Source organism: Ictalurus furcatus, chromosome 18 (assembly GCF_023375685.1).
Source record: "Ictalurus furcatus strain D&B chromosome 18, Billie_1.0, whole genome shotgun sequence".
NCBI lineage: Eukaryota > Metazoa > Chordata > Actinopteri > Siluriformes > Ictaluridae > Ictalurus > Ictalurus furcatus.
In genome coordinates, this window is record NC_071272.1 from 21,318,544 (window position 1) to 21,432,358 (window position 113,815).

The window sequence follows — 113,815 nt, forward strand, 5'->3', positions numbered from 1 at the left end:
TTAAAGAAAAAAGTATAATAATTGATGTGGTGAAGTTTTCTTTATTTAACATTTATCGAAGGATAAAACAACCATCAAAGACACACAACACATGTCCTGGTTAGAGTTCATTTTTATTTAAAAAAAAATTAAAGTTGGTGGATTTTTTGGGAGTCGTATGGATTTGTCGTGCTGGAATGAGGAACGTCAGAAGTATATATAAAAAAAATATATTGACCCTTGTTCATAATTCAAAGCAGAATCCTTCACCTAGGACACATACTCAGGGTCTCATCTTAGGCAGCTTGGGACTTGGGTTGGGTTCAGAGGTGTTGGAGATGTAAAATCAAGCTTAGTTAGCTTAGCTAGCAAGGTTTTTCACCGAAATGTCATAGATTTGCTTTTGAAATGCCCTTAAACCTATTTTACAAGGATAGAAACACTACAAGTCTATCTAATAGCTCATTAATAACACTTGGGTGATAAAATATTGATAGCATCATGAAACCAAAGAGGATAGAAAAGGTTGATTTTTGTCCAAATAATAATAATAATAATAATAATAATAATAATACAACCAATAAAACATCAAATCAGGCTCTGAATAAAGTTAGGAATAAAACACTCGAAGACGTGACGTTATAGGAGAATGGTGCTATGGTATAACACAATTTAAACTAATTTAATATAATTCTGTTTAATCTGGTGTATAGTATAAAGTCTGAGATCTGCGACTTAGAGAATGTAAAATTCCATGTTTTAAATTCTGTCTATTAATTATACACACCGCACTTCCTGAGAACCAGAAACAAAACTAGACATCAAAGAATTATCAGAGCATTCGCTTTTTCTCTGGTTCTGTTCCCCCTGTACAGGACACGCCTGGCTGCTCCGACATCTGCTACTCCAGGCATCTCACTCAAGATTAAAAAAGTGCTTCGAAGCCCTTCAGGGATACGTTTAGTGCTTGAAAGATCATTTTAGCACAGACTTTTGTTTGGAAAAAAAAGTGAAATAATGTCACATTTTAAAAGGTACGCTGTAAGAAAATGCACCTTCTAAATCAAATTCTAGACAGTGATTTCATGAAGACGATGGGAAAGAGTCCTCCCCTGGCAAAAATTGACATCTTAGCTAGCCCAAACATTTTGAATGTAATGGGGGTTCGTGTGTGTTTGTGTGCCCTGGGATGGATTGGCACCCTATCCAGAGTGTACCCTGCCTTGTGCCCGATGCTCCCTGAGATAGGCTCCAGGTTTCCCCGTGACCCTGAAGAAGGAGTAAGCGGTATAGAAGATGGATGGATATTTATGAAAGAGCCACTATTTATTATTTATGATTATCTCAAAATCAAAAGGCAAAAGCCATGAGTTTGAGGCAATAGAAAGGGAAAGTAAAATATATATGCCCCTACTGGATTTCTGTAGTATCCTGTAGTAGCATTTTCATATTTATCTTTTTATTTATCTTCATATCACCTTCAACTCAAACAGAGTCTATGTTCATACTCAACAAACTGTTCACCATGATTTCATTAAGGCAGCCTGAAATCTGTTAGATAGTTGAGTGCAAAAGTTCATCCTTAGCGCACAAAATTAAACGCACCCTCGGCATGACATTAAGATGATAAAGAAATATAATAAGTCAACAAGATATTTATTTAGGATTTCTAGTTTGGATTTCACAGAAGTTGTTTTATTATTTTAAGAAATGGTCAAAAGTTTGGATATGAATGAATATATAAATATAATATATAAATATTTAAATGTTTACCCACACTGAAAGAATTCCAGTAGTTTCTATAATACAATAATGTGTTCGAACCAGCACGATACAATACTAAGTACTAAAGATGTTTTCTAATTTGATATTGTTGCCAAGCTGGTATTCTGGGAAAATGTTTACAGTACTTCAGACTAAATGATACTGTGCAGCAAGATGCCTTGATACGGTATTATTGACTATACTGAAATCCAGACATTCAAAGAATTGACCTAAAAGAACAGAGAACAGAGTAAATAATCCACCTCGTTCATGTTCATTAAAGTCTTGGCTGTATTTCACATGTGCCATCTGAGTCACTGCTGACAACTTGTTACAGATGAAATATATCACCCCAAATAAAGATCAAATCTAGGGGGCGTGTCACTCTGTGTAATCACCTGGCACAACCCATCATTGATAGGCTGCATGAATGTACAGTTTGGGATAGAAAGAAATCAGCACCAGCCTCGCTTCATCATACATCGTATAGTGTGTTTTGCTTACAACCACTGGTGGTGCTGTTGAGCTCATTTCCACAAAAGTCCACAATAATCCGCATTGGGACATTTCTGACTGCAAATGATCTTAGGTGGATTCCAGCAATGAAACGTTATATTGCTGTCTTTTTATCTTTGACAGACAGGGGGCTTAGCCCTGCTAGTTCATTAATACAAGCTGATCCTGGTTTTGCGTTTTTACCAGCTTCAGCATCTTTTATATACGTAACTCTGACCTGCTTTTGAATTCAGTTTTGTACTTTAGTTGTACCATTATATTGTTGATTTTGCCTTAAGTTTTGGATTGTTGCTCTATTGCAGAATACCCCCACGTTTCGTTTTTCAAATTCGATTGTTTTGTAAATTGTACGGTAGAGATACATTTCTCAAACTTCCATTTAAAAACCTTACGATTTTCCCGCTTACGTTAAAGGTAGAGTAGACTTGAGACGTGTTTTGTGTCTGAAGTTTGCTCCTTCAGTTTTACACTTGTGATGGAATCTTTGCGCGTCGTGCAAACTGTTTAATCATCAAACGGTGTCCCGGTTGTTCGGTGTCTCATACAGACTTGCTTATATGGATTCTAGCACCGCATGACACACTGTTGCGTAGCTCAACACTGTAGTAGCGGCCATCTTGGATCCTACGCTCTCACTCCTCACGCTCTGCTAAGCATTTCTATGATTTTCACAAGCTTAGCACAAGCCATTGCTGTTCTAAGATGGTGTCAGCATGTGTGACTGTGTATGTGGTGGGATAATCACAGTGGATGGAAACACACAATGTTGAACGTTAAAATTCGAAGGACGTCATGCAAGTTCTCGCACCATGACAACATTAGCATAGTTAGATAGGCTAATCAATTAATCAAGGTCTTGCCTGGCTACTCTGACATCTGGTGTCAGACTAACGATGAAAAAGTCCATGGCTTTAAATTGCTTTCGTTTCCTGTGTGTTGAGTGCCTGCATGTGTGTGAGACTGCTAATTAGTACAGCGGTGACATTCCTAGCACACCCCGCCCTCAGAGCTCTGTCTGCTCGCATAGTGGAGTGCTGCCGTGATAAATGCTAGCCTGACAGATCAATCCAGTTGGAGCATACCAGACGCCGTGGACAACTTCTGTCAGTCACATGCACCCAAAACATCAGGCTTTATCTCGGTAGTGAAGATCTGAAAAGCATGTACACTGAGCAGCTCTGCTTTTGTCAAGGCATTGATGGTGAAGCAAAAGAAGTCTCTGAAGGATTGTGCATAGACTCTAACATTGGACCTGCATACAAAGAGCTGCAGGTGGATGTTTAGGTAGTAATCACACATGCACACACACACACACACACACACACACACACACACACACATATATATATATATATATATATATATATGCAGAGTTTGTGGATATTGCTGAGATATACCTTGATAAAAGAGGATCAACCAAACAATAGAGCGTGTCGAAGGTTCCCTGTTGCCTTTAGAGCAGCTGAATACATAAAGCATGCAAACAGAACAGAGGTGTACGTCGCGCTGCTCACACTGCAGCCTCGGATGTAAATGACATCAGCTTCAAAAGCATAAAGCATGCTCTCGAGTCTCAGAAGAGCCGAGGGCTTACTTAACCAATGATCTCCAAGTCCCCACTGACCCCCCTCCTCCTCCTCCTCCTCCTCCTCCTCCTCCTCCTCCTGCATCTCCTCCTGCATCTCCTGGCTGAATGAATCTCGGACTAATGCAGCTGCAGCACGATCTGCAAACCAGTCTGTGTGTGTCTGGTTAATGCGTCTGTGCGGTGCCTCCTCAGATTTCGCAGAGATAATGGAAGAAAGCCGAAGGCTCTTTACCTTGCGCCTGCGGTCCTTCGAGCGGTTCCTCTTCTTGATCTTCTCCTCCTCTTTCTCCCTCAGCTCCTGGGCCGCAGCCTCGGCTAGGTCCTTGTTTTTGCGGAGTTGCTTGGCGGCTTGCGCCATGGTGCCGCTGCGCCCGTATGCCTCAGTGTCCTCGTGCCAGTCCTTGGGCCAGTGCCTGCACCAGTTCCTGCAGGTGCCAGTGCGGGGGTGGTGGCGGCGCTAAGCCCCTGGGAGGGAGCGCCGTGCGAGGTAGCTGGTCCCAGGCAGCACACCGCAAAAAAAAGAGCTGCTGCTGATGCTGCCGTTGCTGCCGCTTCTTGCCTCTCATCCGCACAGGAGCCTTCCCCTCCCCCTCCTCTCTCTCTCTCTCTCTCTCTCTCTCTCTCTCTCTCCCTTTCTCTTGATCAGCACACACCAGTCAGTCACGCAGTCTCAGGCTCAACACTGTGAGGATGAATACTGCAGCAGCGCTCTCTCTCACTCTCTCTCGCTCTCGCTCTATCCCTCATTCCTTCCATTTGTCAGCATTCCTTCATGCACAGCTCCAGAATACATACACACTGTATGCACTTGATGTGCACCCAGATCTATTCAGCTTATTTTTATTTCACAGCTTTCCTATGATAAGCAACAAGATGCATTTTAAATGTCCATTTTTATACTGCAACCCTTTACATTCCAGCCTTAAATTGGCTTTACACTGTACGGTGTACAGTCTGACACCGACTTAATATTTAAAAAAAACATGTTTAAAAAACATTATAAAAGATTTCTTTGGTCGTGAGTTGAGATTAGCGGTCTTAGCATAATGCATAACACGACATGCTCAACGGTGGCCGATTTAGTGCCCCAACAGCGACAACAAAATTCTGGCAGTGGAAGACATTTTTTATTCAAATCTCAGAGTTTGAGCAGTGCTACGATGCTCATGTAAAAGCCACCACTATGAGGATGGCTTAGGATGATGCAAAACTCATGGGACAGCTACAGGTACAGTAGTGGTGGTGAAATGTGGAAACGTAAAATGAAACATGCTAATGGACAGAAGAAATATCCTTATTCCCTTCAGCTCACTTTGAAGAATGTCTGTGTGTACGCGAGCCCGTTTTCTGCACAAGCCTGGATCAATCTGATTGATGACATAATCAAAACGTAGTCATTTTCTTTATTACAGATCTATCATTATGGGATCTTCATCATATAATCTGACATGGAGAACATGTTATCACACAGAGTGCTTTAGAATTCGGCCAAGATTTTATTCTGACATATCATCTCGTACAGTGTGATAAATAATAATCTTGGGGGGGGGATACGCTGATATCACCAGCTTTATTCACATTTCCAGCAAATCCTCAGCCTAACACCCCACAGCCTGAAATTCAAAAATGGCCCACTGACACCCCGCAGTGAAATGGAGGCCAGGCAACACCAAGAAATGCCTACATGATCAATTTTCCCATCTCAATTCCACACACGCCAGCTTCAAAAGAAAGGGCTCAGAAGCAATAACCGTCCCTGTTTTTATCATTTCCCTTACTCCCTAATGTTTATAGCTCGTAACGAATGCCTTATTAACAGGCCTGCTGAATATAGCACTGTAAGGACATGTACCTGATGAGGAATTAAAGCTATTAAGTCTGGATCTCCAGCAACATGCTCAAGAGACGCAGCCATGCAAACGTGTTTCCCACTGCGATAGATCTGTGGGGTCACATGACCTGCAACAGATCATCTTTATTTGTGGTCGTGAGGGCATTGAGCCTCGATGACACCGAGTCGATCGGTAACGTTCACAATAAACCGTCCTCTTCTTAACGAAACTGCGCTCATATACTGATGTTTGAAGTTACAAGCTACACTTGTAGTTTGTCTCTTGTGGGTGTGGCGGGTCCAAGCTTTATCAGATTTCAAGCTGGTTGATGGTGGGGGTGGGGGTGGGGAGGGGGTGTCAGTTGAGTAACAAAAGTAACAGAAGTTGTTACTCTTCACTCGTGATTTAATTTAATATACACTCACCGTCCACTTTAATAGGAAATCCTGTACACCTGTTTATGCATTTATGCAGTTAACCAGCCAGCCAATCATGTTGCAGCAGCACACATGATTGACAGGTCAAGAGCATCAGTTAATGTTCACATCGAAGAACAGAACGGGGGAAAAATGTGATCTCTGTGACTTCAACTATGGCATGCTACCGGATGGGCTGGTTTGAGTATTTCAGAAACTGCTGATCTCCAGGGATTTTCACACACAACAGTCTCTAGAGTTCACACAGAATAGTGCGGGAAAAAAACCCAAAACATCCTGTTAGCAGAGGGTCTGCAGGCTGAAACACAGTTGAAGATTGGAAAAAGACCAGGTGATTTTTTTTTCTTCCTAATCTTCATCTGCTCAGTTTGGGTAAGTCTACTGGGTGCCCAGTGTAGCCTCAGATTCCTATTCTTAGCTGATAGGAGTGGAACCCAATGTGGTCTTCTGCTGTTGTAGCTCATCCACCTCAACGTTCAATGTTTTGTTAATGCTGAGATGCTTTGCTGCTCAACACGGTTGTAAAGAGTGATTATTTGAGTTACTACTGTATATCCTTCCTGGCAGATTGATCCAATCTACCCATTTTGCTCTGACCCCTTTTATCAACAAGGCGTTTCCACCCACAGAACTGTCGCTCACTCAACCATTCTGTGGAAACTTTAGAGACAGCAGTTTCGGATATACGCAAACCAGCCCATCTGGCACCAACAATCATGCCACGGTGAAAGTCACAAAGGTCAGACTTTTGAGTGAGTGTACATCTTTTAACATGAACATGAAAATGGTATTATGAATAGTTAACAAATATACCTATTATGTTTCTGGGTTTTTTTTTTAAAAAAACTACTTCCTGTTCCTGCAATTCTGACATCATCAGTGGGAAGTCATGTGAACAGAAGGTGCTCAACTTTGGATACATATTGCACCTTTAACCTACATCGTCTTTGTGCATAACCATTCCAGCTATTTTTTATTTTTCATTCACAAAAAAAAAAAAAAAAAAAAAAAGTTATACAAATACATATACAGTATACACACAGCTGAGTTGTTAGGATGAGAGAATAACTCCATCTGGTGGGCACTTTCAGATCGTGTGTTTAAGGGCACTTTCTTACCTATTGCCCTGCGTTCAAAGTGACAGACGATCAGTTTAGTGTGTTAGCAGTGGCTGTACACCGATCAGCCAAAACATTAAAACCACTGACAGGTGACATGAATAACAATGATCATCTTGTTTCATCGGCATCTGTCAAGGCATGGGATATATTTATTAAGCAGCAAGTGAATAGTCAGGTCTCAAAGTTGATGTGTTGGAAGCAGGAAAAATGGGCAAGCGAAAGGATCTGAGCGATTTAGACAAGGGCCACATTGTGGTGGCTAGACGACTGTATCAGAGCATGTCCACAATGGCAGGTCTTTGTGGGGTGTACCCAGTATGCAGTGGTTAGTACCTACTAAAACTGGTCCAAGGAAGGACAACCGGTGAACCAGTGACAGGATCATGGGCTCCCAAGGCTCACTGATGCACATGGGGAGTGAAGGCAAGCCCGTCTGGTCCGATCCCACAGAAACTGCATTGCCGCTTGCTACGTATGGGGCTGCGAGCACGCGAGTAAGAGTGCTAACGCCTTGGCGCCAGATACCACAGCAAACCTTCAGAGGTCTTGTGGAGTCCATGCCTCGATGGGTCAGAGCTGTTTTGGTGTCACAGGTGAGACCTACACAATATTAGGATTATGGCTGATCGGTGATAGAATTATGCCTGATTGGTGTGTATATGTGGGTGGACGTCGTGACTGGTGTAAAGTTGAAGCTAAAATGTTTCTCAGACCCTCAAGTGGTTGGCTGCTGTACATTTTTTAACCCCAACCGCTCCCATGTTAGTGAACAGGACACGCGCCAAACTTACATATTAAGTTCCTAGTTCGATTTTGAAGCTAGACTCTATATAGCTACTACCTTCTTCTCATTACAGCTATAAAACCGCTGGACAGTGAATGCCCACAAGTCATAAAAATGGTGGTTGCTACAACCAGTCCATTGCTAGTCTGAATACAGGATCAGTCAGTTTGCCGAGTGTAAAATGTGTCATTTTGGTTCATTTATTTTATTTTTTCTTTTCTGATACTAAAAGCAATATATGTATATATCATTTGAAATAAATGTAGAGATACTGTTACATCATTGTCATGGTTACTGTTGCATTATTGTCATGCAGTAGAAAAGATTATACGTCAGGTTAGATACATAATCTCTAAAAAGTTAAAAAGATGACAACATATAAAAATCATGCTACAAAACAGTGATTTCTGGTTGGATAAGCATATGATTCATTCTTCAATACAAATGTCACCGGACTCCCCAACTACAAAATCTTGGTCCAGTAGTGTAGGGTCGCGGTCCGGTGTGTTAACGACCACTGTGGCGTATTCACTTTCAAGCTTCTTCACATGATCAGAGTCTTTGGCTGCATCGGTAAACTTCACTGTGGCGTACCATAACTCCTCTTCACCTGCCTGAAAGGGCACCGAATTTATAAAGTGTTAAGGAGCGATTTGTGTTATCGTCATATTGACTGTAGTAGAAATAAGAGACTGTACTACCACTCGTTTCTGCTCTTTGTCCTCCTTGTGATGAACAGGAACTGTGCGTTCTTGATGATGAACAAAAAAAGGAAACAATGTTTATATATGTTGGTGCAAACGTTTGCATCCACCGTGATTTTTGAATGAAAATAAGAGAAAATGTTCCTCTGTTTTACACTGTATCTACAAAATAGAATTCCAGAATGCTAAAAAACAAAAATGAAAGAAAAGAAATGGGGGCATATCCTGCATCATGTAGATAAAACGTAAAGAAGGGGGAAAAAAAAAAAGTTTTCCGTCTCCAGACCTGATCTGTAGAAGGCAACGCTCGATACATCGATAATGGTATAACAGAAATACACTGTATAGCCAAAAGTTTGTGAACACTTGACCATCACAGTGTTGGCACAATTCAGCAATATTCAGTATAACTACATGATTACGAATACAATATTGCTTTTAAACAAGAAATTAATATTGAGAGTGACAAAACACAGACAAATGCTCTGCTTATTTTTACTCCGCTAGTGGAAATAGATCCCAAAGAAGCCACATTCTCTTTACAGCGCACGTGCTAGCTCGCTAGCTACGTAGCTCACATTGATTTGTACATTGCTGATAAAGGAGCTTCTGGTAAAACTGGTGTCCCTTCTACCTTTTCAACCTATCTTCAACTGACAGTCTTTCATATCTTAAGCCAAAAGTTGTATTTGTCATGTCTCGAACACTACCGAAACATCCGTTTCACACAAGGAAGTGGAATTTGATGTGGTGAACACAGACAAGGGGAGTGATCCACACAGTGATACACACGTATTTCCACATATAGTACATATAAGCACTCTTGAAACGCCACTTGACCAATCAAATTAGTGGACCAGAACTAACTAAAAAATTTTCAAATACACATACGGGTATGATGTTCAAGTGTCCATAAACTTTTGGCCATATAGTGTATCAGGAAGGATGTGTCGAGGTTTAAAATGTCAGTAAAATGTTCCTACTGAGAAGAGAAGTGCAAAGGGTTGGCGAAGAAGTTATAAAGACTATTTATATCACATTTAGACAAACAGATGCACACATCTGCATTGATATCATTTTGATTTTTGTTTTTCTATTAATGTCTTAAGTTACACTCTTTGACCATTTTTGTTACTTGTAAATGTAATATTAAGACATATCTGTAAAACCAAACACACTAAGGGCCCTATTTCCTCCCATCAACGTGCGTTAAGTTGCACATGCAAAAAGAGTAATCGCGTGAGTTACTTCATGCTGAAATTAAGGCCAGAAAACATTATGCAAATTCGGCTTTATGTTCTTGAAAACCCAGCTCTCTTAAAGACTCTGAGAAGTCAAACTGAAACTAACACCTTTTAATAGAATGCTGATTATAGGCTGTGGGATGCATCAGAAATACAACATGAATACCTTTACATGCAAAACTTTAGGCCGTGATGTCTTGTTGCTCTAAACTAAACTACTCAAGTTGTGCTAGTCTGGATTGCTGGGTTTCTTGCCCTTATAGTAATTCAAAAGGAACACTCTATGGCTAAAAATATGTGGACACCTTACATTAACACCGATATGTGTCTTTTGAACACCCCCTTCCAGATTTACTCCCTTATATGCTCTTATAATATCCTCTGAGTGGAGTTTATTATAATAGCAATTATTCTTGGAAGGATTTCCACTAGATGTTAGAGTGCGGCTGTGGGGATTTGCCCGCTCAGCCACAAAAGCATTACTGAAGTCAGGCATTGATGTCAGGTGAGAAGGCCTGGGGTGCAGTCGGTGTTCCAATTCATTCCAAAGGTGTTCACTGGGAACTGTGTTGAGTTCAGGGTTGAGTTCTTCTACACCAACCATGTGCTCGCTTTGTGCATTGTCATGCTGGGAACAGGTTTGGGCCCTTTAGTTTCAGTGAAGGGAAAGTGTCATCCCACAGCACACATAGACACTCTATATAAAGGTGTGCTTTCAGTTTTGTGGCAAACGTTTGGGCAAGACCCACATATGGGTGTGAAGGTGAGGTGTCCATACACTTTTGGCATAGTACGTATTGTGTACTAATCCCTAAAAGGCAATTCATAAGTTGTTCTCTAATCTTAGAACACAATATAGCAACAGTGAGATGTAAGTTCCATACCTTTTCTGCAGGTAATAAAAACACACGTTATGCATTGACAAACCAAAGCGAGGATCAGGATGCCCATCACAGTCAGTCCAATGATTAATACAGTGCATAAATCCAGTCTAAAACCTGTAAGAGGCCAAATGGCAATCGTTATCTATTTTTGCTTTCCAGGCTTGTGTACTTACATAACACTGATAAAACACAGTTTATATACAGAAGACTATACGATTCTTACATTTTGTCGTCACTGTTGCATTTGAGCTGGCACTGGTGCAGTTGCATCCATCGCCATCTCCACATAAGTGAAATGAAACCACACATTAAGAAAAGCATACTCAATCAACAACCATGTGTTTGCTTGTTTAGTTTTGCACTGGAACCACAAGGAAATCTGTTTTCATATTCAGTATTCAGTAACTGCTTTATCGTAGTCAGGGCTGAGGTGGACCTGGAGCCAATCCTAGCAACACTGGGAGAATTCACCCCAGATGGGACACCAATCCATCGCATAGCACCATGCGTACACACATTCACAAACTCATTTAATTCACCTAACTGCATGTTTTTGGATAGTGGGAGGAAACCAGAGAACCTGGAGCAACCCACACAGACATGGATACAGATAACGATTAAAACTATGTGTGCTACTCTTAACAGTTTTAGATCTTTGAAGCAAGATGCATATGCAACTGCACAGATTGATCGTGTTTTATTTTTTTCTTGGCACAAAATAGGTTTTTCACAAACATCACCAAGAAGAGTGGGCACTAGTGTTTCAAACTGGATCGATGCACTCGTATATGGAGATAATAAGTCACCGTTGCATACTTGCAACCAGTTAGAGAAAACAAGCACGTTATAATTTAGCACAGTTTGTTATAACGCTCCATCTTAAGCCAAAGTTCAAAGCTTGAATTGAACCAGAAAGCAGGATGTGACTACTGACCGTCACTGAAGTGAGATTACGTATCTTAATCGTGTCTTTCGAATAAAAGATATGAAGGTTTGGGGGAATATTTACAGGAAATGATTTGGCTAGATGGACTTCAATGACCTGGTTTCTACAGTAGTCCCAGTGCAAAACTGCACAGATAACATCAGACACAAAACGCACTTGAATGATGTTTGAAGTAAGGCGGAAATCATGTACATTTGGTAATCCGTATGAAAAATACAAATACGTTTGCCTTTCATCATGGGTTGAGTAACACACGAAACGATAATTGTGAAAGACTATTACATTTGGATGATAAAATTTAGTAGCTTCAGTAAGTAGTACGACTGTCAGCTCCACTGAAATATAATATATTTAATATACATACGATAGAACATTCATTATCTATATACAGTAGAAGGCAGGTGCGAAATTTTGAACGGATATCATTTCGATTTTTATTCACTGTTAATATTTTACTCGATGATAAGGAGTAAACATACGTGAAACCAAAATGTCTCGGTAAATGTTGCTGTAAAATATTTATTTTTGTTTGTGCCATCAAATTAACAACCCAAATTATTCGTAATCTGTTGCTATCTAAGTGTATTCGATAAATCGATGCAATGAAGGAAAATAAGGAAGATATTTCACACTTACATAAAGTGAGCATCAGATTGCACATGGCTGAGAGTTTCAGGTAGTTCAGCAGCACCACAAACACCTTGTATGTAAGCCAGCGAACAGGAGAAGTGATACAGGAAGTATGAAAATAAATGTTATATTCGGCTTCACTGTTGCACACCCCACACATTTTAGGTGTCATGGACCTCCCTGTCATACCCAGTGCGCTGAGGTTTGAGGATTCTAATAATTTTTTAAAAATCCCTTGGTCCTATAATATACCTAAAAATCCTATTTAATCCATTATAAACATTTGGACAATACCTGCTTGAGTATAATAAAAGTGATCATATCATTCATTTTCAACAGCTGCTATGTCCGGAACCACATACTGGCTTGCTAAATAGTGTGGTAAAATTATACACCCTTTACAGTAACAGGTAATCTATGGCAGTGTATAATTATTAATATACGATTTAGTTCCCTGGTATGCGGGTTGGGATTGATATGGGACTTATGACTATTTTTAGGGAATCACATTATATATGATTCTATCACTTGCACTTATAAAGCGCTTTTTTTTTTTAACCTCAGTGGTTCTACAAAGCGCTTTACACTTTTTTTTCAAAACCATCCATTGTTATTGGTTTTTGCCAATTGTTGCTTAAGCACCTCAGTAGCAATGATTACAGCTTATAAGGTACTTAAAATTGCTACAATCTTGGTATAACTGGAGTCAGGAGTGTTATGTTTATAATATACATCAATTTCAAGAAATGCACATTATATTTGGGAACAGCTGTAATTACTGAGACATGATGAAGCGTCACAGGAAGTCATGGTCCACCAAGCATGTCAGCAAATGCAAGGAAACAGACATGACTATGCTTCTTAAGAAAATTACTCATTAGAGTCCCTTCCTCATTTTAGTAAGTAAGTAAGTAAAATTTATTTATATAAGCACGTTTCACACGGCAAAGCTGACCAAAGTGCTGCACAGAGTAAAGAAAATAACATAGAAACAGAATTAGACCAAATAAAAACAGACAATGGACAATAGAAAAAATTGATTAAAAATTTGTTTAAACAATTAAAAATTTGATGAAAAAGCCTGGCAGAAGAGATGAGTTTTAAGCCTATTTTTAAAAGTGGTAATAGAAGGTGCAAGGCGGATGTCCAGTGGCAGTTGATTCCATAGACGGGGGGCAGCAACAGCAAAAGCTCTATCCCCCTTTGTTTTTAACCGGGGACGAGGGACATGCAAAAGAAACCTATCAGAAGATCTTAGACATCTGTTTGATGAATGTGGTTTAAGAAGATCCTCGAGATAGGAAGGAGCTTGATTATTAAGAGTTTTAAAAACAAACATCAGAATCTTAAACTGAATCCTAAAACGGACCGGGAGCCAGTGAAGCGATGCTAAAATTGGGGTGACACGATCAAACTTCTTTGCCCTGGTCAACAGCCTTGCAGCTGCATTCTGAACCATCTGAAGACGAGCCAGAGATGACTGAGGAAGACCCAAGTATAATGAATTACAGTAATCTAAGCGAGAAGTAATAAAAGCATGAATAACCTTCTCCAAATCCTGGAAAGACAAAAATGTTTTGAGTTTCGAAATAATCCGTAGTTGATAAAAACTAGTCTTAACGACCGAATTTATCTGCTTGGTTAAGCATAATTCTGAGTCCAGAATGAGGAACCTGGGAAGAAATTGGGGGAAAGTGATTATGGAGCTCGTTAATGAGACCATCTCTCAATCTCAGGGGGCCAAAAACAATTATTTCAGTTTTGTCTTCATTAAGTCGGAGGAAATTATTTGTCAACCATTTTTTAATATCATCCAGACAGTCCAGCAATGGCTGAATGGAGTCACCAGCTTTCAAAGGAATGTACAACTGGGTATCATCAGCATATAAATGAAAAGAGACATTGTGAGCCCTAATAATATTCCCCAACGGCCGCATATATAAATTAAAAAGAAGTGGGCCCAGAATGGAGCCTTGAGGAACACCACTAATAATAGGACTAGAAGAAGAGCAGAAATTACCCAACGCTACCGAGAAAGACCTGTCCTCAAGATATGAGCTGAGCCATTGTAGGGCGGTGCCCTTGATACCAAACAGATGCTCTAAGCACCAGAGAAGTATGTTATGGTCTACAGTATCAAAGGCAGCTGTAAGATCTAATAGCATCAACACAGTAATTTTTCCAGCATCCACTGTGAGTAAAATGTCATTGGACACTTTTAACAAAGCAGACTCCGTGCTATGAAAAGCAGTGAAACCAGATTGTAAAGGTTCAAATAACATAGCTGAGTTTAAAAACAGGAGCAATTGAGATTGTACCACTTTCTCTAGCAGCTTTGACAGAAACGGTAGCTTAGAGACAGGCCGATAATTATTAAGGCAACCTTCATCCAAACCCTGTTTCTTAAGCAAAGGTTGAATAATAGCATGCTTAAAACAATTTGGGACCACCCCTGCATCCAAAGAAGAATTTATCAACACTTGGATACTGAGGCCAATTTCAGAAAAGGTTGCTTTCATAAGCACAGCGGGAACAACATCAAGTGGCGTGGATGATATTTTCATCTGGTTAACCAGATCACACAGTTCCTTTAGAGAAACGTGTTCAAATTGATCAAATGAACCCGGTAAAGCCAGTGAATTCAGGGACAGGTCTGATAAATGCAAAGTGAAGGAAGAACGAATGGTAATTACTTTATCAGCAAAAAACTTTTAAAACTTCTCACAAAGTTCAGCCGAAGGTTCCCCATGGAATTAGCAACTCGGATTAATAATTGAATTTATCGTGGTGAATAAGATCTTTGGTCTATGACAGTGTGTAGCAATTAAGTCAGAGAAATACCTAGACCTAGCTGACTTTGCTGCACTCTGAAACTTAAACAAACAATCTTTAAAGATCTGGAAGGACACCGTTAACTGATCATGCTTCCATCTCCGCTCAGCTCTACGACAAGCCTGTCTGAGAGAACGAGTATTATCGTCCAGCCAGTAATAAGATTTACGATTTGGTTGTTTCAGTTTAAAAGGGGCAATGGAGTCTAAAATATTGGAGCAAAATGAGTATAATAAGGCAATCAAATCATCAGGGCCAGAAGAAGACTCTGCAGCACTCAAGATAGATGTTTCAACAGCATTACATAGATAACTTACACTAAACTGAGAGGCAGTGAGTGAATTAATACAAGAAGAATAATATCCTGAAGGCCTAGTCATAACGGCAGAGTTGGCAGCAGGGACCTTAAAAACAATGGGCTTGTGATCAGAGAAGGAAGCATCCTCAATATTAACATTATCAGCAGTGGGTTTTTTTATATTTTATATATATATATACATATAGTAATGATATATTAATGTTCTTCTGGGTTAGCAGTGGTTTTTGCATCGCCACTCTTCCACGGATGACATTTTTGCCCCCGAGTCTTTCTAATAGTGGCGTTATGAACAGTGACCTTTATTGTTGCAAGAGAGGCCTGTAGGTCCTTTGTTGCTGACTTTGACTCTTTTGTGAATCGTCGCTGTGCTCTCGGAGGAATTTTGGAAGGTCGGCTACTTCTGGGAAGGTTCACTACTGTGCCGAGTTTTTCCATTCGGAGATAACGGCGGTTCTTTGGAGTCCCCGAGCCTTTGAAATCGCTTTATAACCCTTCCCAAACTGATATATTTCAATCACCTTCTTCCTCTTGATTTCTGGAATTTCTTTCAACCTTGGTATAGTATGTTACTGAGTAAGACCTTTTAACCAAAAGTTCTATTTAAGTGTCGATTTGATTGATCATTTAAAAACTGTATTTTGTGTTTACTCAGTTTGCCTTTGTTTTAATTTCTGAAACAGTTTCAGTATGAGATATACACAAACAGAAACACTTTTTCCACAGCACTGTATACACCAATCCAGACCATGTGTGTAGAAATACAGAGAAACATTCAGAGATGAAGTGTTTATTTCTGAAATACATAAAAGCACTAATATCATTAAAATCCACGATGTCCACGTCAATATTTATAGCACTGAATAATATTCATCTTAAAAAAAAAAAAATCAAATGAATGAAATAGCTTGCAAGAGATCATAAATTCAATTTGAATAAAATGTCTTTGAGATAATGAACAGTGTTCAGCGAGTTCAAGGTGTGGAAGGATCGGTTTCCTGTTCGCTTCCCAGGTTCATGGTGGAAAGAGCACCATCTAACACGGCAGAAGGCGAGTCCTCTTTGGCCAGCAGGTTGTTTTTGCGTAAATGACAGGCTTGCTGATATGGGGGTCGAATCGGAGGCTGTGTGGGCGGCAAATACTCATACTCCTTCTCAGAGTCCAGCTGCACGTAAACACACAGGAAGATTCGGAATTATCTGATAACTCAAATAATCTGATTTATCCGACACATTAGCCGCGTTTACATGCAGCCTAATAATACGTTAATAATCTAACAGAGATCCAATCAGAATTTTTTTTCTAAAATGATTAATAATAACATGGAGTCACTTTACTGGTAAATATTTCCTCTGAGGTTTTATGGATGCGGATTGCACAGAACGCTGTACTCGGAGTCGTTTGAAAAGTTAACAACGAACACCTGAAGCGGGTAGGTCCTGTCCGAGTCGAACGCGCTGAGGTCTCCACACGCCAGGAAAGGAACGATTACCCTGTTCGGTCCCTCAAGCTGGTTAAAATCCACATCTGACAAACAAACACAGAGAAATTCTTCGTTTCATACCTGATACTTTCAGCATCGCTGTCAATTTATCAACAAGTATATGAACAGGTGTGGCTCCAACAGTAGTACATCATATCACTTTATTTTCTGGACCATGAGTGAGTCAGGAATATAAGACATACACTTAAATAAAATTTTTAAATTTTTTTTAAAAAAACTCAATAACACAGTGAAGTGCATAGTTTTTAAAGGGTTATAAAAGGAGGAAAATGTGCCTCAATTTCTACAACGGATCTACAAAACAGGCTTATTACACTTATGAGTATAATATACACTCACTGTCCACTTTATTAGGAACACATGTACACTTGCACATTCATGCAGTTATCGAATCAACCAATCACAATGTGGAAAAAAATAAATAAATCATACAGATACAGGTCAAGAGCTTCAGTTAGTGTGTTCCCATCAAACCAGTTTGGGTGAGCCTGTGCCCATGATAGCCTCAGATTCTGGTTTCTGTGTAAACTCTAGAGACTGTCGTGTACGTGTGAAAATCCCTGGAGATCTGCAGTTTCTGAAAGTCTCAACCAGCCCATCTGGTACCAACAACCCCGCCACGCTTAAAAGTCCCAGAGATCATACTTTTTCTTCATTCTGGTGTTTGATGTGAACGTGAACGGAAGCGCTTGAACGGCATCTGCATGAGTTAAAGCACTGTACTGCTGCCACAACTGGCTGATTGGATAACTACATAAACGTGCAGGTGTACCTAATAAAGTGAACGTTAAGTGTTTATCTCATCCAGGTTGACATGTTGGTAAAGACTGTATTAAAAAAAAAAATAAATAAATAACTGATGGATGTGTTGAGGAATAAAATCCCAGAGATTCTCCAGTAATAATTACATGACGCACTTCCACGTGTAAAATTAATTCCGTTAGAATAGGGCTTTATAGTCCAGAAAATACAGTACACGATTCATCACCAGTCGAGTGAAGAGTTGGTTTAGAAACAGCAGGTTGTATAAAGCAGTGCGTTACCATACGAGTGATCCAGCAGTGGGTTAGACATGTTGGGGACGTAACCTTCAGGGGGCGAATAATTCTGACACACCACAAACGCCTCTTCGGGGAGAAAACACATGACAGAGTCACTCTCACGCATTTCACTACGTGATTCAGATTAAAATCCTTTTAGTTATACATTCTGAGCCTCAGTGCTCTGACAGGAGAAATAATGTCAAATATTTATTTAAATGAAGAAAAAAAAATGTCATTCTGATAGCAAACTGTGTTGTAAAATAAAACCCAGCAAAATTTAAATGAAAATAAAAACTACAGAAAATGATATAATGCTTCTCTAACAGCAGATAAACTCACAGTGGGTGTTGCCTAATAGTCTAATGAGGTTCAGGATGCTCTATGTTTCAGTAGATAGGTTGCTTCCTGGTTTAGGCTGCGTTCGCAACATGTCGGAATTACCGCACGATGACAACCCGGACGTTCTACCGGGAGCTGTTCGCGTCCTCGGACTCTGCGACGTTAGCTGCTTATCCAACTGCGTGCTAGCTATATTAACCTGTATTGTATGTCTTTTGTTTATTTTCAGATTAATCTTGCATTATTAAAGCAATAATAATAGTCAATTATACGGATTATTACACAGAAATATTACGAGATAACTTCTTAACGACATTTCACTGCCGAAGCTGCTGCCGTTTCGAGCGTTTCCGCATGACGTTGCCGTGGAGCCCTCAGAAAATTCCTAGTTTACGGAATATTTCATCCTTACTTTCCACGATTATGATTCAATCGTTTAAGATCAGTTCAATGTGATTTTTTCTTATTCGTGGTCTTATTACGTTTCTGTCCTTGATTATGTTTTGGTCAAGGTGTTTTGTTTTTTGTCTGATGTTTTTCTCTCATGTTTTCCCTAACTAGCCTCGGGTACGTTGCTTGCACGTACAGCTGAGAATAAAAGCCAACCGTATACAAGAAATTATGTTCAGACTAAGATTGAGACGACGAAACGCCGTAGCGCCCAGGGTGTCTCTGCGCGCATAATAAACCATCTCTTTGACTATACCCTGGCTCTTGGTCTCCTGATTCTCCAAACATCTTACTTCTGGTGAAGCTGACGCATTTTCATCATCCAGAAAGGATTTACATCGACATGAACGCGTTTCAACGGTCGGAATCTCGTAATTACGGTCATTACGACCTGGCGTGAAAAGCAGCTTTTGCTTTCTCGGTTATGGTCCCATTCGCACATACAGCGACATGAAGTTGCTAGACTAGACTAGATGTGGGCGTGTCCAGTGACTCGACAAAGTTGAGAAAAGTTTAACAGCACACACTGCTTCTCCTTCTTCTTGTACGATATGATGCGCATATATATATATATATATACTCATATACACACACAGAGGAGAATTTTATATACAAAAGTGAAAGTGGAGCACTAGTTGCGCCTCCCACTGACTAACATGTTACTATGGCAACCAGTAGTAGGAACGCCCACTGGTGATCTCATAGTACAGGGACTCGCCAGTTACAGCAGTAAAATCACTGTATTTGTGAATGTACCCTTACTTTTGGTTGTCTAGGTTAGCTTTCACTCACTAGATTAGATTTGGCTTCCTAAGTTAGCTTTGCTATCTAGCAAAGCTAGCTAGGCGCACTAGGTTAGCGCTGGCTCACTATGTTACTCGAAAGATCTCAAAAGTTCAAAAGGAAAAGGTATGTGGTCCATTTTATGTGGACAAATTACACAAGTCTTGTGATCGGTGAGGGTGGAGCTTATGTAAGATTGATCCAAGGTTGGCCCCGACCACTTTACATCTCCGCTCCATTCACCACTCTACACCTAGCATGAAAAACCTTTGACTCTCAGGGTGAGTTTAATTTTCCAGCCTAGCTTTGACTAGCAGTTTGCTCGATCAGTGAGGGTGAAGCTAGGGCTGTTTATACTCTACACTGTAAACATTAGAAAAGTCAATAATTCTTCAATAATTGTAAAGACACGACAGAACTCTAAACTACAGCTACAGAGTCTCCTATCAGATCCTGTTCTTACTCTCAGGACCCTGCTGGACTGAGCTCACTCACCAATGCTGGAGTTGCGGCTGCTGCGAGGTTTGGCACAGGTCACCGTGCTAAAAAAGATTTTGAGCTGAGAATACAGCAGCGTCACATCCTTCCCTCTAAAGATCTGCACACAGATAAAGATGAAAACTGGTTGTTGTTTTTTTTGTTTTTTTTTAATCAACCACTCACACACAAATGCACCCTGAATGACATTGTTTATTTGAGCTTTAATGTTTTCCTTCATTACCCACAATTCTGTTTGACTACCTGCTGATCGTGACGTAGTGGGATTTACTCCTCGCTTCCTCTCCAGCTAAACAGACTGATTCAGCAATGCTTTAGTTCTTTAGTCCTGTCCAGCTCTTTCTCCTCCTCATCCCTAGCATTACGCAGCTTAACTGTGTCGTGTAGCTGCTTTGCGTTCTGCGACTTCAAGTCCACCGTTTACGGTCTCCGCTACTCCTACACCCTTCTCAGGGAGTGAGAAAAAAAGCTCTTGCTATTCTGTGTTTAGGAGCTATCTCGGAAACCTCATCGTCCCTTATTGTCTGAAAACCGTTTTCATGTGTTCTCCTATTAAACGCCATCGTAATGGCGAGAACACTGTCCACCTGCGACGATAATGAGAATGCAGCACCAAAAAAACTAATTATCACTAAACAAATCACAACCCTTTCAATATAAACACATTTAACGTGTTGGATTTCAATTAATGACGTATGACTTGATACGATGAGGCATTTAAATGAAGGATTGTGAGCTTGTGTGAAATATACCATAGAGTTTCTGTCACTAATGTTGCAATGCAAGAGACGCCAGTGATGAAAAAAATTTTTATTTTTTTTTTTCGCGGAAAACCATTGGAATTGGCGAAATCGCAAATCGCAGGAAATTGTTTCGCAGTGATGTTTGTCGGTAAATGAGGCCTTGTAGCTGTCCTCGTGTTCCACGCAGGTGAATCGAAGAGGGCTTTCACTGAACGCGCGTCGTGATGACGTCACCTAACGCATCGCGGCCCAGATCTGCAAAACGCCTGCGGTGATTTTGAAAAGTCGCGAGCTCCTCTGAATATTGCGCCGTTTGGAGTTTGCTTGATTGTGCGCTAATTCCTGCTCGTCCTGGACGGACTTCGATCGTTAATCATTTAGAAATGTTTCGATTTTCATATAAGCTTACCTTTGCCACAAAGTTTCCTCCAGGTTTTAGAACGTGGCTTGTGATATTCAGAGCCTTTAAATAAAATTTTAAAAAAACAATGAAATCACATTAGTGGAGCAATTAAAAGTCAACAACACAATAACTGACAATCATTTCAAAAGAAAAAATAATTGTTCTTTCTTCAGAAAATTCGAACACGCGCGTGTCACGTGGAGGTGGATTATCGATACGTACGGCGAGAAGGAGCTGCGCTTGAATGTACTCGTCTACATCGTGCAGTCCCGTAACTGCGAACAAAAACAACCAGAGTCAAAACCGCTGACGTTCGATCGGCAGTTGCGACGCCAATTCTTTTTACGTTCTGGTCATCAAAAATATTTGCGCTTTCTTATTAGGAAATAAGAACAAGACGTAGAAGAAGAAGGGCTGATACAGCATGGGAAAAGAAACTGATGAAATTTTATTCAAGGTATCTTTGACAAAGCTTCATTTATTTATTTATTTATTTATTTCCAGCATGTAAATAGCCACCATAAACACCACACAGCAGATAACGGAGCTGTCTCGGTGAAAGCAGCAATAAAAAAAAAAATAATAATTCATGCGGTCAAAGCTAAGAAGAAATGTTTACTGAAGCAAATAATAAAGAATAAATGAATACATAAATACCATCAGGGGCACCGTCACACACCACCAAGTCTGCAGCCTGTCCCTCAAAGTGTCTGATAATCTCCTGAGCTGTGGAAATCTACAGAATGAAAGCAATAAACACGGTTTAACCATCATCACGAGAACAGTACAATCACTATGATTGCGGCGGTGGGGGTGGGGGGGGGGGTGTGGGTGTATAAGCTGCATTAATGCACATTGGTATTTTTTTTTTTCCATTTTCAATGGACGACTTAGAAAAGGCCCGTAAATATGTTTACAACAAGGCTGTCACAGTAAGCTGTACAACTTAGTTCTAAAAAAAAAAAAATCTCTCACAAATAAATACTTTCATAGTTCACTCCACAGCGCTGTCGAATTCTGGATTCCGATTGGTCAGAAGGTGTTGATTAATTTCCTTCAACAGAAACTCTCGCAGTGGTGCAGGTTTATAGTAACACGCTCGTTCTAATACGTTATCGTTTCTATAATAAGAGCTCTTTCGCAGGGACTCGTAATAAAGTAATAACTGTATTATACTGCATAGAATGACTTGCTTGAGAACCCTATTACACACACTGGTGCTGTTGTACCTTAGTAATATCGCCCTGAATCTGTGTGACTCCGGGGAGAGGCGCCATCGCCTGCAGATCCACTGCTACGATCTTCACCTCTTCGCTCGACTCTTTCACTCTACGACATCGTACAAAGGGACTGGAGTGCATTCGATTTTCTTAGCAAAACATTCCCTAACTGTTAATAAACCATGAAAGTCTTTTAAAAATGTCATTTAATTGAAAAAAAAATTAATAAAATGTAAATACAAGATGGATTTTGGGGCAAACTGTGAATTTGGGTGAGAAGATTGAAGTTACTCACCGGAGTTTGCGGCTTAGAACCTGACTCCAGCTGCCGGGCGCCGCACACAAATCCACCGCTCGTCTCACACCTGTACAAAACAATCAGAACTAACATTCTGTAGCTACTCTGTGGTCTTAAACACTCAGATACATAAGGAAGGATTATATAATGATAAACTTTCACAGATTTTCATTTTATTGATTTGATCTCTCATCTGATTAGCAAATGCTTTACTGCTCTGTACTGACTCTTGTAGACCAGGAGGGGTAGTGCAAGTTGTCGTAACGCGCATGCGTCGAGCGCCTGTGTACACGTACATGTCAAAAGGAGTATACTTTGAAAGGCTATGTGTACGACTGTGCGCATAGGCGTAAATAAACCAGGTATACCAGAGGCTTAAAGCGCACCTATTATGATTTTGAAACATGCCTAATTTTGTTTTAAAGCTCAGATACAATAGATTTACACGTATCCGAAGTCAAAAAACACTTCAATGTGCTCATCATTTAAACTGCAGCATTACCTCCCCCCCACCCGTGTCACAGACGACTCGTTCAATGATCCGTTCTAAAGGATTCGTTATAAACTCCTCCCCTCAGAGAGCATACTCTGCTCTGAATGGTCAGATGTCCAAGTCTGTTGTGATTGGTCTACCGCTGTCAGATTGTGTCTAAAAGGAAACGCCCCTACCATATCCAGTTTCAGCTCCTTCTCTTCACGAGCAGACAATGAAGACCAGAGTCAGGGTTTTTTTGTCAACAAATTACGTAGGTTAGTACAGTCAGGAAGTACTGACGACTCGTTTCAACTGTTCAGAACAGGTTCCTTCTTTTGGGAGTCAATAACTCAGTTTGTCGTGAGCTTTGATTTTTGGAACTTTGCAGACGTTTTTACATTCACAAACAGCTCTTTAATACACTACATGACAGGTAATATTTGAAAAACCATAATAGGTGTACTTTAAAATGCAGGACATTACTACCTGCACTACATAATTTTGACCACCAGACGCCGCTGTTTTGCAAACAGTTGCGCAGCGTCACGAAGCTTCATTATACGATCACTAATATAAAACATCGGCTGTGACCCACTTTTACACCTAACTGTGAGCGATTAAAGACGAGTCTTGCCTTTAAACAGGTTAAACTCTTCATCCAGCTGCAGCAGCTTGAAGGCACTCCTAGCTCTCCAGCCCTCCTCTTTAGCCAGTCTGTAGTAAATATCACGCTTGTCTTTGGAGGAGCGCCCCATGTTCCCTTAAGAGTCCTGAAAACGATGCAAAACATCTGTTACAGGATTTGATGAGTTAAAAAGGTTGTTGTTGCGAAATATGCAGAACATGGTAGTTATCTACAATTTACAGTAGCATACAGTAATGTGTTCACAAGCCACTAAAGTATAAACGTTTTAAACCGTTCAGCAAAAAATAAAAACGGTGTGCAATTTTAGCTGAAATGTAGACGATTATGGAGTTAAAGCCCCTGTGAAATCAAAGTAAAAATTTTGTGGCTTTTAGTATGAATATGTTAGCCTAAAGGTGACCTATAAGCTAGTGTTGCTCCAAAACAATGACAAAATTCGCATTTAGAAGATCTACAGCCTCTCTCTTCAACCGATACGGAGCAACAATTTTGATGACATCATGCTGCACTTCAGCTTCTCGTCAGATTTTCGGTCCAATCAAACGCTCTGTAGAATCTGAAGTGCCCCACCCCCAATAGTTGCAAGTTTCCTGTCTGTGAGCTGAGCTAAACGAAACGCTATTGGCGATTTAAAAAGGAGGAGGAGCCACTCGATACGGCCCGCCCTGACTTCTCGTTTCAGTGGAAATTACGTCAATAAGTCGAATAACGCTACATGTTTCAAGGCACTTCCTGTTGACTTTAAAATCCTCCGACCTTTCGCATAGGAGCGCCACATTTTATAATCAGAAAATTTTGAGTTATCGCTCTTCTTTTTCCTCACTAAAAAAAACAAACAAGTGAACTAATCGACATATGAATCTGAAAGAAAAAAAAACCTTAAAGTTGTTTAGGTGTTTTGAAATCGCCCATATTAATTACTAACTCTCTGGAAGCCCCGCCCCCTTCCCCTTTAATAACGTTAGTGGCGGGGTGTGTCCAAAATCGCGCACAGTGACAGTACGTACTGAATTCGATGCAGTTCCTACTGCACGGCCGCTGAAACAGTACGTACTAATCAGTATGTGTGTATAGTACGAATACAATCCTGGACATATTACATCCACCATGTTGGCATCGTCATGTGACCTTCGACATCATCATAAACACAAAAATCTTAAAGGGACCACCAGATTGAAGCAACCGCACTAACCTAACGGCAAAATGCATAACAGGAAAGTGAACTGAATTAGTGATGTGGGCGGAGTTAACAGGCTGAGGTAAAATACGTTGTAGTTAGCTTGGCCAGCTAAGGCAGGGGTTCCCAAACTTTTCCAGGGCAAGGCCTCCCAAGTGGCATTAACATTTGACTGAGGCCTAACTTTTGCAAGCTGTCTTTAAAACACATTAAAAATACAGACTTCTGAATACATCCCCCTTTTTTATGAATAATTACATCTTACATCACATTAGGAATTGATTGTGTGTGTGTGGTTGTCTGAGAGTGAGAAAGAGAAAAAATACTAGTGGCCCACCAAATTGTTGAGGCCCCCGAGCGCCCCCTGGCGGCCCCCACTTTGAAAACCACTGGGCTAAGGCATCATGGAGATCACAAAAAAAAGGTTTCAGACGATGCTGTGACAACAGTTTTCTTGTTTAAACTTTTAACAAGTTAACAATTTATTCGGGTATTAATAAACAAGTCCTGTTTAACCAAGGTTTAATACTTTATTTTTGACTCGCGTAGTGTCCGTTGGTTGCATAGTGCAAAATCTCGCCGGAAGCGTCATCCGGGTATTTCTCGCCTACTGTGTAGTAGGGTAGTACGCGATTTCGGACGCGTCTTTTCATCCGTTTGAAAGATAATCTGCCACGTTTTGAGTTCATTAATATGGATTAAAATATATCCGTGTATGTTCCACGTAGTTTAGACAAGATATAACATCAGTTATATTAGCTGTATTAGGGAAGCCAGCGAACATTTTAGTCGAAAACAGTGTAGACAGATCCACATATAACGATGTAGTTAGCAAGCAAGCTCATTAAGTAGCCTAGACGAAGGTAACTTAAAAGGCCGGACTTTGATAAAATGTGCACTACGTAAGAGCGAGGTTTAAAGCTAAAAACAAATTTCCTCTAGTTAGATGTATTTAAAGTTAGGATACATTCATACTTCTCTGTTAATATCGTTTATCTCCCTGTCCACCTCTTCAACATCAGCGTGAATCGTCTCTTATCCCAAATGAGACAAAATCAGACATATAGTACACTACTTAGGGTGTTACAGCTACTTCTAGGGAACCCTATCTAGTTCACTAATATAAAGAGTAGTCAGCCATTTGGGGTCAAGCCCATTTGAGTTCCGCTGTTTGGAAGGATATTTCCCTTCTTCTGTTTCAAGGAGTATTCAAATGAATGGAGCATTACTGCCACCTACTGATCAGACAGGACACCTGCATGCTTCCTGAGCGTTCCACGAAGAAACAAACGAACAAAAATAATAGTCATTAGGGAGCCATCATCTAGAAAGTTCCTTAAGGCTTTAAAGAAATTACTCTAGAAATAACCGAAAACTATTTACAGTGAGAAGACATATAAAATTAATAATATGTAGAAAGATAAAATAACTTGAAAATAAAAGAGTAAAAATTGTAAACATTCATCCATCCATCTTCTATCTTCTATACCGCTTATCCTACAGGGTCGCGGGGAACCTGGAGCCTATCCCAGGGAGCATCGGGCACAAGTCGGGGGACACCCTGGACAGGGTGCCAATCTATCACAGGGCACAATCACACACTACAGACACTTTGGACATGCCGATCAGCCTACCATGCATGTCTTTGGACTGGGGGAGGAAACCGGAGTGCCTGGAGGAAACCCCCGCAGCACACGGGGCTGCGGCGGGAAACGAACCCCCAACTCTGGAGATGTGAGGCGAACGCGCTAACCACTAAGACACCGTGCGCCCAAAAGCAGAAAAAAAGCAGTGAAAATATGTGTTCCGATGCAAAAACATATGTAAGAAATTACAGACTGCCTCTCTGCAGATTCCACCCTGAACTGTGTTAGGATCAGTTTGTTCCCTAAAAAGGCAGAACTATCAACGGGACAATTTATCTGAGTCTCAGCAATATGTGTATAATACCACCTAAAGTGACATTCACACGGTTATAGCATGGGAGTGGCAGTGGGACATCAAGAACCATCCCTGAACAAAGGGCTACGTGACTGTAATTAGCATTCAGAAAGACATTTGTCTCGATAATCCTATCACCACACCATTTGGGGGTCACACCTGTAACAACAATCAGTACTGTGAGAACGGAAAGTGATCGCATCAAATGCTATCCTTAATTTACATTTAGAATGAAACTTCGTTTACATTACATACAGAAAACCTGGTCTGAAACACAGTATAAAATGTCTGTGCTGATATTCTTCAGGGTTCACTTTGACTCCGACGAACCCGAAGTGCTTCGTGTACTTTGTCACTGCCACGCTGTAATAAAGTTATTCTTCTTGGAGATCTTTGACATCCTCTTCATTTTTTTTCTTACACATACATGCAAGAATATCAGCAATCAACTGGCAAAGACCGATCTCAATCAGCTCCCTAGTTCACAAGTCAGGGCTCTGATCAGGGAGTCGGCCATTTTAAGAGCTGTCTCAATCGCAAAATCCTTCCAGTGCACGGGAACGTTCGCTCCTTAAAAAAATCCAACAATGCACTGCAAAACCCAGAGAGCATTGATGCTCACTATGTTCCCTTACTGGAAAATATGTCATGTTTTCTTTAAATAAATTTAAAAAAACAAAAAAAACAAAAAAAACAAAGGATGAGCTCTCAGCCAACTTCCTTGTATTTTTCTCATTTGTTAGTCGCTTTGGATAAAAGCGTCTGCTAAGTGAATAAATGTAAATGTAAATATAAACTTACATCTACAAATTTAAGTAGCGTGTTATTGTTGTGGTAGCTCTCAAATGATTACTCACGTTACAGATTTATTACTTTACGTTTTATATACACTTTGTTTGAGACTAAAAACGTTTAAATGTTGTTTTTTTTTGTTTAATCCACTAGATTCAAAATGATAAACAAAAAACCAAAAACAATGTCCATAAGGACACACAAGGGGTTAAACGTTGTGATATCGCTCGTGGTATCGGGGAATCGGTTGTATCGCCCTATCGCGCGTTTCACAGTTCTCGCGCCGCACGAGCTCCGTTCTCGCGATAGTTCGCGGTGTTTCCGGTGTTGTGAATTGTCTCTGGAAAGATGGCGGTTAGCATCCGAGCTCGTCCTATTAGAAGTATACGGATGCGAGGTGAGATTCGGCCGCTTTCACTCACACGGCTCTGGCTTTTAGCGTGTTCACAAAGTGTGCTTTCCCCCCCTTCAAATCTTCCAGCTGTTTTTGGGAACGTTTTGTGTATGCTGACGGCTCTTTTGTGGTTTTTATGCCGACAGGTCGGAATGACAGCGGGGAGGAAAATGTACCACTGGATCTCAGCAGAGGTGGGTTCAGTCCCGTTAGCAACATGCTAATACGCTCTCATATCCGCAATTTTCGGTGTGTGTTTTGAAACCGTTTCGGTTTATGGTTACGCTTTATGTTGTTTGTTGACGGGGTTGTTTTTTGTGGTGGTGGCGGCGGTGATCATTGAAGCATCACGCAGACTGGGTGGTATTTTAGGGGTTAAGTAAGCCTGTGCTTCAGGACAGGCTAAGCTAACTTAGCTACGGGCCACAAAATGCAAAGCTATCAGTTCTGAATGTGCTCCAGCTGCTTTAACGACGTGGAGATGATAAATAACTAGTTTGGGTGTTATCAAGCTTTATAACGCTGAAGCAGATCCGTGGCATTGTTTGTTTATAGCAGGTTATTACAGCCAGGTTAGCCGGCTCTGCTCAACCTGACGGCGGGGTTTGTTTTGGTGTGTGTATATGTGTGTGTGGAGTACAAGACATGGAGTGTGTCAGGTCCTTCATCACATATCTGTTGTGACATGAATGCTGTGAGATCTGAAATGTGCAAAAATGGAAAAACAAACTGTCCTTATAGTGTCCCTGGAGTAAAAAATGGTGTTTCAGTGTTTTTTGGTACCTGCTTGGTAGGGTTATAGACACCAGTATTATAGAATATATATATATATATATATATATATATATATATATATATATATATATATATATAAATTGTTTAGGAGGTGTTTGCATTTTATAATTCTTCACTTCTGGGAAACAAGGCGTAATTTTGTTGTTGTTTTTGTTTTCATACTGTACTAGTCTTGTGTTCGTCCAATCAAACGCTGTCTAGACCACACCACGTCCCGGGACCGTGGGCGCGTCTCGATCAGCTCCCTTGTTCCCTAGATCTTGTATCGGTATGTCATGTACACGAGTGCAGACACTGGTAAGGACCCTGGCTCGTTACACATCGGGACATTCGTGACTCGCACTGTAAACCGTCACCACTGGCGTTTACCGACAACAGGCAGGAACGAGGTCTTTCTGACATTTATATTTCATTTAAATTTGCTCACTTAATCACACGCGTTTCTGTCACGGTACTTCGAAGTGGTGGATTTTTTAAAAATAACTTAAAAAAATCATCGTTAGACTCCAACGAACCGTATATAGAACGTCAAATGAAGTTAAAAAAATCGATAACAAAAGTAATCGTTCGAGAGCCACAACGACGATGCTTACGTTTGTATACGATGTTGGCCGTTTTTTCTCTTCTCTTTTCTTCGAGCTGAGAGGCTTGAGAAGACAATATGACGTCGTTTCCAGTAAGGGAACGTAGTGCGCATTGTTGCGATTTGGTTTTTGCAGGGATTTTTAAAATATTTTTGGGGGGAGTGAAGGTTTCAGTGCACTGGAAGGATTTTGCAATCGAGACTGCCCTTAAAATGGCCGACTCCCTGGTCCGAGCCCTGACTGCTGAACTAGGGAGCTGATTGAGACGCACCCCATGTCTTGTACCACAACAGCCCCATGTCTTGTGCCACAACAGCAGAGTTGTTAGCATTAAACGCTATCCCACACTATCCGCTCGTTAAATCTGACGTCACGCGTCAGACGTAAAGCCGGGTTTAGACAGAAATGTCCTGTTCTAAAGAAAATGCATTTTAATCAAAACAACACATCGTGGACTCGGAGAACCGCAACGCAGCTCAGCAAAGCAGAGGCTCAAGCAGTCAATCAGACGAGCATGGTAGTGTTTACAGGGGTATTAACGTGATCGCTGAAGCTTTGGAAGCTATCTCATCTGTTTGATCAGAGCTTCAAAAAGAGGACTAAAGTGCCGCTGCATCGCTCTCTTTAGCTAGAGATGAAACGACGGCTAAATTCCACCGCAGCGTTATCGACAGCGTTTTGGGTAAACATAGAGGAACATGTTGATGAAAGACAACTGTAAACTTTGTTTCATTACAAAATAAATCTGAAGCGCACTTTAATTATAAAGACGAGTGTGTCGTTCAAGGTGGATTTTTATTATTATTATTATAATTTTTTTGGTAAGCCGATGGAAAATAATGTAAATCCAAGAAGACACATTCAGCGGCGGTTTGGATCTGGACCTTTCCCCGTGGTTGTCGTGTTTTGTGTATGCTTTCGTACCAGTCCGAGTTCCTGTTACGGCGTCCTCTTTTACACAGACACCAGATTTCACTTTCACTTTTTCTAGTACTGCGCCACGTTGTGAGTAAGAGGCAGTTTGTATGTCATAAAGTCGCTTACTTCAAACATCTCACCTCAGCTAATATCATAACTGTTCATAAGATGTTAGATAACACACACACACGGCACTGATGAATTCTGGATTCTGATTGGTTAGACGGTGTTGATTCATTTTCTACAGCAGCAGCTTGGTCAATATCGTTGCTGCATATGATGTTTATATTAACATTCTAGTTCTAATACGCTTATTGTTTGTGTAGTATCAGCTCGTTCCTGGGAACCGATCCGACGAACGCTCCACACAAACAGAGGTGTAATCATTGTTCACGCTCCGGTTTCTCGGTAACCTGACATACTGCGTCTTTTGTCTTATTAAGAGAAGCTGGTGAGCTGGTAACGTCTGTTTACGGCTGCTATAATGTGAGCGGTAACAGGAACTAACTTGTTTTGCGTGATGTTCCACAACATTACACGTAACTATGAAAGAGTAAACCATATGATGTTGTTCTGGGGGGAAAAAAGCATCAACAACAACATTGTTGTAGTTGAGAGGAATAAAATATATCAGGACATGCTGTTAGAGGTGGAACTCTCAGTTATCGGCAAAAATCCACGCTGGTAGCTTTTCCCGGTTGCGTCCGTTGCAGGACTGGCTGAGAAGAGTCCGCTGTCATTATTATACGGTACGAGAGTGGCTTCTAGAGGCGAAATAAAAACCATTGCTGACAAAATTTGTTTTGTTATTTGTAGTGTTTTATGATACATTTTGAATGTCTCAATTTTTATTTGTTATTTGGAGTGTTTTTTGGTTCAGTTTGGATATATGTCTTTTATTTACTTTAATATTTATTAGTAGTTCATGTACACTATCGGTTGAAAGTTAAGACACGCGTATTCTTTATTTTTATTTTTATTTGTCACATTTTAGAATAATAATAAAGTCATCACAGCTCTGGAGTAACACAAATGGAATTATGGGAATTATGTTCCAAAATAATTTAATATCTTCAAAGTCGACGCGCTTTTTGCCGAGAATTTCCAGAAATGTATTTTTGGCGTTTTCTCACCCGATTTCTTGAGGAATTTCCCCGAGACGCTTTTTAAACAGTATTAAAAGGAGTTCCCGCCTACGCTGGACGTTTATCCGAATATTTCGCTCTCGAGTCGTAAAAATGTTAGTTTTCTAATGAAAGAAACGAATGCGTCGGCACGATTATATTTTTGTCTATGATTTCAAACATTTAATCACGCACCTTCAGATCAAAAGGCTTTTAAGATCATGAGAAACATTTCAGTCCAGTGTCCACAAACTTTTGACCGGTAGTGTGTGTCAATATTTCTATATTCATTTCATTTAAAAGCGCACAGTACATTTTCGTGGTACAGTCAGTACTGTTTATTTTTGTAGTAAAGTTCAGCAGTATTTTACTTTGTGTCGTGTTTTCATTCAGTATCAGTTTTTAAATACTATCGGGTGATTAATCGGTTATCAGCAGGTACCGCCTGACTTGGCTATCGGAATCTGTAAAATCCACAATCGCTCGACAGCTACGTGCTATTATAGCCAAATCATCGACCTCTGGGTGGTAACAGCAGATCCACTTCATTACCCCGTTAAGATTGTGTATCAGTAACATCATGCCCCCTCCAAGTGTTTATTCCTTACGTATGAGTCCGTGTCAATAGAACTGTTGATGTATCCGGCACAGATTTGACACCACCTCATGGAGCATCGATTTGACAGATCAGCCTGTGCTGGTTGCTAGTGGGCATGAGTAATAAATCAGTGTGTGTGTGGGAGGGGAAACAGTTTCAGATGACTGGGTTGTGAGCAACAGTTGAATTTCTGTAGTGGGATAATCACTGCAGTTCAGATGGGAGCAGTTTTACATGTGGAGGTGGGTCATGTAATTATTACCAAACTATCTCTGGGCATTTAGTCTGTCATGGCAGTAAGTTTTCACAGACTGCTCATGCACATGTCGGGAAAGATTTACCCTGTATTTTAATAATCCGAATTGTTATAAAGAATGCATTGTATCCTGTAGGTAAAGAGTTTTCACTCCGTTCTTTCTTTCTTTCTGTCTGTCTGTCTCATTCTGTCTGTCTCTTTCTGTCTGTCTGTCTCTTTCTGTCTGTCTGTCTCTTTCTGTCTGTCTGTCTGTCTTTCCGTCTGTCTCTTTCTTTCTGTCCGTCTGTCTCGTTCTGTCCATCTGTCTGTCTGTCTGTCTCTTTCTGTCTGTCTGTCTCTTTCTGTCTGTCTGTCTCTTTCTGTCTGTCTTTCCCTGTCTCTTTCTGTCTGTCTCGTTCTGTCCGTCTGTCTCGTTCTGTCCGTCTGTCTTGTTCTGTCTGTCTGTCTCGTTCTGTCTGTCTGTCTCGTTCTGTCTCTGTCTGTCTTTCCCTGTCTCTCTTTCTTTCTGTCTTTCTGTCAGTCTGTCTGGTTCTGTCTGTCTCGTTCTGTCTGTCTCTCTTGCTCTCTTTCTGTCTCTTTCTTTCATTCTGTCTGTCCCTCTTTCTTACATTCTGTCTCTCTCTCTTTCTTTCATTCTGTCTGTCTGTCTCGTTCTGTCCATCTGTCTTTCTGTCTGTCTGTCTTTCTAACTCTCTCTCTATCTGTCTATCTATCTATCTATCTATCTATCTACAAACTGAAACCGAAGTTTAAACCTCAGAACAAACCCGGACGTTGTTTCCTGAGACGCTCAGGATTGTTATTGTGCTCTTGATACAGGTGCCGGCTACTTGCAGGTTATGGTCATGTGACCTACTACTGATCAACCTGCATGGCCACGCCCCCTACAAAAAGCGTTTCAAATAATGGACAAAACAATCCGTTCGTATTGAAACGAGGTGTATGTAATGCGTGGAATTTTTTGTTGTTTAACAAGCAAGCATGCGTACATCACGAGTTCACACCTGCCTCTGATTTATACTGAGATCGCTTATCCGCGTCAGTTGATCATAACGATCACAGACACACAAATACACACAACAACAGCAAAGAACAGCTTCAACAAGTAAACCTTTATTACGGCTTGTCCGGGACAAGATTTAAGAAGAAATATTTGCATGTAAGTTCACGACCCTAAATGAGGAAAGTCGAAAAAGAGAGATTAACCAGAATTTCAGATAATCTCAAATGTGAAAATGGGTCAGATTGACCCATAATCTAATAGTAGTTTAAATTCACAGTGCGTCTCGTGTTGTGATGAGCATCCCAGAGTTTTAAAAGTGAAGTAATAAGCAAGTACGAGGAAAATGTGTGAGGGCGAAAGAAGTATTTTTTTTCCTGACTTCTCAGATCTCCGTACTTATCTGATTCGCTAGAAGGAAACGGCTGTTTGTATTTGAAAGACGTTCCTCTTTTACCAAATGCGAGGTCTGATTCCGTATATGCGTTTCTTTTTTTCCTTTTTTTTCCTCAGGCGGTATTATGCGACCCTGAAATCGTGGCCGCAGGATGTGTAAGATTGTTGGGGATAACAGTAATTCCGATTTCTTCTCGTTTCAGACCCTAAAGACAACCTGCGAGAGATTCTCCAAAATGTGGCCAAGCAGCAGGGTGTCTCCAACATGCGCAAACTGGGTCACCTCAACAACTTCATTAAGGTTTGTCTCCAGGCGATTAGGCTGCTGACGGTCATTCACTCAGTGCTTTTTGTGTGTGGGGGGGGTTTTTTTCTTTTTTTTTTGCTTTAAGCTGTGTGTCATATCGCACACTTCCAATAATTCCGTACTGCTGCACATGATGCTTTGAGTGCACATAATCGTCGAGTGTGTTTTCACTGAAATACAAGGATATGCAGTAAAAAGTCACGGACGATGGCTTGTATTTGCAGAATAAGTTAAGGCCATATGGAGTCAATTTTCTCTGTCAAAAATGATCAGACCTGAATGCAATACCAATAAGTCAGATCTGTCATTTAACACCATTTATACCACAGCGCTGTTGAATTCTAAAGTAGTAAATTATAAAATAAAGTAGTTCCAGTCAGGTCTTGACTGCATTACAGTTCAATAGAAGTTCACCTCGCGTGAACTGAACTAACGGAAAAGTTAGCCTACTGTCCTCCACAGCATGTATGTTTAACAACAAACAAAATGACAGAAAACTACAAGTTTCCAAAAATATGCAAGGAATAATTGACTTATAGCGACTAATAATAGTTGAATATATATATAATATATATAAAACCATTAATGTCATGGTTGTTTGTTTTTTTGAATACTAACTAGACATGACTTATAGTATTTGGGACACGCCCATCCTTGTTTAATCTTGTTTTAACACGGATCTCATTTCTCACTCAGCTCCTTTGCAATGTCGGCCATTCAGAAGAGAAGTTTGGCTTTACCTACGATGAGATCATCATCTGGTAGGTCTTACGTTTATGGATTATTAATTTTTTTTTCTATAGCGCAGACCTCACGCACAGCTGCCGAGTTTTCTAACACCTCTGGATCTCTTGTCTGTTTGCCAGCCTCCGACTGGCTCTACTTAACGAAGCGAAGGAGGTGCGAGCTGCAGGTCTACGAGCTCTCCGCTACCTGATCAGAGACGGCACCATCCTCCAGAAGGTCCTCCGCTTCCGGGTGGATTACCTGATTTCCAGGTGCGTCCGCGTCATTCTAACACGGTTCCCATCATCATCATCATCATCATCATGATGTCATTTAATAAGCTAGTGTTATAGTAGTCATAAGTGGAACGTTTAAGTGGAACCTAATCCTAAAATTCTCCACTAAATCCGAATCATATGAACGTTTATCCTTATCCTTCTGTTGACTTTTTTCCCATAAAAGCATGACGTAAACATGTTTTAATCTGTACTTGAACCTTCCACATTTGGATTCTTTGCACACACACACACTGCGTCATAATGCTTCTAGACCAGCGTGCTGCTTGAGAAAAAATGATGGCCCTCTGAGGAAAGAAGGGTGGCGGGGTTGGGTCTGTGATGACGGTGGCAAAGAGAGGATGGTAGAAAGTAGAAGAAGATGTAAGTCTTTAGAGTAGCCGAGATTCAGCTGGAGAGCTCATGAGTTACTTAGTGATATGGATAAAAAGATTTTTGACTTATGCAACACACACACATTGTAACCACAGCACTCTTGCTAGTCCTATCTAGCATTTCATTCTTGCTCTTCTAGGTTCTATTTATTATCATCATCAGTAATGCAGATGAAATAAAATTTCATGTAACTCTGGTGGTGATGAGGCAGTTTGCCTTCACTGTAGCGTTTTAGTGAAGCATTGCGTTATTGGTAACGAAATTTGTGCCATAAATATTCATTCACTAACTGAAGACAAAAACTCTTCTATTATATTATCGTTATATATCGGTGGCCTAAAATGGTCTCAAACGACAATAATATCGGTTATCGCGATTATTTCTGCGACAATATACCGTCCATCAAATGTAGTTATCGTGACGGGCCTAGGCGAGTGTGAAAGCATATAGTTTTGTGTCAGATATGAAATACACCATATGAAATAAAATTGATGATTAGCAAAGCAGTTAGCAATATGCTAGTCATCGTTGTCCTGTAGGTTCAGCCGAGGATGACTAAGCAGATGCTCGTAATCTCCATCGAGTGACGAGTAGGAGTAGGAGCATGTTGTGGGGATGTTGCTATAGGAATATTAACCCTTAGTGAAGGGTAGATCAGCTCCAGTTAGAATTTAGGATTTTGTGTGTGTGTGTGTGTGTGTGTGTGTTAGCATGGCTAAGGGAAGGGGAAGTCAGCTGTAGTTAGGATCAGTGTGAAGGTTGTGAGGTTCTGCAGTGCAGCGACGCAGCAGGAACACGGTGTTCCCTTTGTGCACATATCTCACACTGCAGCGGCAGCTCATCTCCGAACTCGATGTTCCCGTCATAGACACGCCTCACACTACTAATAAAAAGGCTCTCTTTGGTCTTACCACAAGCCCAGGGCAAATCCTCCAGGTTTTTCCACAGAGTTACACACACATTTCATGCCCTCCAGCAGGTGCTGTGACTTATACATCAGTTTTCTGATTCTAACTTTTATGTATGACTAATGTGGTTTTATAAAATTAGATGTTTTTTTTTTCCCTTAAATCTTACTCATTTTAATTTATTCTACTGACCGATTGAATCCTCCAAACTGCGTTTTCCTCCAACACTTCTTTGAAGAGATCGTTATTACGAACTTTTCTTCCGTCCAGTCTCTCGACAACCTTTTTGTCTTTTACTATGCTCAACAAACATTTTGTCGCCTCCATCGACCAGTTCTTCTCACCAGACGCCATATTTAAGACGTCCGACCTGAACGTACGCACCGTTGCACTGCGCATGTGCACAAGGTGTCTTTTGAATCTGACTGAGAAATTAATAGGATTCAAGCGCTTACATGGTGGTTTTTTTTTCCCCCTCTCGATCGGATTAGAAAAGGAATAAACCACCCCTTCTAATCCGATCGAAATTCCATTCGGATCGATAAAGGTGTTTACATGAAGGCTTTTCAGTCCGACTGAGCCGTCAATCGGATTACTATCTGATTATTTGGTTGCATGTGAAGGTGTAAACTGTGTGCTGTACAGACAATATAACAGACTGTACTCTCTTGTGTGTGTCTCCGTGTGTGTGTGTGTGTAGGTGCATTGACATTCAGCAGAGTAATGAGGTGGAGCGAACTCAGGCACTTCGACTGGTGAGAAAGGTGAGATGTAAACTCAACCCTTTACTCCTGATGCTGTTGTAATAGTGCAGTGTGTCATGTTTACAGCGTCTTATTTTAATACGGTGTTTGTTTGCTGCTCAGCACTCAGACACATTCAAACAGTTTGAGCAGCAGATCATCAGAGAAAAAGCATTCGATTCAATTGTATTTATATAGCGCTTTTAACAGTGGACATTGTCACAACTCTCTCTTGTTCTATTTGTTGATTTTATTGTCTCTTTCCTGTTCTTTTCCTTTCCTTCTCTTAAGTAATTCAGTAGAACACCATAAGAGCAGTATTAAGTATAATAATATTCCCCTCGCTCGCTCTCCCTCACCGTTCCAGATGATCACTGTGAATGCTCAGCTCTTCCCAAGCTCCATCACTAATTCCCTCATTGCCGTGGGCAACGATGGTATACAGGAGCGAGACCGCATGGTGCGAGCCTGCATCGCCATCATTTGTGAACTCGGTGAGCGAATACGCGGACACGCGAGTGCACGTCTTGGTGGTTTTTTTTTCTCTTCTTCTACCTAATCGGTGTGATGATTTGTCATTCGCGCAGCACTGAAAAACCCGGAGATCGTGGCTCGGCGCGGCGGACTCAAAACCATCCTGAAGAACGTGATCGATTGCCAACTCAGCCGAATCAACGAGGCTCTAATGACCACCATCCTGCACCTACTCAATCACCCCCACACACGGCAGTACGTGCGCTCAGACGTGGAGCTGGAGGTACGCGCCTTCGTTTCTCTAGCGCTGGAAAAAAAGAACCCTTTCGAATTTTGAATAAAGCTGGAGGTACAGGCCTCGTTTTCACCGTTTCATTTGTACATTGCAGTAAAAGTCCCCATGAGATTAAAAAAACGGAGGTTTTGCGCCTTTCAGTCCCTTAGCGTTAAGGTTATCTCTAAGCTAGTGTCGCTCCAAGACAAAGACAATTATACGCATTCGAAATGTACAGTCTCTCTCTATCAGCAGTACGGATCAGCGATTTCGATGACATCATCCTGCACTTTAGTTTCTCATCAGATTTTCTGTCCAATCAAATGCTCTTTAAAATCTGAAGTGTCCCGCCCCCGACATTCTAAAAATCCATGGTACCAAGTGTCAAGTACGGCTTAGCCCGGGCTGTGAGGTGAGCTAAAAAGAGGGAGGGTACATGTCCCGTACATGTCCCACCCTGACTTCCTGTTTCAGTGGAAATTACATCAACACATCGATTAAGCTTGGACATTTAACATGGGGACTTACCCCATGTTACCCACTTACCCCAAATGTAGTCCACTACACAAGATAAAGCAATACCACCAGGTGTGTAGCATCCACCTGGATGATGTGATGGCAGCCATAGTGCACCAGAACACCCACCACACACCAGCTCTTAGTGGAGAGGAGAGTTTTGTAGCCAATTTAGGGATGGAGGTTATTAGGGGGCCAAGATAGAGGATAGAGGAAATTCCCCCATAATAGGGGAATTTCTTCAGGGGTCATACCCCTACTCTTTTAGGATTAGTGTCTTTTGGATTTTTAATGACCACAGAGAGTCAGGACCTCAGTTTAACGTCTCATCCGAAAGATGGTGCTGTTTTTACAGTATAGTGTATCTTTCACTATACTGAGGCATTAGTACACACGGTGAGCGCCCCCTGCTGGCTTCCCTAATACCACTTCCAGCAGCAACCCTAGTTTTCCCCTGGAGGTTTCCCATCCAGGTACTGGCTAAGCTCAACCCTGCTTAGCTTCAGTTGGAAACCAGGAAGATATGGCTCTTTTCACTCACATTTGGCAAAAAAAAAGATAAAGAAAAATAGTAATTAGCTAATGTGACCAATATTTTCACCCATCATCACGTGGGTTTTTGCTTCCGGCTGGAGAGGATGTAACAAGGTGAAAAATCCAGTCTGACCGCTGCCCACAGCTTGCAACTTAATCAAATTTTGACAAAAATGTACAGCAAATTATTCGATTAAAAGGAAAAAGGGCATCCTTCAACTGCCCTGCTGACCGCTGACTCACTTCCTACACCCTGCCTATCTAACTAACTAGCTTAACTTCATTTGAAATCGGATTTACCGAACGCATCACGTACAAGAAACAGTCAGATCACGCTGTCTTATCAAGATACGGATGATAATACGGACGTGTCGACATCAGGTCTTGACATGGTCTGAAACCAGCGAATCGGAATTCGGGAGGATTTGACTGAAGCAATACATGGCTCATGGACACTTCTGAAAGCCTTACTTTATATTCAGAGCTTTTTTTTTCCCCCCCTTAGCAAATCCTGGCACCTTATACAGACTTCCACTACAGACACAATCCAGACACGGCAGAGGCACAGCTCAAGTAAGTGTTTGATTACAGTTCCACCATCGATGGTTGAACCTTCCTATCATTTTTGTTTGTTTAATGAAGTGTGTCTTGGTTTAACCTTTTCTGCAACACTAGGGAGGACCGAGAGGCTCGTTTTCTGGCTAGTAAGATGTCCATCGTTGCTTCCTTCCGCTCATGGTCTGGTAAGTTCATAAAGGAATACGATTTGAAACTATTTATGTGATGTCGTATAGGGTTATACCATATGCTTTTACCTAGTGTGAACTCCTGTTCCTGACTGACCTCTGTGATTTTTTTTTTTTTGTATTTTGGCATCCAGGCATTATTAACCTTTGCAAGTCAGGCAGCTCCGGCATCCAGTCCCTCATCGGCCTTCTCTGTATACCAAATATGGAAGTGAGGGTATGTAGTACTGGTTACTGTTGTGTTGCTTTCTGTCTCAGTAAATAGGGAATGTTATGAGTTTATTCAAAATCTTTCAGTGTTTGTTTTTGATTTAGCTAATATTAGACATGTGTACAGTTGACAACGGTTTAATACACTATGTCGGCAAAAGTTTGCGGACACCTGACCATCACACTCGTGTGGCAAGTCGGTTAAAAGGTCTTACCCAGTAACACACTATGCCAAAATTGAAAGAGTTTCCAGAAATGATGAGGAAGAAGGTGATTGAAATACATCAGTCTGGGAAGGGTTACAAAGCTATTTCATAGGTTCTGGGACTCCAAAGAACCACAGTGAGAGCCATTATCTCCAAATGGAAAAACTCTGCACAGTAGTGAACCTTCCCAGAAGTGGCCGAACTTCCAAAATTCCTCCAAGAGCACAGCGACGATTCGTCCAGGAAGTCACAAAAGAGCCAAGGACAACATCAAAGGGCCTACAGGCATCTCTTGCATCAATAAAGGTCACTGTGTTCATGACTGGGCAAAAATGGCATCCATGGGAGAGTGGCGAGGTGAAAACCACTGCTAACCCAGAAGAACATTAAGGCTTGTCTGAATTTTGCCAAAACACACCTTGATGATCCTCAAACCTTTTAAGAGAATATTCTGTGGATTGATGAGTCGAAAGTGGAACTGTTTGGAAGACAGGGGTCCCGTTACGTCTGGCGTAAACCAAACACTGAATTCCACAAAAAGAACCTCATAGCTACGGTCAAGCATGGTGGTGGAAGTGTGATGGTGTGGGGATGCTTTGCTGCTTCAGGGCCTGGGTAACTTGCAATAATTGAGAGAAACATGAATTCTGCTCTCTACCAGAAAATTCTAACAGAGAATGTCCAGTCTTCAGTCCATAAGTTCGAGCGCAACTGGATTATGCAGCAAGACAGTGATCCAAAGCATAGGAGTAAATCCACCTCTGAATGGCTAAAAAAAAAAAAAAAAAAAAAGCTAAATTTAAGTTTTGCAGTGGCCTAAACAAAGTCCTGACTTAGGGTTAGGGTTGTCAAATGAGATGCTGTGGCACTTCACAGGCAGGCAGTTCATGTTCACAAAAACCCTCCAGTGTGGCTGAACTAAAGCAGTTCTGCAAAGAAGAGTGGGCCAAAATTCCACCACAGTGCTGTAAGAGACTGATCCCCGGTTATCCAGAAGAGTTCGGTTGCAGTTATTGCTGCTAAAGGTGGCACAACTAGATTAGTTTTTCCCGTGGGTGATGGGTGTTGGATCCCCTTCTTTTTTTTTGTTTTTTTTTTTTGCTTCAATAAAAATAAGTAAGTACCTTAGTGTGTACTAAAGTTGCCTTTGTTTTATGTTGTATTTCGTTTGAAGATCTGAAACTGTTTAGTATGAGATATACATAGAAACAAAAGAAATCAGGACGGGGGCAAATACTTTTCCGCAGCACTGTATACACCGAGGACACTAATGCCACACTGACTGTAATAATAATAATTTTAAAAAAGGGTTTTATTTAAACCTGTTGCTTTAAACTGTGCTTTTAAATCATCTCTCAACAGAAAGGCCTTCTTGACGTGCTGTACGACATTTTCCGACTCCCCGTCCCTGTAGTTACACACGACTTCATTGAAGCGCTTCATAGTGTTGGTGGGTGGTGACATGATGCTGCGTGGTTTACAAAAACCACTGACTTTTACTAGATTGTTAAAAGTAAATTTGTCTGGAATAGAAGACTTAATGGATTACAAGAACTTATACATACATTAACTCCCTCTGTAGATCCGAGTCGATTTCAGGACAGTTGGAGGCTGTCGGACGGCTTCGTGGCTTCAGAAGCCAAAATTATTCTCCCCCATCGGGCACGGTCGAGGTAAGAGCTCTGGAGAGAGACGTTTTAGTTCTAATACCATGCAAACACCAGATTCGTGAAAATGTACACACTTCTAATTAGACCGAGCCTTATTTGTATAAATAAATGTAAATATAAACACACATTCAAAACCACATAAGAATATCAGCAATCAACTGGTAAAGATTGGTTGTAATGCCTAAATTTACACGCTCAAAATAAATAATGCTAAATTAATGATCTGTTGTGTTTGTACAGGCCTGACCTGATGGATAACTACCTTGCACTTGTACTGTCTGCCTTCATCAATAGTGGACTTTTAGAGGTATTATAATTTTTCTACATTTTTCTTGACGCTTCAATGAGACGTAGATAAAGTTGTGGGGTTTTTTTTTAATAGAATATTAAAGTAGAAGCGCTCTGAATATTTTGACTACGCAGAAGATGCTTGCGTATGTCATGCGTGCTCATTTAAACCTGTCTGTGTCCTCAGGGGTTGGTGGAAGTCGTCACTAGCAGTGATAACGTTTCAGTCTGCGCTACCATCCTCCTCGGAGAACTCTTGCACATGGTATCGTTCCGTTTTCGTTTTAAACAGCTAACGCTGACTTTCTCCACCATTTCTTTCTGAGTCAGTGGGGTTGTGTTTGTTTCCTACAGGCCAATACCATCCTCCCTCACTCCCACAGCCATCACCTGCACTGCCTGCCCACTCTGATGAACATGGCGGCCTCTTTCGACATCCCTCAGGAGAAGCGGCTGTAAGTCTTCTCGTAGTCTTAAGTAGGCCTGCTGTGCGTTCGGCTTAGGCCTGGGACGAAATGTTTAAAAAAGGGGAAAGCTCTTACCACAGAAACCGCCCAGACCAAACCATTTTACAAAATATGGGACATATTAAGTTATCTGATAAGTTGCAAACAATGCAAGGCCTACAGTTCATATGTTTTATGAATCTCTTCCCCTACATTCACACAACAAGCCTCACATCAAGACCTCGTTCAAATCTGTTTTAACAACCCTTTTAATCCATTTCTGATGCTGCGCGACACGTGTTGACTGACATCACATCAGTTGATAATGTCGCTTCATAACCTGGGGAGGAACCTATAGTTGAGACTAACTAAATTGAGGGAGCATTTTCTTTGGCTTTTCTACTCGTTGGAGACTGGGAATTAGAGTTGCTAAGTTGAGTCAAGCACAGCATTGTTAAAGGGGAGAATTTAATCAGCTTGGCTGTAAGGGGGTGTGGTTTTCAACGGGGTATCCTGGGAATTGGAATTCCCCCAGGTTTTGGCAACCCAACTAGGCTAATTGCATTATAATAATAATGATAATAATAATAATAATAAAAATAAATATAGCTGCAAGCAGCAGTTCCAAGCCATATGGTTCAATAGGCTGCCATAGAAGAGGAATAATAATAATAATAATAATAATAATAATAATAGGAAAACTAATGAAAACAATAGGGGCCATCGCCCATCCTAGGCCTGTCCCCTAATAATACGTTCCGGTGTAACTTTGGGGTTCTCTCTGTCTCTCTCTCTTTCTCATGATGCTGTGTTAGACGTGCAAGTGCTGCAGTGAACTACCTGAAGTGCTTCCACGAGAAGAAGAAGCGAGGCCCCAAACCCAACAGCCTTTACCTGGATCACATCGTCCGCAAGTCAGCCGCATCCCAGTATTGTCGAGACCAGCACCTGCGGCCCCAGAAGGACATCTACGTCATTAAGGTACTGAGAGCAAATCCTCACTCAGGAAGTACGTCAGTTATGCGCTGTTTTAATTCCTATTCAGAAAGTTTGAAATCGGTGTTGTAGACAAAAAATATAATTGTGTAAAAATATTATTTTACAAATATATTATTTTAAAAATATTATTTTACAGTATTTAACAAACTAAAATACTGCTGAACTTTATTACAAAAATAAACAGTACTGACTGTACCATGAAAACGTATTGTACGTTTTTAAATGAAATAAATATAGAAATATTAACACACACTACCGTTCAAAAGTTTGTGGACATGCGACTGAAATGTTTCTCATAATCTTAAAAAGCCTTTTGATCTGAAGGTGTATGATTAAATTTTTGAAATCAGTGTTGTAGATAAAAATATACTCGTGCCGACGTATTCGTTTCTTTCATTAGAAAACTAATATTTTTATTTACAAAAAAATGTTTTTTTAAACGGACGACTCGGAGCGAAATATTCGGAAAAGCAAGTGTCCAGCGTAGGTAGGAACTCCTTTAATGCTGTTTAAAAAGCATCTCAGGGAAATTCCTCAAGAAATCAGTTGAGAAAATGCCAAGAATACATTTCTGGAAATTCTAGGCCAAAAGGGCGTCTACTTTGAAGATGCTAAAATACTAAATTATTTTGATTTATTTTGGATTTTGTATCGCAACATAATTCCCATGGTTCCATTTGTGTTACTCCAGAGTTTTGATGACTTTATTATTATAATTCTAAGATGTAGAAAAATTAAAAAGTAAAGAATGAGTGTGTCTAAACCTTTGACCGGTAGTGTATGTGCATTGCCACAATATAATGAGCTCATAGCCTCCTATATATTGGACAGCGTTTTGCTGATGGAGGTTGCATGGTGGAGACAAACCGAGTTTTTGTATTGATTAACCCCCAGAAGTTCCTACACGTTATCCCTTGTTATGAAATTAAATTTTTTACAAAATATATGCGAACTGGAAACACCTCCAAACCTTCACATGACTCACCCCTTTTCCCCTAGAAAATCCTTGTAATAACAGAAGATATTTGCATAGTGCATGTACAGAACATGGTCAGCACTAATATTCTATCACACACTTCTAACACTTGCAAGTTGTGAGTTCGTCATAGACTTTTTTTTTTCCCCCGCTCCTGCTCAAAGCAGAAACCACTGCAATGGAAAAGAATTCAAGGCGAAAGAAAATACGTTCGATTAATTTAAATATTTCCTTCAGCAGCATTATTCAAACACACAATTTCAGACCAGTATCTAATCATTCCAGTAAAAAAAAATTAAAAATGCAGCTGCTGTATGTATGCGTGTTGTTCTGTTCCCAGGACACTGAAGAGGCTCTGATGATGAATCTCCGAGACAGCCATGTTCTCAATCACAAGCAGAACCTAGATTGGAACTGGGTTCTTATCGGTACAATACTAAAGGTCAGTAAGAGAGAAGAGGATTAAGTGGCGGGATTTTAACGGGGAAAATGATGTGTAATTCACTGTGTTGTGTTGCAGTGGCCAAATGTCAACCTGCGCAACAACAAAGATGAACAAATGCACAGGTAAGAACATATTCAATCTTATTACCTCATATCATTTATTTATTTATTTTTTGTATGGTGCACTTGATGACCTGGGTCGCTTTTAGGTTTGTACGGAGGCTCCTGTTCTTCTACAAACCCAGCAGTAAGCTGTACGCTGGCCTGGAGCTGGACCACAGCAAAGCCAAACAGCTCACTGTTGTTGGCTGCCAGTTCATCGAGTTCTTGCTGGAGTCAGATGAGGTGAGGGAGGGGAAGCGCTCGTGCTCTCACGACTGTTTTGTTCAGTTGTTTTATTTTTTAAATTTTTTTATTTATTATTTGGATACCTTCTTATACATTCGTGATTGTTTTGTCTTGGTTTGTTTGCAACTCTCTAATCAGGATGGCCATGTGTACTTGGAGGACCTGGTGAAGGACGTTGTGCAGTGGCTGTCATCGTCCTCTGGGCTCAAACCAGACCGTAGCCTACAGAGCAATGGTCTCCTCAACACACTTAGCCAGCATTACTTCCTCTTTCTGGGTACTCTCTCTGCCCACCCGAGCGGCGTTAAGTTGCTGGAGAAATGCAGTGTCTTCCAGTGGTGAGTTAAAAGCCGTCGCTGAGGTTCGATAAAGGACTTTCGTGAGATACAGATTCAGCTTTGTTCAATAACGGATACAGTTAATGTATGAGGGAAAGAATACTAGTGAAACGGCCTGCAGTAGGCCTTCACTACTGCTCAACATTTTTCACACTGTACAAAATCCACAGCAGATCTGTAGCATAGCAGCCGCCATTGTACAGGGCATGCATACTATTCGTTCTACATTCAGGTTTATAAGTATTTGGACAGTGCCACAATTACTGGTTCAAAAGTAATCGGACAATTGACCGATAAGCAGCTTTCATGTCCTGCTGTGGCCTGTTGTTTCCTCGTTATTTCATGACGAATTAAAAGGATAAAAGGTCTAGAGTTGATTCCAAGCGTCGAATTTGCATTTGGTTGCTGTTCATGGGAACTCTCAATATGCGGTCCAAAGAGGTGTCGACACAAGTGAAGGAGGCCATCATTAGGTTGAAAAAAAAGCAAAACAGACATTTCGGAGAGGTAGCAGAAACTTTAGGAGTGGCCAAATCAACAATTTGGTACATTCTTAAAAAGAAGGAACGCACTGGCGAGCTCAGCAACACCAAAAGGCCTGGAAGACCACGGAAGATAACTTAAGTGCATGAATGCGGAATTCTTTCCTTGTTGAAGAAAAATCCCTTCACAACATGTAGCCAAGATCAGGAACTGATCATGCTCTTCATGAGTGTAAATACAGAGGGTTTACCTCAAGATGCAAAGCACTGGTAACACTCAAGAACATAATGGCCAGATTAGACTTTGCGAGAAAACATCTAAAAATTCCTGGCCAGTTCTGGAACAAGATTTTTTTTTGGACAGATTAAACCAAGATTAAGAGTACCGGAGTACCAGAATGAAGAGTATGGAGAAGGAAAGGAAGGGCTGATGATCCAAAGCATACCATGTCATCAGTTGAACATGGTGGAGGAAGTGTTATGGCATGGGTATTTATTGTATGACTACTAATGAAACTGAGTCACTGGTTTTTATTGATGATGTGACTGCTGATAGAAGTAGCAGGATTAATTCTGAAGTATATAGAGCTATACTTTCTGCTCAGAGGCTGTCAAATACTGCAAAAGTGCAGGAAGCAAGCCAAGAGCTTCTTAATGCAAACTTTGAAACGGCAGAGTCCGTCACCTGACCTCAAGCCAAATATAAAAAAAAATCATTTTATTTATAATTGTTAGTTTGTCCAATTACTTTTGAGCCTGTGAAAATGGAGGGACTAGCAGAAATTCCTTAACGGTTCTATTTTTATTTTTAATTTTTTTTAAACCCTTTGAATTTTTTTTATAAAGCCTTTAGTCTACACGTCGTAATTTGCTTCACGTCAAATCCGTTGTGGTGGTGTACAGAGGCAAATTTATCAAAATTGTCACTGACCCAACTGTACTTTCAGTATTCTATGTGGTTTGTGCAGCTTAAATTCCGCTGTGATGTCCAGCTCCACTTTGTCTCTGCAGCTTGCTGAACGTGTGCTCCCTGAAGAATCAGGACCATCTACTGAAACTGACCGTGTCCACACTGGACTATAGCCGAGACGGCTTAGCGCGGGTCATCCTCTCCAAAATCCTCACTGCTGCAACCGATGTAAGCTCTTTAATAGCTAGAAACTCCATGTGGTCCTGGTTTTTATCTTCTGATGCTAATCTCACAAGTGTGGAACTTCTAAAGCAGTAGTTCTCAAAGTGGGGTCCATGAAGCATAGCCGGGGGTTTATAAACCTCAGTAACTGAAAAACGAGTCGGGCTTTGCAGTGGCAACATTGGGTCTATGGAAAATACAGAAATATAAAATTAACTCCAATAAATATCTAGAATATTATAGTACATGTGAATAATGGGCCTAATAGTTGAATACTTCATCAGATAAATATATACTGAGAAGGTCCTTGGAATTCGGGTTCCTTTAGGGTCTCTGGTTCTAAATTGTCAGCTGGATAGAAATGATTTAAAGGCTTAAACATATTTTAATGTATGACTTCCTCAGTTGTGTAATTAATTCCCTCGATTCCCTGTGATTTTGTTTTCTCTAGTTCAGAATTTTTGCCTTTAAATTAGTAAAATGAATTGCATGATGGGATCAGCTGATCAATGTTGAAGTACCGATCTCTCACCTTTGTTTGTGTGTGTGTGTGTGTGTGTGTGTGTGTGTGTGTGTGTGTGTGTGTGTGCTTGCGTGCCTACAGAATTGTAGGCTGTACGCCACGAAGCACCTGCGTGTATTACTGCGCGCTAACGTGGAGTTCTTCAGCAACTGGGGTATCGAGCTGCTGGTCACTCAGCTCCATGACCGCAACAAGAACATCTCCATAGAGGCCCTGGACATACTGGATGAGGCCTGTGAGGACAAGGTGGGAGATCAGCTACAATACGGATTCAATTGCCAATAAATTCTAGAGGTTTCTATTTTTTTAATATAAAGAGATGTAATGAAGTGTATTGAAGTGAGAAGCAAGTATATCGAAGTCAAGTGATCTGACTCCAGCATGTTGGAGTTACTGGTGCTGCATCTTAATTGGTTAAGTCTTGTACATTTTTTTTGGGGGGGGGGTTACACTGATACCTGCATTTTGATCTTGCCCTAAAATCCATGGCGAATTCATCCATGCTGCTGATTCAGGTTGACCTTTTTCTTTTCAAACCGTGAAAAAGCAAGGATTAAAACACTTGGGGGCATGCTGTAATAGGTAAATAATCAATGACAAGGTGGTGTGATGAAGTAAAGGTACTGTTACCACTCTTACCATACTGTTAGGAAGTCGACTGTCTTCCTATAACAGCGTATAAAGTGTTTACTCGTCTTATACCACAGTAATTTGCCAATAATTACAATTACAAATAAGTATTCATTTGTATACATTTTTTTACAGTATGAATTTTTATCCATTTATAGCTACCTTTTATTTTGTAACGTATGCAAAACAAGCTCCTTTTATCACTAACGTTCTAGAAGCTATAAACAATTGTTCCTTCAGCGAAAGACATTTTCTGAAAGTTTCAGGTTACAGCTTCGCCTCTGGCTGTTGCAAAGTGCTGACACTAGAGACTCCTCCCATAATTAAATAAAATTCTCCTTACAGAAAAACCTCCATCATTTTAACACACCTTTTTTTTTTTTTTTTTTTTTAAATATATTCATTCATTTTTGTAGTGTATCTGCCATTCATGTCCCTTTTTATGGGTTGCTACTATAGAAATAGTGAAACGTTGGAATATTAGAGTGCGTTAATGTAAACCTGTAATCTTTACAGCTGCAGTACTTTTACAGGTGCCGATGTTATAGAAGATGAATCCGCATCTTCTGACCAATCTTGTGAACTACTTTTTGTGTTCTTCAGGCGAATCTTCATGCACTGATTCAGTTGAAGCCGGCGTTGACTCACCTCGGGGACAAGGGTGTCCTCTTGCTTTTAAGGTAAGCTGCGGATCTGTTCATGTATTCAGCAGCACGTGTTGGTGACGGAGTTCAAACGGGAAGAGAATCCCCTCTTGCTGCCGGAACTTTATTACTATTATTATTTGATAAAGTCTGAGGACTTTGCGAGTGAAATTTGATCTGCATTACACCGTTCTCAATAACAGCGTTGTGCTGCTGAACTTAATAAAAGAGAGCGCCGTTTCCTTCTCATACTCGATCTGTCCTTGTCTCTCCAGGTTCTTGTCCATTCCAAAGGGTTTTTCCTACCTCAACGAGAGAGGCTACGTCACTAAGCAGCTGGAGAAATGGCAGAAGGTGCTTTATCTCTACTGTTGTTTACACTTATGATATTTAAGGGACTAAACCTCAGACTAAACTTTTTTGTTAAGATCTGACCAGTAGGAAAACATTTTATATGGTTTAAAAAAAAAAAAAAGCAGACCTTAGTAGTTGTAGTTAAAAAGGTGGCTTTACTGAGAATTTCTGAATACAATTTAAGTTCTTAAAAATTTAAAAACTTAAATTCTGTGGGACATCCACCGTATATAGTATTTAGAACACATTAATATAAACCTGTGATTTGCAGCTGCTGTTATTGAAAATGAATCAACACCACCTGACCAATCAGATTTGAGAATTCAACAGTGCTGTGGTATATTTAACGTTGTCATAGAAGGAACGATTGGAGAATCAGTCAGTCGTGTGAATTAAAGCTTTAGCTTCGTCTTTTTTTGTTGTTGTTGTTCTAGTCTAGTCTTTGAATAATCTCAAAGTTGTAATTCGCATTGTAAACGCTTAAATAAATAACAAAAAATGATTGAAGAAATTGTTCAATTTTGCTTTGATGAGTGAAAGTAAACCATTGAAAGTCGCTAACCGTATACCGTGAATCTTTGTTCTGCTCAGGAATATAACCTCAAGTATGTGGATTTAATAGAGGAGCAGTTAAACGAGGCTCTCACTACATATCGTAAACCAGTAGACGGGGACAACTACGTACGACGGAGCAACCAAAGGTCTATACTCCCCCCCCCGTTTTTCTTTTACTCAGAATTTCCTCCTCACTGTTGTTCTAAAACATTGTGGTTTAATTCGGTTCGCAGGTTGCAAAGGCCAAACGTCTATCTTCCTGTGCATTTGTATGGTCAGCTTGTGCATGATAAGACGGGCTGCCATCTCTTAGAAGCTCAGGTGAGAGCAGGTTTTTGCTAATGAAATTTGACCTGTGTTCATTAACTTTCCTTTAGTGCAACATTCAGATTTTTTTTTATTTATTCCCCCCGACAGAATATCGTACCCGACCTAAGCTACACTGTGCGATCCCCGGTGCTGGACACGTGGGAAGGCATCAAACAACTTAAAGCTGCTCTCTGGGCCTTGGTTAGTACAGTTCTCCGACATGGGGTGGCCGGGGGGCGGGGGGTGGCGGGGAGAAAACAAACATAGTTGGAAAGTTAGAACTGTTGGTGCTGATCGTTCTGCTTGCGTCCAGGGTAATATCGGCACGTCCAACTGGGGTCTGAACCTGCTACAAGAGGAGAATGTGATTGCCGACATTGTGGCTCTGGCTCACCACTGTGAGGTTCTCTCCATCCGCGGGTACGTAAACAGTAAACTACACTGATAGTGTTGTGTACGATTATATAAGTTGTTTCTATCCTTCAAGCCCAACTTTTGTTCCTGGTCTCTTTCAGGATATGTCTGTATGTACTGGGTCTCATCTCCAAGACAAAGCAGGGCTGTGAGCTGCTGAAGCTGCAGGGCTGGGACGCGGTTCGACACAGTCGTAGACAGCAGTGGCCCGTGGTACCCGACGAGGTGGAGCAGCAGCCCCCGCCTCCACCCACCCTGCTCTCGTCGGTTCCCAGCACCCTCAGCCTCAACTCTGAGTCCACCAGCTCTAGACACAACAGCGAAAGTGACTCCACCCAGCCCAGTAAATGCTTCTCTAACTCTTCCCTGGCCATTAGGCACACATTCAAGCACATTAAGCACAGTGATTTATTTATTTATTTATTTATCCCTTGTTGCTGAAAGTTAGGGTAATGCATTTGTGGCATTATATACCTAATCAAATTTTATTTGTGATTCAGCCCCAAAATAAAATAACTCCCTAATGTAATCACTTTTAAGATCTATTTAATTGCATCAAGATACACAACTGATATTTATATAAAATAAATAAATAAAAAACTCAGGATACAACCATTTCAATAGGGCGTCTACTTGAAGATGCTAAAATATGAAATTATTTTGATTTATTTTGGCTTTTTTTTTTTTCAAACAACATAATTCCCATAGTTCCATTTGTGTTACTCCAGAGTTTTGATGACTTTATTATTATTCTAAAATGTGGAAAATGTGTGTGTAAACTTTCGACCGGTAGTGTATGTTAGGTGACTAATTTGCATTCAAATATGTAAATGCTATAAAAATGTCATTCTTGACCTTAAACCTGTCTAAAAGTACCTATTGTTTTTAGATGTAGTGTTTTTGATGCATGTTTCTACGTTACAGGCATGTACATCATGGATGATGATAAAGATGGCTCTGAGCTGTCTGAGGAGCAGCCACTGTACATCAGGTCCAAGCTGCTAAAGGACCGCAGCCCCTTCACAATCCTGGCATCCAGCCGCTTTGTGCGCAACCGGTTCCTCATTTCTATCTCCGGAAAGAAGCCGCGCAGCACTAGCGACCCTAAAGGTAGCAGCAGTGGCAGCAGCAACAGTCATAAAGTGTTCGTCGAGCCCAAGACGGGAGGCCTGAGGAGGAACCGCACGGTCACGGAACCCTCTGTGTACTCCCCAGGTCAGGGGGATGTGTTCAGCCCGGAGTTTCCTGACCTGTCCAAGAGCCCGTCGGTCACCCTGGAGCAGCAGGATGGCATCGGGGAGACCGAGTCCCGTCTGCCACGGGTTACAGAGCGCAACATGGTGGTCGGAGACATGCAGCGCGAGCAGACCAGTCGTGAGAGGCTGGCAGGTGACGGACCTACCTCCGGAGGCGGGACTCAGTTCAAGAGCCGAAGCCAAAGCTTCAACACGGACACGACGACCAGCGGAATCAGCTCCATGAGCTCCAGCCCGTCCAGAGAGACGGCGGCGGGCGCCACGGATTCGTCCACCATCGACACGGACTGCGTCAGCCTCAGCACGGTCGTCAGCGCACAGACCATCCGAACCCTACACTCGCTCACCCCCCAGTCCAATCACCTCCCCCTTTCCAAATCCAACTCGGTGCTCCTGGTTCCACCCGGCTCATCTCACACCCTGCCGCGCCGGGCGCAGTCTCTCAAATCGCCCTCTGTCACTACCATCACCAGCCTGACGGACTGCAGCTTCATGTACACGAGCCCGAGGGATGCGCTGGGCTACGCCACGCTCAAGCGGCTCCAGCAGCAGCGCATCCACCCGTCCCTCTCCCACAGTGAGGCGCTGGCTTCCCCCGCCAAGGATGTGCTCTTCACCGACACCATCACCATGAAAGCTGGCAGCCTTGACTCCAGACTCACACCGAGAAGGTCTGAATGTCCTTGCACATCTTTTTTTTTTTCTTTCTTTCTTTTTTCCCTGTATAAACCTTTTATACTAGAAATTTTTCCTCGCTTTAGCACCTATCCTAAGATTTGGAATTTTTGTATCAATACTTTTAACTGGATTAAAAAAAAATTTTAAACGGTCAGTCGGCCATTATATTTATACACAGTCAACCGTAATTCTATTCCTCAGACACACTTCCCGGATTTTTAAAGTGTCAGGCCACCACCAAGGCTTATTATTGTGCTGTATTTCCGATTCAGTATCCTGTACTTCATCTGAGGCACAGTAAACGAGACGCACTCCTCAAAGAGGATTTTGTAATAGCTTTCTCTTATTAAAAACGAGAGTCTGCCTTTCTGTAGTGACAATATAACATAAGAAAAGAAAGAAAATAATCCAGTAGATCCAGCTGCAAGGCAACACATAGGTTTATATGATTGGAAACGCAGAGACTTGTGTGGCAGATTCTCCACATAAACAGATTTAATCATGTGTGCAATCAGTGGTATGGGGAGGAAGTTTTCTGTGCAGAGATGTTTATTAAACGTTTCTAGAAGGAGTCTCCACTTAAGTCGTTGCTTTGACAGGCAGCAACTTTCAGCTCGAATCTTCAGCGTTGAGGAATTTACAATTTCCTGGTAACTTCCTGTTGACAGAGAAGTGAGGGTGACGAGGGAATGTCCATATATAGCTTCTATAACACGAGTGATGACGGGAACTTGTTTTGTGAATGTTCCACAACATCAAACGTAACTACAAATGGATAAAAAGTACAATGAGACGTTCTTTAATAAATACAGTTTTTAAATAGTTATCGAACTGCTGTGATATAAGAGGAATAAAACGGATTGAGGAAATGTTGTAATAGGAAAATAATCAGCTTTGGATGGTGACTGTAACTCTGCTTTGCATCAGGCCGCATCTCGCGAACCCATTGTTATTTTTCCTATAACGCCATTCCCCATTCTGTTTCATTCCTAACTTATTCAGTGTGGTGTTGCGTTGGAGCCGCTACAAACCATTCCCTTTAAAGTGCACCTATTATGGTTTTTCAAATATTCCCTTTCATGTAGTGTGTTATGTAGCTGTTTGTGAATGTAAAACGTCTGCAAAGTTTCAAAAATCAAAGCGCACGACAAAAGGACTCCCAAAAGAAGGAACCGATTCTGAACAGCCGAAACGAGTCGTCAGTGATTCCAGACTTACTTCCTGTACACACCTACGTGGGATTGTAACAAAAAGCCCCGCCTCTGGTCTTCATTGTCCGCTCGCTGACCGACGGCGCTGAAACTCGTTATGTTAGTGGGCGTTTCCTTTTTCCCCGACACGCGCTGAAAGAGGTAGACCAATCACAACAGACTGGGACGTCTGACCAATCAGAGCAGAGTATGATCTCTGAAAGGAGGAGTTTTTAACGAATCCTTTTGTACGGATCATTGAACGAGTCATTTGTGACACTGGGGGGAAACAAGGTAATGGTGTGGTTTAAATTATGCGCACGTTAAAGTGTTTTTTTGACCTCGGATGCAGGTAAATCTATTGTATGGGAGCTTTAAAACAAAATTAGGCACGTTTCAAAACCATTATAGGTGCGCTTTAAAAGCGGACTGATCTTTAAAAGTATTCGTTATGATTAAAAATATTTTGAGCTTAATTTGTTTGATGAAAATAAGGTTAAGAAAGGTTTATTGATGATCGATGGAGTTCAGCACATGTTGGTGCCCTCAGACTTCACTTGTAAGGGAGCTTGGAATGAGTGAACCGTTCTGTCTTTAGCGTAGGGGAACATGCCGAAATTCCTGCTCAGTCTAGTTAAATATATAGTATACTAAAAAGCTAGGATATTGCTTCATAGGTGAAAGAATTGATTTTTAGACGCTCTGTGTCCCTGATGTAAACCCCTTTGGGACGCGACTTTGGGAAATAACGAACTGTTTCTGATGGTCCCTCTCAGGTATTCTAAAAAGCGCTTCAGCTGTCTGGGCCAAGGCTCAGGCGGGCGTCGTCGCCGATCTCTCCTCCCACGGCGAGTGGATCACCCCGGGAGCTGGCAGCTCTCGTTCATTTGGAAAGACCGGTTCTGTCCTTTTTTTTTTTTTTTTTTTTTTTTTTAAAGGGGGTGGGGCTTGGGATTTTCACCCTTGCCTCTGTGCAACCCTAAAACCTGCTTAATGAAAAGTGCTTGGACCCCTTTATCATCATCATCCCTGTTTCTGCCCTCTTAATGCTTCCTCAAGCCTGCAGACAAGACAGTCCGTCCCTGCTTATAATCTTACCGAGCTAGTATAGAAGAGCAACTGAGCAGACCTTTTATCTTGTGACATTCCTACAGAATACGTAGTACAGATGATCAAAGTTAACCCTGTTTTCCCTGTAAGCTTTTCCACACCTGAACGCGTAGCATCTGCCGACTTTACCAGCCCAGTGAATGTTTAGTAGCTGTGGTAGTCTCCTGAGTTAGATATTCCTAATGTAAACAAGCGATTACAAAAACGGCGATTGTGTAAATCAGGTATTAATTATTTCAATCAATTCTCTCCCACCTTCTTTCTCTCTGTACTCTTGATGTTTCTTTTCTGTCCCGGCATTGACTCGGTTCCTCTGTGTGCACAGGTTCCTGAAGGCCCTGAGCTTTGCGTCTTTGGATAAAGAGGACCTGTTAAGCCCCATCAGTCAGACAACGCTGCATCGCTCCTCCTCCGTGCGTTCCATGGTGTCCAGCGCCACCTACGGCAGTTCGGATGACTACATCGGCCTTGCTTTACCCGTGGACATCAACAACATGTTCCAAGTACTCAGACATTTTCTTATTCGCATTCTTTGTGGCTACCAAGTAGGACTGCACGATACTGGCTAAAATGAGCTGGATAAAATTATGGTGTTTTAATCATAATTGTTCAAATTTGTTTGGACAAAACGAAGACAAGTCCCCGTGAATGTGCTGCTACTATAGAAATAATGACATTTCAGAACAAGCACATCTAATTCAGTCCTGTGATTTGCAGCTTTGACCATTGAACGCAGATATCTGGCCAAGTGGGATCTCATTTAATCCTTAGTTATGATACAGTGCATTAACTTGTCATTAAGGTAAGCTGATCCTTTGTTTCTGTGCTTATAGATAAAAGATGCACCATATTTCCAGAAGAGGACTAGCCCACCTTCAGAGGACAGATCTGCTAAGTTCTTCTCTGGAGATTCTGATGGTAAAATAAACCAGAAAACAAAAATGCATATCTGCTGCTGATCGTGTTAAACCTACACTCATGTGACACGTGCACCATTTTCTTGACCCCCCTCTCTACCGACAGGTTGCGATGGCTCACGGCACGGCGTCCTGAAGTCTCAGCTCAGCATTACGGAGCTGATGGCGGTGAGCCGAACAGATCAGCAGCAGCTGCTGGGCTCAGAGGAGACGGGTCTGCAGGAACACACAGAGGAGAACTGCCTCTACTGCGTCGGCTGCAAAGTGCTGGGCTGCAACACACACACCCCCACACAGAGCCGCTCAGGTGAGCCACAGCATCAACTTAGAGTCTTTTTTGGGGGGGGGGGGGGCGTACATTTCTTGAAGAGAATCAAATATTTTGATGAAACGTTCTTCAGGATGCCGTAGTTTTTTGGGGTTTTTTCCATTTACAGTCGTAATTTAAACACTGTATGACTCTCATTTCCAGACTTTGCTGATGCTTCATACTCGGAGTGGTGCAGTCAGCCTGTGCACAACCACCTCGAGGTCATGCCCCACTCCAAGTTCTCCGGTGTGTCTGGGTGTAGTGACGCCGTGTCTCAAGGATCTGCCGGAAGCACCCGTAGCACAGAGCTGGTTCTAGGTAAGACTGAGGGTTTTACAGGCATGCTTTGTTTTTCTTTAACCTAATTTAGACCAGGTTCTTTAATAATTTGGTGTGCATGTCTCATAGAAGAAATTTCTAGTAATGTAAAGCTCAAATACAGATTCAGATTCAGAAACAGCTTAAACACTCATCACATGCACGTGAATTGTTGGCAATGGCTGGGGTAAACAAATCATCTGCAACCTCATCAGGTAACACATCGAATTTCCTTGGCTCTAAATCATATTTTGAATCTGACTTACTTGCATGGTTCAGTCTAAAGTCGATCCAGCCGAGTGTCTCAAACGTCTGAGCTTTGAAGACTCTCCTCGTTTCGTTCCTCTTTTGCTACTTAGTGACACAGCCCGTAGCGGGCTTTCCGTTTATTTACATAAACAAAATCGCACCTCCACTCCTCTCATGTCCTGATGTTACATGAGCAGCAGTTTGATAACATGTACTAGCTTCATGTTTCACTGAAGCCTCCCTCAGTGCCTGGGAGCCTGGTTGTGTCATTGGGAATAAAAATGAAACATAAAAACGTATTCTCTCTGGCGCCGAACGTTTTAATCCATCATTTATTATAAGCGAGAATAAATAAAAATGCCCTGTCCATTCTGTCTCCATGTTAAATGCTTAAAAATATGCCAGAGTAAAACAAAGATGAGGCCCAATTAGCTCACATGACAGTGCTAGGATATCGCAAAGAGATGTAAATTTAATAAACCTTTTCAGTCAAAATGGTGATGTAATGTTTGTCTTTATAATTCTAACGTTTTCAACATGGATTTCAGTCACGGATGAGAAGCAGCCACTGCATCTTTTGACAGGGGGGAGAGTAACACCGTTCCTCCCACCCAGAGAGCATGGTCAGTTTTGCTCCCTTGGACTCCTAGGAATGGATGTATAATTGTTTTTTTTGTTTGTTTGTTTGTTTTTTTTGCTCGAAAAGTCTTGACTTTGTGTAAATAGCTGGTACTGTACGAGGCTGTATCTCTGTACGAGTTTGTGTTTAAACGTCTTGCGTTAATATGACCTTGGCTTAACTTTCAGGCGTTAAGACCATTCCAGAAGACGCTCCGGCCTGCAGAGTTCTGCTAAGGAAAGAGGTGCTGCGGCTGGTCATCAACCTCAGCTCATCAGTAGGAACCAAAGGCCATGAGACAGGATTGCTCACGTAAGCAGATACTCGAATTGTACTTGCACAACACTCTCCTGTTCTGTTTACAGTCTTCTGTCTTATTGTACTTGCTTTGCAGCCATGTCGTTTACCTAATAAATAATGAAACCATATAATCAACAAATCACAAACTCACCTCAGACCACTCTGCATCATGTAGTTTCAAGAAGACTTATCCGTGGGATTTCCTTATCCCGTTTTAATAGAAGAATTTTTATATGTATGTAAATATATATATGTGTATATGTATTATATATATTTTGTGTGTGTGTGATGATTTTGATTATTCTGAAACTTTTGTGCGGGACTAATGCTCAGGTTTAATCCCTCTTTCCGTCGAACACACCTACAGGATCAAGGAGAAGTTTCCATATGCGTTTGATGACATCTGCTTATACTCGGAAGTGTCACACCTGCTGGCCCACTGCATGTTCAGACTCACCTCCCGGCGCTTCATCCAGGAACTGTTCCAAGACGTTCAGTTTATTCCGGTAACCTTCCTCAGAAGTGTGCTTTGTAGCACAGCAAATACGCTTGAACCGCATGTTTATTTTTTAGTTACACGGAAACTTTTTTCATTGTTGTCTCTTTCATGTCCCGCAGCTTTACGAGGAAGCCGAGAGCATTTTGTCGATGCCGTCGAAATCGGTCACGGTAAATTCTCCACCGGAGTCCTGATAATATCGTAAAGCCTGTGCTTGCTGTTACCCCAACCCCACCCTTCTCCACCCAGACCTCCTCATTCATTTTCGCCTGGCCTGGCCGAGACTTTATGAAAGACGGAGGCAATAAGAGGTAACGTTGGATGGAATGTGGAGAGAAGAGACAAAAACGCTAGAAGGATGAAAGAGCGTCTGAAGAATTTGTCTGTGGAGAGGGGAAAAAAAAAAAAAAGAATCGGTACGGCGCGTTTAAGAAAAGATCAACGGAAACATACTGCCTGAACAAAACAAAACAAAACAAAAAAAAGCCTGAAATCAAGACAGAAATCTGTTTAAACTCTGGCAGTTGGAGTTACAACCAAAATATAGCTTTTGACTGACAGTTATGCGTGTAAATGCACTGACAGTGTGGTGACAGTAAGAAAACAAAAATCCACTGAAAGCTGTACAAGATGCTGATTTTTTTTTTTTTTAATAATTATTATTATTATTATTATTATTATTTCTGTCTCAGCTCCTGACGGTGGTCATGAACGCGCTCGGATATGGACTGAAATAACAAACGCATGTTTGCTCTTCTTCCGTCTGGATCCCTCAAGTTTTGATTTTAACACTACAAGATTGTGGTTTGTATCACTAACTTAATCCATGTATATAAAGAAAAACGCAGCGAGCCTGTAATTGAATTGTTCATCGAAACAGACCCTCAGTTTTTGATCCACGGCCACACGGCCACACGTGAGACAATCATCAGTTAAAGATCCAACCATCTGTATGGCAGTACCCACCTTACCTTAACCCACATTTCTGCTACATATTAGGGTTGTACCATTATACAGCACTGAATTCTGACTGGTATTTAAGCTTAAACATGCTCATGTCACCCACAGTCTGGATGGTTCTGGGAAAATTACATGTAAAGTTAATAACATTAATTCTCAATTCACTGGAAAACATTGGGAAACCAATGGTGGCCTCGATTTCCCAAATAGCTTTTCCAGGTAAGGCTGCTTATTTTCATCCATTTCATCCATTCGCTAGGCATCAGTTGTGCTTTCTTTGGCTAGTTTACAGCTACAACTCTCACGCAGGTCACTCTGTAGGTGTACGGTTACTGACTGAAGCCTGTCCACTCCACATTTGTATTTTACAGGGTTTTTAAACTCTTCAGTGTCACTGCTGGATTGAGAAATAGCCCAACAACCAAAAATCTTCATCTCCAGTGCTGTGGTCAGTAACTGACCCCGATTGAAAGGCATACCACCCTCTAGTTGTTTATTTTCCTATAACAAGAATAAAACAGATCCCTCTTATACCACAGCATAATTTTTTTTTTTTTTTATGAATTGAAGAATGACATTCTGTGTTTTAACCTTGCCATGTTGTAGTGTAAACTGTCCTGTTCTGACCTCTGTCCCGAAGACTTTCTCATGCTGGAAAACTTTACCTCTGTCTGTTACAAAGCGCTGACACTGGAGACTCCTGCCATAAATGTTAAAGAAACATCTCCTTATAGAAAAGTCACCATTTCAATGAGTCTACGCATTTTTATGGATTTGTGATCATGTATTTTATATAGAAAGTGCATTAATATAAACCTGTGATTTTTTTTTTTTTTTTTTTTTTTTTTTTTTTTTTTCAGCTGCTGTTATAGAAAATTTATCAACACCTTCTGACCAATCAGATGCAAGAATGTAACAGGGCTGTGGTATAAAGGGTCATTGACACACGTTGTGTGTATACAAGCTTTAGTCTGTCACTGAAAACCTACAAGGTGACCAACAATGTAGGAGTGTGTAATAAAGTTGCACAATGCAATGTATTTAAAGGTAATTAGGACATTTAGGAGTTTACTGCTGTACTGAGTCTCCTCACAAAAACGCTGTGGTAGTTGAGACGTCGTCTGCTTCCTGCAGTTTCTACTGCAACTTTACAATTCGTTTGCATTCTTAAAAGTGTCAGTAATAACATCGGAAAGGAGTGCAAAATTCAGGTAAATTCGTAGCAAATTCAGTGCAGTTTACCGATGCCACGTGTTTTCATTCAAAGTGACTTGGGGGACAAGTATGAATCAGAGTGAAGTCCAGACTGCTGGTTTGTTTGCTGGTTATCTGAGGGGAGTGTTTGGCCGAATACTTCCCCATAAATACAGGTAAACAAACAAACAAAAAAGATGAACGAAACTTAACCAGGAACAAATAGAAATCACAAGCCAGTGCGAAGTAAATGATTAGGGAATTTGAGAAGCGGACCGAGATCACCTTGCTCAGACGCTCTCGGCCCCGAGTGTGATTCTCACCTGCGCTCACGGAAGAACACACCAGGGGTCCGATCAAATTGATTAAATGCTGCAAATGTGAACACACCTTTTTTTTTTTTTTAAATTGAGCAGTCATGGACAGAAGGTTTTTCTAAGGACTTAACTGTTGTTACCGGTTGATTTAGGACGTTCCATCTCAGTTGCGTGAGGAGACTCAGTCACAGTAAACTTTCATGCAGGTCAGACGTTCAGGATGCACAGCAGTACACGATCAACGATTTTAACCTGTAAAGCTAATGATCAGGTATTGGGACTTAAAATTTTCTTTTTAAAAGAGTCACAATATCTGTCTGAGAGCTGATGCACCATCTTCTGGAAGGAAGCTTTCACTGGGCTGTTTTAAGATTTTATATTTGACAAACTCTGAGGAGATGTTTAAGGGGTTTTTTCCTTAGAGTTCAACAGCATCACTGGTCTTTTTTTTTTTTTCTTTTTTTTTTTTGGATTTAAAGCTCCCAAATCTATCTTCTGGTCACTAACATGTTGAGTTAGTGGAATTTCTGTCCACTATCATCAAATGTAGTCGATAATAAGTGCAGGTTTGGTGTCCACGTTTTGTTTCGTTATTGAGGCTAATGTAGCTAAATGCATCAGATCGCATCATGCAGACTCACTTGTCCGCCTTGTCCACAATTGCATTGGAAAGATGAACAACGAGAAACACAATTGAATTTGTATATTCTAATTGACTAATGTGCTGCAGAGAGTTGTATGCATCCCTTTTTTTTTCTTCATTCGCTCTCCCACTAAACCCTCCAAAGAAAACCCACAATTCAAGACCATCTTCCGTCTCTACTCTCTGCCAAATGTATACAATGGTCTGATACATTTCTATTGATTAAGTTTAGTTGAAAATCAATTAAGACTTTTCTGACAAGCACCTACACTCTTTCCGTTATAGCACCTGTAAAGTCGTTCTACCAGTTTGTCATACTGCCAGAGCTTTTAAAGGGTCTGTGTGTCCATCAACGTGGAGTTTTTCTATATGAAACGGTTCCAATGAAGCTAGAACTCTTAACGAACCAAAAAAAAACCCTCAAGTTTTATCCGAGTGTTTTTTTTGGAGTAATAAGCTATAATGTGTGATGATGATGACGATGATGCGGCTCTTGCTAGGTTAACTCCGATGCTCCTCAACCATTTGAACACCTTTAATCCTTACTTTCAATGCTCTGAGCTTTTGCTTTAAAGGGACTGTTTGGCAAACATAGTGGGTGAGCAATGAGACATGTTTGAGCCCCAGAGTTTACTTTAATTCTGGACATGGACAGAATATGCAATACACAAATTCAAAAACGGAACTATGTACACTTTTTTTCAAACTTTGAGACACAGGGCTTAGGGAAAGTATTGATACCAAAATGTGCAAAGTTGTCCAAGATGGCCGCCTCCGAACAGTTCTGCGTTCAGCTACACTGTGAAGTTTTGTAGATTGCCGTAAGACTGCTTTCACACTTGGCATTTGTTTTCTCAACTTCTAGTGTACGTTTTACGTGTAATCCTATCAGAATGTGGCTGCCTTTTTCCTTTTTGTTCTTTTTCTTTTGGGTCACAGCGGAGCTTCCAGACAATGCCATGTGACGTCCAATCAGATCAGGAGTTGGGGGGTAAACAAGAAAAACAAACATGGAGAACAAAGTGCTGGTGAGGGGGGAAAAAAAAAAAAGTCTTGTTAGTGAGTGAATTGTTGCCGGTGTAACTAAAAATAGCAGCATATGTATGTTTGGGACATTCACCGGTACATGATATGATGTCCAACGTAACTGTGTTGCATGCGGTTATGCAAACGGCTCAAATTCTCTTGATTTTCTGCCTCCAAAGCTACAGGCAAACAGCCTGCTCATCGTCAGAGTTACACCAGTCTTTATTTCATCTGCATTACTGATCATAATAAATCTGATCTCGTGAGCAGCCTTGGGCTATTTAGTGAGTCATTACTAGCTAGAACTGGTAAAAGTGTTGTCATGTTTACAATGTGTTGTGAGAGTCACTTTTTTTTCCATATCAGCACAAAAGGCACTCCAGCTAGTGTGAAAGCAGCCTTAGTCCATTCGTGTCCTAACACAGCAGCACTTTTTTGTTTTTGTTTTTTTTTTCTTACTTTTTTTTTTTTTAATGGCCGTGGTGTGAGGCTGATATTTACACAGAATATTTGTGCAAATTGTAATAAAGCAGCAAAAGTCAGACAACAAAAATGTCTTAACTGATATTGATCATTTTTTTTTTTTTTTTTTTTTTAATTCTTATTCTTATTATTCCTTTAAAGCAGGTCCACAGCATTTGTCCTGGCCGTTACATACGCATGACGCAATAAATAAACCCACTCATGATGAAGCCACAGCAATGCCTTTTCTCATTCTGATCTTTAAGCTGTTCATCAGATAAAGGTTGATCGTTTATTCGCTTAAGACTTTATCTGTAATTATAAAAATTCGAGGTATTGAGAGATATACTTTTATTCAATGTGCCTGTTGATTCCGAAAAAAAAAAAAAAAAATCTTTTTGGTGTCATAATTGGTTTTATTGAAACAGTGATGGATTTGTTCGCTTCTTGGCTGGACCAGTCATGCTATTTAGGCAGCTTTAATTATTTCGCCTTATATGTATTTTTTGTATTAGCTTTAGACTTAATCAAATTGTCACAGCTTTTTCTTTTTTTTTTTTTAATTTATTATAGATCCTAATAAATCAGCATCTTTATCTGCCTTGGCTTTTCCCGCAAACACGATATTTTATTATTATTATTATTATTATTATTATTATTATTGTTGTTGTTTCTGTTTCTTTTAGATGCATTGTAAAGAAGTTATGGCTCTAAAATGACTGGCAATAACAGCCCATTCTTGTGTGGTTTTGAGAAGCAGCTGAATTATTTTTTTTTTTTCTTTTTCTTTCCTTCGTTTTTTTTTTCTTCTTCTTGTAAATATGTGTATGTGACAACCTCCTATCAAAGTGTATAGACTAATTAGAGACGAATTTGGATGAACCGAGGCTGTTTGATAAAGGCATGAAAATGCTGGGGATCCTGTCACAGTGCTGATTTTCTCCTTTGTCAATCTCAGAATTGTGTGTGTGATCTGTTAACATTTATTAACACGCTGCCACTCCTCATCTGAGCATGTGAACATGTGGAGCTCTGCCAACTGATTCGCAAGAAAAAATGATTGTTGTTCTTCATCAGTGCTCATGATCCATGTCGCCAGTTTCCCCAAATAATGCTGGTACTTTAGTGCATGAGTCATTTTTGAAGCATGGTCAGCACTGGTGGTTCGAGTGCCACTGAAAACACGACGAATACTCTGCTATTTTTCATTTCTGTGACTGTATTCTTTTCAACGGGGTGTGTTCTCCATCACCATTCACACCGAGTAGTTGGAACGGTCTCAACTGTACATCTGTGTCATGCAAAAACAAAAAAGTTGCACCTTCCATTCTTTCATTTATATATATATATATATTTTTTTTCTTCTGAAGTGCACTCATGAATTTTCAGAGCACTGTATTAAATTTATTAAGAACCATTTAATATTGAGATTGCAGAAATGGATGCAAAAGAAGTGTTATTTATATTTTTCCTTGAGGGAAAAAAAAAACCGTGTCTCAGAAAAGTTGTATATACTTGTAATGTTTTCTTTTATTTTCCCTAATTGTGGTCTCCCTTGTATAGTTCAGTGTTTGTTTTTTGGGCATTAGAAAAAGAGCCTTGAGAAACAATCTTATGAAAGGGATGCGTTGTTAATAAAAACAAAAACAAAAAAAAAACCAAAATGTATATTAATTGTGTTACCTGTGATTTTGATTACTTGATTAATCAGTCTTCTGATCACCTGGTCCTTACCTGGCCCACGAAATGAATTTTTAGAATGTGTGTTCGTTTTGTGGATGTTAAAATTAAAGAAAGTGCTGTTCTCTGTTCTTCCTCTAGGGGGCAACACAGAAACGATCTCAGCGCCATAAAATTAGTGACTGACAAAATATAATGTGCTAATGTACTTTTTAATTAGCAAGCTAAGACTTTGACATAGGTATAGCCTATGAAGTCCATTTCAGTTTTAAGTCATAACACCACAGAATGAGGAAAAGTTCAAGGACGAGTGATTACTTGCATTGGTCACTGAAATTTTTTGTTTGTTTTTTGACAATTATAATGTTGCCTGTTACGTAAAATGAGTTCGACACCCCTGCAATACAGCATGTGTTTTAAATAAGAGCATGTTTTTAAAGCTCTCCCAGTGTGGTGTTTTACTAATTTCCAGGCTCTGTGCCAGTGCCCTTTTTTTTTTTTTTTTTTTTTTTTTTTGGGTGTGTAGAATTTTCCAAATTCTGAATATTTTTTTAACCTATCTAGAGACCCTGGGTAGTGTATTCGACTGTTCTCGGTGTGACCTCTTCAGCCCGCTCCCACAGTTTCTGTTCATACAGGTATGCCATAAATCCGCTGGTATACTTCTGTAAAATATAAACCAAGTAAAATAATTAGGGCCTAAATCAAATATTATTGTGGCAGAGGGGGCTTGGTCGAGCATCAGCTGTGGACGGAGAGGAGGCGGGTTGAACTGGCAGGTAACAAGTGATTCCCACCTTGATCTTATTGGGCTTACTACTACTATTACTACTACTACTACTACTACTACTATCAGGGACTGAGCAAGAGAGCATGTCCTATCTGGTGATCTGGCCGCTTTTGGGTTCATATCGTTTTTTTTTGTTGTTGCTGTTCTGTTTTGTTACGATACAAGTTAGCACTGCTGAAATTCTGCCAATGTCCCGAGTCTTTACACACACGCACACAGTTCTACAAGTGTGAAGAGGTGCTTCTTAGAGTGGACCCTGAGACGGAGAATTTCCTGAATGACACAATTGTCTAGCATCACGATACAATTTCAACTTCTGTTCTATGTTGTTTAACACATCTACATATAAATACCAGGAAATATAGCACATTTTGTATTAGACCACAACAGGATATTCACCCAAGGCACAGCTCCAAACTATGGAGGCTGTCTGAAACAGCTCACCATCATTTGCGATCTCAATGAGTTGATCCTCTTCATGTACTGGCATGGACGATTCAAGGGACACGTGTGCAAATGAGTCACGGACCCATTCCTTTGCAATTCTTGAATCGTTTACGTTTGGGAAATAACACTCCAACTTGGTTGACAGCGAAGCTATGTGATTGCAGAGCAGCTGGGAGAGAGAAGGCCCAGGTTCTTTCTTTCCTAAGTAGCAATACGATGTTGGAGACATGTCAAATGTGCCCCTTAGCACTTGCCATCCCCATAGTCGCAGCTTGGCTTTGAATACAGACCCTTTTTGTCTGCCAACATAAAGACAGTAGTCATTCGTTGTGGGTGGTACTCAGGTGGTAGAGCGGGTTGTCCACTAATTGTAGGGTTGGCGGTTTGATTCCCAGCCCACGTAACTCCACATACTGAAGTGTCCTTGGGCAAGACTGAACCCTGATGGCTCTGTTACCATTAGTGTGTGAGTGAATGGGTGAATGAGAAACAGTATAAAGCGCTTTGTAGAAGGTTGAAAAGGGGACCATTTTTTGTTTATTGAAAGAAATAACAGTATGTGTTTGTGTTCATTTAAAAAAAAAAAAAAAAAAAAAACGCATCAAACATAAGTCCTGTTACCCCTTTTCCTCAAAATATAACTAGACCGCTTCATATTTCACATGCCTTTCACCTCTGGAATACAACATTCTGCAGCTACAAGTCGTTAAAAGCGTTAGTTTTGAGCCCTATGGCTCACCATAGTACCTCAGCGTTACGAGAATAGCATCTCAGGGGTCGAGTATTTTCCTCAATGTTAGTAAAAGATGGACATTTTGTTCCCTCAAATTGAAACACTTGATGTGTTTTGACTACTTTTAAATGTACATTGTAGGCTATAGCTAATTATATCTATGCAATGTTTACATCTATCTCTCTAATCATATCTACTGCGATTCCTCCACAGAAGAAAAGGGTCACAACAATATCAATATTTAGGATAGGACCCGAGGGAATGGAGGTTTAAATCGCCTCAGTTGTGTGTGTGTGTGTGTGTGTGTGTGTGTGTGTGTGTTTTCACACAGAGTTGTTGCTCAACACACCGTCGTTTCCTTTTCCCAGGAACAGCGTCGCCCTCTTCCAGTATGAACCTCCTCTCAGTGAAACACTCCCATTTCTGCATTTCTCCATGGAGGTACATGATCCTCCTCTTAAACATTTACTACATGTCCACACTCAGCTCTTCCGCTTTTAGTTTTGGATTTACTTTTGGTTTTTTCTTATTTAAGGAAGAACCAGAGCTACAGCTTGCGACATCTTAAAGTAGAGGAACAACTTCCCGGTATGTGGATTGTAAATGAATAAATTATTTATTTATTTATTTAATTAATTTTATTTTTTAAAAAAAAAAAAAAAAAAAGGAAGGAAAAGAAAGAAGAAACGACCTTGGTTTCAAACTGAGGTCGGAGCTGGAGGCTTTGGAGGTTTAATTGCGCAACATGATTAGTGTATTTTATTAGCGTTAAAGACTTAATATCTATCTCTCTCTTTTTATTATTATTATTATTATTATTATTATTATTATTATTATATTTTTTAAAATAAAGTAATCTACAGTAAGTCTATATATCTGGCTCAATCATATGGGTCTGTTTTATTCCTAGAAACATTTGGCATTTTTTTATTATTTATTTATTTGTTTGTTTGTTTCCTTGGAAGGGTCCATGTTAACGAGGATAAGGTTTGAGTGGTCCTTAATGTCCAATTATGTACCTTTAAAATCAGGTAAACTATAATCCAGGTAAACTATAATCCACGTTATCATGTAGTAGATACTAAGAGGGCGCACGGTGGCCTCACACCTCCAGGGTCGGGGGTTCGATTCCCACCGTGGCCCTGTGTGTGCAGAGTTTGCATGTTCTCCCCGTGCTGTTGGGGTTTCGTCCGGGTGCTCCGGTTTGCATGGTATGGTAGGCTGATTGGCATGTCCAAAGTGTCCGTAGTGTGTGTGATGCGATGGATTGGCACCCTGTCCAGGGTGTACCTTGTGCCTGATGCTCCCTGAGATAGGCTCCAGGTTTCCCCGTGACCCTGAAGGAAGGATAAGCGGTATGGATGGAGATACTAAAGATACAAAAGATGTATGAGTGTGGCACTCATGTGCCAAAGTACAGTTTAGTTCCCTTTTTTTTTTTAGTGTAGTGTATGAGGTGCTTTATATGTGTAATAGACAGCCATTCAGGGTTGAGCCTGTGAGTAAATAAATAATGTAATATGGGAGTTTCCTCAGAACGATCCAGGGATGTGGTGGTGGATTGATTGTAAGGCCCTTCTGTGGCCACAGGTTTATTGATTTAATTTTTTCTAGGTCATAGTGTCATTAATCCATTTTGCATTCTCAGCAGCATGTTTAAGACGTTTATTATCCCTGGACTGTTGGCTGAACCCCCCCAGAAGAACTCTGTTTAGAAAGTGATGTCTTGCGAAGATAATGTAGCAATGTAGTTGTTTTGGTTGTTTTTTCACCTGCTGACTTTTTCAAATTCGATGTAACATTTTGTTTTCTCAAACGTTAAAAGTTTCCCAGTTGCATCAAAAGAATAGCCGGCGTTGTCATATTTTCCTTGTTTTCTTTGTACCTTTAACACTAATTGCACGCCATTATATCGTTTTAAAACGTACACCATGTTCGCATTTGCAGGTGAAAGATATGTATTAAAGTTAGCAAAGATCTATCCTTGAGAGTACCATGCTAGTGACAAAGACACAACTGTTTGAGAATTAGTTAGCTAGCTTGGTCTCGTAGTTTGAATGTAACCTAGACTTCTTGTTTAGTGTTGCTCGGATATATGACGCTAGCTATTTGCAAACTTTAGTTGCAAATACTTGGCTAGCAACAGGGTTGATAACTAGCTACCTCGACTATAATGAAAAATGCTTTCTTCTGTAGCCAAAGTCCTTCTTAAACAATATCTTTACTAAAACCTAGCTAAATCTACCAAATGTCATTGTATGTTTCACGTGCTGCTAATGAAAGTTATGTTCACTTCCCAGTGTAGCTATAAACCATCAAGCGATGCACAGTTGCCACTTTAGCCGCTTTAGATTTCTGTGTATCGCATGATGCACAGTATTGATTATCAACTGATAGCTTTCTACAAGCTTTTCTGTACTATGTTATCTGAAATGTTGTGTGACGGTGCTGTGTTTAATCTCCAGTTGCGATCAAACTTATTCAACCCCCATTGCAAATCAGGTTTATTGTCAAAATTTACAGACTTTCAGCTGTTTTCAATGAAGAAATCAAACAAAATCATCTTTAGTACTTAGTAGAGCACCGTTTTGCTGTTATGACCTGCTGCAAACGAGATGCATAACCAGACACCAGCTTTTGGCAGCGTTCCTGAGGAATCTTAACCCATTCCTCGTTGAATAATTTTTAATCACGATTGTAAGTGTCCTAGGGTCATGTGGAAGATCCACACCGAATCATTTAATATATCGCACATTCACTGCATATAATTTGTAAGTAGATTTGACATATACTATCCAACGGATATTACGATGGATATTGTTTCTGAAACAAACAGCTGTTTTGCATGAGTTGTTTGTGTGTAACAGTGAAAGTTGAGGCTGGCCAAAATCCAAAGTAAGCAGGAAGTTCAAACTTTCCAGTCAACAGGGCATTGTGGACATGACCATATATTCCAACCCACTAAAACCGCTTGTTTTGTTTCTCCAGCACACCATTACTCATGAACTATTCAGACCTGTGCAGTCGTTGTTTGTGTGGATCTGCCATGGCCCGTGTATGTAGGTGGTTTCTGTGTGCTGTGCTCTCAGTGCTGATCGTGGAAGGTGAGTCTGCACCACAGCTGAAGAAAAGAACGCATCTAGAAATCCAAAAGCAAACATCGTTCTAAGCTGCAAACCACCCAATAACCATTCTCAAGGCCTACTTCTCTGTCTGATCTATTTGTTACATTCAAAAGGTACTGGCCCCACAGAATGAGCCCCTTTTGTGTAAAAGAAAGAAAGAAAGAAAAAAAAATTCCAGTAAACTGCTGTAATCACATAACACGTTGTTGTTTTTGTTTGTTTTTTTTTTACATCTAATACAGTTAGTGATTTATTTTAGTTGTTAATTACGATCTGCTTAATAACCTAGTTAATGTTATTTATTCCGCAGCAGTTAAATTCAGGATTCTGATTGGTCAGAAGGTGTTGATTAATTTTCGATAGTGGAAACGGTGACAGTACTGCAGCTGCTAAACTCTTCTTAATGTATATTAATGTGATCGTTCTAATACCTTATCATTTCACAGCTCATTCACAGGGACTGGTTTGGTGAACGGTTCACATAAACAGATTAAAATACGTGTAATTGTTGATACTGGTGAAGTTTTCTTTAGGGAGACATTTATTTCCTATTTACGAAAGGAGTCTCCAGTGTCAGCTTCTATGTAACAGTCAGTTACAAAGTAAAGGCATAGGACCCTACCTGTGGAATTTATAACTGTAGTTTTAACCCTAACCCTAAGTGAAGGAGCAGTTTACTTCAGAGAGACCGGTACTACAAACCAGAATAACCAGTAGAGCAGGAGCTGGCAGTAAGTTTACTTACTTACTTACTTGCGTACTTACCTACTTACTGTGGGCCAGGCAGCTCGATGTGCTCTTTGACATGCTGCAAGAAGGGGTACCATGTTTTAATATACTTTTCAGCAGAACTTTATTATTATTTAATAGGGGTGTAATGATGCATCACAGTTCGAAACTGTGATGATGGATAGCTCTTCAGTTGCTTTCAAATGAAACCAGACGCACACGCCACTGCAATCTAGAGCCTGCGTAAGTCAAGGATTTTTAGTAGATTTAGTGATTTTTTTCCAATTTTAGAAAGTAAAGAACATCTTGGAATTCATGTGAATATTAATTCAACTCAGTTTGATCTATATAGTGCGTCTAACAATAGCTTTCGTTATTTTCCCTGACACTGGGCATCATTTATCAATCATTTAATACAGTTAAATGTTTTCGTGACCAAACCAAACTCAAAATTCTGACCAGATTTACAAAAATTTCAGTCATTTTTTTTTTCCCCTCAACATACCATATGTTGGTAAATACCAATGACCTGTAAATTACAAAGCACGAAAAACAACAAAATCGCATCTAAGCAACGAAAAAGCCCATCGTAAGTGTTGTGTCTGCGAAATGCTCCAGTTTTACGGCGAAGCCTTTGCAGCACTTTGGGTTCTCTAGACATTTCACGAACACTTCCTCCTTTTCTCGGGTGCCATTACTTTTGTCGAATTGAACGGCTAGTCTTATTTGTCTTAATGTACGGATTGGTTTTGAATTGCTTTCTTTCAGGCCATTAATATGAAATGACTGAGTTTTACAAAATGTTCATTAACCTGGTATGTGTTGAAATAAATAAGCCGTTTAAACTCAACAGTATAATCCGTGTCTAAAATCAGTAGCCTGGCCTTGAGGTCGGTGAAAAACAGTTCTGTAGGCATAATGGGGCAGGAAGTTTCTCAACGGTTTACGGAAATCCGACATTCCAGTTCTGAACAGAAACAAAAACCTATCCTCTCCAAATAGGGCTCATTTGTACGTTTCAGGAGGTTCATGCACACGTAGTGTTGAATTCATGCTGACTTGTTATTGTTCTTTGACCCAGTATGATATCTGCAGGTTTCATGTGCCAACATGTTATTCTTTGTAAAAATCCTGTTAACAGCGCAGCCGCTAACTGCTCCCGAGGAGCTGGAAGTTAACCCAGAAGGTGGCTGGAATTATAAAGGTGTTTGGAAGATGAATATTACGTGGAAGAATGGCGTCAGCAACGGCATCACACGAGACAAAGTCACCTACGACGTTAGGATTTTCTATACTGAGCAAATGAAACTGGTTCATAGTGTAAGTGAATGTTTATGTAATAAAGCTATTTTATTCTCATTTCAGTTAAGAGCCAAATAGATGATTTTCCCACAAACCATGTCATGCTGTCATCGTCCAGTAGAAGAGAGTTATGAAAGCTAGATCTGAATCCAGTCATACGGGAATACGATTCGCTGATTCCTTGAACTTGTCGGCTCTGTTTAAGCACGTTAAAATCTGATGGAACGGTTTGCTCTTTCTCTCTTCTGCCTCTGTTAGGAGACTATAGAATTGAACGCGAATCAAATGGGCCATTATAAGTGGACCTGGACTTCACCATTACCTCTGGAGTGTACGTCACATTCTGTCCAGCTGCGCTACAGAGACCATGACCGCACCAGTGCCTGGACACCTCTGAAGACGTTACCTGGTGTGTATTCATTTTGAATTCTTTGAGCTGAGAAAGAGCTGTATGAAAGCCTGAGTGGAATGTGATGTGTTGCTCATGAATGAGTCGGCTCTTTGCGTCAACTCTTTTAGGAGAATGTCTTATATAAGCCATTTTTTAAAAAATGTAAGCAATGCCATTACCCTTGCATGTTCTTTTAATCAAAATGCTTCCATGGAAACCACTTTTCTATGTCTAAGCTGTTCATTAGTAAAATGTTTTGTGTTTGAGGCAGTATGGGAGGGAGCATCTGCATGCTGCTTCTTGAAGAATACCGTATTTTCTTCTGTACCCTACAGGAAAAGACATACCTGACATGAAGAACGTAATGGTGTATCCTGTGAACCATATTGCACTGGTTAGTGAGGGCATCAGGTTCTGCTGTATCCTAGAACCGGAACACGATGGACAGTTCAGATCCTCTAATTTCACAATTCGGATCAGCAACCGGACTTACATCACGAACCCTATCCGACATGCTGTACCGTCTTCAGCACACGGCTATGATATAACATGCGAGAATGAAGGCTCCACTTACTTCATTGGCTGTAAGTATAAACCAGACTTTCCCAGACACTATATATATATATATATATATATATATATATATATATATATATATATATATATATATACAGTATCTAACAAAAGTGAGTACACCCCTCACATTTTTGTAAATATTTGATTATATCTTTTCATGTGACAACACTGAAGAATGTAAAGTAGTGAGTGTACAGCTTGTGTAACAGAGTAAATTTGCTGTCCCTTCAAAATAACTCAACACACAGCCATTAATGTCTAAACCGCTGGCAACAAAAGTGAGTACACCCCTAAGTGAAAATGTCCACATTGGGCCCAGAGTGTAAATATTTTGTGTGACAAAAATGTGAGGGGTGTACTCACTTTTGTGAGATACTATCTTTCTCTCTCTCGCTCTCTCTCTCTCTCTCATATATATATATATATATATATATATATATATATATATATATATATATACACATCGGTTATTTAATAAGCATCGGTCTTGAAAGTCCTGACATGAGCGGTTATTGCAGATGCTCCTGATGACCACAACCTTACATGTGAGACTCGGGATCTCAGTTCTGTGGAGTGTAGCTGGATTAAAGGGCAACAAAATCCAAATGATCCAGGAATGATCGGCCCCACAAAGTACTCCATCAACGGGAGGTAGGACGATTTTGCACCCTGATTATCAAATACATTTCTAAGATTTTGCTGAAGTTTATTAGACATCTAGATATTTGGGTGAAAGTTTTTAATTCAGTTTAATTGATAACATTTTTAAAAAAAAAAAAAAAAAAAAAAGGTATTTACTCACATTTGACAGTGTGCGTTGTCGCAAAGCAGCTTTATAGAAATCTGGATATAGATTTAGATCCCTAATGAGCAATCCAGAGGTGGCAGTGGAAAAGGATGAACTCCCTGTGATGATATGAGGAGGAAACCTTGAGAGGAACCAGGATCATACGGGATCGTGTGATTATGAGTCATCACTCATACAGAGCTGTATACTATGCTATATTTGTGTATTTTGCAGCTCATTATCACACGTTTCCTTTGAAGCAATTAAAATGTAAGATTTCCAATAAATTGATCCAGGAATATTCTATTCAGCTGCTGCTGACTAAGAATTGGGCACCTGAAGTGTAGCTAAAACTCATTCACACCAAGAACCGCTATAATCATACAGTTCTGCCTTGTGTCCTTTTGTGTAATATTGACTTTGTTTGTACTATGTGTGCTTAGTCTGCTTTTATTTTCTCCATCATAGTGCTTTATTATGTGTCTCATTCAGGGAATGTTCACCTCAGCTTTGTGTTCTGAACCAGACCATAGACACAGGGGTGATGAACTGGACCCTAACTGCCAAAAATGACCTTGGCACAAAAATAATCTTTGACGCAGCTGATCCAAAACTCAGGGGTAAAGTACAGTACAGCACAAGTTCTGTGATTCTTGAAATCTTAGTTTAAAAGCTGAGATATTTCACAGCTTCATTCTGTATTAGTAACTAACATGTTCCAACTTTTCTGTAGTGCACCTGAAAGCACCGTCACTTTTCTCCCCCACTCTGTTGAATGCAAGAAATGCAAGTCTCGACTGGAAATGGGACGGACTGTCAAATTATAATTCCTTTCCGATGATATGCCAAGTGGAGCGCAACGGACGGATAATTAACGTAAGTTACATGATCTATTATAAAGACCAAAAAAAAAAAAAAATTTGCTTTGAAAGAAAGTTCCGACATATGAAAAAATGTCTTGGAAGACATTGGAGGAACACTGTGTTAATTAGATTTTTGACTGAATCCAATTTTTTCACCTTGGATTTTGGAGACGTTCCGTGATATTAAACGTAACTAAAAAGGAATAAAAAGTACGACCGGTTGTTCTTAGAAGAAGAAAAAAAAAGTAGTTGTTAGAAAATTACCGTTGTGTAAGACGAACGAGCTGTTATGGGAAGATAGTCAACTTCGGGTTAGCACGTTCGCCTCACACCTCCAGGGTCGGGGGTTCGATTCCCACCGTGACCCTGTGTGTGCGGAGTTTGCATGTTCTCCCCGTGCTGCGGGGGTTTCATCCGGGTACTCCGGTTTCCTCCCCCAGTCAAAAGACATGCATGGTAGGCTGATTGGCGTGTCTAAAGTGTCCGTAGTGTATGAATGGGTGTGTGAGTGTGTATGTGATTGTGCCCTGCGATGGATTGGCACCCTGTCCAGGGTGTACCCCGCCTTGTGCCTGATGCTCCCTGGGATAGGCTCCAGGTTCACCGTGACCCTGAGAAGGATAAGTGGTATAGAAGATGGATGGGTGGATGGATGGGTGGGTGGTAGAAGTAACTGCACTTCATCACACTATCCCGTCATTGTTCATTTTCCCACACGCCTCCAAGTGTCTTATGCTTACATATTGTTCATATACATAATCATTAAAAATATCTTTTCTTCGTAGGAAACATTTAAAGGAACAGGACTGACCTCATTGTTCCTGGCAGATCTGAAGCCCTTTACTGAGTACAAAGCTCGCGTCCAGTGTGGCTCTCGCGAGCATTTTTATAAATGGGGGGACTGGAGTAACCTCATCACCTTCGTCACCAAAGAAGAATGTAAGCACTAAAAATATTCACATTTTGACACACACACATATATATATATATATATATATATATATATATATATATATATATATATATATATATATATAAATAAAATAAAATAAAATCCTCCCTATAATAATAACACCCCTTAAACAGTTCATGGTTTTATTATCATGAGAGGAAATGACTCTATAGGCTATATATCAGACTGTATTATACTGTCTGACTTTCACGCACATGTCTGTTCTATTTCAGAAACAGTTTTGGGTCATTTCAGCATTAGAGATGGGACCTTTTCATTTTTGATGAATTGCCATGTCAAGAAATGTTTTATTCAATATAAGGGGGGAAAAAACCTTATTCTCTTAATAATCCTATTAATAGATTGTTGTTGTTGGTTTTTTCAGTTCCAGAAGCTGTAGATGTGTGGATGCAGGTTTTTGGTGAACAGACTTATGTTGTCTGGAACGTAAGTGCACTTGATATTATTTGTCCTCATAACAAAGCCAAATACATTGAGATTAAGGTTGTAAGATTAGGATTGTATAATTTTGTTTAATCTTTTCATAGAGACTAAGTGCAGCTCAGAGTCATGGGAACATCACACGCTATGTGCTCTTTATGGGAAAATCTACAGACAGGAATGAAGAGCGTGTCACCAAATCACCAACAGAGTTCTGCCATAAGCTGCTAGCAGGCAGCGCCAAAACACACAACGTCATTTCCATATCTGCTGAGAACTCCGCCGGTGTCTCTCGTCCCTCCAGCATAACCATCCCCAACCTGTCTCCAGGTAAACAGAGGCGTTGTGCTTTGAATGTGCTGAATAATATTACAACAAGGATGCGATTTTATTACCCTCATTCATTTCACAGGTGGTGGTGTTAACACCAGTCGTATTAAAGGAAATAATGGATCTTTTGATATGTTCTGGGAACCGAGCCCTAATTCCAGCTGTGGCTACGTGTTGGACTGGTATCCAACTTACAAAGCAAAACAGTGTTCTTTAAAATGGAAAAAAATCGCGTCCAGTTCCTCCAAAGAAAATATTTACTCAGGTCAGTAACTGGAAAAAATCTGTACTGTATTTGTATACCCAAACTACTACCTTGTAGCTGGTGCTGTAATGTAAGCCAGGTTTACAATGTGCGTTTATTTATTTATTTATTTATTTATTTTTGGTCTGCTACAGGAAAAACAGGCAGAAAATCGTACAGTCTTTGATCACGGGTTGAGATAATCGAATTCTTTGGCCGTGGCTTGAGATAATAATGTGATACGCTCACTGGTGGTTCATTTAGTACCATTGTGACCAAATACAGCCGATGACAAAGTTGTGACGACCGTGTGAGAAATGTTTTATTGAAATCTCACAGTGTATATATATATAAAAGCGACCAATAGGAGGATATACAGGTGCATGTAAAAAAAAAATTTGAATATTGTGGAAAAGTTCAGTTATTTCCGTAATTTAATTCAAAAAGTCGAACTTTCATACATTCTGGATTCATTACACATAAAGTTAAATATTTCAAGCCTTTTTTTTGTTTTAATCTCGATGATTACGGCTTACCGCTCATGGAAATCAAGAATCCAGTATCTCAAAATATTAGGCTAAAGAATTTATAATACAGAAATTTAGAGATGGTTTTGTAACCTTTTCCAGCCTTATGAGCATCAACAACTCTTTTTCTGAGGTCCTCAGAAATCGCCTTTGTTCGTGCCATGATACACTTCCACAAGCATGTGTTGTGTAGATCAGACTTTGATAGATCCGTGCTTTTAAAATAAAACAGGACGCTCGCTCACACCTCATCGTCATCCCATTGATTGAAAACACTTGAGTTTAATTTCACCTTAAAATGAACTGCTCAAGCTAGAGGTTCACATATTTTTACCACACACAGATATGTAATATCGGATCATTTTCCTCAATAAATAATTGACCAAGTATAATATTTTTGTCTCATTTGTTTAATTGGGTTAATCTTTATCTACGTTTAGGACTTGCGTGAAAATCTGATGATGGGTGATGTTTCAGGTCATATTTATGCAGAAATGTAGAAAATTCTAAAGGGTTCACAAAGTTTCAAGCACTACTGTACATTGTTGTGATTTGTACAGCATGTAACTCATGTACTGATTTTAATTGAATTAAGCATCTGTGCTTACATGAATTGGACACATTACCTGATTAATCTGCATGATTGTAAGCACTACACAATATTAATGTAGTAAAATCATGGCAATGCTGAAGTTATATTTTCTGTACGTTTATTATGTTTTTCATCCCTGTTTAGACCGTGTTATGGACACAGATTTTAAAGAGGGAGTGAAATACACTCTCTCGGTTTATGCCTGCAATTTAGGAGCACCATACTTGCTGCAGAGGAGAGAAGGCTATATGGTAGAGCAGCGTAAGTACTCAGTATTTCTTTTCACTTTAACTATTCTGCAGAGAAGGAGGTGTGGCCTCTATGTCAGCATCATAGGAGGTGTGGCCTCTGCATCTGTCAGAATCAGTGAAGGAGGTGTGGCCTCTCTGTGAGTGTCAGAGAAGGAGGTGTGGCCTGTATGTCAGCATCATAGAAGGAGGTGTGGCCTTTGCATCTGTCAGAATCAGTGAAGGTGTGGCCTCCCTGTCATAGTCAGAGAAGGAGGTGTGGCCTCTATGTCATCATCATAGAAGGAGGTGTGGCCTTTGCATCTGGCAGACGCAGTGAAGGAGGTGTGGCCTCTCTGTGAGTGTCAGAGAAGGGTCAGAGAAGGAGGTGTGACCTCTATGTCAGCATCATAGAAGGAGGTGTGGCCTTTGCATCTGTCAGAATCAGTGAATTAGGTGTGGCCTCTCTGTCAGTAGTGTCAGAGAAGGAGGTGTGGCCTCTATGTCAGCATCATAGAAGAAGGTGTGGCCTTTGCATCTGTCAGAAGCAGTGAAGGAGGAGTGGCCTCTGTGTCAGTCATGCTGAAGGAGACATTGCTTCTGTAACTGCCTGTTCCAAAGAAGGAGGTATGGTCTCTGACCATCAAGTCTCTCAGCCCCAGTGAAAGAGGCGGGGCAACCCATTCCTCCAAGCTATAATTATAATTATCTTCAAAACCTCACCTCATCCAATTCAATTCTTTCTTTATTAAAGTCCTTCATCCACCTTGGATAGGGCTTACACATCATATGGAGAGATATTGACCCTTGTTTTTTCTTGTTTATCACTTAATGGCAAATTATACTGTATATTATGAGTAAATACAGTACAGTGATGTCTTGTTTTAGCAACATGTTGCTTCTATGCTGTCTGTATTTGTACTCTTTTTCATTTACTTTTCCATGTCATCTGTCTTTTTTTTTTCCCCCCAGCCCCATCAGGAACAGTTCAGAATTTAAGTGCAGTGCAGGAGGGCTTAAATATTTACCTCTCCTGGATAAATGTGCATGAAGAGGAGCACAGGGGCTTTATAGAAGGTTATAATGTGTACTACAGTTACGGTGGTGGAGATGCACAGAAAGTTGTTATATCTGGTAAGTGACATTAACTCTCACATCTCACATTAGCTCTCAAATTTGCATTGAACATTTACCTTTTTTTTTTGCAAAAGTAACATGTAAACATTTTTTTCTATTAATTCGAGACCCCAGTATTCAAAGGTACAAGTTCAGTCTTCAGGTGGAAACCTACAAATTCACAGTGAAGGCATTCACATCTGCAGGAGAAGGCCCTGGATCTACCATCACTGTGTCAATGGATCCTCAGGGTAGGTGTTTACAATAGTTTAGGCTCATATTTTACCTTTACAGTGATAAAAATGCTAATTATATCTGCCCTGCAGCACTCTACCAGCAGTGTTAGACCTGATGGTTTCATGGGTTCCAATCCCATTAATTACCAGACCAAGAGGGATCTACTAAATTTATTGTATTAGGAAATGATTTATTCAAGTAGATATAAATCAGAAAACATGTTGGGGTTTATGTATCACTGTATTCGCTCTCTGCCTGAGACCAGCTTCATCAGCTTTAAGCTGAAGGCTGACTTACTGTTTAGAGGAATTATGCCCATGTTTAGCCAAGACTAGAGATTTAGTACACTTAGAACCATGTTTATATATCGTGAACAGTATTGCCCATACTTTTGGCCACGTTTCGCCAAACGAGATGGAAATCTTTTTACTGACTTTCTAAACGTGCCTAGGCTTCCGGTAAAAACATCCCGGTAGGTTGGACAGATAAGCCAAGACAAGGAACAAATGTGGTATAAAGATAGTCGGTCTTTATGGTCATATTTATTTTTATTTATTCATTTGTTTATTTATCTTATTACACATTACATTAAATGCAAAATCAATGAAATCAATAACAGTAACAATATCAGGTACTTTTAGATCATCAGTGTTGGTGTGTTGCAGTAGAATTGGAAGGGAATCTTTTTTACTTTTGGGTATAAGCAGATTATAAATGCTAGAACGTTACTGCTGATTGAGTAACATGCAAAACATATTTCAGTTTTAGGAAAAAAAACAAACCCTTCTTTTTCTTTCTGCAGTTGACCTGGTGATTATTAATGTTGTCGCTGCACTGGCCATAATAATGTTTGTCTTTTGCGTCATTGCATTCCTTACCTACAGAAATTGGAAACGGTATGACACGTTTACACTTTACAGTACGTTTTATGAGAAAACTTCACAGACAGTACAGTGTACAGAGCCATAAAGTGTTTTTTTTTTTTTCCCCCCCTTCACGCTTCTTGAATGAATCCTTCAGGGTGAAAACAGTGCTGTGGCCTGAAGTTCCCAAGCCGATGCTTTCAGAAGAATTTCTTAAAAATGTGAGTCCTACTAGTGCTAGTCTTAGTGCTCTCAGCACAAAGAATGTGTCTTTCTCAATGCCAAGAATGTGATGGGCTGATTCTCACAATTCCTCTTATCCCAAATAGTGCCAGCCAAGACATTTTTGGGGTCTGTGGGAAGTTTATAGCTGACAGTGTTGCACTGTGAATATTCATGTTAACGCAGACAACACTGCTGAGTTTTTATATACATATATATATATATATATATATATATATATATATATATATATATATATATAAATGAGATATTTTCACTTTTTGAGATATCATATTTTACCATATGAAGTAGGCATGCAGTGTGCACAGTGCTAAACTGGTAGCCTTATTAGCCTCATAGCTTTTTTTTTTTTTTTGGGGGGGGGGGGGGTGAAATTATATTTTTGGCTGAACCGTCATTTTAAAGTTACCAGAGGACGTTATTGCTAACTGGATAACTTGGCTAATGAGAGCCTCCTTGCGATTCAATTCTTCTATATTAGCTGCTGGTTAGACTTTAGTGCATTGCCTAGGTAATACTAACAAAAACCCCAAAAAACTGAAACCCATGGTAATTTGTCTCTTCCACCGTTATAATTTTGTCACAGTGACTTATGGGTCTCTGTTTGTTTTCATTGGCATGCCACCTAATGCATCTTCGACATTTGAGAAGGATCAAGAACAGTTTCTGGTACTTCATCCGATTTCTGTACTTGCACTCTTGAATTAAATTTGACAGGTTGGAACATGATGTTAAGCGAGTACATGAGAACACAAGAACAAAAACACCCACTGTTCACTCTTTGGTGCTGAATTATGAACATTTATTTGACTCGTAACCCATTTGGGTCTTTTATTTGCAGAATGTTTGTCAATGGCAAGTGATGGATCAGCTGTTGTGTGAAGAAAATGAAGTGTTGAAAGGAAAGAATCCGGACCGCTATCCTCCACTAATTGTACTAGAGCTACAGAAAGAACATCATGAACCCCAGGCGCGCAACAGTCCTCACACCAAAGACTCACCCCTGTCTGAAAATTATCAAACACCTAATAGCAATCCACAATCTCTCCCGCTCATTACTGTTGACCTTTCTTACAAGGAGCTTCCATGTCCTGGGATTCTAAACCCAACATACAACCTGCCTGTGGTGCCTGCATCTGATAAAGTTGGAGCATCAGGTTACAGGCCTCAGATACAGAGTGACAGTATCCAGCACCAACCCTCTGATGCTCACTGGTGGTCCCACTCACCATCCAACATGTCTGAAATGCATTATATAGACAAACTTGTTATTTAAATCTATCTCAGCCAGTTGATTTCAGATCTACCTTCTAAAACTTCACTAAAAAGTCGTTTAGTGCACTTCAGCAACATTTTCAGACTTTTCCAAAGAATTTTATCCAAAGGAAGTTGTTTTTTATGCCAGTAAACTACTTTATGATTTTCTATGTGTGTGTGTGTTTTTTTAGCATTTAAAAAAGCCATCCTCTGCACTTTTAATGTCAACACTGTATTCATGTACCTTCTTTTATTCGGATTGTATATCTCGCAGCAGTTATCTTGACAGATGTTTATATGAATTGTGTTCAGAGTAAACACCTTTTAATGTTTGATGACGTCTGAATACTGTCTGTTTACTGACCTGGGGCTCTTTATGTACTATGATTTATTTATTTGGCTTTTCAGTTAATTAAATGTATACCACATTGTTGTTGAATTCAATGATTGGTCAGAAGGTGTTTATTAACCTTCTGTAACATAAAATAGTAAACGTGTTATTTAACAAAGAACGTATAATCACGGTGGCTTAGTGGTTAGCACGTTCGCCTCACGCTTCCAGAGTTGGGGGTTCGATTCCCGCCACGGCCCTGTGTGTGCGGAGGTTGCATGTTCTCCCCGTGCTGCAGGGGTTTCCTCTGGGTACCCCGGTTTCCTCCCCCAGTCCAAAGACATGCATGGTAGGCTGATTGGCGTGTCCAAAGTGTCCGTAGTGTATGAATGGGTGTGTGAATGTGTGTGTGATTGTGCCCTGCGATGGACTGGCACCCTGTCCAGGGTGTACCCCACCTTGTGCCCGATGCTTCCTGGGCTAGGCTCCAGGTTCCCCGTGACCCTGAAGAAGGAGTAAGCGGTAGAAGATGGATGGATGTATGGATGGATGTCAAGCTGTGTTTTTTTTGTTTGTTTTTTTTAAAAAACCCATTATATTTATCTTAACTTCAAGAGAAAGAATAAGAGGTTATTAAACCACCGTTTATAGCTGTTATAACGCAACTGATAACAGGAACTAACTTGTTTTGCAGACACTGCATAATATTAAACGTATCGATAAATGTACGAAAGTGCATTGTGCCATTCTTTTAATAAATTAAACATTAAAAACCATTGGCAGATTGCTCTGGTATAAGAGGAATAAAATACTTCAGGACAAGGTGACATTGTTATATTCACAATGAAACTTCCCCCGATTACTTTATTTCTTACTTCGTTAACTGATGTTGGTGATCTCTAAAGTTAGCTATTTGGCTATTATTAGATACAGACAGATTTTAAAGGCACATTAGATTATACAGTAGGCTCCCCTTTGATTTGCTATCTGGTTGCATACTGTGATGGCAGAGTAATTTATTTATTTATTCATTTGAGTCTAATTGAAGACAAATGGTGACACTGTGATGCAGCGGGTAATGTTGCAACTCCAGAGTCCTCGGTCTGATCCTGAGATTGGGTTAGTGTCTGTATGCAGTCTGTGAATTTTCTCCACTTGTTTCCTCCAGGTTCTCCAGTTTCCTCCAACCGCCCAAAAACATGCCAGTGTGTATGCATGGTGTTGCAGTGCAGGGTGTACAGTATTCCTGCCTCACCCAGTATTCCCAATATATGCTCGGAATCCACAACAACCCTGACCAGCTGGTAATAAAAGTGAGTGAGAGTGTGTAATTGTGTTTATAATGAGCATTTAAAAGATCTGTAAATGTTACAAGGAATAGTCTAATTCTAATTCAGATGTCGAGATTTGAGAGAAGATAGGCTTATGGTAGAAAGTGTGAAAAGAAAACCAGTTTCATGTTGATTTATAATGGCAAATAAAATGACACTTGTGCTAAATTAACGTGATTTCAATACTTATTTCAAAATAATCGTGGTGATTATTTTAACTGTCCTTTTGTAGCTCCTCCACTAACAGCTAAAAGCAATAACGCATACTATCATACTAAATAGTGTGCTACGATTAGTACGGTAGTATGCAGTAGAGGGCGTTCGCGAGAATGTTGACGAAGGCTGTGCCGCCTCTGATTGACATAAATATAACCCAATCATAGGCCTAGTTTTCAAGTCTCTGGCCAATGGGTGCTTTCGGGGGCGGGATTTTTAAATTCCCGGTTGTTGTGCCGCTGTTTTCAATTGTTTTAACTGACACCATAGATGGAGGTTTGCTAGCTTTAAAATGGCTTAACTAGAGTGTTGATTTTTTTTTAATCGTTTCTTATTTTTTTTTTAATCGTTTCCGGATTATAAGTTAAAACGGTTAAATGTAGATTCTTAAATCACCCCGGTCAACTCTCGGAAACACAACATCTCCATCCACAACGGGTATGTAGCCTGTTAGCTTAGCTGGCTAACAAGGTATAATAGCTAGCTTGGTAGATACACAGCACTTTACTAACATAAGTTACATTAGATGCGTGTTTGTAGTCAGAATAATAAAAATAATAATAAAGAAACAATGCGTTATTCATGTTAACGATTAAAAAGACAGCGGTCTTGCTGATATTTTTGAGTGGCTAGCTTGAATAAAAGTACACAGCAAGTTGAGAAAACTGGACATGAACTTGGCTGGAAATGAAGGTGTTCTCTAATAAACACTTGACTAGCCAACCAGGTGAGTTAGCACTATGTAGACAGTTTATTTTTCTTACCTACTTTGTATTTACACTTATTAAAGCATTTTTTTTAAATCAGGTTAACCTGCAGTATAATTCACTGTATAAGTGTAAACTTACTGACTGAAGCCTACCTGTGGCTACCTATTTCAGCACCAATCTACACCATGAGAACATCTTTTTCATAACATCTCATATTATCCTCATAACATTGGGCCTTGTCTGTTACAACCTGGATACAATCTGGTTTATTCATAACTTGTTCGTACGAGCGTTTACACAAGAAATGAGTGATTTATGAATCTCTTAATAAGACTTACTAATATATCTTGTCAATCTACCTGGACTTACTAATAAACTTTGATTGATCAGCTTCAAGATCATAAATTATGGCTCAGGAAGTTGTGGAAATCGATTAGGTTTTCCATAAGCGCAAAACTTTATTAGAGCCGACATAGAGTGACCGATAAGTGATCGGTCTGGTTTGTCTCAATAGTTCCTAGTGTGCCATCATCGGGCTTCCTACCGGTCAGGTGGTGGGATTTTAGGCAGCAAGTGAACAGTTAGGTCTCGAAGTTGATGTGTTGGAAGCAGGAAAAATGGGCAAGTGTAAGGCTCTGAGGGACTTTAAGGTCTACGGACCAAATTGTGATGGCTAGACGACTGGGTCGTCCAAAACGGCAGGTCTTGTGGGGTGTTGGCGATACGCAGTGGTTAGTACCTACTAAAAGTGGTCCAAGGATGGACCACCGACAGGCTCGTTGATGCGTGTGGGGAGAGAAGGCTCGTCCGTCTGGTCCGATCCCACAGAAGAGCTACTGTAGCACAAATTGCTTAAATAGTTCATGCTGGCTCTGATGGAAAGGAGTCAGGACACACAGTGCATCGCAGTTTGCTGCGTATCGGGCTTCGTAGCCGCAGACCGTTCAGACTGCCCATGCTGACCCCTGTGTACCACCGAAAACACCTCATGTGCCATCATCAGGCTTCCTATGACACTCGCATGCCTTCCTGCTTTTCCAACACTGCTTCGGGGAGAGAGTCAGACATTTTTGGGGCGTCATCGCCAGGGATACACATAAGGGATGAGATCCACTGGAGCAAGAATAGAATCAGTATTTTGAGGTAAACGTAGAAACGTGACTAACCGCAACAACCCTAGTCCTTGTCAATCATGACACCGGTGAGACGTGAAATAAATACAGGTCAGTCTAAATCGAAATACATCACAGGTTCACAAGCTTATTTTTAATTGAATGCTGTGCATCTCTAATTTGTTGTGATCAACCCAGAATTCTTGTGGGGAGAAGCTATAGGACTGTACACCTACAAGGTCGTCCAAGTAGGTGGGTGGGCTGAATAAAGTAGCTGGTAAGTGTGCATTTAAAAAAAAAAAAAAAAAAAAACGCTGTTCGTTTTAACCTCAAATGTTTTCCAGGTTACTGAAAGTACCCTAAATTCATCATGGAAGTCGGCACAGTCGTCCAAGAAGAACTGAACGTCCGCGGAGTTGAATTTGCCATTAAAGTGGAACTGCGAGATCGCTTACTAACGGTAGAGATTTCAGATGTCATGACGGCAGACCAGTGGAGTGGGGAATTCGATCCAGCCTGTAAGTGTGCACTTCTGTCAATACCGTTTGGACTTAATATTATGTCGTGCCTTGACTTTTTTCCCGATTCGCTTGTTGCTTTGTTTCAGACATCGAAGACCTCACGCGCAAAACTGGAAACTTTAAACAGTTCCCTATATTCTGTAGCATGCTCGAGTCTGCAGTCAGTAAGGTAACTTGCAGAGTATTATTATTTATGTATTAGATACATTTGTTTTATAAGTATTACACATCTGCTCTGTTGAATTCTGGATTCTGATTGCTCAGAAGGTGGTGACGAAGTTTCGTTAACGGCAGCTCGGACATTTTACGGCATTAAAGGAAGTCACGGGTTTATAGTAATGTGCTTGTTCTTATGCATGATCCTTTCTATAGTAAAAACTCGTTTCCAGGGACTTCCTGTATGGCGTGCACACACCATAAACAAATAGATTAAAAAAATATTGCTGTTATATCATAGAGAAAAATGCATCCTTGTTGATATGGTGAAGTTTTCTGTAAGGAGAAGTTTATTTAACGTTTTGGAAGGAGTCTGCGGTGTTTTGTCGCGTCAGTCAGGTTTCCGACACAGGAAAGTCTTCAGGACAGAGGAGTTTACACTTTGTGGTTTCTCTATAACATGACGAGCTGTGTTTATTTCATTTTTTTTTCTCTTATTCACTTTATTCACTGCAGGAACCTGTAATGTCAGTGATAACAGGAACTTATTTGTTTTGCCTACATCCTTCAACATTAAATGTAACTATAAATGGATAAAAAAAAAAGATGTGATCCATCATTCAGTAATTAATTAACATGAACATTGTAATTGCTGTGGTATAAGAAGAATAAAACGCTTGGGGACATGCTGTTACAGGAAAATAATTAACTTAGTCGTGGAATGGTAACACCACTTCATTATAAAACTCCATTATTGATTACAGCACATGCTGTTACTGTAACACCTTGTTTAGTAAGCTTTATTCGATGTTGTCGTTTGTATTGTAAACACCCAGTCTAGTGAGTCGGTAACGCTTGATCTGCTGACCTACTCGGACCTGGAGCTTTTGCGGAACAGGAAGGCGGGTGTGGTGGGGAGGCCTCGTGCCCAGCAGCAGTCCCCCGCTCTCAGCGCTAAACGCTACCTCATCCTCATCTACACTGTGGAATTTGATAGGTCAGTACAGTTTACATGAACACACAGTTTCCCACTGAACATCTGTTTGGTGTCTGAAGCTGCGAGACTATTATGTCTAACGGAATCCTTTCTGTGCATACCTGCGTAAATGTAAATGAAGCTCTGTAGTCTTACTATTAAACAATAATATTATTCACATCTCTTCCATCATTCTGCTGTAATTATACCTTCAGACTTCGAGAGGCATGGCCTATGATGCAGAGTGATAGCGAATTGCTGTAAGGGAGAAAGTGCCATACGGCTGCCTTTGTAACTTTGCGTAACGTGTTAAACGTGTTAAAGTCCCATTGCGTCCTAAACCACATCAACAAAACATCTGGCTGACACTGAATGGGCTTGATGCGGTTCGAGGCAGGTTATTACCGAAAAAATCACTGGGAGAGATTTTTTTTTTAGTGCAAAACTAAAGCGACAAACGTTGAACACCCAGCTCGTTTATTTTAAATGCCATTCTTGTGCTTTCACTAGGATCCACTACCCTTTGCCACTGCCGTATGTTGGTAAGCCTGATCCTGCAACCCTCCAGAGAGAGATCAGGGCTCTAAGGGCTGAACTAAATGCCACGAGGATGAGAGGAGACCGTGCGGTATCGGACCAAGAGACCCGCCGACTGCGTGCCGAGTCAGTTCTGTTTTCTGTCTTTCAACCATCTAGAAAGTGAAATAGATCAGGAGACGCCAGCATATCTGCTTCGTTAACGACTGGTTATATTTTTCTGACTGCATGTGCTGAAATTTACTGTACTGCGTCAGGTTGGTTGTGGTCAGAGAGGAGAAGGACGCGCTGGCCGAAGCTCTGGAGCGACTGCGGGCGGCTGGGACTGGCTCCACTTCAGGGACTCGGGGGCTCAGGGAAGCGGTGCACCGTCTAGAGGAGCAGCTTTTAAGAGAGAGAGCAAAAAGCCAACGCTCCGCAAGCAAGCGGGGTCAAGAACAGCGCCATCTAATGGAGCAGGCGAGTCTTTGTAACCTTATGTTCACGCTAGCAAGTGACCGCGTCGAGTGTTATTCTATCCGAATGCTTGGAGGTGCAGTTTTGTTCAGTGTTAATTATAGATTCATTATAGGCATGAAACGATACACTAAAGCTTCAATACATGAGACGTATCCTGATTCACGAAATAAAAATAGGACATTTTAATAAACGTATTTTGTAAGGACGACGATCCGGAATTATAATATAAGGTGTAATATGGATAATTTTACATTATTAGGCTGCCAGGATAACTGACTGGTACATATGTGTTTTTTACTGCACAGCTAGCTCACCGTCCCACTTTTTTTACAATTATAAAATAACTGATCGTATTGTAGAGACACTAGTAATAATAATAATTCCATCGTCTTCCTAGTTGGAGGAACTGAGGGCCTCAGAGCGAGCTCTACGAATACGTGTGAAGAGTCTGACCACAGAGTTAGCCGTGTTGCGTCGGGGGTAAGTGCTGTGTAACTGTCTAATCTCTGTAATCGTACCTCTACCTGATCCTGTGTGCCAGTGTTCGAGCCTTTACTACCTTACGCTTGTAGGCGGATTACACCGGCTCTGTCCGGCCTGAGTGGGTCCAGGGGTGAGGCGGATTTTCCACGGTCGGCCTCGAGGGAGCGCGGTGCACCCAGAGCAGGGTTGAGGGCTCGCTCAGGGTCCAGAGAGAGAGCAGAGGATCGCAGCAGGAGGTCAGAAGAGAGGGGGAGAAGGTCGGGTTCTTCAGGCGCACGCAACCACTTCTCAAGGCCTTCACCTTCTCCAACAGGCATGTGTTTTATATATCTTGTAGTATATCAGTATGCATGTTTTCTTGCATTCTGAACTGACTATCTTGTCTAACTGTCTATTAGACTAACTGTCTATTTTGCTCTGTCTGTTTGTCTCTGTACTTCTCTAGCACATTGCATTTAATACACATACATAATACATAGGCCAAATTCCCTTAGTCATTCATAACAATGGATAAGACCAAGGAATATAGCTGTGATGTGCGGCAAAAGGTTGTTGAGCTTCACAAAATGGGAAGTATCTATAAGAAAATAGCACGAGCATTGAAAATGCCCATTTCCACCATCAGGGCAATAATTGAGAAATTCCAGTCAACTGGAACTGTTATGACTCAACCTGGAAGAGGACGAGTGTCTATATCGTCTCAACGCACTGTGAAGAGAACGGTTCAAGTCGCCAAAAAATCTCCAAGGTTCACAACTAGAGAATTGCAGAAGTTAGTTGTGTCTTGGGGTCACAAAGTCTCCAAAACTACAATCCGAAGTCACCTACATCACCACAAGTTGTTTGGAAGGGTTTCAGGAAAAAACAACTCTCTACTCTCATCCAAAAACAAACTCGAGCGTCTTCAGTTTGCAGTCACTACTGGAACGTCAAATGGGATCGGGTTCTATGGTCAGATGAAACCAAAATAGAGCATTTTGGTAATAAACACCAGAGGTGGTTTCGGTGCACACAGAGAGGTAGCCATATGGAAAAGTACCTCATGTCCACGGTTAAATATGGTGGTGGATATTTAATGTTTTGGGGCTGTTTTTCAGCCAGAGGACCTGGACATTTTGTTAGGATACATGGCATCATGGACTATCAAATATCAACAGATATTAAATGAAAACCTGACTGCGTCTTCCAGAAAGCTTCAAATGGGGCGTAGTTGGATCTTCCAGCAGGACAATGATCCAAAACATAAACATCAAAATCAACACAAAAATGGTTTACTGACCACAAAATCAAGGTCCTACCATGGCCATCCCAGTCCCCTGACCCGAACCCCATAGAAAACCTGTGAGGTGAACTGAAGAAGAGAGTCCACCAGTGTGGACCCTGAAATGTGAAGGATCTGGGGAGATTCTGTATGGAGGAAGGGTCTCAGATCCCTCACCATGTATTCTCCAACCTCATCAGGCATTATAGGAGAAGACTCAGAGCTAGCTTCTGAGGCCAAGCGTGAACTTAGTTTTTCCACAGAAGAATATCACATTTCTTGATATTTCTGTTGAATAAATGATTGAAAAAGCAAATTTTCCTTTTTTGTGGTTTTGTTCAAGTATAGCAACTTTATTGATGGGCACTGTTTCAAAGATGATCAAATGTTTGCTTGTCCAAATGTGTCAAAAAAGCCAACAATGCCCATGGGGTGTACTTATTTTTTCACATAACTGTATACAGGTTGTTGAACCTGCTTCATCTGCAATTTGATTTGTCCGTGCCTGTGAAAAGATAATATATGAATATTTAAGATTAGCGAGCAAAAAGAAACCGATAGACTCGTCACTGTGGAGATTTGATTCGGTGAATTTTTTTTTTTTTTAATCTTTTACTTCAGGATCTCGAGGGCCACGATTTGACCCAACAGCTTACGTTCAAGAGCGACAACGACGCCAAAAAGAGACCGAATTCAAGAAGTGAGGCTGCTTTCCTTCTGTGTTAGTCATCCCTGTGTTTACGCATTTGGTTTTAAGTCTTTTTTTTTTTTTTTTGTATTACTGGTTTGTTTTGTTTTCCTGACCACCATTTTAGATCTTCAGAAATTTTCTTACTGTACTTGTCTTCTTTGCTTTTTTTTTTTTCTTCTTCTTTTCCCTCCATAAAATTGGATTTTTGTCTTCATTAGCCAAAGGAAAGTCAGAAGGGACACGTTGGCATCGCCGGCTCTGAACGAACGCGGTCGTTCACGGTCCAGAGAGCACGCTCCTCAGCTGATCAGACGGGGGAGTGCCGGCCGGGGCAGGAGCACATCTGTGGAGAGCAGGAGGAGTCGTCACTCTTCTGAAAGCTCACTGGCTGAGTTTGAGGATCTTGCTAAGCCTTTGAATAGCAGGTCAGTAAAACCGACGCATTCAAATTTCACCGATGAATGAAATCTGTATTTTTGGGGGTTTTGAATAATCTTTCTTTTAAACAGAGGAAGAAAACCGGCGTATAATGGTCCAGCTACGGTGAGTAACTCTGTTTTTATTTGGTTTTTAAGGTAAACATCAGTTCTGTCTGTGCTTCCCCTGAAATGAAATGTTTCTTGTCCATAGATAAGAGGAAGACACGTGAACAAAAAGCCAATGTGTAGCACTCCAACCAAAAGAGGGAGAGGTAGGCACAACAACCGTATCTGTTTGAGAAAGAAGATACGGATATGGAAATGTTCATCTAAATGTAAAAAATCAGAAATCGAATGTTATCATTAATTCAAATATTGTCAGGTGTGAATAAGGGATGAGATTCTAACCAAGGCTGTAAAGGTGATCTCAAATCCGAAACTAAATTTCAGGCTCAAAGGATATACAATGAACTCTCTGGTGTTATTTTGGATGTGAAATGCAAGTGAGTCGAGCTCTTCACAATTTCAGTGCGAAGTTTAAATTTGGTATCATATAATGCCTGGACAAGCTTCCTAAACTAGTTCTAAGGTTGAACTAAAACTGCTCGAATTTCTACTTATTCATGACAAACATACAGTGAACCGAAGGCACCTGAGCTGTGTACTTTCCACCAATCACGAGCGATCACGAAATCCCACGTGGGTGAAGGAATGATGTGATCTGACCGTGTTTTGTGCTCTGCTACAGCTTTTGAAATGTGTCTCGGGGGTTAAGTGTGGAAGAAAGTAGAAAAGAAATCGATGAGAAACAGGTTGCCATGGTAACCTTGCTGCAAATCCTGCTTCTTTCACGTTCATGATGGATTCACAAATCTGACAGCATCATTGTAATTTTATCATATGAATTAATGTATTAATAATTTAACCTGCATGGTGGTGGTCAGTAATTAAATTTATTTTTATTTTTTTGTCTCCATGTCAGAGAGTTCTGTGGATACCGGAGCAGACCTGTCTGAGATCGACGCTCGCCTCCAGGCCCTGCAGGAGTACATGAGAGACCTGGACACGGGACGCTAGTGATTTGATCCGTTAGGGTTTTATTGCACATTGGTTTTATTTTATTTATCTGGTGGTGACATTCATCAGGATGGACAAGCATTTCTTTTATCTCAAGATGATGTATGCGATTGTGGTTAAACATCTTTAAACTCTGAAAACAAGAGATTTTTATTTTCCCCCAAATTGACTGTTGCTTGACTTGAAGGACTCGTAGGGTCCGTGCGACTGGTTGTACACGGTGTGTGTGTGTGTGTGTGTGTGAGAGAATTAGTATATTCGTATGTACTCTAACTCTATTTTAACCAATTTGTACATGTTTCATGACGTTTTTCTACAAAAAATTTTTTACTTTTGTCTTTCTTTGCCTATACCTTTAACCCATTTTCTCAACTTATGTCCCCTTGTGGTGGCGACACGTGATGGGATTTTGGGTTGATTAATTGAGATCGGCTCATTTACATATAAAACCTTTCCACGTTTGCCTTTAAACATTAGCACACGTATGCAAAGGTGTCAGAAAAGTTTACAAGATGTCCTCCCTTTATGCCAGATATGATTGATTAGCCAAAGCATGCTTGATGTATTGAGTTTGCTTTAGGACTACTGGTACTACAAGGCAAATATTGCTAACAAGTAATGGAGTCTTAGAGCTTCCTGTTTAGCGTTCAAATCACACTCACCTCAAACGACACTGCTAGGGTCAGTTATACTATTTGTACATAAAATTTCATAAAATCACACAAAAAGACCTCAATGGATATATATTCAATCCACCTTGAACTACGTCATCACCCGAATCGCTTCTAGAATACAGTTTAGCCTTTACTAGGGCCATGTCTCCTACCAGAGTCTGACGCTGTTATGTAGAGTGCTGAGAGAGAGAGAGAGAGAGATTCTGTTAGAAGATTGACTGTTTTCATCTCTGTGCCTTTTTTTGTCCATGTTTATAGACCTCCGTGTGTCATCCAGTGTCAGAAAGCACTGAACCACACTGACCAACTCCAACAATGCATGATGGATTAGACAAGCGGTAGTTTCAATACACGATGCTGAACTGGTAGCTATGCACTTCCATTGTTTGTGAACAACATTAACCTTGAAGCTCCATTCCAAAACTATAGTAGCAGAAGTTTTAGACGGGTGAACTTGATTGATTGTCGGTTTGATGAAACCACGAAATGGGTTTCATTTTTGGCTGAACTGTTCCTTCAAAGGAGAAATATAGTATGTAGTTTTTATTATTTTATTCTGGGCTGCTAATTACTCGATTTCCATAATGATGAAACACTATATGGTGACCTGTATGCTCCACTTAATACGGTCTATATTTCACTAACAATTATGTAATAAGCCATCGTTTATTTATTAATTCAAAATGTTTCGAATTTCATATTTCACAATTCTGTTATTTAGAGGCTCTCGGGTGTAATGAATAAAACTCCTAGAATGAGCACATTAGTTTCAACCTGTGATTTATAGCTGCACAACTGTCAGAACTGCTGTTCTAGAAAATTCATCAACACGTCCTGACCAATCAGAAGCCAGAATGGAAGAGCACTCTGTAAAGAGTGACGATGCAGGATTGGTAAGTTTAAAGTGCTGAAACTGGATGAAGGATTCGGTTAAAGCGTTGCGGTTTGCTGTAGCCAGTCACAGCTGGCCCACATCTGTTAATGAGAAGTGCTGTGTGAACGCGGCTCATCCATCTGGCGCAACATCTGCCGTGCCCTTCACCCTCCAACGTACGCGACATCATTCTGGATAAATCTACGGGTTTAAATAACATGCTCGAAAAAAAGGACAGGCTGGAGTGTGAAAAGATTTTGATATTGGAAGCAGGGATGTTTAGCGAATGCAGTTACATCTTCCTAGCGTTACCATCTAAAATACAATAGGATTTTAAAGGGTTGAGGTATCATAAGAAAACGCATACTGTGTGTGCTTATATCCGTCCATCCTTCCATTTTCTGTACCATTTATCCTACACAGGTTTGCGGGGAGTCTATCACAGGGGATTTGGGGCACAAGGAGGCACAACCCTGAACGGGGTGCCAACCCATTGCAGGGCATTCGCACACACATTCACACACTACAGACAATTTAGAGATGCCAATCAGCCTACAACGCATGTCTTTGGACTGGGGGAGAAACCCGGAGTACCGGGAGGAAACCCCCGAAGCACAGGCTTAGTGGTTAGCATGTTTGCCTCGCACCGCCGTGGCTGGGGGTTTGATTCCTGCCTCCGCCCCATGCCCTGCGATGGGTGGAGTCCAGTGTTTCCTCCACTTTATGTTTCCTGGGATAAGCTCCAGGCTCCCCGCAACCCTGTGTAGGATAAGTGAATGGATGGGACATGCTCCAACTCTACCTCCCTCCTCCAAAATACATTTGCATATTACAATATTACTGGCTCTCATATTTAGTGATGCAATAGTACTGGCCGGTCAGTTTAACAGTTTTGCCAGTGAGATTTTCAGCACCACCTGTTTCTTAAAATACTTAATTTCCCTGAAGGAATTTAAGAAATGATTTAATAATAAAATAAATTATTCATGTTTAGAGAGACTTGATTATAAATCAGTACTAACTTCGTTATGGCAATCGTTGGTGTTGCCAACTCGTTGCTCGGTTTGATCCTGAACTTGGGTTACTGTCTGTGTGGAGTTTCTGTAAGTGTTCTCCCTGTGTCTGTGTGAGTTTCCACTGGGTGCTCCGGTCTCATCACCAGGGGTGTAACCCATGAAGATTTTTTCTTTAGCACCAAATAATTTTCCATTTGTCATTATGTATTTAAATGTCAGTAAAATAAGATGGCAGTGTTGTCATTTTGTATCTTTAATTGAAAAAGAAACCGTTTTGGTATATCTGCAGTGTCATTACATAGTTATCCTCTGCTTATCTATCGTTCTATATGTTTACCTATCAAATCATCTATCTGTCTAATCTATCTACCGTCCACAAGCATTTATGATCAAATGACTGTTTCATTAAAACAAATTAAGTCCCCAAACCCGCCCCCCTGCCCCCCGCCCCCACCTCAGGGACTCGTGATTCCATTTCTGTTCTTCAAATGTCTGTGAATCTTTTTATGTTAATACGAATATTTACACATTTTAAGAAATTTGCTGGAAATAAAAGCAGTTGCATGTGAGAGGACATTTCTCTCTTTTTTTTTTTTTTTTGCTGAGTTTATTTAATAATTGCCTGCTGTAGAGATGGACTTTACCTCCGCATTAAGAGGGACGGGTGTCCCCCTTCTCAAGCGTCTGGCACTAATGTGGAAGTCGTCAATCACTGATAGATACAGAGCTATTCTAGCTTGAGTGAGTCTCTGATCAAAGTAAAAATGAATCTGTTCATGATGCTACGGGATTGCGTTAAGCTTTTTCTGCCTCCAGAACAATAAGATCAACATTATGTCGAATACACAGTTGCAATCACGAGAAAACAACTTTTGGTATGTTGATTTCACGATAAAACAAGAAAAAAAAGTTACGCATGGTCGCTTAAGGCTTGCATACAAGACCAGTCAGACAGGGTTTACAGGAAAATACGTGGAAATACTCGTATTTCGACAGCTCTCATTTCTGCCAAGCGCTAGCTCACGCTGTCAGTGTGAGAGGAAAATGGATGTACGCCGATTTTCCACCCATCTGTCCATCCATCTTCTATACCACTTATCCTACAGGGTCACGGAGAACCTGGAGCCCATCCAAGGGAGAACCAGGCACAAGGTGGGGTACACCCAGAATGGAGTGCCCATCCATCGCAGGGCACAATCACACACCATGGACACTTTGGACATACCAATCAGCCTACCACACATGTCTTCGGACTGGTTGGAGGAAACCGGAGCACCCAGAGGAAACCCCCGCAGCACGGGGAGAACATGCAAACTCCGCACACACAGGGGACAGCGACGGGAATCGAACCCTCAACCCTGGAAGTGTGAGGCTAACGTGCTAACGTGCAAACCACCCTGATTTGATTTGATTTGATTTTTACACCAGTAAAGGGGTTGAAACTGAAACACTAACATCCTCTCAATCTGAGCAGGTAAACAAGGTGTGTAAATGTCTACATGCGTTCCAGGTTACATGAACATGATATGAGCAGAGCATAAAGACAGATACGGCTCTCGGAATGAATGAATGAATGAATGAATGAACTAACCCAGTGGTTCCCAAACTTTTCCAGGGCAAGGTCCCCCAAATGGCATTAACATTTGACCCGAGGCCCCCCTTTTGCAAGATGTCTTTAAAACACATTAAAAATACAGACTTCTGAATATATATATCCCTTTTTTTTATTATTATTAATAATTACATCTTACATCTTTACATTACATTACATTAGGAATTGATTTTGTGTGTGTGTTTGTGTGGTTGTCTGAGAGTGAGAATTTACTTTTCACACCAAATTGTTGAGGCCCGCCCCCTGGCGACCCCCACTTTGAAAACCACTGAACTAACCTATTTACATACACCTTTTGAACTTTATTTACATTAAGACTTAAAAAAACAAAACATAATTTAAGTTAACAATGATTTGAAGATGATAGAAACTAGTCGTGTATTATTTACGATATTATATATATATATATATATATATATATATATATATATATATATATATATATATATATATATATATAATGTAATTAGTCGGCTATTTGTCAAAAATGTGACGCACACACATTAGGCGGTGCTATTGCTTTAAGAGCAGTGTCGATGTGGGCGGGGCTAACGCAATCGACCAATTAGAGAAGACGAGGAAGTGAAACCTGCTACTAACACGCATCACTGCTGATGAGCACGCGACAGGCGTGTTTATTGCAGTTGGCTGTTTCTTACGTGTGTAAGAGATGAAAGACAAAACGCTGATGAGTTCCTGAACGGATTAGCGGATTAACGACCGAGTAACGTCAAATCCGATTAGTCGAGCACGCAATCACACCACCTGACAAGCGCGGAGATCTGTGCTGGGGGATCAGTTAAAGCTAGTGAGATCTGCGGTCTCCATGGTGCAGGAGTGATCGGGATGACTAAAACGCCCGGCAGCGCTGCTCCATGTCCGGATGTTGGAGATATGATCCAGAGCTTACACTGGCCGACTCAGGCAGCGCGGGACACCGAGGAGCAGAGCTGTGTTGTCGCCCTGCGTGCAGCTCCTCCTGAGCTGGTCGTGACCTGCGAACCCTGTGTGGCCCAAACCGAGAAGAAGATCGATCACCGGAACACTAGCGGACTTTCCTGCGGATCTCAGCCGGATGAGGAGTCCCTGTGCTCGGATAGCGGCTTCGGCGGCTCCCCTGCCTCCTCTCTCGGGCTGAGAAAGCTCTCGGACTGCTCCTCCGCGGGCCTCTCTCCCACCTCCAGCTTCGAGGAGTATGAGGAGGAATTTCATGGGAATAATGAAGGAAAAGACCACGTGGTGAGTTTATTAACGTATGCAGTCTGCACTGATTTCTGTTTATTGTTATGCTTCTTTAGATCACTGTATCTGGATAAAAAAGGTGACACTGTACAGCTGTTTTGCTTGGTTATTATTGTGTTGTCATACAGATGTGTTTACATTTGCATGCAGTTGGAATAAGCATTTTAATTGGCTTATTTCAATGTTTGCTTGTTTCTCCAAAGAACCTTTTTTTTTTGATGGGAGGCTCTTCAAATATTTTTGTTAGTGTAACAAAAAAGGTAAATTTAAGAAAATACATCATCCATCCATCCATCTTCTATACCGCGTATCCTACTGGGTTACGGGGAACCTGGAGCATGGGGAACAAGGTGGGGTTCACTCTGGACGGGGTGCCAATCGATCGCGTACACATTCACATACAGATTCATACGCTACGGGTAATTTGGACAGGCCAATCAGCATGGCTTTGGACTGGGGGAGGAAACCGGAGTACCCCGAGGAAACCCCCCCCAGCAGCACGGGGAGAACATGCATACTCCGCAAACACACACAGGGCTATGGCAAGAATCAAACCCACAACCCTGGAGGTCTGAGGTGACCGTGCACCCAAAATGAAATCATATTATTCTTTTTTTTTTTTTGTGGCATCTACTAGAACGTTTAAAGATGATGTTTGGTAAATCGTTCATCGAATCATTTCTTTATTTGTCCTAGTGTAACTAATCTGCTCTTTTTTGAGGCAACAAAATACTGAAACTTTGATTATGAATACTTTCACGTCAGAGGCGAGATTAAACTTCGGATTTGGTTTTGACTCGAAGCGAATGAATAGATTATGGTAATATTTGGCACGTTTTTAGGTTAAATCTCTCTCTTTTTTTTTTTTTTCGGTGTGTGTTTGGGGGCGGGGTGTTAAAGCTACACTGGTGCACATGTAAATCCCAATAATGCAGATCATATTCATGACACTGTAGACAACCAGAAGAACCTCCTTTGAGAGAAACACCAGCTGTGGTTGTTTGATTGTTGAACTTTTCGGCTTGGAGAGTTCTGAGTCACATCTCATCGGTCGGCATTTCAGGCGCTGACAGGAATCGTGCGTGTAAACGGTGTTCTGTGTAAACACGCAGTGAAACGAGGGCTACGAGTGCGCTTATAAGGTCATCGCATTGGACGCGCTGCTCACTCGAGACGATGGGTTTGTTCTTCTGCATTGTTTTTGTGTTCTGGAGAACATCATGCTAGTGGAACTGGTAGTGATGTGTGAAAGGGACTCTATAAATTATGGGATGTGGAGAGGTGCATGGGACTGTTTATTCCCCTCCCACGGTTTACATTTTTACATTATCTGATTTAGCAGATGCTCTTATCCAGAGCGACTTGCATTTATTTCATTTATACACCTGAGCAGTTGAGGGTTAAGGGCCTTGCTCAAGGGCCCAACAGTGGTGTCTTGGCAAGGCTCTTAAACCTCAACTGCTCAGTTTTATAACACCTATCTACAATATGGTCTAACAGATTTAGTTGGTTATGCTACTCAAATACAACCAGTGTAGTATATTAAACCATCGTGACCACGATAAGACACAGAGGAGCCAAATTGATGGTTTAGATGCACCGTTTTCAATTTTTTGCCGTCTTGCCAGGGTAATATGAGAGACACCTTTTTGGTCGTTGTTGCTTTTTCAGTTAATTCAGCAGTTTGACCAAAAGCAGAAAAAACTTCCCCCAGTGTAAAAGTGAAGGGGAAAAGATACAGGACATGAAAGACTCACTTCTGGTTACGTTCCCTTTGTGTTGACTATTTCTAGGTGAACCTGGTTTTTGATCAGTTAAAACATTGGAAGCTCTGCTTATCAATAAGTAGAGCTCGATCCGAACTTTGCCCTTTTCTTATTGTTGCCTTGTGCACACGTGGAGGAAAAAAAAACAACCAATTAGTTATCTAAGTTTACCCCTACGTTCTCTCCAAGATCACACCCTCCAGAATCAACATACTGTATAAAGGAAGCTTATACGCTCAGCGGGTTACATTTCAGCCGATTACAGTTTAAGATCAATCCAAAGCTGTCCAATCCACAAACGTCTAGGGGTTTTTGCAGTAAAATAACTTCTTTTTTTTTTCTTTCTTTCTACCTGCTGGGATTTTCTTCGTTAGTAGGAGTGGCATATATGACTACGGTAAATGAGCACCCTATATGCACCCTCGTTAATAAACATGGCCTTTCTTTATCATGCCAGCTTATATCTGATCATCAGGCGTGACTAGGACGTGTGGAAAGACCGCCCACGCGTCATCGTGACTTTTTTGTTGTTGTTGTTGTTGTCCCTTGGGATCCCAGTCCCGACGCACACCTCTAACTCATGTTTTTGTCTGTCTTGAAGCACTAGTTCGGCCAAAGAAAAAGTCGTGTAATTTTCCCCTTTTATCCCCAGTGTAGTCAATCAACTTGGTTTGGTGTCTGAAGTTCTGCTAATATAGCTAGAAAGTAATGAAAGTTAATGAAAGCTACCAGTTTAGCGTAACGCAACCTGCATGCGTAAACATCACGATATCCAGTGTCTCAAACAGATGTGCTGATGTGATTTCTGACCGTGTTACAGAGCTAAAACAGTTGTAGTTCACACCAACACAACCTCGCACCAGCATCAGACTCGGGTAGAAGGCGTGGCCTAAAGTCTGAAGGTTGAGCCGTATGTTAAAAGAGACTAGGATTGGAACACAGTTTAACATTTAATATGGATTCGTGTGTACAGATAATGTTAAACTGGCAGCTATAAGCGATGTTCCATTCAAACAGCCATTGGCTGATCGATTACATTTCTGTTCGCAGACCTAAAACCAATATTCTACGTGTACGCTACAAACAAATGGCAGCCGGAACGGGATCGGTGTTTAAACAACAGATTACGGGAAATAAATCCTGTTGTTGGGATAAGACACACATTCCCTTTTAATAATCGCTGGGATTGAGTCACTTATACTCGATGCCGGATATGACGCGCAAGGCTCACACACCAATGGAGAAAATTCACCAAAGTGCCCATCCGGTCAGAACCCGCTATCCATTAAACACGTCTTAGTGGACTGTAGCGCTTCGACACACTTGAGGAACCCGTATTATTCTCTTGACACTTCAAGAGAACACTTTCAAAAGGTTTTTAATCAAGTAAATCCAAACCTAGCTTTAAGGTTTTTAGGAAAAATTAATCTTACGCACCTTTTTTAGTTTTACACATGAATAACTAAACTGGCTCTCGCCATGGATCTAGCCATAGAAGCTGGCATGGTGTCAAAAAGGAAAGAAAGAAAGAAAGAAAGGAAGATCGAATACATTTTGGGAACATTATGCATTTCATTTTTGGTCAAATGAATTCTTTTTAAATTCGGGAAGTAGGGCACCTTTTATTTCTTTTTGGTGGCTTTCTGGCCTGTAGGAGTAGCACAACACAAGTCCTTTCTGTAAATGTTTCATCAGTTATTGTGTAAGATGAAGGAGCTATCATTCAGCTCAGTATGTTGCTTGATAAGTTTAGCAAGCTCAGCTTTGTTGTCAATGATTGGCTTGGTGGTCATTAGTGCCGAAGGAGTTATTTGTCTGAGCTGAAGGCAGAGGTAAGGATTACGTTACAGAAATGGAGCTGTGGCTTTGGAGACATTTTGAAACGGATACCTTAAAGACTTCTTGTTTTGTTGTTGTTTTTTTTAAGTAGAGCAGAATGCTCATAAATCCAGTGTCATTTATCGTTTCGTAGTTTGTACTGTTTTCTTCTCCTTCATATCCTGACCTGTAACGTCATACCAAATACATTAAAATGTCTTCTTAGTTTGTGTTCTTGGTTGCACCCATGAAGGCTATATCACTGATCTCACTCCTTTATCCAACTGACTACAATGAGCAATACTATGGGATTTCTTCAGTTCGTTATTAGCTGATATTAAATTTGTAATGCTAGCGTACCTCATAAGATGTAGCCTGATACTACGTTAGCGAAGCCTTTTTTTTTTTTTTTTTTTTTTTTTTTTTTTTAATTTGCAAGACGACAAACAAATGCTACTTAGAACATGCACAGAAAGGTGGAGCCATATAGTTCAGTAGCCCTAGTTAGTAGTTCTGGCCTAGTTTGCAGGATTTTGAAGGATCTGGAGAGATTCTGTATGGAGGAACGGTCTCAGATCCCTTGCCATGTATTCTCCAACCTCATCAGGCATTATACGAGAAGACTCGGAGCTGTTATATTGGCAAAGAGAGGTAGCACAAAGTATTGACTAAAAGGGTGCTAATAATTGTTGCAACTATATTTAAAAGATTTTTCTTCTCTCTCTCTCTCTTTTTTTTTTTTTTTTTTTTTTTGGATAAACCTGTGTTTTGTTTGCAATTCTTTGATATCCATGAGAGCAGAGTCTTTTTTTTTTTTTTTTTTTTTTTAAATTTACAATAAAGACAATTTTACTAATAGAACTAATCATGAAGGGTTAGGGTTAGGGATGTTATCTACCTGGAACTTTTTTATCAATTTAATTGAATACCCCTGTTTATATATGCAATAAAATCTGATGGAAATTTTCCCTACCGCTCCACACATTTATTACACATGCAAAACTTATTCATTCATTTATTTATTTATTTATTTATTTGGGCCGTTTACTATTTATATGAGCTGTAGACATGTTCGTTGTTATTTTATTTGTGATTTATAATTTTATTATTATGTATAAGATATATTATTATTTTTGCCATTTTCAACATTTTCATGTTCTACAATGTATTACAATATACAATATTCTCCGATATGTTGGATGCCTTAAATGCTATTGCATTGAATACATTTTCCGTTCCATGAGTGTTGACAAACTGGTTAAGTAGCAGAATTATTATTATTATTATTATTATTATTATTAATTAATTTATTTATTTTTTAAAATTATTTTTATTGCTATTATATCTGCCTCTTTGACCTGATGATGTCTTTGTAAACTGTGCTTTGTAGGAGCGGAATAAAAACATGGTGAACTGGTCTCCTGTTGTGTTGCCTTTAAAGAAGCGCTCTCCCTGGGTCCAAGTGGTTGGACATGCAGGTTTGTGTTCAACTACAAACTTTTCCATTGAGCTTTACACTTATTCCTGTTCATTGGTTCATTGGTTTGCGCTGCTTATTAAGAATCAAGCACGAAGCATGACCCTGACATTTATTCTTCTCACAGCGAATAGTTTTTCGTGGTTTTGTCCGGGTTTTGCAGGTAATTTTCAGACAGGCAGTAACGGGAAGCTGCTGAAGAAGTACTGCGCGAGCGAACAGCAGTGTCTGCAGCGGCTTATGGACGATGTGCTGCGGCCCTTTGTGCCTGCGTACCACGGCGTGACCCGGCGAGACGAGCAGGACTACAACCTCATGGACGACTTGCTGTCGTACTTTGACTCGCCCTGCATTATGGACTGCAAAATGGGAAGCCGGTGAGATATCCTGCTTGCTTTTGGCCTACCGAGAACGTCGGCTAAAAATCTACATAAATGTCGTTATTAATGTTTACGATCACTACTATGACGCTATTAAAAGAATTCAAAGCCGTTGAATTATTGTATTAGTATTGTTGACAAATTCAGATTCTATAATTCAGTCTTCAGATCATCAGAAGGCTGTATTCGGGTAGCTCGTTATTCAGGTTTAACACTCAAGAAGGCCAAGGCAATCGTGCCTGGAGCATGCTGTGGCATTTGCATCCACTGCTGCCAGATGCCACCTCCTCCTCCTCCTCCTCCTCCTCTCAGGAGTGTGCGCACCTATATTACTACACCTGTATAGGCAAAAGGATGTGGACACCTGTCCGTCACACCCATATGTGCTTGTTGAACATCTTGTTCCAGATTTATCCACCCTCTTTTCTTTTCTAATGACGTCCACTCTTCTGGGAAGGCTTTTCATTAGATGTACGAGAGCGGCTTTGGGGATTTGTGCTCAGTCTGCTACAAGAGCATTAGTGAAGGCTTGGGGTCAGTCAGTGTTCCAGTTTATCATCTTTACTCAGGTTGAGGTCAGAACTCTGTGCAGGCCACACACAGGTTGGTTCTTTCTTCCACACCAACCTTGTCAAACCATGTCTTCACGAACCTTGCTTTGGGCTAATCCCTTTCGTTCCAGTGGAGGGAAATCTTAAAGCTACTGCATACAAAGACATACTTTACAACTGTGTGCTTCTTTACAACTTTTTGGCAGCAGTTTCGGGGTAGATCACAAGTTTGTGTGATGGTCCTGTGTCCGCATACTTTTGGTCGCACGGCGTAGACGAACGATGGAGCGACTCTAGGTTGTAGATGTGCCGTAACGTTAAACATAATTATTAGACAGATCGAATGTCATATTTTTAATAAGTGAATAGTTGTCGTTGAGTGGTTCGTGTCTGATTTTCAGGACCTACTTGGAGGAGGAGCTGAAGAAAGCGCGGAAGAATCCTCAGCCTCGTAAAGACATGTACGAGAAGATGGTCACGGTGGACCCCGAGGCTCCGACTCCGGAGGAAAACGTCCAGCAAGCGGTGCTTAAAACCAGATACATGCAGTGGAGAGAGACGCTGAGCTCCACGGCCACACTGGGCTTCCGCATCGAGGGCATCAAGGTGATTTGTGCAGTCGGTGATGTCCATGATTATTGTATTGGTGCTGGTACATAACTGTGCCATGAGCTGGGTTTCAGTTTCCTCATGTCTGTGTGCAGAAGTCAGACAGTACCTGTAACACCAATTTTAAAAGGACAAAGTATAAGGAGGAGGTGATTCAGGCGCTGGACGACTTTGTTGACGGCAATGTCTCGCTGCTGGTATGTGAGGAATTTTCTGTATTGGCTCGGAGTTGAGAGGGGACACGGTTCGAGCTTTGCTGTGTTCATGACGTGATGCTTCTCTGTAATTTCAGAGACATTACCAACAGAGATTAAAGGAGCTGCGGGTGATGCTCGAGAAATCGGACTTCTTCAAAACACACGAGGTAAAAAAAAAAAAAAAACCCAAAACAGTATGCTGATATGATTTCTAAAAGAGTATTAAATTCTAGTAGAAAAATAAAGGCACCCATTAGGAAATATTATGGACGTTATCTGTATTTTGCTTACGCTTTAGATTTTTAAATTGCGTGCGTGCATGAAAACGTCGGAGACGGTATAACGTGTTGATACTGCCACGTTAGCCCATTAAAATGGTTCTGATCACTTCTAAGGCTCGTTGATTTGATTTCTGATTGAAGTACGACCCCAGTTCCGAAAAAGTTGGGACGGTATGGAAAAATGCAAAATAAATAAATAAATAAATCCTACCGATTTTGTCTTTGGGGAATGTTGTTCTCAAAGTGTTGGATTATTTGCTGATGTAGATTTTAGTTTACAAATGCTAAACTTAAAATTTTCTTATTCTGTAGTCAGAATATTATTGAGCATCTTTCTGGAAATAAACGCTTTCAAGTAAAAATGATCTGCCAATGGATTTTCGATGAGTTCAAGCTTGTCAGTAGTAAAATATGCCAAGAAATAGGTTTAATAATGTTATATCTTGGCTCTATTTTATTAAACGTGTAGGAGTTACGAGATAAATGTGACTATATTCGGGATATTTTCACTTGCTAAGACGCCATCTTTTACAGTTGCTTGTCCTGTCATAGCAACAAAATGACCCCTTTAAACAGACTGGTTTGTCTGTACTTGAGAGAAACGTCAAAAAGTACAAATTGTGTCGGGGGAAATATCCAGGATGTCGATTACGAGTAATTAAGAAGTCGTAAGCAGCGTGAGGCATCAGCTCTAGGAACTAGCCCCATTTTCTTGGGTCGAAATTGCTATAAGTTTTGATAGAATAAACTAGTTCTATCTGTGTCAGTGTGTTTGATCGTTTTATTTACAGAATACCAAACTCTTTAAGCCTGTATATTAGTCATATTATACCACATGTTGCGACTTTCAGCATCAAACTCATTATTTTAAAATTCACATTCAGTAGTACGTGCTATTTATTGTTGATTCTCCAGTTCACCAGTTTGCTTTGTGTGTTTGGTTGAAGGTGGTTGGAAGCTCGCTGCTGTTCGTTCATGACCAGAGCGGCCGTGCTGGCGTGTGGATGATCGACTTTGGGAAGACCGTGTCGGTGCCGCCTCCTCTCACGCTGGACCACCGCAGCCCGTGGGTGGAGGGAAACCGAGAGGATGGCTACCTCTGGGGCCTGGACAATTTTATTGACATTTTGACTGCCATGCTCTCTGTGCAGTGAGAATGAACGCGTTTTATCTCTTGGAAAACAAATGTCTGTAAATGTAAGCGTGTAAATAGATTTTTATTTAATTTTATTTTTAATATGGCGTAGTTTATATTTCGTGGGTTGGTATTTCGCTAAAGGATGGAACCTGTAAGTTCTTTTTAGTGTTCGATAAAAGAATTTGTACTGTAGGTTCCAGTTTGTCCAGTGTTGTTGTTGTTGTTATGTTAAAAGAAATTGTTTTATCTTTAAGTCTGCCCATAAATCTGTTGACATGTTTGGCATTATTTTGCAACCAAAGTAAATCAAAGGTGCTTGTTAAACTGGTGCACCAATGTGTGAAAAGATGGATTTCTTCACATTTTTGTGGCTGTTTTTATTGTGTTCTGTGTTTTATGCCGTCTCGTAACAGTTTTGAGCTTGCATCTCGTACCCTGACCGATGCTGTACTACACATTCCTAGGTGATTTTTTACTTGTAAGAAAGATCAACAGAACCAGAGAACTATATATATACAGCAGTCTCTGGATAGTTCAGTCTGAGTGATTTGCAATTTTGGGCCCTACATGGAACTAGTTTTGTCCCTTAGGCATATATATATATATATATATATATATATATATATATATATATATATATATATATATATATATAATATATAATATATATATATATAATATATATATTAATCCATGTGTTTGTGCCTTCTTTCCTACTGTGGACTGGATGATCGTGATTCTGTGATTAGATCATAATTCTGTGATTAGTCGGCTGTTCTGGATCTTGATACCACTACAGATTCCTCTGCTGTAATTTGATGTTGTTGATTTTTATTGTCAACACAATAAATGTTAACTGGTGATGGTACGATGAAGTGTTTTTGTTTTAATGTTTAAATATTTAAATGCTCTTAATCACAAGGTTATTGACTCGTCAGCTCCAGACACTTTAAATATACAATTGTGTGCGCACAATGCCCTTGCACACTGTTCCCCAAATAAATGGAATCACTCGGCGAAAACATTTGCTGCTTCGGTTTTGCTCCGGAACTAATATTTACATTTATGGCATTTGGCAGAAACCATTATTCCCTATAGTCCCTAATAAAACACGTCCTCATCTTTAAGGATATGACCTAGCTATTCATGATCCATCCATCTTGATAAAAGCCCCAGTTCTGGCAGAAGAAAAGCAGCCTTAATGCATGACGCTGCCACCACCATGCTTCACAGTGTGTACGGTGTTCTTTTTTTTTTTTTTTTTTTTTTTTTCTCCACCAAGCATACGTTTTCGAATTATGGAATTCTTATACAGCACGTTCGCTTCACACTGCCAGCGTTGCTGGTTCGGTTCCCGCCGCTGCCCCCTGTGTGTGTGGAGTGTGCATGTTCTCCCCATGTTGCGGGGGTTTCCTCCAGGTACTCCGGTTTCCTCCACCAGTCCAAAAATTCATTATTTTCTAAATTCATTATAAAATATTACAGATATGTGAAAACAAAAGCAATGCCTGTCATATTTTCTAATGAATTTAATATTATTTTACATTTACATTATATTTACGGTACTTGGCAGACGCCCTTATCCAGCACGACTTACATTTACCTCATTCATACATCTGAGGAATTGAGGGTTAAGGGCCTTGCTCAAGGGCCCAACAATGGCAGCTTGGCGGTGCTGGGGTTTGAATTCACAACCTTCTGAGCAGTAGACCAATACCTACCACTGCCCGTAGTGGCTATTTTTGAAAGCCTATTTTTCCTGCTATGATAAATTTAAAAACATCCAATGATCAGGGCCGATTATATCCTGTCAATCAAAAGAGGGCGGGAAAACACATTGATTCCGTACTGTGTGTAAAGAAGATGTCTCTTGTGTGGAATGATGACAAAACTGCAGCAACCAGTGGGCTACAGTGAGTAATTATACACCAACAAAGTTCATCCATCTACAGTACAGTCCTACCCGAAAGTGGGTGGTTTCAAACAAAAGGTGCCATGTTCTAAGTTGTTCTATATATATCAGGAAATGAAAACTGAAATTCTGATCCGTCATCTCATATTTATCTTTTAATCTCAAACCCAAATGCCTTCAATGTATAACAAAAACAAAAGAATTGGCCTTGCTGTTCCAACTCTTTGGGAGGAGACTATGTGCTAGTTGGACATTATGAACTGTCAAGAATTTGTTTTACTTCTGTCCTAAGTGTACTTTCTCTCTTTCTGTATAATGCTGCAATGTTACATACCCCTAGAATTCATTGGAGTTACGTAAATAATGTACATCAGTTACATTATAAATAGACTATCACACGATCGCACAGTGTGATTCAGTTCACACAACTCTACTATTGACACTAAAGAGGCAAACAGAAAGAAAAAAAAACAACAATCCCATCCTCTGTTTCAGCGGCAGTCAGTACAAATCCCACACAGCTCTATCTCTTGTGTATCTCGTACGCGTGGTCGTATTGAATCGGAGCACTCGGTGCCATCACTTCTCTCCTGAATGTTCTCTAAAGAAGCCCCAGAAGCTCTGGGATGTAGCGTTAGTGTGGACGTGAACCAGAGAGAAGAAACCACTTGTGAGTAAGTTTGGTTTTTGAAATCCTATCATGCATCTCTTTGCATTATTTACATTTTTAGATTCAAAACATGAGCGTGTATAAGTAATACGATAGGGTTAAGAGTGTAGGAAGAATCGGATAACCTATTAAAATGGATGAGAAAGCTATAAAGATGCGGTGTTCGTTTCGCATCACGGTTCCTCTTGTTCAGTTATGTGTGTGGTTGAATTGTTAAAAAAAAATAAAATAAATAATCTGTACTCTGGTGGGTACAAAAGTTTAGCTATGCTGGAAATACCCAGCCATTGAAGAAAAATAAACCTCTTTTTGTAATTCAAATGTAGTCTATAATGGTGTCCAGTGGGATTTAGCCCTTGCTTCATGTCTACATAAAGAGAGCGATGCAGCAAGTCCTCCTAAATCCTTTAGTCTGCAGTTCGCTCGCAATCTCATCTGTACAATCTGCTCAAACACACCATCTTTCAAAGCTTCAACTTTCACGCTAATATCACTGTCAACACCAAAAAGTCTGGTGAATGATCTTTGTTTTGTTTTGTTTTTTTAACTAGAGGGATGACATCAACTTTCATCTCTTCTCAGATTAATCCCTGGATTTAATCTTCCCCTGATTTTGTTTTCTCTCGTCTATATAGTCAAGAACAGCATCTCCTTCTAGTGCACAATGCGCACACATGCTTAAATGGAGCGTTAATAGGAAGATGGAATTCACAAGGCTGAACACGTCGACTAAAAGTGACAGTGCAGGTACACTACATACACGCCAGGTTTTCTTGCAAAGTTTCAGAGAGCTGTGTCCAATAGCAGCAATCCTGATGCTTTTATTTTCAGATGGAGGATGGCACATGGTGATCGCCCCTCGTTCAGCTGAGAAAAGCTCGGATCAGCAGGGCCAGCTGGATGGGGAGTTCTGCAGAAGCCTTCCAAGGGTGACTTTGCATTTTCGGTTTTACCGCATCACTCCTGACATTCAGGGCTTGGCCTGTGAGTAATCAGAGTCGCCTCGCCTACTTGTTTTGCAGGCACACTTTCTGCGTCCTGGCTGTTTTCGTGCTGCAGCAGAGCGAGGCGCATTCTCTCCTGATAGCCATGACCTCTGCTTCAAGGGTGAATGGCTGCAGGATCAGTGCTCCTGGGACAGTAAGGGTTCTGCAAGTGTGGCTCGCTCATGTGGTCCACACCCACTCGCACAGCCAGGCTTCTATAGTCCCAAAATTCCTCGATCTAGACATTGTGAGCCTACTACAGAGTTTTCCATGACCAAAAACACAAAGGAGTACTGTGCTCATACTCTGCCTTTACCAAACACCAAATTAGCTGTTTTGAAGCAAAGGTAAGGCATGAAGACGTTCATCAGTCTGTGTACAGCTATATTCATTTATTGCTCAAGTGCTTATGCTACATTTACAATATGTGTTGCTGTTTTGTTTTGTTTTTGTTTTAATTTTAATGTGCAATAACCTCAGATTCACCATATATATATATATATATATATATATATATATATATATATATATATATCGTGGAAAAGTTCGTTTTTGCCCCCACAATTTAATTCAAAAAGTGGAATGTTCATATATTCTAGATTTATTACACATAAAGTGAAATATTTCAAGCGTTTTTTTGTTTTAATCTCGATGATTACGGCTTACAGCTGATGGAAAGCAAAAATCCAGTATCTCAAAATATTCTAATAAAGAATTTATAATACGGCTAGATTGGAATTCACAAAGAAATACAGGGATGAGCCACAAAAGTTCTGGCACCAAGATTAACCTCTTCCAAAGTGATGGAAAGGCTAAAGTGTGGAGAAAGAAAGGATCTGCTCATGATCCAAAATATATGGGCTCCTCAGACGAGCACGGTGTACTGTTGACACAAGGCAGCTTGGGTCCATGGGTTTATGCTGTTGGTGCCAAATTCTGACCCTACCATTAGAAATTTAGATTGATCAGACCAGGCTATGTTTTTGCAGTCTTCGACTGTCCAGTTTGGCTGAGCCTGTGCCCACTACCGCCTCAGCTTTCTGTCTTTCTGTCTTGGCCTTCTTCTGTTGTAGCCTATCCACTTCAAGAAGCGACATGTTATGCATTCTAACATGCTTTTCTGCTCACCACAATTGTTCAGAGTGGTTATCCGAGTTACCGTAGTCTTTCTGTCAGCACGAACCCGTCTGGCCATTCTCGTTTGATCTCTCTCATCAACAAGTACGCCGAACTGCATTCTGAGAAATCTCTAAAGACTGTTTGTACTGTTGTACTGACTCATTCCAACACTTTGTATATATTCTCTTCTAGTGCACTGTCCTGCAGGCCACAAGGAATCAAGACCTCATTGGTGGAAAAGCCTCGAATGATGAGAGCTGCGATTTCTCCAACGTTGCCAAATTCAACCCCAATAAATCCAATCCAGCAGCAGACATACGACCAAGAACTCCAGCATGTTAAGGACCAGGATATCCAGACACAGTGTTTCTCCAGCCTGCACCAGTGTTCAGTGAACTTAACCAGAACAGAGATCTCCAAGAAGCAGGAACGTCTCTGGAATCATTGTGACCAAGCGCAGTCCACAAAAAAACAGAGTTTCTTCAGTGTGAAGAAATGGGCTCAAGAACCACATGTGTTCAACAACAGCTTTACGCTGCCACAAAGTCCGTCTTCACCAGACGATCTGAATTTACGAAGAGATAGTAAGCTTACTGGTTACCGTAAGCTCAGTGTTTTCAATGGCACCTGTTATAGTTCTCGTACTCCTCAAGATGGTTCTAACTGTGCCTCGTCCAGCCAATCACATGGTAGAAGCACCGAAAACAACAGCAAACAGAAGAACAGACAAGACTCCAGTGAAGTTGGAAATTATTCCATAAGCAACAGTAATAAAAGGTGTGTGTTAAAATTAGGACAATATTGCCTTACATGTGTTATGGCTCTTTTTTTTCTTGGCCATTCCCACTTTTTAGGAATAATTTATTATCATCAAATTTATGGTGGGATTGAAAATATTTAAATATTTAAGTAAAATAAAATAGTACCAGATGGCATTATACTTGTTATAAAAAGGCATTAAGTTGTTATTTTATACAGGGTTTGAATTGGCAGTGACTAAATGGCAACATCTGATGAACAACAAATCAGTACACAAGACATGGGAAGTTGAATGTACCATCTAAATAAAACTGCTAGCAAATTGCAGAAATTCAAATATATTTGTTTTGTTTAATTATTTCAATTTTGGGCCATTTTAAAAGTGAAAAATTTGCTTCTTTGTAAAAAAACAAAACAAAAAACAAAAAAAAAAACAAAAAAAAAAGATTACCAGAAGTTGTTTTTTTTTCTCTTTACTATAAAGTTTAATTGAACTTGTTACATTTTGTAATAAATTAGTAAATTAAAAAGTCTTGAATGTAGGCAAATCAATTTAATATTTATATTGTGAATAAATTGCATATTTAAATAAAGCAAAATGAATGAAAAAAAATGATCTATCATTGCGGTAAGACAATTTCACTTGATTACTGATTATTGAAATGATGTATTTATTAAATGTAAAATGTATAGATGTTGGTTAAATCATCTTATAATAATTTTAGAATATCATATTCAAGATGACTGGCACCCTGTCCAGGGTGTACCCCACCTTGTAGCCCGATGCTCCCTGGGATATTCTCCAGGTTCCCCCGTGACCCTGAAAAGGAGTAAGCGGTAGAAGATGGATGGATGGATGGATGGATGGATATTCAAGATGTTCATACTTGTTAAAATATTATTTTTAATGAACATTATTCCTTTTTCTGATCAGTCGTTTGGAAACGTGTAACAAATTTATTGAGTAAAAGGCTTATTAATGATGGGTTTTGAAATTGTAAGGTATAGATATATAAAGAAAACGGCACGCAGTAACAGAGCCTGACAAATTGGCAATTTGTCCTACGGTAGTTCACCAGTTGTCCTTCCTTGTATGTCTTTTGGTACTAACCACTGCATACCGGGAACACCCCAAAAGACCTGCCGTTTTGGAGATGCTCTGACCAAGTCGTCTAACCATCACGATTTGGCCCTTGTCAAAGTCGCTCAGATCTTTACGCTTGCCCATTTTTCCATCGTCCAACACATCGACTGCCTAATATATCCCACCCCTTGATCTGGGTGCCTTTGTAATGAGATAATCAATGTTATTCCGTTCAGCTGTCAGTGGTTTTCATGTTATAGCTGATCAGTGTATGATATGATGTGTGCAGGCAGGTGGACACAAAATCAAAGAACGTGTTTGGTCAGCCCTGTGTGATCGCTACACTCCGCTCAGGCTGCAGCCCACAACCTGTTCGCAAAACCACTATAGTCGAGGACCTAAAAAAGCTCATTCTGTTGGATGAAGTCACTGACTCGGTTAGTGCTATTTCACAAACAATGACAAGGACCCAAAGCATTGTTTCTGTGGAAACTACAAACAATGATGCCCCAGACCGTGACAATTCACCATGTTTATTTCTTTCAGTCGACCCAAACAAGCAGAAGTGCTATTGAGTGTCCTCAAGGCTCATCTTCACCAACGCCCTTAATGTTCTCCAGCCCTGTCCTCGCCAGGCATCCTGTTCCCAGACCCAACCACCTCGCTCTGCAGTCTGACCCCACAGGTAAGAGCTACGTTTTGCACGGCACATCTGAAAACAAGAAGCAGCCCAGACTGCCTTGTTTGTTGTTGTGTGTCTGTGGCATCAATCAGCAATCACTAAACAGTGCTGCTAGCCCTGCACACAAGTACCATTAGTTCCTGTTGGCGCTGATCATGTAGTACATTATGCATCATGTGGAAAATGCATGTAGGAGTTCTGCTTCAACCAGCTCCTCTATTAAATGTCACCTTGAATAACGAAAGTGGAATCGGAAATTATGAAAAGAACGTTTATTAATGGATTTTTTTCCCCCCATAGCGCTACGACGTGAGCTCTCGGACACACTGGGGTGGGACCAGGACGCCAGGTTTGATCAGAAACCCCTGAATTTGACGAATATAGCCTGCAAGCTTGACTGGAACAGCTTGGTGAATGCAGCCGAGGCTTATGAAAGTAAATAATCAGAAATACTCTATACATCGTTGTCATAATGATAACCCACGTTAAAATCGTTCATGTGTATTAATTCTGCACGCTTTATTTACAACGTTTGTAGCGCAGGAGTTGGCTAACCTCCTGACTGGTGAGTCCCGTGACATCCAGTCAGGTCCGGGTCCTGAACCACACAGTCCACACCTTCCTCATGCTCTCAGTGAAATTCCAGAGTGAGTCGATTCTTTTATAGTTTTGCTCATTCAACTAGCCTTTTTTTTTCTCTCCATTTTTTCTTCTCTTTTTACATTATTTTTAGCTTTCAGATTTTCCAGATTTTCTAGATGACATTGACACCATGAAGGGAGGATGAAAAATTGACCTCGCTAGCTAGAGGTCATCATTTTAATTCAGTTTTGGATATTAAAATTTACCCAAAGCGAGTCATATTGCAATATATTATGTGAACATCCTGTTCATTTAGGGAGCTAGGTTAGCCAGTCACTCCTTTTGAAACATACTTCACCAACAGAACGAGCAAATAATCGAGTAAGTCAATAAATCGTTGCCTGCAACAGTTAGTTCCGGTCCACTAATTTGATTGGACAAGCAGCGTTCCAAAAGTACTGATAGGTACTATAACAGTACCGGTACTTGTCACGTTCTAGCAATAGTTTATTATGCTGAAACCATTACTACATTTTCATTTCTAGTTTTTGTTCGATTCATTAGTAGATTAATTGAATATATATATATATATATATATATATATATATATATATATATATATATCGTTTTGATTTGTTTAGAACTTCTTTGTGATCATTAACAACATTTAGCAACTACAGTAACTCTTTTTTTCCCCATTATTTTTTATTTTCACTAAATTTGATGACTCAAACTATTTTGTTTCAGTGACAATGTTTTCATTGACTCTCCTGACCAACTCTCT

At 40.5% G+C, this 113,815-nt stretch overlaps 6 protein-coding genes across 19 annotated transcripts in view; 4 read left to right on the plus strand and 2 right to left on the minus strand.

Annotated features, from left to right (window-relative positions):
• ank1b (ankyrin 1, erythrocytic b) overlaps window positions 1–4,241 on the minus strand; it is an 80,422-nt gene extending 76,181 nt beyond the window's left edge. Inside the window, exon 1 of the mRNA XM_053649440.1 lies at window positions 4,080–4,241. Within this exon, the coding sequence (XP_053505415.1) occupies window positions 4,080–4,205 (126 nt within the window). The 5' untranslated portion in view covers window positions 4,206–4,241. The remainder of the gene's footprint in view (window positions 1–4,079) is intronic.
• A 10,336-nt stretch (window positions 4,242–14,577) lies between these two features.
• ftsj1 (FtsJ RNA 2'-O-methyltransferase 1) lies at window positions 14,578–26,282 on the minus strand. 4 transcript variants are annotated; one of them, XM_053649084.1, is made up of 11 exons: window positions 26,133–26,282; window positions 23,969–24,104; window positions 22,857–22,926; window positions 22,571–22,691; window positions 21,999–22,077; window positions 21,564–21,616; window positions 21,348–21,401; window positions 20,193–20,295; window positions 18,126–18,209; window positions 17,002–17,105; window positions 14,579–16,743 (listed from the first exon to the last, which is right to left on the minus strand). In XM_053649084.1, exons 2-11 carry the CDS (start codon window positions 24,087–24,089, stop codon window positions 16,552–16,554), a joined length of 981 nt encoding a protein of 326 aa, XP_053505059.1. In that variant the 5' UTR covers window positions 24,090–24,104; window positions 26,133–26,282; the 3' UTR covers window positions 14,579–16,551. The 4 variants fall into 4 exon arrangements, with proteins under 4 accessions (XP_053505061.1, XP_053505059.1, XP_053505062.1 ...); XM_053649085.1 differs by having other exon boundaries at window positions 14,580–16,743; window positions 22,571–22,670; window positions 26,133–26,276; XM_053649086.1 differs by lacking the exons at window positions 23,969–24,104; window positions 26,133–26,282 and having other exon boundaries at window positions 14,578–16,743; window positions 22,571–22,730; window positions 22,857–22,905.
• A 1,916-nt stretch (window positions 26,283–28,198) lies between these two features.
• rictorb (RPTOR independent companion of MTOR, complex 2b) lies at window positions 28,199–65,709 on the plus strand. Of its 7 annotated transcripts, XM_053648154.1 has the most exons (39): window positions 28,199–28,287; window positions 28,431–28,478; window positions 34,159–34,256; window positions 34,959–35,023; window positions 35,129–35,260; window positions 37,268–37,331; window positions 37,678–37,804; window positions 37,898–38,067; window positions 39,614–39,681; window positions 39,784–39,851; window positions 39,989–40,071; window positions 41,633–41,720; window positions 41,853–41,943; window positions 42,181–42,247; window positions 42,416–42,493; window positions 42,583–42,683; window positions 43,490–43,655; window positions 44,990–45,091; window positions 45,170–45,216; window positions 45,303–45,438; window positions 45,580–45,779; window positions 47,273–47,399; window positions 47,998–48,162; window positions 49,150–49,226; window positions 49,466–49,544; window positions 50,136–50,245; window positions 50,333–50,420; window positions 50,517–50,609; window positions 50,722–50,828; window positions 50,924–51,165; window positions 51,747–52,749; window positions 54,723–54,794; window positions 55,382–55,559; window positions 55,890–55,974; window positions 56,080–56,280; window positions 56,446–56,601; window positions 57,658–57,781; window positions 58,137–58,275; window positions 58,388–65,709. In XM_053648154.1, exons 1-39 carry the CDS (start codon window positions 28,239–28,241, stop codon window positions 58,460–58,462), a joined length of 5,169 nt encoding a protein of 1,722 aa, XP_053504129.1. In that variant the 5' UTR covers window positions 28,199–28,238; the 3' UTR covers window positions 58,463–65,709. The 7 variants fall into 7 exon arrangements, with proteins under 7 accessions (XP_053504129.1, XP_053504126.1, XP_053504127.1 ...); XM_053648151.1 differs by lacking the exon at window positions 54,723–54,794 and adding an exon at window positions 57,399–57,473 and having other exon boundaries at window positions 45,303–45,779; XM_053648152.1 differs by lacking the exon at window positions 54,723–54,794 and adding an exon at window positions 57,399–57,473 and having other exon boundaries at window positions 58,137–65,709.
• Window positions 65,710–66,990: 1,281 nt separating this feature from the next.
• On the plus strand, window positions 66,991–81,751 carry lifrb (LIF receptor subunit alpha b). Of its 2 annotated transcripts, XM_053648156.1 has the most exons (18): window positions 66,991–67,108; window positions 69,509–69,624; window positions 71,516–71,694; window positions 71,935–72,085; window positions 72,403–72,651; window positions 73,162–73,294; window positions 73,923–74,050; window positions 74,164–74,306; window positions 75,079–75,232; window positions 75,631–75,692; window positions 75,794–76,016; window positions 76,099–76,281; window positions 77,524–77,640; window positions 78,579–78,740; window positions 78,851–78,973; window positions 79,762–79,855; window positions 79,980–80,043; window positions 80,907–81,751. In XM_053648156.1, exons 2-18 carry the CDS (start codon window positions 69,522–69,524, stop codon window positions 81,339–81,341), a joined length of 2,703 nt encoding a protein of 900 aa, XP_053504131.1. In that variant the 5' UTR covers window positions 66,991–67,108; window positions 69,509–69,521; the 3' UTR covers window positions 81,342–81,751. The 2 variants fall into 2 exon arrangements, with proteins under 2 accessions (XP_053504131.1, XP_053504133.1); XM_053648158.1 differs by lacking the exons at window positions 79,762–79,855; window positions 79,980–80,043 and having other exon boundaries at window positions 80,907–81,098.
• Window positions 81,752–83,210: 1,459 nt separating this feature from the next.
• ccdc61 (coiled-coil domain containing 61) lies at window positions 83,211–94,606 on the plus strand. Of its 4 annotated transcripts, none has more exons than XM_053648160.1 (13): window positions 83,212–83,927; window positions 85,367–85,540; window positions 85,630–85,712; window positions 86,536–86,696; window positions 87,186–87,338; window positions 87,470–87,671; window positions 88,069–88,151; window positions 88,244–88,467; window positions 90,037–90,115; window positions 90,325–90,531; window positions 90,616–90,649; window positions 90,737–90,797; window positions 91,508–94,606. In XM_053648160.1, exons 2-13 carry the CDS (start codon window positions 85,393–85,395, stop codon window positions 91,600–91,602), a joined length of 1,530 nt encoding a protein of 509 aa, XP_053504135.1. In that variant the 5' UTR covers window positions 83,212–83,927; window positions 85,367–85,392; the 3' UTR covers window positions 91,603–94,606. The 4 variants fall into 4 exon arrangements, with proteins under 4 accessions (XP_053504137.1, XP_053504135.1, XP_053504134.1 ...); XM_053648159.1 differs by having other exon boundaries at window positions 83,213–83,638; XM_053648161.1 differs by lacking the exon at window positions 83,212–83,927 and adding an exon at window positions 85,184–85,274.
• Window positions 94,607–96,360: 1,754 nt separating this feature from the next.
• On the plus strand, window positions 96,361–105,820 carry itpkca (inositol-trisphosphate 3-kinase Ca). Its single transcript, XM_053649518.1, has 7 exons — window positions 96,361–97,017; window positions 101,995–102,082; window positions 102,245–102,458; window positions 103,414–103,618; window positions 103,717–103,818; window positions 103,914–103,985; window positions 105,047–105,820. The coding sequence occupies exons 1-7, from the start codon at window positions 96,625–96,627 to the stop codon at window positions 105,251–105,253; spliced, it is 1,281 nt and encodes a 426-aa protein (XP_053505493.1). The 5' UTR covers window positions 96,361–96,624; the 3' UTR covers window positions 105,254–105,820.
• The last annotated feature ends 7,995 nt before the right edge of the window (window positions 105,821–113,815 follow it).

Coding starts and splice junctions, on each gene's coding strand:
- ftsj1 (XM_053649084.1), bottom strand. CDS start 24,089: ATGGGGCGCTCCTCCAAAGACAAGCGTGATATTTACTACAGACTGGCT. Junction 22,927..23,968: donor AGAGTTTAACCTGTTTAAAG/GCAAGACTCGTC, acceptor TGTTTTGTACAG/GTGTGAGACGAGCGGTGGAT. Junction 21,402..21,563: donor AAGCGCAGCTCCTTCTCGCC/GTACGTATCGAT, acceptor TTTTATTTAAAG/GCTCTGAATATCACAAGCCA.
- ccdc61 (XM_053648160.1), top strand. CDS start 85,393: ATGGAAGTCGGCACAGTCGTCCAAGAAGAACTGAACGTCCGCGGAGTT. Junction 85,541..85,629: donor TGGGGAATTCGATCCAGCCT/GTAAGTGTGCAC, acceptor GCTTTGTTTCAG/ACATCGAAGACCTCACGCGC. Junction 90,116..90,324: donor AAAGAGACCGAATTCAAGAA/GTGAGGCTGCTT, acceptor TGTCTTCATTAG/CCAAAGGAAAGTCAGAAGGG.
- itpkca (XM_053649518.1), top strand. CDS start 96,625: ATGACTAAAACGCCCGGCAGCGCTGCTCCATGTCCGGATGTTGGAGAT. Junction 102,459..103,413: donor GACTGCAAAATGGGAAGCCG/GTGAGATATCCT, acceptor TCTGATTTTCAG/GACCTACTTGGAGGAGGAGC. Junction 103,986..105,046: donor ACTTCTTCAAAACACACGAG/GTAAAAAAAAAA, acceptor GTTTGGTTGAAG/GTGGTTGGAAGCTCGCTGCT.
- lifrb (XM_053648156.1), top strand. CDS start 69,522: ATGAACTATTCAGACCTGTGCAGTCGTTGTTTGTGTGGATCTGCCATG. Junction 74,307..75,078: donor GCAACGGACGGATAATTAAC/GTAAGTTACATG, acceptor TTTTCTTCGTAG/GAAACATTTAAAGGAACAGG. Junction 76,017..76,098: donor CATCCCCAACCTGTCTCCAG/GTAAACAGAGGC, acceptor TTCATTTCACAG/GTGGTGGTGTTAACACCAGT.
- rictorb (XM_053648149.1), top strand. CDS start 28,239: ATGGCGGTTAGCATCCGAGCTCGTCCTATTAGAAGTATACGGATGCGA. Junction 34,257..34,958: donor ACCTCAACAACTTCATTAAG/GTTTGTCTCCAG, acceptor TTTCTCACTCAG/CTCCTTTGCAATGTCGGCCA. Junction 50,610..50,721: donor AAGCTGCTCTCTGGGCCTTG/GTTAGTACAGTT, acceptor GCTTGCGTCCAG/GGTAATATCGGCACGTCCAA.